Genomic DNA, 121,896 nt, shown 5'->3' with positions numbered 1-121,896 from the left:
ACCAGCCTCTAGTTAGGTGTTGTCCTTCTACCAGCATGAGACTCCTAGGGAAGTTTTAATTTTGGTGAACTCATTGACTCAACAGTCTGATAGCAAATGGAAGGGGCACAAGTCATTTTGTTTGTGTAAAGACAAAGACAGAAAAAATAATTTAGGATCTAGTTAATTATACTTTATGAGCCGGTGGTCATGTCAGAGAATGGGATTCAGGGTATCAGCACAGCAGGAGGCAACCCCTTGATGGATAATTCTCATTCAGGCAAGGACCCTGAGACCACAGACCCCGGAATGTCTTTTGCTTTGCTGGGCTTTTACATGTTTGCTGTTGCTATCATTCTCTGATATCTGGCATGGTTGAACTGGTTGTGGGGAGATTCTCCACTGCCTGTTATGTAATGTGTTTATTTCATGGAAACATCCTGTTTTACTGGGCGTTTTGACCTTGGATGACTATGAAGATGATTCCTCCCTTACCTGTGCTCTCTAATTGATAATGATGTTATCTTATACACAATTTTGTTTTTTGGTTTTTTTTTGTTTTGGTTTTTCGAGACAGGGTTTCTCTGTGGTTTTGGAGCCTGTCCTGGAACTAGCTCTTGTAGACCAGGCTGGTCTCGAACTCACAGAGATCCGCCTGCCTCTGCCTCCCAAGTGCTGGGATTAAAGGTGTGCGCCACCACCGCCTGGCTATCTTATACACAATTTTGATGAAAGAAAGTAACTACAAGGAAATGGTACACAGGTAGAAGCCTATGAGTTTCATTTAAGGAGCTACCCAGGTCGTAGTTCAAGTTAACGATTGAAACAACTGAAACAGGCTGGCTCAAATTCCTTTAATCTTCATGCTGAAAGTCAAAGTCACAGGTTTCACTATGTATCCTTAGCTGAAACAAAGCATTTTTACCTGTACTCTGTAGGAATTTAGTAGAATCACCGTATGGAATAGAAAATAGAATGAACAGATGATTTTTAGAAGTACTCTGAAGAACCCTTGTGGAAAACAATTATTTTGCTGAAGGGGCCTGAGACCATTCCATGGCTTTGATCACAAGACATCTCAGGTACACTTGAGGTTCTTGTATTATTGTGTATTGCACACAATGCATAATAAATGACTAGAATCACGGAGGCATGTGATGTGATGGTCACCTTCAGTAAGACATGTAAATTAAGGCTAGGGACCTGGGTATGAGGAAATATTCTGTGTAACAATAAATACGCCTTTGATTTGGGGTCCAATCCAAGCCCAGACTGTTCCAGGTCAGTCCATCAGGAGAGACTGAACCTTTCTGCTGTCACCTAGGCCTTAAAATTTCATCTTGGAGTGCCTTTATTTATTGAATCGACAATGAAAGAACATGGAAAGAACACAAAGGAATAGAGAATAAAAAAGGAAACCATCAAGGGAGTATGTATCTTTTTCTCTAATCCCCTCAGATATAAAAGTCCAGTTCTCACTGACACTGTGGATTTCTCCTTGAGCCCTATGCTGCCTGGTGGCTGGCCCTCCAGGTAATGAAAATTATAAGAAAATTTTCCAGCCAGGTGGTATAGGCCTTTAATCCCAGCACTTGGGAGGCAGAGGTAGGATCTTTGTGAGTTCAAGGCCAGCCTGGTCTACAAGAGCTAGTTTCCAGGACAGGCTCCAAAGCTAGAGAAACCCTGTCTCGGAAAAAAAAAAAAAAAAAAAAAAAAAAAAGAGGCCCAAAAACCCAAACTACTTTTCATTTATTTGTTTTGTTTCTGGAGACAGGGTTTCTCTGTGTGTGTATCCCTGGCTCCCTGGCTATCCTGAAACTTGGCTCTGTAGAGAAGGCTGGCCTCTCAAATTCAGAGATTCATCTACCTTGGCCCACTGAGTGCTAAGAATTAAAGGAGTGTACCACTATACCCAGTAAAAATATCCTTTTTAAAAAAGATTTATTTATTTATTATACAGTGTGCTGTTGCATGTATGCCTACATGTCGGAAGAGGGCATCAGATCTCATTACAGATGGTTGTGAGCCACCATGTGGTTGCTGGGAATTGAACTCAGGTCCTCTAGAAGAGTAGCCAGTGGTTTTAACCTCTGAGCCATCTCTCCAGTCCTAAAAAATCCTTTTTTAAAATACTTATTTTTACTTTACGTGTATGAGTATATGTGCCTTCTGCATGCCCAGTGCTCATGGAGGCCGGAAGAGGGCATTGGATGTCCTAGAACTGGAGTAACGAACAGTTGTGAGCCACAAGTGGGTGCTGGGAACTAACTCTGCAAAACAGCAAGCATTCTTACTCTTGAGCCACCTCTCAAGCCCCACCACAAAAATACTCTTAATAGATATACTAATTATAAAGGAGTTCAAGTAATCAGTGTACTTTAAAAATGAAAGGAAATCCTCTAAAATGAATAAAAGAGAAACTTAGAAAATACAAAAATTGTCAAAATTCTAAGTAGAGGAAAACACAAATAACTATATAAATACAATTACATACTCCAAAGCTAGATACCACCATTCTTGCAGAGAGTTTTCAAGTTTAGAAAATATGTAAGAAAACCTGCCAAACATATAGGAAAAAAATAATTCCAATTCAGAAGGATAAATTAAATTTTATAGGAAGCAAATAATACTGATAACTTTACAAGTTTTATTATGGATCTCTAACACTTCATTTTATAGTCAAAAGAGTTTTGTGTTGACTTTTGAAACTTAAAAGACTGTCATCTTTTGATGTATATATAGCTCAGAAATAAAAACAAAAAAAGTAAGATAACATTTGAGAAACTAAAAGGACTTTACCCTGATATAAAAAGATAAAATTTAAAACAAATTGACTTTAAAATGTAAACATAGTTTAGAATTAAATATAAAAGAAACAAAAGTTAGCATGATTAGGATTTGACTAGTTCTTGGGGAAAAGTCCTTTCACATTTGTCCACCTCAGAAATAATACTATGCATTTACTAAACAACTGATATATTGCTTTTGTACATGAAAAAAATGTAGCTTCAGGAAGCAATAGTTTTTATGATTGTGAGAAGCCAGTATTGCAATGATACTGCTTCAAATGTCACCAATAAAAAATGATTAAAATTCTAGTTATAAAGCATTCTTTATAAAAAAGAAACTAGCATACACCAAAGGCATATTATCTGTTTACTACATAGATCATATATCACAAATACAAAAACATTCAAATATTTACATAATATAGCAAGATGAATGAATTTTTCCTAGAAAAAGTACACTTAAGAATACATTAATAAACACTGTAGAAAAAAATACCAAGACTGTCAAGAGAAGAAAGATGGCAACCATTTCAAAAGCTGAGTGCTTCTGCTTTCTCTTAATAGCATTTCTGAAATGGGGAAAGAGGCTGAGTAGTTTGTGGATAAAGACATTTTTTAGTTCTTATTGAGAAAATTTCACTCTGTTGACCATCCTAGTCTGGAAGTCATGAGATTAGTTGTCCTCCTGTTACCATGTTCTGTACCAAGCTGAGAGATGTTTCTACTCTAGACATACCTGCTAGGCGAAGAAGCTATGCACAGAAGCTCTAAATAGGGGGCAGTGGTATTGGTCATCCTACTTCCTTGTAAAAGCTACTCCTTAGAGCTCATAGTATGGGAAAGAGCACTATGTTTAAAAAGAATTATTTCTGTGGTATTAACTCTAAGAATTTATTACACAAGGTAAGTGCTCCATCGATGCGTTAGATTAGGGCAAATTTCCCACATGTCCAAGTTACTCAACCTTGGGTATAAGGATAAGAAAGTTGATATATGCTATTTGAGACCTCACCATTTTTGACTAGGTATTTCACAACTAATGATACAAATTAACTATGACATCATCAAGAGGCACTTTACTAGTTTTATATGATGTTAGGATAAACAGCAACGATGACCCTGATGTATTCGTTAAGTTTTCTGTTTGTCTATTTAGACCATGTCTCATAGATAGCCCATGCTACCCTGACCTTGTGATTTTATCTCACTCGAATCCTGCAATTACGAGAATGCACCTCTAGCCCCGGGTAAATGCATTTTTCCTTAATTGTTATACTGTGATCCCGTGGGTCTTATGGTAAAAATTTCAGTCCTTAAGTAGATGCTGGTAAATTTGCTTGACCACATTCTTCAGGTAGTTGTCCTCTAAAGGCACTTTGGATATAATTGCAGCAATTTCATCGTGGCTACAAAAGACAAAAAGGTATTGATTACTTTTCCTGAAAACTTGCACCTGTCTCCACTTCAGAGCTATTCATTTCCTTGAATATTACCTCTTAAGTTCCTAGGAAACACAAAGGGATATTTCTGGAAACAAGAAGAACTTTAATAGAAACTGTATTCTAAAATTAGGCTGAATAACCAATTCTGAATATAATTATAAGGAATTTTGACCTGGTTGCTTTTTTTGTTGTTGTTTACTTATAGTGCTAGAGATTAAACACAGGCCCTTGTACATGTGAAGCAAGTACTCTACTGCTAGGTTTTGTCTCCAAACTCCCCAATTGCTTTTTTTTTTTAAGACTTATTTATTTATTATTTATGTATTCATTCATTCATTCATTCATTCATTCATTCATTCAGTCAGTCAGTCAGTCAGTCAAGTATCCTGCCTGTAGGCCAGAAGAGGGCACCAGATCTCATTATAGGTGGTTGTGAGCCACCATGTGGTTGCTGGGAATCGAACTCAGGACCTCTGGAAGAGCAGTCAGTGCTTTTAACCGCTGAGCCATCTCTCCAGCCCTCCCCAATTGCTTTTAAAATAAGATTTATTTTTAATTATGTGTATCTATGTGTGTAGGAATATGTGAGGGCACAGGTGAGGGGAGGTGCTAGAGCAGCCCAGAATAGGGCACTGGGAGTTAGAGTTACAGGTGGTTGTATGCTGATCTCTGTGGGTGCTGGAAACTAAACCCAGGACTTCTGGAAGAATAGCAAGCATTCATAACTACTGAGCCATCTCTCTAGCTCCTGTTTCCCCTACTCCCACCATGACTTTGTGTTTGTGCGTGCATGCACAAAGTGTTCCTGGAGATGTGGGGGGTATAGACCAGAGGTAGACACAATGTGCCTTCCTTAGTTGCTCTCCAACTTATTTTTTGAGACAGGTCTTTCACTGATTGGCTAGACTGACTGGCTAGTTACTCTTGTGTTCATGTTGCCTCTACCCTTCCAAGAACTGGATATATGGATACGTGCCACTGCACCAGGCTTTGACGTGTGTGGCAGGCTATTTACCAACTGAGCTATCTCCCTGGTCTCCAGGTGAATTTCTTTCCTTTTTTTTTTTAAAGATTTATTTATTTATTATGTGTACAACATTTTGCCTCCATGTATGCCCACATGCCACCAGATCTCATTATAGATGGTTGTGAGCCACCATGTGTTGCTGGGAATTGAACTCAAGACCTCTAGAAGAGCAGCCAGTGCTCTTAACCACTGAGTTATCTCTCCAGCCCCCAAGTGAATTTCTTTAGCTATAAACTCTAAACTGTTGTTATTTGCTGATGAATTTAAGGAGCACAGATTCTAATATGCCATAGTGTTGTCAAAAAAGTTATACAGTAGATCATGGTCTAATGGAAATGCTCTTAAACTCCTGATCCTGCTACCTCTTCCTCTAAGGAGAGTGGGATTACAGGTATGCAACACCACTATGTTCAATTTATATGGTGCTGAGAATGTAAGCCAGACCTCTGTGCATGCTACTAAACTGATTTCCAAAATTTTAACTTTTTGATTCGTGTCTTAAGGAGAAGCCATTTATTCATAAAAGACTAGACTGAAGTTGGGCGGTGGTGGCGCACGCCTTTAATCCCAGCACTTGGGAGGCAGAGGTAGGCGGAGGATCTCTGTGAGTTCGAGACCAGCCTGGTCTACAAGAGCTAGTTCCAGGACAGGCTCCAAAACCACAGAGAAACCCTGTCTCGAAAAACCAAAAAAAAAAAAAAAAAAAAAAAAAAAAAAAAGACTGGACAGGACTCCAGCATCCACCTGTGACAATGATAAGATCACTGACTTTAGAAGAACAAATACTAGAAAAGGAAGCCAGAAAGAAGCAACACTTAACTCTCAGTATAGTTACTGACACTTTCAAGGACCTTTGGGGTAAGATAAGAGGTGTACAAAAACAAGCTGGAACTTCTGTTGGGCTGGACATTTACTTACCTCGTGTTCCCAAGGTGATTTTGAATGGTGAATGGCAGTGGGACGAAGGGATACTGGGCTGAGAGAGACAAAGTTATCTCAAATTTTGCAAATGCTGCAGTGCTGGAGAATAAAAGTCTTAATCTATAAAAGACAAGATACACAATTAAAAATATAAAACTAAAATAGGTTAAAACATGAACACATTTTTCTTTTATACTTGCATATGAAACAGGTGGCTGTTACTCCTTGTCTTATCAAATAGAAAAGAACGTAAAACATCTGGAACAAGATATTATAAAAAAAGATATATTATAATAATTACTTCCTAATCGACAGCAATATAACACATTAAGAGTATGAGTGAGGGGTGATTGTACAATTATGCACATGCACAGTATGTGTGGACGTCAGCATCTTGGGTACTGATCCTCAAGCACCTTCCACCTTTGTGAAGAGCTAGGGTCTCTCAATGGTCTGGAATGTCATCACAAAGTCTAGGACAGCTAACTCTCAATTCCAAGGGCCCGTTTCTCTATGCTGACACTCTTGCCACTGCTAGGATTACAAGTGCAGGCTATGACACTAGGCCTTTCTCCTTTCCTTTTTTCCCCCTGAGAAAGGATCTCTTTATGTAACCCTAGCAGTCCTGGAACTTGCTATATAGACAAGCCTAGCTTCAATTCAGAGATCCTCCTGATTCTGTCTCCATAATTCTGGGATTATAGACACACACCACTATGCCTGGTTCACAGTGGACTTTTTAAAGCAAGGGTTCAGAGAATCTGAACTCAGGTCTTCACACTTGCAAGTCAAGTGCATTGCTGACTGAACTCAGAGTTTGTTGTTTTGGTAATTCTTGGCACACTCTGGAGGTTAAGGCAGGAAGATGACAATATTTTGAGGTCAGTTTGGGTTACAATGTGAGTTGTTCCAGGGAGAACAGAGTGATGGCTCAGTGATTAAGTTTTCTGCTCTTCCAAAAGAATGAAGTTAAGTTCTCAGCATTTGTATCAGGTGGTTCACAACTGCCTTTAACTCCAGCTCCAGTGGATTCAATGCCTTCTGCTAGCCTCTCATACATGTGACATACACTTACACACACACACAGACTTAAAATAGGAAAACAAAAAAGCCAGGTGGAATGGTACATAATCCCACTATAATTCCCAGCACTTGAAAGGCAGAGGTAGACTGGACAATTGCTGGACAATGTGGACAACATCTCAAAAAATTATGTTCTTGACAGTTATCTAAATCCTAACTTTATCTCAGATGTGACCTTACTTAGAAACCAGGTCATGGTGCTGTCGAGAGGGCTGAGCAGTTAAGAACGCTGGCTGCTCTTCCAGAAAACCAGCACCCATGTGACAATTCTCAACTGTCTGTAATTCCAGTTCTAGGGAATCTAACACCCTTATATAGATACACATGTAGGCAAACAACAACGCAGACAAATAAATTGTTTAAAAGAAAGAAATAGGGTCTCTATTAATTTAATTAGATAAGATGAGGTCCTTTGTCTGGTATGACTGATACCCTTATTAAAAAGAAAATTTAGATATAGGGCTGGAGAGATGGCTCAGCAGGTAAGAACACTGGCTGTTCTTCCAGAGGTCCTGAGTTCAATTCCCAGCAACCATATGGTGGCTCACAACCATCCATAATGAGATCTGGTGCACGCTTCTGGCCTGCAAGCAGACATGTATATATACTATATACAAAAAAGAAAAAAAAAGCCGGGCCGTGGTGGCGCACGCCTTAAATCCCAGCACTCGGGAGGCAGAGGAAGGCGGATCTCTGTGAGTTCGAGGCCAGCCTGGTCTACAACAGCTAGTGCCAGGACAGGCTCCAAAACCACAGAGAAACCCTGTCTTGAAAAAAAAAAAAAACTAAAAAAAAAAAACCCAAAAAAGAAAAAAAATTTAGATATAGACATAATCAAAGAATACCATGTGAAAATGAAGATAGATATCAAAGTTATACATTTAGATTCCCCAAACTGCCAGTAAACTATCAGAAGTTAGGAAAAAGGCATGGAAGAGTTGTTCACAGCCCTTAGACTACCATCCCTATCAACAATGACCCCAAACTTCTAGCCTCCAGAACATTAAATCAGTTAACTTTCTACTATATAAACCACTCAACTTATAATACATTATTATAACAGCTACAGGGAACTGAATATACTCACTCAATAGTATTCACATTTATATCCATTAGGCTATAATTTGGCCCCCATCTCTTTAAAAATTCAATCTCTTCTCCAAGAAGTCTGCAATGGTTTACTACTAGTGAGAGTTCTTGAAGCATCTAGGAAAAAAACAAAAAAAAATGACTTTGTGTGAGTGTGCATGCAAATATATTGAACACATTATTTTGAGGCTTAGAGATACAGCTCAGTTAGGAGTTAAGGCCTAGCAGCTGGAAAGGTGGCTCAGTAGCTAAGATTTTTAGAGGACCTAGCATGCACAAGATGGCCAACAATCGTCTGTAACTCCAGTTTGAAGAGAATCTGATGCCTTCTTCTGGCCTCGTCATGCAATGCACACATGCACTCACAGATATATATATATATATGTAGGCAAAATATCTATGTAACTGAAATATAAAATAAATCTAACCAGGTGGCGGTGGCACATGCCTTTAATCCCAGCACTGGGGAGACAGAGGCAGGCGAATCTCTGAGTGTGAGGCTAACCTGGGCTACAGAGTGAGTTCCAAGATAGGCAAGTCTACAAAAAGAAACCCTGTCTGGAATGAATGAATGAATAAAAAATAAATAGGAAGAGAGAATCTGGGCTAGCATGCACAATGCCTTGGGTTTGATTCCCAGAACTCTATAAATGAAATGATGCATGGTAGTCATGTCCATAATCCCAGCACTCTGGGCAGTGAAGACAGGTAGGTAGGTATGTAGATCAAAAGTTCATGGTCTCGAGACCAGCCTGGTCTACAAGAGCTAGTTCCAGGACAGGCTCCAAAGCTACAGAGAAACCCTGTCTCGAAAAAAACAAATCATGGTCATCCTTGGCTATATACGTCAGAATAAGCGACTAAGAGCCTGTCTCAAAACAAAACCAACTAACAACACCACCCACACTATTTTGAATGTGAACTAAAAGTCTTAATTACAAAAAGAAAACTGCCGGGACATGATGGCACATGACTTTAATTCCAGTAGAGGCAGACAGATCTTTGAATTTGAGGCTAGCCTGGTCTACACAACAAGTTCTAGGACATACAGTAAAACCCTACCTCAAACAAAAAAACAAAAATAAAAAAGAAAACAACTTTTCAGTGTTTAATAATCCCCCAAATATTGAACAACCAAATATAATTTCAGGAAGCTATAATAACTTCAGTTCTGCTGTGTGGACAAATAGTATAAGATTCTTCGTCAGACTCACCTGGGGGACCTGGTGCTGTGTGGTGCATTTCTTCCTCCAGGACTCCTGTTCCTCGATGTACTGAAAAATTAGCTTATGAACTAAAAGGGAGGAAGGAGGAGCTTTATGTTCTGAAAAAGGAAAAGAATAAAAAATGAGGGTATTATTTATGCATTTTAATAAGGTATATTATATAAACTAGAAATATTTTCAAACTACTAAGTACACAAGTATTTTTTTTTCTTTTTCCTTCCTTCTTTTTCTTTTCTTTTTAAAAATCAAGACAGGGTCTCTCTGTGTAGCACTGGTTATCCTGAAGTTTGCTTTGAAGGTCAGGCTGTCCTTAAACTCAGAGATCTGCCTATCTGTGCCTTCCATGTGCTGGGATTAAAAGAATGAGCCGCCACCACCCAGTTATTTTTTATTTTCAAACAAGTGAATAAAATACTCAGTACATAAGAGAGTTTATAAAGCTTTAAGCTTAAACTTATAGACCAGTGCTTGGTGAAAAGCATGAATTTAAATGGAACATATTTCTGTGTTCAAATCTAGGTTTTCTTTACTATCTAAGTAATTGTAAGCACAACACTTAATTTGTCTGATCTGTAGTTTCCTAATTGGTAAACAGGAAATAATACCTACTTATAGCTCTGATACAAGTAATACATGTGCTTGGTATAGATTAAATACTCATAGTGCTAATTTCAAATATAGAAATACCTATTATTCAATATCTAGTAGTAATATAATGATTTCTTTTAAAATATACTGAATATTTAGCATACTATACAAGCAGTTTTATGTCTAAAACACACTTTAAGAACAAATTATTATACCTATAAGTTATTAACAAAATTTGGAGGCTTAAATGTTTTGAACTTACCATCTAACATAGACTGAAAATTGAGCTCATCAATCTTCCTGTAAGGCTTGTCCAAGAAAGGGAGACCAACTAAGGAGAATCAGAAAAAGATTTTTCTTTCCTCTATAATTTCATAGGGATCTTACATAGCCTATGTTGTCTTCAAATCCTATGTAAATTGAGGATAGCCCTGGATTATCGATTTTCTTTTTCTTTCTTCATTTCTAACTATAGGCACTTAGTATCATTCCTTATATGCAGTGCTGGAGACTGAACCCAAGGTTTACATGAATGCTAGGCACTGAGCTATGTCCCCAATTACAAATATTTCTTTTTTTCTACTTTAGAAATCGAGTCTTCTGAGGTAGCAGGATTCTTATAGGCAGTTGAAAGCTTATCCTTCAGTCATATTATTTTCTATATGGTAAAGGCTCCCCTGTTCAATGACATCAATTAGTAGGTCTTTGAAAGAAATTAAACTGCAGAACTTAGCTATATTTATATTTTAAAAGATTTTTTCCTTTATAAAGAAACTTTTATTTATTTATTTTATTTATTTATTTATTTATTTTTTTCGAGACAGGGTTTCTCTATGGTTTTTGGAGCCTGTCCTGGAACTAGCTCTTGTAGACCAGGCGTGTCTCGAACTCACAGAGATCCGCCTGCCTCTGCCTCCCAAGTGCTGGGATTAAAGGCGTGCACCACCACCGCCCGGCAAGAAACTTTTATAAAGAAACTTTTGTTTGTTTGTTTCCTCATTTTTGGGGACAGGTTCTCTCTATGTACCTCTGGCTCTCCTGGAAATGCCTTCAAACTTGGGTATATCAAAATCAATGTATAAGCTAGGCATGGTGCCACATGTCTTTAATCCCAGCACTCAGGAGGCAGAGTCAAGTGAATTTCTGAGTTTAAGGTGGCCTGGTCTACATGGTGAGTTCCAGGACAGCCAGAGCTACACAGAGAGTCTGTCTCAACATTTTCAAAACAAACAGACAAAAAAACCACAACCCCTAGAGATTTCTAGGTACTCTTATTGGTATATCTGTCTACAGAGAACTTTTCATTCTTTTCTTTTTCTTTCTTTCTTTCTGGTTTTTTTTTTTTTTTTTTTTTTGAGACCACGTTGTAGCCTTGGCTGTCTGACCAGGCTGGCCTCAAACTCACAAAAATCCACCTGTCTCTGCCTCTCAAGTACTGGGACTGAAACCAAGTGCCACTACTGCCTTGCTTACACAGAGAACTTTTAAGAGGATTACTTTTTTAACTCCTCCTCCCTACAATGCTCAATATGTAAACCAAGGCCTTCAGTATACCAGGGCCAGTGCTTTACCACTGAGCTATATCCCTAGGCAAGGACTTCACTATTAAACACAAATATCAAATCATTTAAGAACAACAGTCATTTTTAACACACACGCACAAAGTAGGGAGAGGAAGAACATGAGTTGGATAGGGAGAATTTTATCATCTAAAAGAACTCAACACCAGCTGTATTTTTATTCTTATTGTTTTTTTTGTTTTTTGCCTTCTGAGATAGGTTCTTCCCACATAGCAGATGATCCTGCCTCAGTCATTCCACCATGTTCAGCTCTTTTGTCCTGGGATAGCAGTAGAGCATAAATTTGGCAAGTAGTCCCTGTCTAACAAACTTCCCCAAACTATTATCACTAAAGTAACTGACCTTCCTAAGATTCTCAGCAGTATCATCATTTTGTTAGTTATCATTATAATTAAATACAAGTTTTTTTTAATTTATTATGTATAAAGTATTCTGCCTGCGTGTCCCAGAAAGCTAGAATATGGCACCAGATCTCACTGTATATGCTTGTGAGCCACCATGTCGTTGCTGAGAATTGAACTTAGGACCTCTGGAAGAGCAGTCAGTGCTCTTAACCACTGAACCTTCTTTCCAGCCCCAAATACACATTTTTATCTTTAGTGGTACAGCCATTCATTTCTCTGAAGAGGATTATTTTAGTTTTGCTACTTACCTACTGGTTCTCCAAAGGTGATGGTAAGTTCTATTGTGTCATAAACAAAGGTAAATACAGCTTGATCATCACTCCACTCAATGACATCCCACTCAGACAAACTAAAGAAGGTTAAACAAGATAAAACAAGTGAGTGTATCCTTTCCTTTTTCCTTTCCAGTGCTGGATATCAATCCAGGAAATTACTAGCCCAGATGAAGAATTTCTGATACAATTCAAATAGTACAGATGGCAGCTACTGTTTTTGTTCCTCACTGGATTGGGAAATAATATTTCAATTTAAATAATCTGAATGGCCAGGTGGGGGTGGTTTGCACATTTTCAATTCTAGCCCTAGGGAGACTGATACAATGAGATGTCTCAAGATACAAAAGAAGTAATTACTTTGGAACACACATACTAAAACAAGAAGAATATAGAGAAGATTGGTGTGACCCTTGTGCAAAGATAATACAAAAATTTGTGTAACATTCCATATATACATATATCACCAATGAAGAACTTTTGAGGAAAAATAACATAAAACAAAATCCTCAAAAAAATATGATTGCTGGGCGGTGATGGTACACACCTTTAATCCAAGCACTCGGGAGGCAGAGGCATACAGATTCTGTGAGTTTGAGGCCAGCCTGGTCTACAAGAGCTAGATCAAAGACAGGCCCCAAAGCTACAAAGAAACCCTGCCTTGGAAAAAAAAGAAAGAAGGAAAAGAAAGAAATATGATTATACAATCTTTTTGGTTGGTTGGTTTTGGTTTTTTCAAGACAGGGTTTCTCAGTAGCTATGGAGCCAGTTCTGGAATTTGCACTGTAGACAAGGCTGGCCTGGAACTCATAGAGACCTGCCTCTGCCTCCGGAGTGCTGAGATTAAAGGTGTGTGTCATCACCACGTGGCTGATTGTATAATCTTGTACTTTGTTGGTCCAGTACAAGCTATGTACATGTGGCTGATCAAGAACATATAGCAATATTCCTGCCTTTGCCTTCCAAGAGCTGGGATTACAGGTATATTCAATCATACTTGACTCAATCTGATGTATTTGAAAGAAATCAGAACTCAGTCTTGAGTCATATATTGGGGAAGATCTATTTGATAAATGAATTAAAGTTTTTTTTTTTCTGATTTTTTTGACACAGGGTTTCTCTATATAACAGCCTTGGCTGTCCTGAAACTAACTTTGTAAACCAGGTTATCTTTGAATTCATAGATAACTCTATGGATTTGCCTACCTCTGTCTGCCAGTGCTGGGATTAAACGCATGTGCCACCACTGCCTGGATCTAAAGATGCTTTTTAAAATATTCCTGTTTTGTGTGTGTGTGTGTGTGTGTGTGTGTGTGTGTGTGTGTGTGTATGTGTGTGTGTGTCTGAGTATCACAAGCATGCAGGAGACTGCTGAAGTCAGAGGACATCGGATACCCTGGAACTGGAGTTATAGATAGTTGTAAGCTATCATGTGGGTGCTGGAAATGAACTAGGTAGGTCTTAGACAAAACCAGTGCTCTTGACAACAGAACTAGCTCTCCAGTCTCAAAAAGTATTTAAAGACTTTGTTTTGCTTTGTTTTTGGTTTTTCGAGACAAGGTTTCTTTGTAGCTTTTGGAGCCTGTCCTGGAACAAGCTCTTGTAGACCAGGCTGGCCTCAAACTCACAGAGATCCACCTGCCCTGCTTCCCGAGTGCTGGGATTAAAGGCGTGAGCCACCACCGCCTGGCAAGATATTTTAAACTCAACACATGGCCCTAAATGTTTTTACTGCAGTTTTGAAGTACACTGATTTTTTTTTTAAAGGCTGCGCCATACTTTAGGTCCATGGTTCTCAACCTATGGGTCTCAACCCCTTTGAGGTTAACAACCCTTTCACAGGGGTTACCTAAGACCATCAGAAAACACAGATATTTACATTTACATTTTGATTCATAACAGTAGCAAAATTATAGTTATAAAGTAAGTAACAATAAAATAATTTTATGGTTGGGGGTCACCACAACATGAGGAACTGCATTAAAGGGTCACAGCATTAGGAAGGTTTGAGAACCACTGTGATAGGTTTTTAAAGTTCACCGCAATTTTTGGGTGTTGTTATGTTGGAGTGTGTGTTCTTGAGAAGCTGAGGCACAATGATTGCTCAGACCCAGAAATTCTAGGCCAGCCTGGACAACATAGGGAAAACCCAACTCAAAACATGAAAAACCCTCCAAAAATCTGTAGCAGCATATAAAGCACAGAATAGAACAGAAATTGAATGACACCTGGTTTTTCTTACCTTGGTTGATCTAGTAATTCTTCAGTTTTCTTTGTTTGTTCTTTTATAAACTCTATCTGAGCAAGAGTCTGCGTTTTCTGTGTCTCTACTTCTAAGAACTTTCTGCAAATAAAATCAGGTGTTCACAGAAAAACAAAGTATTTGTTAGTGAGTTTAGAATAGTAACAAAAAACATTATGGGGATGGGAGATGACTCAATCATAAAAGTTGCCTTGTGTAAGCATAAAGACCCAAGTTTGAACCCCTGGCACCCAATGAAGGCCAAGCAAGATTGTGTATGTCTGTATCCTTAGTGTTGGGGGCTCAGAGAATGGCCGCTCCTGGTGCTTGCTAGCTATAACCAATTGCTGAGTTCTGGGCTCAATGAGAGACTTTGTCTTAAAGGCTTAGGTAGAGAGAGGCTGGTTAAGGTGGTGCACACCTTTGATCAGAGGCAGGCAAATTTTTATCAGTGGAAAGCTGTCTCATCTAGTAAGTTCCAAGTCGGCCAGGGGCTACATAGTGAGACCCAGTCTTAAAAAACAAAATTAAGGTGGAGAGAGATAGAGAGATATCTGACGTTATCTTTTGACTTCCACATACATATAGGTATACATGCACACACACACAATACATATACATAAACTATATACTATATGATTTATGAAGAGAGGTTATAAGTTAGGTAGTTGTCAAAAAGAATTTTTTAAAAAATATAGGTCTTTTCAGAAAAAGTATATATCATTATTTCTAGATTTTAAATGCAAGAAGGTATCTTTGGAATTCTATGTTCTTAAAACATAATTATTAGAATTTTATTTTATTTTTGGTTTTTTGAGACAGGATTTCTCTGTAGCTTTGGAGCCTGTCCTGGAACTAGATTTTGTAGACCAGGTTGGCTTCAAACTCTAAAATTTTACTGTTATTATAAAAATAAATGCGATATGTAGATAAGAATGTTCATCTTAAAACACAGGAAACTATTCTGCAAGTATTTGATTTTGTTAGAACTAAATGTATTTGACAATTTTGAAAGTCTTTTTCATTTTTTTTAAAAAAGATTTTTATTTAATATTTTATGTACTTTGGGGTTTTGCCTGTAGTTATGAACTGCCATGTGAATCCTGAGAACTAAATCCAGGTCCTGTAGAAGGGCAGGCAGAGCTCTTAGCTGTTGAGACATCTCTCCAGTCAGAAAGCCTTTTTCTTTAACATTTTTAAAAGAGTTATTATTTTTTAAGTGTACATGTATGTACCTGCGTGAGTTTATATGTACCATTACATGTTTGCAGGAGCCCAAGGAGACCAGAAGAAGACATCAGAACCCCTGGAACTGGAGTTACAGTTGTCAGGTGCCATGTAAGTGATGAGAATCCAACCAGGGTCCTCTGAAAGAGCAGTCATCTTTCCATCCTCTTAGAATGTATTTTTAATTTACTTTCATTACACTTTTGTGTGTGTGTGTGTGTGTGTGTGTGTGTGTGTGAGTGAGAGAGAGAGAGAGACAGAGAGAGAGAGAGAGGAGAGAGAGAGAGAGAGAGAGAGAGAGAGAGAGAGAGAGAGAGAGAGAGAGGATCACTATGTAGCCTTGGCTAGGGCTAGCCTGAAGCTCCTCATGTAGACCAGGCAGGCCTAAAATGCACAGAGATTAAATCATGATTCACCACATCTGGGAATTAAATAATTTTTTAACATTGAATTGTCAGCTGACCTTTGGAGTTCCTCCTCTTCACTTTTCAACTGTTCCAGTTCTGTGAAACAAAACAAAACAAGCATAAAAAGGACACCAAAAGAAACTTGGCACAAAAACCATTTAGTTTACAGGAAATTCTGACCTAATCTCATTTACATATAAATGAACACAAAATTGTTTCCCTTGTTGGACTTATCTTTCTTTGTTGAGACAGTCTCCTGGACTGCTGGGATAAAAGTATGCACAAGCAAACCCTGCTGGACTGGATCTCCTTATCTAAGTCAGTTACCTTTTTCTGCATATTTCATTTCAGAATCCCATTCTTCCATAGGGTCATCTTTCTCTTCATTCTCCAATTTCCTAGTTTCTAAGGTAAACATCAAACATTAGAGAAATTCAAGTCAAAAGTAATTCATTAAATATTGGAGAAAAAAAAGAACAGCTTGCTCAAAATGAAGTATTGAAAATATTTACAAATACTCATCATTCTCTGCCAATAAAGCCCTGAAATATACTTTTGTAGATTTCTGGGAGCAGATGAGTGAACTCTGAGCTAATGACAGTGATTTGTATCAAAAAATTATTGTGTGTGTGTGTGTAAGCACAAGCACTTGGAGGTCAGAAGACAACTTTGGGAGTCAGTTCTTTCCTCCCATCATGAGTTCCATAAAGCTTATGCAGCCGATATTCTGGCTCTTCTTTAATACTTTTGAGAATGGTTTTGCAGATATTTCTTAGGCCAGCCATAAATTTGTAATCTTCCTGCCAAAGTCTCCCAAGTAGCTAGGAAAACAGGTGTGTTACCATGCTTAGTTTGTCTGAAGTAGCATTTAAAAAAATTTTTTTTTAAAACAGGTTTCTTGTTTCCAGGGTGGTCTCACTGAGTAAGATGATGATGATCCTATCTAAATCCTGGGTTTAAATGCATGTGTCTGTGCCTATTCCAAGCTTAAATTCTACCTCCTCCTCTAACAATTATCCTCCTCCCCGTTTTTTCTTGCGATAGGGTTTCACTATTTAGCTCAGACTGGCTTGGACGTCATTATTAGTGCCTGAGATTACAGACAACCAGCCTGCATTTATTTTTCATTTATTCAAACCCCTATACCACCTTAAATGCTTAATATACACAAGGCTGATTGACTGTTCATAAAAATATTTAGAACTCCTTATGCGGCTGTCCTATGTCTAGCCCTAATAACAAATCTAGCTTTGTTTTAGATCACATTCCCTTTTGTTCTCTATTCTAATCTGGCTCTATCTTCAAACCCATGTAGTTGATTTATTTTTCACATAAAGAGTTTTCTGCATATATTAATTCTGAATAGTCTGCTATGTTCTCTCCTTCTTTCTGCTTAGTTTTAGTCTTTTTGGTTTTTTGAGGTAGGGTCTCTTTGTAGCTCTGGCTGTCCTCACTCTGTAGATCAGGCTGACCTATAACTCACAGTCTGCGTCTGACTCCTTAGTACTGGGATTACAGGCACGCACCATGCATGAGTATGTGTTTTAAAGAAAGGGTTTCACTCTGTAGCTTAGGCTGGACTCACAGCGATCCTTCTGTCTTTTCAAGTAAGGGATTAGAGGTGTGATCCATGCCTGGCTCCTCTTCTTTTTTACTTTTTATATTACTATTCATTTTTCAGATTTTAACTGAAAAGTTAATTCTGTACAGGGAAGGCTGCTTTGACCTCTTAATCTTAGGTCAGATTTTTATTGAAGTATCACAACACCTTTATTTACTATAAAATTAATTTTGGGGAGTGTTTTATTTTCTTAAGCAAAGGTCTTATTTAACATAGTTAGCCTCAAACTCCTAACCCTCCTGACTCCATCGCCTACAGGCTGAGATGCCAAGTATGTAATACAACACCCAGTTCATTTGTTTAGTGTCTATAATTGCTTCTAAATTAAAAATTCCATAAGGAGTTGAGCATGGTAGTACATGTACCCAGTCCCTGAACTGGAGAGGTGAAAGAGGATCAGGAGTTTAAGGCCATACTCAACTACTTATTTAGAAGTTATTCTGTACTCCATGATACCCTGTCTGAGTAAAAAATAAATAATAATTCCACAAGGACACAAATCATGCTTCTATTACTGCATGCCACACAATCAGAACATAAAAGGTACAATTAAGCAAATTTGCTAAAGAGTAAGGAAAGCAGAAAAGAGAAGACATTTAGTGCTACCTAACAACCACACTGTTGGGTTTATCTTCTATTTGTTTGTTTTTGTGATTTTCAAGACAGAGGCTTTTTGTGTAGCTGTGGCTGTCTTGGAACTCTAAATCGGGCTGGCCTTGAACTCATAGAAATCCATCTGCCTCTCAAGCGCTGGGATTAAAGGCTTCACTGCCAGGGATCCTAACTCTTGAGTTATCTCTCTAGCCCCCCCTCCCCTTTTTTGAAGGATCTCATACTATTGGGGCTAGCATGGAACTCAACAATGTAAACCATGCCAGCCTTGAATCAGTCAAGATAATCTTCCTCCTGCCTTGACCTCTCATATGTTGGGATTACAGGTATTGAGTCACCCATACCCAATCACTTTTTTTCCTTTCCTTTTCTTTTGAGACAGGGTCTCAAATACCTCAGGGTGGCCTTGAACTTAGTATATAACTGAGAATGACCTTGAACTTCTGTTATTTCTGCCTCAATCTTCAGAGTGCTGGGATCATAGCCATGCATGTACATTTATACCTGAATACATGGGATGGTGCTGAGGATAGAACACAGGGTTCTGCGTACCAACTAAACTATATTCATAGCCCTGTTAATACAGGATGACAGTTATGTAAACAAATTCAATGGAAATCGAGACATTAAATATATGATAAAAGAAGAAAGCAGTAATAACATACGATTCCCGAAAAGACATAATAGAAATCAAGTTTATTTGAATTTTTTTTTTTTTTTTTTGGTTTTTCAAGACAGGGTTTTTTCTCTGTGGCTTTGGAGCCTGTCCTGGAACTAGCTCTGTAGACCAGGCTGGTCTCGAACTCACAGAGATCCGCCTGCCTCTGCCTCCCGAGTGCTGGGATTAAAGGCGTGCACCACCACTGCCCGGCTATTCGAAGTTTTTTTAAGAGACAGAATCTTGCTATCTATTGCTGGCTAGCCTAGTACAAACTATGTAGCTCAGGCTGACCTCATTAGTAATTCTTCTGCCTCAGTCTCTTGAGTGCTGGCCTTACAGGGTATGCACTATCACACCTGGCAAAATCAGTTTAGATGGAAAGATTGGCCTTAGGGAAAAGAAGGATGAAAGAACGAATGAATGAATAAACAAACAGACTAAAGGTCTTTTTCTTTGATATTAGAAAGTTTGGAAGTTCTAGTCTGAAGGCCTCTATCTTTTATTGTGAAGTAGAGAGTAAAGTAACTAAACAGAGGTAAGTTATTTTAAAACTATGATATTCATATACTCATTTTCACCTAAATAAAGGTCACATGTATTAGAAACTTTTACTGTGCAATCCATAAGCTAGGGACTTAAAGTAGATGGAGAAAAACATGCTAATTTTGTCTCTGTGGAACTTACAGGGTTTTTTTTTTTAAGATTTATTCTTATTTTGTGTGTATGTCTGTGTATGTGTGTGTAGAAACAGGTGTGCACATTTGTGCAATTGCCTATGTGGATATGAATGTGCCTGTGGATGCCATACATAGCTTTAATTCCAATTTCTTTGTTTGACATTGCAAATTTTTTTTCCCCTAAAACATTTATCTTACTCAGGTAGTAGTGGTGCATGCCTTTAATCCCAGCACTCGGGAGGCAGAGGCAGGCGGATCTCTGTGAATTCGAGGCCAGACTGGTCTACAAGAGCTAGTTCCAGGACGGGCTCCAAGGCTACAGAGAAACCCTGCCTCAAAAAAAATCAAAAAACAAACGAACAAAGAACATTTATCTTACTTAACCTCTGAGACATTCCACCACCTGACTCTAATTCTATTCTTCATTCCCAGGTTTTCCTTTTAGCTCCTGTGCTGTCCTCTCTTAGTCAAACTAACCCATTGGCACCTGGGGCAGCTGGTTCATGACTGCCTATAGCTCTAGATCAGGGAATCTAACAACCTTTCATGGCATCACATGTCTTCCACGGTACACACATCCTTCAGACCTCCACATGTCTTCTACGGTACATGCACCTGCTAACACACACCAAAGTGTGATGAGGGCTGGGAAAGTGGCTCAGCAGTTAAGAACAATGACCTCTCTTCCAGAGGACCAGGGGGGTGGTAGGACTTGTGATTCCTAATACCAACACTACAGCTCACAACCACCTGTAACTCCAGTCCCAGAGGATCTAACACCCTCTTCTGGCCTCCATGGGCACTGTATGCACACCGTACATAAGCAGGCAAAACACCCATACACTTAAAATAAAATAATATATAAACCTCAAAAAAAATAAGAATCTCAAAATTATACACACTAAGAAACAAACAAACAAGTGTGATTAGAAAACAAAACCCCCTGAATACTGGGCACAGAGGCACTCACTTGTAACACCAGCACTCAGGAGGCAAGAAAGGAGGATCACAAGTTAAGAGTAGCTTAGGCAAATTCTAGGCCAGCCTGGGCAACACAGAAAGACTCTGTCTCAAAAATAAGCCAAAACAGCCGGGCGGTGGTGGCGCACGTCTTTAATTCCAGCACTTGGGAGGCAGAGGTAGGCAGATCTCTGTGAGTTCGAGACCAGCCTGGTCTACAGAGCTAGTTCCAGGACAGGCTCCCAAACCACAGAGAAACCCTGTCTCGAAAAACCAAAAAAAAAAAAAACCAGATGATTAATTATACTAAGTGAGTTTTTTTTCCTTTTTTGGTTTTTCTTTTTTTTTTCTTTTTTTTTTTTTGGTTTTTCGAGACAGGATTTCTCTGTAGCTTTGGAGCCTGTCCTGGAACTAGCTCTTGTAGACCAGGCAAGACTCGAACTCACAGAGATCCGCCTGCCTCTGCCTCCCGAGTGCTGAGATTAAAGGTGTGCGCCGCCACCACCCGGCCTAAGTGAGGTTTTATTATTATTTTGTATCACCTTTATTTTGCGTGTGTGTGGGAGTGCACTACAGCATGCCTATGGAGGTCAGAGGAAAACTTGTGAGAATCGGTTCTCTTCTTCTACCACGTGGGTCCCCGGAGACCAAATTCAGGTCAACAGGCTTTGTGGTAAGCACATTTATGCACCGAGCCATCTCATTAGCCCAAAAATGGGTTTTAATTTGCTTCTATTTAAGAACTAAAGCTGCTGGGCTGGAGAGATGGCTCAGTAGTTAAGAGCATTGCCTGCTCTTCCAAAGGTCCTGAGTTCAATTCCCAGCAACCACATGGTGGCTCACAACCATCTGTAATGAGGTCTAGTGTCCTCTTCTGGCCTGCAGGCATACAAGCAGACAGAATACTGTATACTAAATAAATAAATATTTAAAAAAAAAAAAAGAACTGAAGCTGCTAAACTATCATAGTAATACCAAATTTTATACCTTATAGAAGCATTTACTGAAAATTATCCTTTAACTTTATGTAGTTTCAGGGGTTACACCTAGGGCCTTCTGTATGATAGGCAAGTATTGTACCACTAAGTTCTATCCCCAGGCCTAGGAAAACATTAAATACTTACCTATTTCTACTTCAGTGAGACAGTTATTGAGCTTCTTAAGTATGTTGTCAATCTCATTCATTTTTATCTGAAGTTTCTTCTTTTCATTCTAAATACAAAATATTAAAGATTATAAAGTTTAACTTCCAAACTTTATAATAGTTCAATTAATGTCATGATTATGGATGGCAAAGTTTATTTTTTATTTTTTTAAAAGATTTATTTAATATGTACAGTGTTCCACCTGCATGCATACATGCACCTCAGAAGAGGGCATCAGATCTCATCATAGATGGTAGTGAGCCATCATGTGGTTGCTGGGAATTGAACTCAGGACCTCTGGAAGAAGAGTCAGTGCTTTTAACCGCTGAGCCATCTCTCCAGCCCGGCAAAGTTTATTTTTATTTTTATTTTTTTGGCAATACAGGAACAGAACATGCTGGTCACATGATCCTACTGCTGCTCTTTATTCCTATACATTTTTTTCACTTTTTACATATATACAGGGTCTTGCTAAATTGCCCAGGCTGGCCTTAGACTTGGGATATCTCTGCCTCAGACTTTCAAGTAGATGGGATTACAGGTCTGTTTTTCACACTAGCATCAACAGACAAATCTTAAAATTAAAGTTAAGACATTTAGTCTGGACTTAAATTTTTTCAGTTTAATTTTAATAGATAAATAAATTCTGTATTTCTCTTCATTGTAGCATTTTTCCATATGTGTCTCATGATTTTATTAATATTTATTGTTTAAAAAGGTTTTAAATAGATTAAATAAATATGGAAAACATTGGTCAAATACCATTATTGTCTTTTTAGTGTGCTTTTTTTGTTGTTTGTTTGTTTTACCATTGCTGAGACAGGTTCTTGCTATGTGGTACTGGAATTTTGGCAATATTCCTGTCTCAACTTCCTGTAGGTATGTGCACCAGGGACAACTATTTTTAAATCTTTATTTCTGTAAAAGAAGATAGTGGGGGCTGGAGACATGGCTCAGTGGTTAAGGGCACTGACTGCTCTCCACAGGACCCAGGTTCAATTCCCAGCACCCACATGGCAGTTCACAAATGTCTATAATTACAGTTCCAGGGGACCCAACACCCACGGCAAAACTCCTATTTACATAAAAATAAAAAAGAAAATACTGTATGCGACATTTCTACACTTATTTGCTAATGAGGTATTTTATTAAGGAGAGCTACCTTGCTGGCTTGCTCTTGTGTACATGCTTAAATACACTGCTTCTGTTTCTCAAACAGGAAATTGAACAAATGCTAAGCAAACGTTCTGAATTATATTCTCAGTCCTATAAAGAGCCTTTTTAAAAGGAAAAAAATGAACACGTGTACATACACATGCAACTGACTAGAGTATAGGAAGACAATACTGTTGTATGTATTAGAGGAGAGACAGAATGACAAATAGTTTATTTCAAAATGTAATATGGAAGACAACAATATGAGACATAGCCCATATTAGTAACTATATTTCATTTGACTTACAATGCCAAGGTTGAAGGTTTTGATTAATAGAATTTCACTTTTTATAAACAAGATTTTATCCAACTTTCATTTATATGTCTCCTAATAAGCATTCTTCATATTTTTATTTCTTTTTTACCGATACAGGGTTTCTCTGTAGCTTTAGAGCCTGTCCTGGAACTAGCTCTTGTAGACCAGGCAAGACTCGAACTCACAGAGATCCGCCTGCCTCTGCCTCCCATGTGCTGCGATTAAAGGCGTGCGCCACCACCACCCAACTCATTCTTCATATTTTACAGCTACTAATAAATTGTTATATATTAACTATCACAAATTACCTCAGCTGAATGCACCAATTTGTTATACAGAGCCACTTTTCCTTGGTGAGTGAAGACTTTTGTCATCTTGGTATAACGTGACTTTATTTTGTTAAGGTAAATCCCATAGGTTTTCAGCTGTAGGAGAGAGTTAAAGAGCACATTATACTAAAAAAAAAAAAAAAAAGAAAAGAAAAGAAAGAAAAACAAAACCCACAAGTCAGATAAGGTAAGTAAGGTCTAGGAAGGTACATTAGATTGCCTGTCCTAGGTTCTGATTCCTAAAGCAAAAACTTTTCATTTGCAAATTGATTCCCTGGCTGATCTGAAACTCACTGTAAAGACCAGGTTGGTCTTAAATATGTGTTCTTCCAGCCTTTGCCTCTAGTGTGCTGGGATTACAGGTTAGGCCACCACAGGTAACTTCTGCATATCTATTTAAGAATATAATTAAAGACTTCAGTTTTGATTGTTGCCTTTAATTCACTTGTTTTGAAAACTAGAATATAACTGGCTCTTAATTATTTTGGTTGTTTGCTTTTCAAAACAGGGTTTCTCTGTGTAGCTTTGGAACCTGTCCTGTAACTCGTTCTGTATATCAGGCTGACCTCGAACTCACAGAGATCCAGCGGCCAATGCCTTCCTAGTGCTGGGAATAAAGGCGTGCACCACAACCTGGTGACCGGCTCTTAATTAAAACAGTATTATATATTAGTGTACATGTAAAATAGACTAATAAATACTTAATCAATTAAGAATATCTTTTTTAAATATTTATTTATTTGTTATATATACAATAGTCTATCTGTATGTATGCCTGCAGGCCAGAAGAGGGCACCAGACCTTATTACAGATGGTTGTGAGCCACCATGTGGTTGCTGGGAATTGAACTCAGGACCTTTGGAAGAGCAGGCAATGCTCTTAACCACTGAGCCATCTCTCCAGCCCCAATTAAGAATATCTTAAATCTATGGGAAATGCCAATAAAAAGGAGGGAGCATCATATATATTTTAAATATTAAATTAGTCATTACACATAGAAAAGGTTGTATCTAACAGTTACTTAGCAATAATTAGATAAGACTACAGCAGCACATCACATCTGAAACTAAATGAAAGAACTCCATCCCATCAAATAATGGTTCTTCTTCTTCTTTTCTTTCTTCCTTTTAAAGACAGGGTTTCTTAAAAAAAAAAAAAAAAAAGACAGGGTTTCTATGTATAACTGGCCTTGAACTCAGATCCACCCGCCTCTGCCTCCCAAGTACTGGGATTAAAGGTGTCTCAAGAAAAGTAACAGTTTAGGCCAGGCGGTGGTGGCACACTCCTTTAATCCCAGCACTTGGGAGGCAGAGGCAGGCGGATCTCTGTGAGTTCGAGACCAGCCTGGTCTACAAGAGCTAGTTCCAGGACAGGCTCCAAAACCACAGAGAAACCCTGTCTCGAAAAACCAAAAAAAAAAAAAAAAAAAGAGCTACTTCCAGGACAGGCTCCAAAACCAGAAAAAAAAAAAAAAAAGAAAAGTAACAGTTTCTTATCTTGATGTGTGTCAATTCTTAATCAGAAAATGACATAAAAATACCTCTTCATTAGAGCAGTCTTTCATTTTTTCCCACAAGGTCCTATTTACATCAGTCAATAGTTTATCTTGGGTCAATGCAGATACCTGTAATCTAAAATAAAGAAAAATGTGAATATAGGATGTAGAATTCTGCTTTAACCAGCTGACTTAACATACAGCCAAATTTAATTCTTTTCATTTTTTCCTACATAAACGGGAGAATTCTCTCAGGAAACATTATTCAACATTTAAAGAACAGCAGGTAAGAGTGTCACAATGAACCTGGGGTGTGGAAAGAAGCAGAAAGGTCAAGAAGGGGTGAGGGTGGGTGGGGGAAATGGACAGGCAGGAAGAAAGACTCCAGAAGCCATGGTACCTTTAGGGGATCGAGGAGGCAGTGTTGGGGGAGGTACTGAATTCTTGAATGGGCAAAGACTTGATTTTGAGTATTAGGCCAGGACTAGGCAGTCCCTAGGACAAGAGACGTGCAGCATTCCTGAGTCTGATAGATCAGGCCAGGGGTTCCAAACGCTAGACCTCCCACCATGGGAAAAAGTATCCGTTTCCAAACTTTCATCAACAGCTGACTTGAAACCCCAACAGGGTTTCCCTCTGCCTGCTATCTTTACAGCTTCTGGATCTACCACTTCTTTTCATGACTACTAAAGCTTAAGTTCAAAACTCACAGTTCAGCATCTCAGAGAGAGTGCAGCAGCTTCCTAAATTGGCTCAGGCTCACTTCAACCCCCCAGCATCAATTTTCTTTCAGGAAGCAGCTAGCCGGGATCCTTTAGAGAGACCTTGCCAACTAGCATCACGACTCACATCCCTGCCTAGAGCCTCCTGTCCTCTCTGAAAATTAAAGCTTCGTAAGCTTGCCCCGTCCCTACCCCTATGTTAAAAAATGGATTAATTTAAATGTAAGAACTAGTTTAGTAATAAGCCTGAGCCATTGGTCAAACATTTATAATTAATAAAAGCCTCTGAGTGATTATTTTAAGAGCGGCTGCGGAACCAGGCAGGACAAAAAAGCCTCCCATTACAGTCATGTACAAAAACACCCAATTTAGAAAACCCAAAAGAGTAAGTACATCGGGGTTTGTGAGTTCACGCCTTTAAACCCAGCACTTGGGAGACAGAGATGGAGATCTCCAAGTTACAGGCCAGCCTGGTCTACATAGCGAGTTCTAGCATAAGTAGGGCTTTACAGAGAAACCCTGTACTTTAAAAAAAAGTACACTATATACTTTTGAAATATTGTTTTAAACAATTTATATCATAATTTAATAATTTCTAAGATACATAATAAATAAATTATATCATAATTTAATAATTCTAAGGTGGCACACATCTTTAATCCTAGCACTAGGGAGGCAGAGGTAGGCAAATCTGTGTTCATGACCAGCCTAGGAGTGAGTTCCAGGACAGCCACAGCTATACAGAAAAACCCTGTCTTGGAAAATAAATTCTGTTTATCTTTTTGTTCATCATGATATGAAACTATTTTTTGTTTGATTTTTAAGACAGGGTTTCCCTGTAGTTTTGGAGCTGTTCCTGGAACTCATTCTGTAGACCAGGATGTGGCCCGGAACTCACAGAGATGCCCCTGTCTCTGACTCCTGAGTGCTGGGATTAAAGGTTTGTGCTACCACCACTGGGCAATCTGAAACATTTTATATAAATAATTTCTACTGTTCATTGTATTTGCAGTGTATAGATGTTACTACCACTTTATAAGGTGGTAAAGGACTTATGCAATGCTACATAATATTGTAGGCTGAACTGGGTTTTCATTCATGTCACACTGCCAATTAATTCCATCTACTTTTCCCATGCTCATGTTATTCTAATTAAAATGATTAAAATACCACACAGACCATTTGTTTATTATAACCCTCGAAAACCAATCACAGGAAAAAAATTAAAACGTTCTTACTCTTCAATCTTTTGGCGAAGAAGCTCACAATCTTCTCTGTAAATCTGTATCTTGGGTCCATAAACATACTGTCTCAACATCAGATCTTCAGGGGTAGGTGATGAGTTTATAGCAAACTTTGGGGAAAAAAAAAAAAGAAAAGAAAGTGTTCCATCAATAAGAACTGGTTCATTTTTCTTTGAAAATAGACTTTAGAGCCTTACAGTGTAGTTTAGGGCGGCCTGAAATTGTAATCCTCTGGCCTTTGTCTCTTGAATCTGGATTACTTGCTTATGATACCATGTCCGACAGAACCAGATGTTGTTTTTTATTCTTTTCCATTTTTTTTTTGCCGGGGGTCGGGGGAGAGATGAGGGGAAGGGTCTCATGTCGCCTAGGCTGGACTAGAACTCATTATGTAGCTGAGGATTACACTGAACTCCTGATCCTCCCAAATTTTACCATTTTGAGGACAAAACCACATAAGAAACAAATTCAAGTTTGAGAATGACTTTGTCTCTTTTGATTTTTTTTTTTTTTAAGACAGGGTTCCTCTGTGTAGCCCTAGCTCTCCCGAAACTTGCTCTGTGGACCAGGCTGGCCTCAAACTCACAGAGATCCACCTGCCTCTGCCTCTGCCTCCCAAGTGCTGGGATTAAAGGCGTGCATTGTTACCACCCACTACAGTGCCTATTTTTAAAAATTATACAAATAGGGCTGGGAGTGTAGCTCAGTTAGGGTGTCTGAGGCTCTGGGTTCAAACCCCAGTACTGTGGAAGAAAAATTATACAAAGAAACTTAAAGTGCTATATGATATTTATTTACACAGTAAGTTACAAGTTCAAACATGAATTCAAGTCTCTAACTTCAAAGTCCACTCTTTCCTAGATCTTCAGGTGAGCTAAGGATACTGACTTATAGGACTGAAAGTGTTTTAAAAATAATTATGAATTATTTTCAGAAAGTTGAGGTGGCAAAGTGGCTTCAATAAATTGTCCTCTGACCTCTACAGATTCACATGTATGTACACACACACACACACACACACACACACACACACACACAGTAAATCAACATAATTTAAAAAAAGAAAGAAAATCAATATGTAAAAATTGAGCTTACCACAATACACCCAATCCTGTTGGTGGAAGTGTAGGTGAGCCAGCCCCAAAGTTGTGAGCATGGGAAAGCTGTCCTCATTACTTACTGTCACGTGATGGCATGGGGCCCCAAGCTTTAGACTTGGCTATCAAAGATTGGGGAAGTAGGTGGAGCCAGCCAGCAAAGCCTAGACAGAGGACCTAGCCACACCACTTAGTTTAAAGGGTCATGATAAAGAGGCTAAGAAATATGCAGTAAAAACAGATCTAGATGGGAAAAAAACAGGTTACAGTGTGCTTAAAATTAAAAATATGTGTAGGCTTAAGAAGAAAAAGAGAAAAGGCATATACATAAAAAAGTAAATAGTTTAAAAATAATAAAGTCTTTAAAGAAAGAAGCAATAAAAAAAGAATAAGCCACATAACGAGGGAAAATAAACACAGAGTCTAGATCCTGTATGTTGTGCTAATTTTGAATTTTTAAAATGCTGATGAGCGAATGGCAGCTGTTGATAGACATGGGATTGTGAACAGGACTGCTAAGTTGAGCCAACCTGGGTACTTTAGGGAGATCTTAATTTTAAAAGAGAAGTAAAAAAAAAAATAATTATCACATTGGAAAAGAGGTTATGCTTTTGTTTTCCCAGGAAGAAAAGGGCCATGGACTCATTCCAAGTTAATATGATCAGGTTTGATTGGGGCAAACCTCCTGAATCTTGACAGGTGATATATATCAACAAGGTTATAGGATTTGGCAATTATTTCCGTTTTCTCAGGTAGCCCTAAAGATATATTCACCCACAGAAAACAGGAAGCAATCCAGAGAAGGTAATGCCTACATTCCCAAAGGTGGTGGGGATGGTTGTTGGTGATTTGGGGGTTATGGATGTTATCATTTAGGGGAATATAGGAGTACAGGATAAAAAGAAAACTACTGATCTCAGATATTTTGTACTGGCATGAATTTTGGTATATTGATACAAATTTAAAAGTTTTTTTTTTTTTTAAAGAGTGTATATATGTTTCTACTCTTGTTTGGGAAATTGTGCTTATGAAGCTCATTTAAAAATCCAATGAATAATTAAGAAATAAGGTTAGGGTCTGGAGAGATGGCTCAGTGGTTAAGAGCTTTGCTTGTTCTTCCAAAGGTCCTGAGTTCAATTCCCAGCAACCACATGTGCTCTCAACCATTTATAATAAGATTTGGTGCCCTCTTCTGGCCTTCAGGGATACATGCAGGCAGAACACCGTATACATAATAAATAAATAAATTAAATTATTTAAAAAAAAAAAAGAAAAAAAAAAGAAATGAGGTTGAGGGTTGGAGAGATGGCTTTGGCTGCTCTTCCAGAGGGCTTGAGTTCATTTCTAATAGCTACATGGTGGCCTACAACCATCTATAATAAGATCTGGGACCATCTTCTGGCATGTAGGCATAAATAACACTGCATGTATAATAAATAAATAAATCTTAAAAAAAGAAACTCCATATAGAATTTGCTTTCAATATTGCAAGGGTAGGCTTCTGGACAAGAAACTGCTCTTCCTTCACTGCTGACAGTATGCTGAACAAACTGAACAAGTGAGACACAGGAAAAAGACTGTTGAACATTGCCAAAACAAATCAAGACAATCCTTCAAGATTCTGCTTCACAGAAGAGTCTTCCAGATATTCTAGGCCTATAAGCGAAAGATGGATGGCCCAACATTGCAGAGAATTGTCTAGGCAGCTAGATGCGTCTGTTGTTAGGTAATATTACATCCTTTTGAGCTCTTTGATGGAGGTGAATACCAGTTAGATTTATAGTTTAGAACAGCTACATCTGGTATTAGAACAGGTTCCTCAATGTGAGGAAAGGAAGCATCACCAGGGTATAGAAAGTCAAGTTGTTAGACTTGGCAGTCAGGGAGTCAAGCAGGTAGGCAAGCCTCTACCAAATGAACTACATCTCCAACTCATAGTTTTGTGTTTTAATAAATGCTTTCTCTTGTGTAATTTAAATTTTTTTAAGTAGGATATATTTTAACTGAGATGAATATTTTGCCAAGAAATGCACTTACTTTGGCTGGAAGATGGCTCTGCCTGGGTTTCTGTATTAAGATGTGGACCTGAAGAAGTACGAAGAACTCCTTTATTGTAATTTGTCCATTCTTGAGTTTCTTAAAAAAAAACAAAAAAAAAAAAACTTTATATGATATATGAATACTCAAAGTAAGCTCACTTTGACTCTAACTATACCATTCATTTCTAAAGAGCTTAATCTACTAAGTTAAGGAACTAGCCAAACATAAACTTTAGTAAACTTTTCTTAATTTTTATATAAGATTACTACTGCTATTATTATTAAACAAGGTGTCCCACTGTAGCTCAAGTTTGCCATGCAGCCCAGTATGGCATGGAATCCTAGTCTCTCTAGTGCTAGAATAAAACATGTGGAATGTGGACCACCATAGCCAATCTAACATTTTTAAGGTTACGTAATTTTCAAAACTCAATTTGTCTCTTAATATTAATTTCTACTTACTAAGGTTAAGGTGAATGATGCCTCTAAAACTCACATTAATTCCCAAGGTCATATGTTAATAGTATGTGGTGGTAGATAATTGCATGGGGTCATAATGTTAGGGCCAGAAGGATTACATAAATGGCTTCATAAGAGGAAATTGGACTAAACTTGGTAAGCTTGCTCTATTGCCATGAGACATTGAGTCAACTGGAGATTCTGCAGAATTCCTCCAGCCTGGAAGCATCATCACATACTGAGCTTGTGGCAGTGCAATGCTTGGCAAAGCATAAAGAACTGCAATCTGGTCTGTATAACCCACCCAATTTGCGGCTTTCAATCTTAGCAAAAGAGAACAGGCTAAGATAATACTTCATATAATTACTATGCTGAATCCTTAACAAGGAAAACCAGCCTTGGGGCTGGAGATATGGCTCAAGGTTAAGAGCACTGGCTGCTATTCTAGAGGGCCAGAGTTAAATTCCCAGTAATCACACGGCAGCTCATGACTGTAAATCCTATTCCAGGGGATCCGACAGCCTAAAACAGAAATACATGCTGGCAAAACAACAAAGCATATAAAATACAAATAAACAAATTATTTTTTAAAATAAGAAAGAAAACTAGCGTTTTCTATATTTGAAATACATAAAATTACAAAAAACAAATTCTAGGACTGGGAATGAACAAGGTTAGTAGAACATTTATTTGCCTAGCACTCGGAACCGGATTCCCAGTACCACATAAAATTGAGCATGTGGCCCATATCTGTAATACTTACTAACACTCTGGAGGTAGAGACAAGAGTATCAAAAATTTAAGGTCACTTTTGGATACCTATCAAGTTTGAGCCCAGCTAAGATGCATAAGCGCTACCTCAAAAACAAAACAAGGGGGCTGGAGAGACGGCTCAGTGGTTAAGAGCACTGGCTGCTTTTCTAGAGGTCCTGCATTCAATTCCCAGCAACCATATGGTGGCTCATAACCATCCTTACTAAGATTTGGTGCCCTCTTCTGGCATGCAGGCAGACATGCAGACAGAATATTGTATACATAATGAATAAATAAAATCTTTAAAAAAAAAACCCAACTAGGCCAGGTGTGGTGGCACTCATCTGTAATTCTAGCACTTGAGCTGGTGCAAATGTGAAGATCAGGAGTTCAAGGCCAGCACTGGTTACCTAGAGAGTTTAAGGGTAGCCTTGAATGCCTCACATTCTATCTAAAAAAAAACAATAAACTTAGTCAGGCGATGGTCACAAACACCTTTAATACCAGCACAGGATCCACCAGAGACTGGTGAGTTCAAGGACAGGCTCTAAAGGTACAGAGAAACCCTGTCTCAAAAAACAAAACAAACAAAAAACCCAAATAACCAGAAAACATCAATAAACTCTTTTAAAAAAAGTATTAAAAGTGAGAAATAGCTGGGAGGTGGCGCATGTCTTTCAGGCAGATCTCTGAGAGTTAAGAGATCTCTGGTCTACAAAGCTAATTCTCAGACAGCCAAGGCCAAGCAGAGAAACCCTACTTTAAAAAACAAAACAAACAAAAAAGCAAAATGTGAAAAATAAGCCATGTGTAGTGGCTCATGCCTTTAATCCCAGCTCTTTGGAGGCAGACACCGATCTCAGGGAGTTTGGTGCCAGCCTGGTCTATATAGTAAGTTCCAAGTCAGCAAGGGCTATATAATAAGACCCTGTTTAAACATAAAGAAACAAACAAAACAAAAACCACAGTGAGAAGCAGTGGCCTATGGAATGGCTCAGTAGATAAGGGTACTACTCAGCACTAAGCCTAACAACTTGAGTTCAATGCCTAAGATCCACATGATAGAGAAAGAAATTTCTGCAAGTTGTCCTCAGGCTGTGGCATGTATACTGTGCATACATAAACTCATACACATACACTTAATTAAAATAATTAAAGTGAAAAATGCTTTGACATACCTCCCTCAAACTATCTTCACAGATACTGTCACCAAGGAACTGTGATTCCATTTGGCTATTGCGTTGTGCTAGAAGCAAAGCAAAATTTACATAATAAACAAGTCAAAATGAAACTATAAGGCTTATAATAGTGGTATACATCTTCAATCCCAACACTAGATAGGCAGAAGCAGGTAGATCTCTGTGAGTTTAAGACCAGCCTGGTCTACATAGCCAATGGTAGGCAGTCAAAGCTACATAGTGAGACCTTATTCCAAAAACAAACCAAAACTAAAATGTAAAGTTAATTTTAGTTATTGTGGTAGATTGAACAGGTATGGCTCCCATAGACTCATGTGTTTCAATGCTTGGCCCATAGGAAGTGGCACTATTAGCAGGAAGTGTGTCATTGTGGAGTGGGCTTTGAGGTCTCCTATAACCACATCCATCATGACAACTCACTTTCTGTTGCCTGCGGACCAAGATGTAGGACTTTAAAAAAAAAATTTATTTATTTAGCCTGCATGCCTGCACAAGCACCAGATCTCATTATAGATGGTTATGAGCTACCATGTGGTTGCTGACAATTGAACTCAGGACCTCTGTATGTAAGTGCAGCCAGTGCTCTTAACCTCTGAGTCATCTCTCCAGAACCCCTCCTCCCCTTTTTTTTTATTTTTTTGAGACAGGGTTTCTATGTGTAGCTTTGGAGAACTAGCTGTCCTGGAACTAGCTCTTGTAGACCAGGCTGACCTCGAACTCACACAGATATGCCTCCCTTTGCCTCCCAAGTACTGACGTACACCACCACCATCCAGTGATGTGGGACTCTTAGCTCCTTCTCCAGCACTAAGTTGGCCTACAATACCACCATGTCCTGCCATGATGATAATGGACTAAACCGCTGAAACTGTAAGCCATCCCAATTTAATATTAACCTTTATAAGAATGGTCATGAACTCTTTTCACAGCAATAGAAACCCTAACTAAGATTTCAGATTTATGTGCTGTTCATGATCCTGGTGCTTCTATCTACTAGGATGTTTCTAGGAAGCTATCACTTAGTAAGACAAAGTATCTGTAATAGTTTTACAGCTTCCTTCAGTGTTTCTCCACTAATAAGAAGTTTTTGGAGGAAATGAACTATTCCTCTGTAGTATAACACTTGTCATTTCATTAAATTTTTAAAAATCAAATGTAAGTGAAATATTACTTTACTTATCAACTCTATACCTGAGAGAATTTATATAGCATTAAAATATTTCCTATACTGAAATGTACTTATCAATCAAGGATTCAACAAACTGTTATTATTTAGCCTTCATAAAGATTTTGCTGCTAGCCTGGTGCTGGTGGCAAATGCCTTTAATCCCAGCATGCAGAAGAGAAAGGCAGAAGGATCTAAGTTCAAGGCCATCCTGGTCTACATAGTGAGAACCAGAACAGCCATTGAGAACCAGAACAGCCAGAGTTACACGTGGAAAACCTTTCTTGGAAAAAAAAAATTTGGGGCTAGAGAGATTGGCTCAGTGGTAAAGAGCAGCGGATGCTCTTCCAGAGGTCCTGAGTTCAATTTCCAGTAACCATATGGTGGCTCACAACCACCCATCTGGTGCCCTCTTCTGGCCTGCAGGCAGACATACAGACAGAACACTGTATACATAATGAATAAATATTTAAATAAATAAATAGAGGTCTTACTACTGATGTCCAGAGAGATTCCGTCAGCCTTGATTGAATCCTGATCACTGCTACAACTAGACGGGGTCCTGCTCAGGCTTTTTATCAATACACTGTTGACATTTTTATTGATATCCCCTTCAGTATGATGATCAAAAATCTGAAATTATCAAAGAAACATCAACATAGGGGCAAGTAAAATAGCTTAGTCAGTAAAGGCACTTGCTATATAAGCCTAGTAACCCTAGTTCTACTCCCAGAAACAATGTAAAAGAAGATAACTGATTCCATAAATTGTCCCATGATAGCCATATGCATGTTGTTTCAGGTTTCTCCTTCTACATTATGCATTTGCACAAGTGTATGTTCATGTGTACACTACATTGTAATTACATACTTCAAAACATCAGCATAATGTTATGAGCTTGGTATTTACAGACTAAATGTTGAACACCAACAAAAATACTATTTATAAAAAAATTTTCTATATAATTCATATATAATAACTTATTAAAGTTATCAGACAATTTAGGTCTTTAATGTTAAAATTTTCAATTATTTAGCTGCTAGCCACCAATATGTAAGCTACATCAGAAAAGGAAATTAGAACCTGGATAAAGGTGCTTGTTGTGCAAGCATGAGGTTTGGAGTTCAGATCCCCAGTGCCCAATAAAAAGCTGGACATAGGCATGCATGCACCTGTTCCCCCAGGACGAGAGAGCAAAGAAGGGAGGGAGGTGAAGAACAGCAGAGCCCTGGGGCTCACTGGCCAACACAACTGATTGTGGTGAGCTCCAGGTTCAGTGTGAGACTTGGTCTCAGAATAAGATGGAGAATGTTAGAGGAAAACACTAGATATCAACTTCTTGCCTATACACACACATGCATACACACTCACAGGTACAGACAACCATAAAAATTGTATCCTTCAATACACAAAAAAATGCAGACTAGAGTATTTAGTGTATATGTTACCCCTGAGAGTAAACAGAAGAAATGCATTTCTGACCGGGTGATGGTGGTACATACCTCTAATCCCAGCACTCTGGAGGCAGAGGCAGGCGGATCTCTTATGAATTTGAGGCCAGTCTAGTTCTAGGACAATTAGGGCACTAACACAGAGAAAACCTGTCTTGAAAAATCAAAAATAGAAAAGAAAAAAAGAAAAAAAAGAAAAGAAATGCATGTCTGGTCTATAGCCCAGCCAGTGAAAATTCATTTGGTTAAAATCGAGCCATGTAGCTCTGCTTTTATTATTTAGATCATTTAAGCATGGTTGTTTTAATCCCAGCACTCAAAATGCAGATAGGTCTAACTTTGATTTCAAAGCGAGTCTATTCTATATAGCAAGTTTAGGCCAGCCAGTACTATATAATGAGACTGTCTTATAAAAAAAACGAACAAACAAAAAAAACCCCAAAACAAAACAAAAAAAATCCAAAATATTTGATTTAACTTCAAATATCATTTTTATACTCCCTCCCTTTTTTCTTTTTAATGTAGGATCTTGCTGTGTTACCTAGCCTATCCTCAAATTTGTAATACTTAGTCTCTCCAGGGGCTGAGATTACAGGCACGATCACTGTCTCCATCAATACATGTTTTCTGATGGAAAAAATACTTGCCTAAATGCTAGAATAAAAGTTTTAGTTTTAAAGATTTCTGTTGGTACATGCTCTCAGATGTAATCCTAGCATTTCCAACAGTGTCTAAAGCAGGGTTAGGAATGTAGTTTAGGCTTTAAGATTGCATTAAGCCCCAGCACCGCATAAACTGGGCGTGGTGGTGCACATATATAATCCCATCATTCCAGAGGTAAGGTCAGAAGATCAAAAGTTCAAGACCATCTTTAGTAAGTTGAGTTCCAGGCCAGTATGGGTTATATGAGAGTCTCTCTTAAAATCAAAGTATTTAGAGGCTCAGAGGTTAAAAGTTCTCACTGCTCTTGGCTGAGGACCTGAGTTCAGTTAGCAGCACCTACTTGGAGGTTCACAACCATCTGTAACTCTAGTTTCAGGATCTGATGCCTTCTTCTGGCTTCTGCAAATATCAGGCATACATGTGATATACATATATGCATACAGGCAAAAACATAAAATAAATAGATCTTTAAAAAAAGAAGTAACTGCTGGGTGGTGGTGATATAAGCCTTTAATCCCAGCACTCAGGATGCGGAGGTAGGTGGATCTGAGTTCAAGGACAGTCAAGGCTACACAAAGAAACCCTGTCTCAAAAAACAAACAAAGCAATTAGTACTGTATAGCAGATATTCAACATTTGAACAAAATACCAATTTTCATAAAATCTAGTCAGACTTAAGTGTTATATTATTAGTTTCTTATACCTTTGGCTATTTCTCATTACCTAACCTCAGAGTCACTGAAATTATCTTCTATGCTTACTAGCTTATTAATTTCTTTTTTGTTTGTTTGTTTTTTGAGACAGGGTTTCTTGTAGCTTTGGAGCCTGTCCTGGAACCAGCTCTTGTAGACCAGGCTGGCCTCGAACTCAGAGATCCACCAGCCTCTGCCTCCCAAGTGCTGGGATTAAAGGTGTGCACCACCACGACCAGGCTTAACTTTCTAAAAATTATTATCATCAATCATCATCATGTGTCTGATGGGAGTGCTGGGATTAAAGGCATGTGCCACCACCGCCCGGCTCCTAATACTGGTTTTGTTTAGACCATGTATCTCCCAAAAAGTTTTACTTGAACTCAGCCTAGGCTGGCTTCAAACTCATGACCCTTCCACTTCAGTCTCCTGAGTGCTGGAATATTAGGTAAGTACTATCGCACCTAGCTACTTATATGGTTCCTTTCCTAAAGATTTATTTTCATTTTTAATTATGTATGTGTTTATGTCTGTGTAGGCATATACACTTACAAATACAGGTACCTGGGGAGTCCAGAAGAGGGTGTTAGAGCCTCTGGCATAACAAGCAGTTATGAAGCACCTGATGTGGGTGCTAAAAATTGAACCTGAGTACTTTAAGAATACGGGCTCCTAACCACTAAGCCAATTGTCTAGTCCCCTTATATGGTTTTTTTTTTTTTAATGTGCATTGGTGTCTTGCCTGCACACTTGTCTTGAGGGCATCAGATGCCCTGGAATAAGAGTCACAGACACCTGTGAGCTGCCACGTGGGTGCTGGAACTGAACCCTGGTCTTTTGGAGGAGTAGCCAGTACTCTTAACTCCCAAGCAATTTTTTTGCTCCCTCCACCTTATCTGGTTCTTAATAAAAAAGAAACAGACTCTTGGACACATCTTGACACACTTGTCTTGTCAAGCTTTTCCTTTTATAATTTGTGCTGGTGGCCATGTCAGAAAAGAGGTGGGCAGCAACTGAAGTTCAGGTGTCAGCCCCCCAGGAGGCAAATTCCTGATGGGTGAATCTCAACTAGGCAAAACCCTGAGACCACAGACTCCTGGATGTCTTTTGCTCTTGCTGTGCTTTTACATGTTTGCTGCTATCATATTTCTCAAGTATCTAGCATGGTGTGAATGGGAGTGGGGAGATCACCACTGCCTGTAATGTAGTGTTTACCCTGTGGAAACATCCCATCCTACTGTAGATTTTTAGGGGTGGATTATTATTAGGATGATTTCTTCCTAAACTGTACTATTAGATTGATAATAATGTTAGTTTAAATAGAATTTTGATACTTAAAAATGTAAATAAGGAAGTGTCACACAGAACACAAGAGTTTCTATTGAGAAGCCATATAGACTGGGCCTTAGGTTAATGATTAAGAAAAACAACCGAGTCCTAGTAGCCCAGCTAGTTTAAACTCTTTTAATCTTCATTTTGGGAGATGTGTTCACAGGTTTCAGAGTGCATCATAGCTGAAGCAAAGCTCTGAAAATAACTTAAAAGTTAGACTAAGAGAGCCAGGCGGTGGTGACACACACCTTTAATCCCAGCACTCGGGAGGCAGAGCCTGGTCTACAGAGCTAGTTCCAGGACAGGCTCCAAAACCACAGAGAAACCCTGTCTTGAAAAACATGAATGTACATGTGTTCTTGGGATAATTTAATTATGTAAGGGCCATGGAAAACATGTTGCTTTTTACTTGTATTCATTTTAACTATTCTTTTTTTTTTTTTCGAGACAGGGTTTCTCTGTGGTTTTGGAGCCTGTCCTGGAACTAGCTCTGTAGACCAGGCTGGTCTCGAACTCACAGAGATCCGTCTGCCTCTGCCTCCCGAGTGCTGGGATTAAAGGTGTGCGCCACCATCTGAAAATCAGAATGTAATCACATTGTAATTCTTATACTGCCTGAAAGATTTTGCTGGGGTATATAAGCAGAAAAGGACAGAAGAAAAATAGTTAAAATTAGTTAGAAGGAAAATACCAAGTCTGAGTTAGAAAGAATTAGAAGAAAAACATCAAGAAAGAGAGACTAGTGATGATGCACACATTTGATTCCAGCACTTGGGAGGGAGGTGCAGGTGGATCTCTGTGAGTTCAAGGCCAGCCTGATCTACAGAGTAACTGAGTTCCAAGTCTGCCAGTGCTGTTAACACAGAGAAACCGTCTTGAAAAACCAAAATGGGAGGGAGGGAAAATGTGTTAGATAACTCAGTAAGTAATGAAAGCACTTACCATGCAAGTCGGATGACTTGAACTTGATCCCTAGAACTTGATCCCAAGGTAGGAGAGAACCAACTGTGCCCCATCGCATTGAGTGCGTATGTAAACAGACACACACACACACACACACACACACACACACACACACACACACAGAATTTTCCAATTATATATAACTCCTGAAGAGATTCTTATACACAAAACAAAACTGAGGAATCACCAGCAAAAGTGACTGAATAATTAGAGTTGTACAAGTTCGATGCAGTATTATAGAGCACAAACTTGAACATCTATAATTTCAGGACTTGGGAGGTAGAAGCAAGAGGACTGGGACTCTGAGGCTATTCTAGGGAATAATGTAAGATGTCTCAAAAAGTCAAGACACAGTTCTAACCCTGGATAATATTTGTACAACTTTTTTTTCTTTTTGAGACAGTGTTTCTCTGTGTTCTGGATCCACCTGCCTCTGCCCCATGAACACTGTGATTAAAGGCATGCACTACCATGCAGGGTTTATTTATAAAATTTTTAATTGCATTTTTGTGGGTATTTGCCACAGCAATTCTCTGCCTCAGCCTTCAGAGTGATGGGATTACAGAGATAGGTTACTACTTCATTATCTTAAAAGTCCTCTTACCAATTGACCCCTGAAAATTCTATACAGAAATATTTCTCTAATCTATAGTAAGTAGAAATAGTTTCCACTTGCTTAGAAATTTAAAATTCAAGAGCATCTTAAGCCTTTAATCCCAACACTCGGGAGGCAGAGGCAGGCGGATCTCTGTGAGTTCGAGACCAGCTTGGTCTACAAGAGCTAGTTCCAGGACAGGCTCCAAAACCACAGAAAAACCCTGTCTCGAAAAACCAAAAAAAAAAAAAAGTTTTAAAATACAAATACAGCTGAGTATAGTAGTATATACCTGTAATCCTGACACTTAGAAAGTTACAGCAGCAGGGTTCTAGAACATCTATCTCAAAAGCAAAAATACAAGATTCAAAAACACTTTTGATTTCGGACAACTTACCTCCTGATTTTGTATACTATCATGTGTTTTGATTTTTTTCTCATTTATAACATTATCATCTTCTTGTACCCGGGTTCTTTTTGGGGCATTGCAAATTTCTATTTTGTATTCAGATGGTAAAATCTCTTTATAGTATGTGTCAATCAGAGCCTTTTCTTCGGTGTCTGTGCTGATAGAGTCTGAGGAAAGAATCTCATCAGGATATATAGGGAGATTTTCCTCATTTATATACTGAGATGGACTCAAGTTCAGTTTGACTGCATCAGCTCCAATGTCTGAATCTTTACTAGAGACTAGCTGAGTTTCTAAGTGATTTAAGTCAGTTCCACCTGCTGGAATCTGCTCCAGGTCATCAACAACAGTGATACTACAATTTTTCTTGTTTGGAAATTTGGGCAAAAAGATTCCCAATGAACATCTTCTTGTTTTGTCTTTGACAACGGCTGTTAGTGGTAGAGAGGTAGTTTCAGCTCCAATATGAAGATCTTCATTTTCTTCATCTCTACCACCACTGGAACCTTGATTATACATTTCTGTAGTTTGTGCTATACTCATATTATGTGCCTGGTTTCCTATTTCAAGTGATTGTTCTGTAGGAGGTAATATATGAACAGTCTGAAAGTCTAAAACATCCTCAGTTTTTCCATTCAAATTACTCAGACTTGGCTTAACACTACTAAAGCATGAAACATTAGATGAAACTATAGAGTTTGATGTTTCTTGAATACAGGTATCACTTTCAGGACCACTACAGTTTTCTGTTCTTGCCATTCCAAGCTTAGTATATTCATGAAGTACTTTCTCTTTGACTTGACAATCGATGAAAACAGTATGGGACTTGGTGACATCCAGATCACCAAAATTATCTAGAAACATTACAGTGTTATCCACAGGTAAGGTAGTTATTTCATCTGCTGGGTCAGTTTTATTTTCTAAAGCAGTGGTTTGACTTCTAGAGATTTCCATGTCCTTTGGCGTGTGTGCAGACAAAACTGGTTTAAAAGTTCCTGTTAATGGCACAAAACTGAAGTCCTCTCCATCTTCCAGGTTAATTTTATTACTTATTTCAAACACAGAACTCTGAGTGGTATCTCTATTATTTTTAGCATTCTCTGGAAACGTCTTGTTGTTTTGGAGCCTAAGGCTTTTTCTTCTCTGAGTTTTGTTTGGCAGAAGTTCATTCAGAAATCCAGGTTTTTGTATATCTTTGGTATTTTTCCAAGTGGCTAATTTAGATGTCTCAGAATCATCATTAGTATCTTTTCTAGGCCCACTAGTAGACCCTTCCTCCAGTATTGTTAGTTGGCTACCTTTTGATGCTAGATGGTTGCTTTCACTATTTTTTGAAATGGACACAGTCTCTTCAGCAGTAGTAGACATCCCTTTTGGCTTCTGTAGGCATTTTTTCTTGGATAACTCAAAGTCAAATCTGTCTGGAAGGGCACTGTTCGCCTCTGATTGATAGTCAATGAAAACAGTATGGGATTTTGTCATTTCTAGTTCCTCGTGACCTTCAATAGACATCACAGCATTATCTGGGTGGCTAGGAGTTATTTCATCTGGTGAAATAATTTTACATTCTAAAGCAGTTGTGTGACTCCTAGTGATTTCCATTTCATCCTGTCCACATGCATACAAAATGGTTTTAGAAGTTCCTGTCATAGGTAAAGGAGAATCATGTTTATCTAATAAAGATCTATGGTTTATTTTCACCGTGTAACTCTTGGTGACATCCATATCATTCTCATTACCCTCTGAAAATAAAATGGTTTTATCAATTTGTAGTCCATGAGCACTTTTTCTTTCACAAATTTCAACATTTTGCTTTTCCTTCAGAAATTCAGGCTTCTGTATACTTCTGTCCTTTAACATGTCCATCTCATTAGTAGTTCCTACAGTTTTTTCTATAGGAGTGCTCACATCTATTTGGCTGTTTCTATGTTCTAAGTTAGTCTTACTTTGTTCTTGTATTTCAGAAGGCCCAAACCCGATTACAATAGTGTGGCTCTTGGTTAGATCCATAGTTTGTTCCTCCTCTGAAGAAATTATCATCTTATGAGAACAGTCAGGTGTGGGATCATCTAAGTTTTTCCTCTGTGGCTCACGAAGTTTAGAATTCTGGTCCTGTATTGTATGTCCTACTGTTACTTGTTCATCTAAAACTGTACCAGAAGAGGATATATTATGGCTTCTTGCTATGTCCTGATTATAATCAACTGACAGAGGAGACTTTTTACCAAGACAAGATGAAATCTTCAAAACTGGATGTTTTTCTTTGCTTTCGAAGTCAGTTAGGATGTTTTTGAGTATAATGCTTGCTTTCTGCAATGGTTGGGTAAGACTTTTAGTCACTTTTCCCCTGTCATCTGAGGAGTTTTTGCTCTGAGAATAAGACTCAGTGGAATTCTTTGAGGCTAAGTCAAAAGCTGTAGGAATAACTTGACTTCTTAACTGACTTGTATAACTTTCAGACAAATCCATATCTTCACCTGCTAAGAGTTCAATCCTTCTGTCAGATAATCTATTTGTTAGGCTCTCTTGTAATCCTTTCTTAAATACTTGAGGAACTGTAATATAATTTACATTCATTTTCTCATCTTCTGATGTAGTTATATGATTTTGGGGAATCATTTCTTTTTCAAATACTGGTATATTTGTAATATATTTTTTAATGTTTTCTTGACCTTGTGTGAACATCTCATTATCTATTACAATTGTGTGACTCTTGGTAATTTCCATGTTATCCTCTTCTGAATAAGTAGTTTTCTCTATGAGTGGGCCAGCAACTGGACTGGCACATACTTTAGAATAATTACCATCAGGCTTCAGCAAACTTTTTTCCTCCTTCATACTTGATAGACACTTCGTCAGTTCCATTGCATCATTGCTACTAGAATAAAAAATTGTCTTATAACCTTGAATAGTTGGACTAGAACATATAGATTTTGAAGTTTTATCGAATGTGCTGGCACCTTGATTGGTCTGTGAGACTGTATGAGTTTCTGGCTCCATATTATGACTTTTGGTAATATGAATTTTATTTTCAGGGTTTAGAAAAGAGACTTGAAAAGCAGCATTTAGCTTATCCTTAAGAACTGTTTTCTTCTCTGAAGCTTTAGTTTCATCAACTGTTGTAAAATTCATCATGACATTTTGAGTTTTCATTTCTGTTTCAGATAAATTACTTTCTGATGGCAAAATCCATGTTGTATAGTTAGCTGTCAACTCCATACACTCATTGCCATAAATTACAGTATCATGTTTAAATCCTCCTAAGTTGTCCTGCCCGGATGGAGGAATCGAAGTCTGAATACAGGCTGTATGACACTGGGTCAAATCCATCCCATCATCTTGTTCGCTAAAGATTCTAGTCCTATTACTACTGTTTTTATCAACATTAAGAGATACATGCATTTGATGTGTAGAAGAGACACTGTTTGATTCTTTGGAATAAATAGGTATCTCAGAATTTTCCTTATCAAGAGAGGTACTATATTTTCCTGTTTTTAATCTTTTTATGAAGCTGTCATAATTTAATTTTTCTGGGAAAGTATTTTGACTTATGGAAATTAGGGGGCATTCTAATTTCTTTTTAATTCTTGATTCCTCAGCATGATTCTTTAAATTCTGCAGAAAGGATGTGGTGTCTATCTTTGTGGAGTTGTCACTTTTGGGATTATTTGAAAGGCCTTTGGTAATCATCACAGTGTGACTTGCTGTCAGGTCCATTTGGTTTTCATCTGAAAAAATGACTGTCTGGTCATTTGCATGTTTCTTTTCATGGTTGTAGTCTATAACTGAAAGCTATAATAAAAGAAAAATAGAAAAATGAGATGAAATATAAGGTCTTTTGTAATTTATTATTACTTTCAGTTTTGTCAGTTTAAAGGGACAACCTCACCAAACAAATTAAATTTATCCTTCTCAAAGATCTCTGATGCACTTTGACAGCTGAGAGGTTTTGTCAATTTAAAAGGACAACCTCACCAAACAAATTTCAGATCAAATTTCTCTCTCATGATGCCTTTCATAGTCTTAAAAATACTTTTTCATTATGCAAAAATAGCTGTCACAGTCATTCTGACATATGTCTAAAACTTCTGTTTTCACAAACCCAAAGAATTTTTTTTTAAATATTTATTTATTTATTATGTATACAATATTCTTTCTGCGTGTATGCCTGAAGGCCAGAAGAGGGCACCAGACCTCATTTCAGATGGTTGTGAGCCACCATGTGGTTGCTGGGAATTGAACTCAAGACCTTTGGAAGAGCAGGCAATGCTCTTAACCGCTGAGCCATCTCTCCAGCCCCCAAAGAATTCTTGTGAGTTCCAAGGAGCCGAATTGAAGGATCCACCTTAAACAGGTCAGACACATCCGCCTCAATTCCCTGGTCCTAATTTTTTTTTTTCCCTTAATTTAACTTTGTCCTCTTTTCTGCAAATACCTTAACCAGGTGTAAGAGATACCAGACATTTCCATGCCACAAACACCGAACAGGAGCAAAGAGACCAGCTATGCCAGGATATGGCCAGCACCACAGATTTGGGTACAACACCAGCACCTGCAACAGTAGCTAGCAACTGTCTCTAATTCCAGTTCCAGAGGACCTGGTGCCCTCTTCTGGCTTCTCTGGGCATCAGGTGTGCACATGGTGCACAAACATACATGAAACAAAACATTCACAGACATTGTAACAAAATAAATATTTAAGAAAGGAGAAATAAAATCTCTGAAGAGTTTACTCTTTTCAACCTTAAACAAATTCGTCTGTCTACTTGCTCACAATACACACACACACATTTTCTCTCTCTCTCTCTCTCTCTCTCTCTCTCTCTCTCTCTCTCTCTCTCTCTCTTTTTTTTCATTTTAGAGACAGGGTTTCTCCATAGCTTTTGGTTCCTGTCCTGGAACTAGCTTTTCTAGACCAGGCTGGCCTCGAACTCACAGAGATCCGCCTGCCTCTGCCTCCCGAGTGCTGGGATTAAAGGCATGCGCCACCACCGCCCGGCTTCTCTTTTTTTTAATATTTATTTATTTATTAAGTATACAATATTCTGTCTGCGTGTATGCCTGCAGGCCAGAAGAGGGCACCAGACCTCATTACAGATGGCTGTGAGCCACCATGTGGTTGCCAGGAATTGAACTCAGGACCTTTGGAAGAGCAGGCACTGCTCTTAACCACCGAGCCATCTCTCCAGCCCCATGCACACATTTTCTATGTGTATGATGCTAGACAAGTTACCACTGAGCTACAACTTCAATTTAAAAAAATATATATTTTAATAGAATTCTGAGATATTTTATGTGCTCATTAAAGTTTGAGAAGACTTGGTATTATTCAAATTGGATCTAATTTTATCAATTAGTTGAAAATATAGAAAGTTTTGATAGGCCATGATTTTACTTTAGTAAATTATCTCAAAATTATATTTCTGTATTATAGTTGAAAATACAGAAAGTTTTGATAGGCTATAACTTACGTTAGTAAATTATCTCAAAATTAGAGATTACCATAAAATTTTCTGTTATTTAACTTTGGGAGATTAAATTATGAAGACATTTGCATGATCTCATACCTCCTTTTGTTGCACCTGGGTCTGAATAGGAGCACAAAGTAATGTGTTCATACCTATGGAGCAAACAGAAAAAAATTATAGCAAGAAAAACATAATGCCAGGAGTCTGGTTTTCTGTTTTAGGACCTTCATCAGTTAGATGTATTTATTAGTGGCCTGGTTGCTTGGTTGTCAACTTGACACAAGTTAGAGTTATCTGTAAAGAGGAATCTCATTTGAAAAAATGCAAGGCATTCTCTTACTAATAATTCCTGTGGGAAGGCCCAGCTCACTGTAAGAGGTAGCATTCCTGACCAGGTGCTCCTGCTTTGTATAAGAAAGCAGGCTGAGCAAGCCAAGAGCAAACAGGTAAGCAACAGTCCTCCATGATCTCTGCTTCAGTTCCTGTGTCCCTATTCTTCCTGTCTTGAATTCCTGCCCTGACTTCCTATCATAATGGACTACAACTGTAAACAAAAATAAACCCATTCCTTGCCAAATTGGACTTGGTCATGGTGCTTAAAACAGCAATAGAGATCTTACTAAGAAAACTAGTTACTAAGTTCTTCATAAGGACCTATGAATTAAACATCTTTAAGATTTTGAACTCATATTTTCTTCCCCAAATCCTCCTTTTCCAATGCAGGATATCAAACCCAGGAACACACTCACGGCAAGCAAGCAATCCATTCCTGAGTTACACTGTAGTCTTAAAAGGCCTTTTTCTAATGACAGAAAACAGTGATTATTATATTCATTTTGGAAATAAAATATTTTACCTGTGCTAATAATTTTATTTTTTATACCATTTTGGTTTTTTAAGAGCATCTTTGTACCCTTGACTGGCCTGCAACTCACTCTGTAGACCAGATTGGCTTCAAATTCATAGAGATCCAACTACCTCTGCCTCTCAAATTCTAGAATTAAAGGTGTGTGCCACCACACCTGGCATTTTTTTTTTCTATTTTGGCTCATCTATCCCAAGCTGGACTTGAATTTGCTAGGTAACCATGGATGACCTTGAAGTTCTGACCCTCCAGCCTCCACCTCCCGGGTGCTAGGATTACAAGCGTATACCATATCTACTTATTAATTCTTTTAAGATTAATTTATGTGTATGGATGTTTTACCTACATCAAAGAATCTAAATGAAACAAAAGGTATATGATTAAGAAAAGTATTTTGGTTATACTCACCAGTAATTGCACAATAATTATCATCTGAATTCTTATTCCTAAAAAAAATATTATGAATTATATCCAAAGAAATTATGAAGAATCACACAGTTGAAGGAATAAGGAAAATAGCTAGGAATAGTGGCGTATGCGTTTAATCACAGCACGTGGGAGTAAGAGGCAAGCAGGTTCAAGGCCCAGACTAGTCTATGTGGTGAGTTCCAGGACAGAGCTATACACAGTGAGATCCTCTCTTAAAACAAAAACAAAAACCAAACCAAACCAAACAAAAAGATTAAGGAAGACAAAAAGGTTTTCATCAGCTAACTAGCAGAAAATTACACACCCTTACTTGAATGGTCTTAATAATGTGTTAAACTAAGAACACCATAAAAACATGCTTTGATCCATGCCTCTCTCTCTCTCTCTCTCTCTCTCTCTCTCTCTCTCTCTCTCTCTCTCTCTCTCTCTCTCTCTCTCTCTCTCTCTTTTAAGACAGGGTCTATATAGTCGTGGTTGTCCTGGAACTTACAATGTAGACCATGTTGGCCTTAAACTCAGAGATCCACCTGCTCTGCCTCTTGGGTGCTAAGAGTAAAGGCATGCTTTCTTTTCTTTATACATTTTTAATTTTGTTTATTTATATTTTAGGTATGAATGCTCTGCATGCATGTACACCTGCATACCAGAAGAGGGCATCAGATCCTATTATAGATGGTTGTCAGCCCCATGTTGTTGCTGGGAATTGAATTCAGGTCCTCTGGAAGAGCAGCCAGTGCTCTTAACAGCTGAGCCATCTCTCCAGCCCCCAAAAGCATGTTTTCTTTTCTTTATTTGAAAGACCCATAAATCAATTCATTTTCTAAAACCTCTACACTTAAAAAAAATTAAAGAAAAAAGAACACAAGTATCTACAGTAAAAAGCTGACTATATACTATTAAATAATCTAATTTATGTTGTTTTTCATAAAAGCTAAAAATCAGCATGTAAAATTCACTTCTGCAAGAACACTCAAAATAACTCACTGTGGAATCATCCAAAGGGGGGAAAAATTGCTTTTCACTTTTTTATTCTTCACTATTTCAAAACCATAGCTATTACTAATTCAATTTACTTCAAACAATTTTAATTTTAGAATCTTAATAGGTGGGGTAGAGAGCCAGCTTAGTAGTTAAGAGGACCTTCCAGAGGACTTGAGTGTGATTCCCAGCACCCACATGGCAGATTACAATTGTCTACAACTCCAGTTCCAGGGAATCTGATGTCCTCTTCTGGCCTCTGTGAGCACTGCATCCACATGGTACACAGACATGCAGGCAAAACTCTCATATACATAAAATAAAAACAAAGAAACAAACAAGAAAAATCAAAGATAATAAAATAAATACAAATATGCATCTTCTGTGAAGGATCTCATCTTTGTTCAGAAAGTTATTTTCAGAGGTACTTCATGATGTATGTATAAACATGTGCATTGAATGTATACACACACAAGTAAATACAAACACATATGTACCTGTTCTAGCTGAGCAATTACATGTAAAATGTGTAATTTATTTAATCATATCCTTTTTGCCATCATAAAGGATCTTTATGCCATCTTCATGGTCTTTCACATCTTTTGCTATTAATAGCAATATAATAAATATAATTTATTTATAATAATATAATAATTATAATAAATATAATCATTGCTATTTATTAATAGCAATATAATAATAATATAATAAAAGTTTTGGTGAATAATCTTACATAGTCATAATTTAAAACATTTACAAGTAGATTGATGAAATAAGCTCCCACACATGAAAGTTATACTAAGTGATGAATTCAAGAATTTATATATAAAAATGGAATTTGTTATCACTAAAACTATACTGTACACTTATTTTTCACATATAGCAGTACATATACTAAATTCTAGTTTGTATTTTGAATTAAAGCTAAGTGGCAGGATGCTAAAAAAGTATTTAATGTTTTTCATTTAATAGAAATAAACAACCACTTAAATATAATTAGTGTATGCCCCTTTACTTACTGTAGATTCAGGACAATTTTTTTGGTTTCTGTCTCTAAAAATAAATAAAAATATAAAGTTGATCAGAAATGCTTGATTAAGTATTAGAAAAGTTATATAGAGATGTTAACAGCAAAATTTTAAAAAGGACTTACTAGCCAGGCAGTGGTGGCATATGTCTTTAATCCCAGCATTTGGAAGGCAGAGGAAGGTGGATCTCCGTAAGTTCGAGGCCAGCCTAGTCTACAGAGTGAGTTTCAGAACATCCAGGGATACACAGAGAAATCATGTCTCAAGGGAAAAAAAAAAGGGGACGAAAAAAAGAAAGAAAGTACTATTTAACCTTTCTGTCTCCCTGAATAAAGGTATACTTCATTTCTTTTTTTTTTTTTTTCCTCTTTTTTTGTTTTAGTGAGGGGTCCGTTCAATGAGGGGTCAACTTGCTATATATAGCTCAGGATGGTATTGAACTTGTTATCCTGCCTCAGCTTAGGAATGCTGGGATTACAGATATGAGTCCCCACATTTGGTTGAGAATATACTTTGTCTACGTGTTTATATATATGTTCATTTGGGTGTGTACAAATATACATGCACATGTGTGAGCATCTAAGTCTAAGCCAGAAGTCCTTATGCAGGTATGGCAATCATCTTTACCAACAAAGCTATTCCCTATCCCTAGGGATACGTTATTTAAATAGTAACATAAGGCTGGCAAAATGACTCAGTAGGTGAAGTCATTTGCTGCCAAGTAGGACCCAAATTCAACCCCAGGAGACCACGTGGTAGAAAAAGAAAAGACTCTCGACTGGTTTTTGACCTCCACCCATCTTATGATGCATGCATGTCACACACACACACACACACACACACACACACACACACACGAGTGTGTGCGCACAGATAGAAGAGAAACTATGAGTACATAACCACAGAAAAATTGTAAAGAAAACAGATTACCAAAGACTGCAATTACGTATTTACCTGTAATTTCTGAATTTCTCTCTGTTTTCATTTGAGACTCTGTCTGGAATACTCTAGAAGAGAAAAAAAAAAGAATACTGAAAAACTTCTTTTTTAAATTTTACTATAGATTTATTATTGACCTGTGAAGTACTTTTTTTTTTTTTTTTTTTTGGTTTTTTTGAGACAGGGTTTCTCTGTGGCTTTGGAGCCTGTCCTGGAACTAGCTCTGTAGACCAGGCTGGTCTCGAACTCACAGAGATCCACCTGCCTCTGCCTCCCAAGTGCTGGGATTAAAGGTATGCGCCACCACTGCCCGGCTGTGAAGTACTTTTTTGATAGTGTGCAAATTTGCTTTTCACTTTAAGAAATGGTAAAATTCTATACACACACACACACACATGCGCCAAAGAATTGCTTCGTTTATTTATTCATTATTTTTGTTTGTTTGTTTCTTTGAGACATGGTTTCTCTATAGCTTTGAAGCCTGTCCTGGAACTAGCGCTTGTAGACCAGGCTAGCCTCAAACTCACAGAGATCTACCTGCCACTACCTCCGAGTGCTGGGATCAAAGGCGTGTGCTACCACTGTCGGGCCCTCATTCATTATTTTTATGGTTTTTTTTATTGTTTGTTTGTTTTTGGAGATAGGCTTACACACTTTAACTAGCCTAACTTATAACTCCCTATATAGAACAGGCAAGTTGAGGTGTGGAGGCGCATACCTTTAATTTCAGGCATAAGGAGACTGAGGCAGGGGATCTCTGAGTTCAAGGCAGGCTGATCTAAAGAGTTCTAAGATAGCCAGAACTACACAGAGAAACCTTGTCTTGAAAAATGCAAAACAAAAAACAAACAAACACAAATAAAAACAGGCTAGCTTTGAACATAAGGAGATTTACCTCCCTCTGCCTCCAAACTACTGACCAGATGTAGTAAAGCACACCTTTCATTCCAGACTTGGTGGAGTGGTTCTCAAGCAGGTGGCTCTCTATTAGTTTAAGGCCAGCCTGATCTACATAATGAGTTCCAGGATGAGAAGTTACATGGTGAGACCCTCTCCCAAAAAAACCCAAAATTTAAAAAAGGCATATGTCTACCAAATCTGAAAATCAAAGAATAAAAACATTATAATACCAACTGGATAGATCTAAAAGTAATCTGTAATTCTACAAACAATAAATAATGTACTCCAGATTCAGGGGATCCAGCACCCTCTTCTGGCCTCTGGAAGTGAAACAAACATTTATTGGGGAATAGCAGAGTTTTATAATGGGAACATGCAAGCCAAAGTGAAGCAAATGTGTTTAAAGGAAGTTGAGGCATTGAGAATTTTTTTTAATTAGTAAAAACGGAACAATTCCAGCTATTTGGCACACAGAGATAAAAAGACTTACTTGTGACTAGGCGTTTAAGATTAATATAGACAACACAACAAGATCCCATTCCAAAAAAGCAAAAACTAAACCTCCAGAAGTTTTGAAATGTTAGTAAGAAGTTTTGAAAATGGGGATAGAGTCGGTCGGGGTGGCTGTGGGAAATTCACAAAAGTCTACTTAGATGCAAACTTTCATTGTTAGTAAAGACCAAAGTGTTGGTGTCAGCTCATTGGTGAAGGTACTATAATGATGGAGTATCATTTAAATAAAGAGTTTGAACAGCTGCATTCTAGAGTTTGTTTTGGCTATGGTTTGAGGGAATACAGTCTGTTATGGCTGCTGCTATTCCCCAATAAATGTTTGTTTCACTTCATTTTTTTTCTTAAAGACAGAATCTTAGCTAGCTTTGAACTCCTGATCCCACTGTCTCCACCTCCTGAGAAAGTAGGTATTTATCTAGTGGGTTCCTGAGAAAGTGAGTATTTATTTAGTGGGTTATGGAGGGGAAAGAAAAAGAGGGGAAGGAAAAAAGGGGGAAGAGCAGAGAGAGAGAGAGAGAGAGAGAGAGAGAGAGAGAGAGAGAGAGAAAAGAGAGAAAAGAGAGAAAAGAGAGAAAAGAGGGGGGAGAGGAGAGGAGAAGAGACCTCTTGGGGAGTGATGGAAAAGAGGTTTTTTTTCAAGACAGGGTTTCTCTGTGTAATAGCTCTGGCTGTCTTAGAACTCACTTTGTAGACCATGCTGGCCTTGAAGTCACAGAGATCTGCCTGTCTCTTCTTCCTGGGTGCTGGGATTAAAGGCAATATAAATAATCTTTTTAAAAAATATTAACAATCTTAATCATTTGAAAATCTCTATTTGATAACTAGGTTATTTATATGTTACATATCCAATAAAATGATGCATATAATTTACATAATATCTGTCATACTATAAATATTTAGTAGTGCCTTATTTATTTATTTATTTATTTGAGGCAGGGCCTCACTATGTAGTCCTTGAACTCACTATGCAGCCAAGACTGGCCCTAAAGTTGGAGTGACCCTGGTTTCAGTCTCCTAAGGGCTGGAATAACAGATATATGCCACCATACCTGACTTAGTAGTGGCAATTGATAATAAATCAAATGATATATCTAAATTCACTTCTTTTAATTATGTTTTTCACATTTACTTATTTTATGTGTATGTAACATGTGTACATGCACAAACGTTAGTAAGCATATGCCATAGCGTCCATGGGAAAGTCATATAGATAGCAGGTATTCAAGGTCTGCTAAGGATATAAAGTAAGTTCAAAATAAGCCAGTGCAACTTAGTAAGACTCCATCTTGAAACACAAAACAAAAACAACAACAACAACAAAAACCAATAAAAAACCCATGAATAACAACAAAAAATATGGACATTAAAAAGTTTGGAGAAATATAAATGAGGAATGAGAAAAGAAAGCAGATCAAACTCCAGAGCTTTGCTAAGAGTTCTAAACATAAAACAATACGGCCTCTTCCTAAAATGTGTAATCTGGTTACCTCACACAAAAGGTAAGTGAGGTAGTCTAAGGTAAACAGAAAATAAAATTTTGACAATTCAGCATTTACAGAAAAGAGCTATCTTGAAATAACCTCTACTCCACAGGAATATCTCAGAAATAACTAATTCAGAACATTTCAATCCATTCAATGTTGAAGAAAAAAAACAAACAGAATCTAGAGTTACATATCATATCTCACACTAGAAAGGTGGACTTAGGGCCAGGTAGTGTAGTGGGTATTCGCACTGCCCAGGACCTTGAGTAGTGCTTCTGCTCTGCCAACAGACTCCTTTAAAGGAAAGAGGCAGGCAGTCACTCTCTCTGCTCTTGTGCTGGTTTGTATTTGGTAGGAGTGAAGCGGGTGCCTTGCTGTTTGTGCTCTTTCCCCTTGGGCAGAACAACTGCTGTGGTATCCAACCTGTCCTGTATCAGTGAGTATTCACCCCTATTATATACATCTAAATCAATTCTTCTGAACCTCCCCCAGACTACTGTGGATTCTCGTTACAAGGTAGTGGTGGAGCATGCCTTTGATCCCAGTACTCGGAGTCAGAGGCAGGCAGATCTCTTTGAGTTCAAGGTTAGCATGGTCTAAAGAGTGAGTTCCAGGAGACAGGGCTACACAAAGATGGAGTATAGGAGTTCAAGGTCAGTTTAGTCTACCTACCTCAAAAAACAACATCAACAAAGCAGAACCACAGTCTACAAAAGGAACCTTAAGATTGAAAGAAGCATAATTCATTAACAAAAAGATAAATATTCCCAATGGGCAGCCTTTAATCCCAGCACTCTGGTGGCAGCATTAGGGGGATGTTTGTGAGTTGAGGTCAGCTTGGTCTAGAGAAAGAGTTCCAGAGACAGGATCCAAAGCTACACAGAGAAACCATGCCCTGAAAAAACAAAAAGGAAAAAAAAAAAGAATAGGGGCTGGAGAGATGGCTCAGTGGTTAAGAGCACTGGCTGCTCTTCCAGAGGTCTTGAGTTTAATTCCCAGCAACCACATGGTGGCTCACAACCATCTGTAATGAGATCTGGCGCCCTCCTCTGGCATGTGGGCATACATGGAAGCAGAATGTTATATACATAATAAATAAATAAATAATTTAAAAAAGAATATATTACCCAACACTATGTACCAAAGGTGTTGAAAATTGTATTATTTATAGATTTCAAAACATAAAGCAATTACTTCTATGAAAGAATACAAAGGAGAAATATACTAGAAACAAAGAAAGAGTTAAGATAGCAAAAATAAAACTCATGAAACAAAAGAAAAAATAAAATCACACAATTAAGACACAACTGGGAAATAGTGTAATTAATCTTCAAAGGTAATAATAAGCTTATCCTATATTTCTAATTTTTAAACTTACTTTTTTTATGTTATATGAATGTTGTTCCTGCAGGTATGTTCATCTACCACATGTGTGCCTGATACCCATGGAGGCAAAAAGAAAATCAGAGCACCTAGAGCAGTTGTGGGAACTGGACAATTGGGAGCAGCCATATGAGTGCCAGACAGGGGACCTGAATCCTCTGGAAAGACAATCAGCTAGCTATTGCTCTTAAATCTAAAGCTATCACTCCAACCTTGCTATTTCTAATTTTTTTGTTGTTTGTTTTCTGTTTTTAGAGACAAGGTTTCTCTGTGTAACGGTCCTAGCTGTCCTAGAACTCTGTAGACCAGGCTGGCTTTAAACTCACAGAGATCTACCTGCCTCTGTCTCCTGAGTACTGGGATTAAAGGCATGTGCTACCACAGCCTTTGTGTGTGAGTGTGTGTGTGCATTGGTGTTTTGCCTGCATGTATGTCTGTGTGAGGGTATAGATCCTCTGGAACTGAAGTTGCAGACAGTTGTGAGCTGCCATGTGGGTGCTGGGAATTAAACCCAGGTCCTCTATAAAAGCAATGAGTGTTGTGAACCACTGAGCCATCTCTCCAGTCCCAATATTCCTAATTTTTAAAAGCCAAATTTCTACCTCTACTTTCGTTGGCTGGAACCTCTTACACAATGTTAAATAGCAACAGTCATAGTAGTTATCATTGTTTTGTTCTTGATTTTAAGGAATTATTCTACTTCTCTTATAAAAAATAATGCTGAATAAAACCCTTAATATAGCAATTTTGGCTGGGCGGTGTACAGAGTGAGCCTGTTCTACAGAGTGACTTCCAAGATAGCCAGGGCTACACAGAGAAAAAAAAATTGTATCCACACATTCACTCTCATCATATGTACACAATACCCCCACTAATAACAAGAAATACATTTTAAAATTTTTATTTTATGTTTGGGTATTTGTACAACATATAAATGCCATGACACAAAGACAAGGAAAGAGAGCTCAGTCCCTTGGAACTGGAGATACAGAAAGTTGTGACCGGCCACGTGGGTACTAGGAATCAAACATAGGTCCTCTGGAAGAGCAGTCAGTGCTCTTAACTGTTGAACCACTTCTCCAGTCACATAAATACATTTCTTATTTGCATTGATGTTTTGCCTGCATGTATGTTTGTATGAGGGTGTCAGATCTTGGAGTTACAGACAGTTGTTAGTTGCCATGTGGGTACTGGGAATTGAACCCTGGATCTCTAGAAAAGTACTCATTGTACTCTTAACCACTGGGCCATACTTCCATTCCCATTTTTTTAAAGAATAAAAAAAAAAATGTGGCAGCAAGATGTCTCAGTAGATAAAAGTACTTGAGATGCAAGCTAACAACCTGAGTTCAACCCCCAGAACCCACAGCAGAAGGAGAGAACTGACTGCCAAAAGTTATCCTGACATCTGTACACAAGCCAAGGCATGCACACTCATTTGCACTCACACATACATATGATATATGTACACACTAATAAAAGTTTTTAAGTAAAAGGTATTTTTCAAAATAAAATAATTCTCTTGTGTTGAGAAGATAACTCAGTCAGTAAAGTGTTTGCTGTGCAAACATAAGGGCCTACATTTGGATTCCCAGCATACACATGATAAATTTCCTATTGCTCTTGAGCTAGAGAGATAAGGACCTCTGGGACTCACTATTCAGTCTATTAAAGAGTTTTATGTTTAGAGAGAGAAACTGTCTCAAAAGGTAAGGTGAAAAGGAAGATACCTTCACTTCTGGCTCCCCAAAGTGCTTGCACGCACGCACGCGCGCACACACACACACACACACATGCATGTATGCACACAAAATAACTATTCTTTAAAGTTTATTTAAGCAAAAGATTACCCAAATAAATTACCAACAACATATTTGATCGGACACAAAAAAAGTATTACCTATAACATTTTACTTAATTTTCCTTTCAACTTACTTTATGGTATCTGCAAAGCTGACTCGACGAGAGCTTTTTCTAGTTCTTGGAGCATCAAATTCCTAGGAGAAAAGAATATAGGATATAATTCTTAATAAAAAATCACTGTGAATTAAGTCTCCATACTATTAGAAGCTGGACTCAAGTCTTATTTTGAATTAATGATATAAAATTCCTCCAAACAGCCCAACATAGAAGCACTAAACGAACATAAATATAATTTTCCATATACTTTTTTGAGGGAGGGCAGTTCTAAGGATTAAACCTGTGGACTCATGTAAATTTTTGTTTGTTTGTTTTAGTTTTTAAGACAAGGTTTCTCTGTAGCTTTGGAGCCTGTCCTGGAACTCACTCTGTAGACCAGGCTAGTCTTGAACTCACTGAGATTTGTCTATCTTTGCTTCCGAGTGCTGGAACTAAAGGCATCTTCCACCACCGCCTAGCTAAATATCTTCTTTTGTTGTTGCTTTGCTTACTTTGAGACAAGGTCTCAATATATAAAATCCATGTTGATCTCAAACTTATGACCCTTGAGCTTCAACGTTCTAACTGCTAGGATTATAGGTGTTTACCACTACTCCTAGCTTGAGTATGATTTTCAGTAAGAGTTAAAATGAGCATATTATTATTGCTTTTTGGCCTTTTGGCTTAAATCAAGTAAAAATTAGCATACTGACACAAACAACATATAACAAGAAAGACTAGGCACAAAACAGAAGCTATGGGGCCAACCTTTATTACAATGTTCTTTTAAAACTGAAAACAAACAACCAGCTTTTTCTTTGTTTTTCACACAAGGTCTTACTATGTAGCTATGACCAGTCTGGAACTCTATATATAGACCAGGCTGCCCTAGAACTCAGAAATCAGTCTGCCTCTGCTGCCAGAGTTCTGGGATTAAAGGCATGAAGAACCATGCCCATCTAAAAATCCATTTTCATTGTAGTAAAAATATACATAAGTTACTATCTTTTGTGATTGTTATAGTATTTTAGACAAGGTCTCCCGTAGAGCAGATTACATTCAAATTTGCTATGTAGCCCATCCAAGAATGAAACCAAAATTTTATTTTCCCAGTGCTAAAATTACAGACCTGTGCCATCATTCCAAGCTACAACATAATTTATCATTTTAAACATTCTGCCTTGACAAGTACTTACATTGTTTTTGCTAGTGATAAAAACCAAATTAAATTTTGTAGTCTTGGGTGTCCTGGAACTCGTTCTGTAGACCAGGCTGACCTTGAACTCAGAGATTCACCTGTCTCTGCTTCTTGAGTACTAGGATAAAGGCATGCATCACCACCTGGCCCTTTACCATTTTTCAAAAAATTGATGAGTATATTTATGCCCGAGTGCCATATACATACAGGTGCCATGGAAGACAGAAGGTGTCAGATCCTCTGGAACTAAAGTTATAGGTAGTATCAGTCACCCAACAGGAACTGAATTTGGGTCCTCTGCAAGAGCAGAAAGTGCTCTTAACCACTGAGTCATCTCACCACTCTCATCTTAATACTTTTTAAGTGTACAGTTCAATAGTGTTAAAAACATCTTGCTGTGTAACCACTCTCTACGTCTTCATCTTACAAAATTAAAGCTGTACTTATTGGGACTGGAGAGATGGCTTAGTGGTTAAAGAGAACATATAGCTCTTGCAGAGAACTGAAGTTCATTTTCTATTTTAGGAGGTTAGCAACTCTAGCTGAGGTTTGGGGGGGATCTGATGCCTCTGTGACCTCCATAGATGATGTGGGATTTCCCTCTGTATGCTGTGAATACCACTGGTTAATAAAGAAGCTGTTTTGGCCAGTGACTTAGCAGAATAGAGCTAGGCAGGAAAAACTAAACTGAATGCTGGGAGAAAGAAGGCAGAGTCAGTGAGAAGACATGTAGCCCTGCTAGAGACAGACGCTGGAACTTTTTACCAGGTTAGCCACAGCCATGAAACGATACATAGATTAATGGAGATGGGTTAATTTAAGATATGAGTTAGCCAGAAATACACTTAAGCTATTGGCCAAACAGTATTGCAAATAATATGATCTCTGTGTGATTATTTCGGGGCTGAGCAGCCGGGAATAAACAATCAGGCTCTTACAACATATGGTCACTTACATTCATGGGTGCATAAGACTAATACACACACACACACACACACACACACACGGACACGGACACAGACACTTACATTCATGGGAACTTAAGACATACAGACACACACACACACACATAAAATTAAAACAAACAAACAAACAAAAATACGCATTTAGATCCTCCCTCCAAATCTTTGGCAACCAGCATTCTATTTCTATTTATTTATTTATTTATTTATTTATTTATTTATTTATTTATTTATTTATTATGTATACAGCATTCCTTCCATGTATGTCTGCAGGCCAGAAGAGGGCACCAGGCCCCATTACAGATGGTTGTGAGCCACCACATGGTTGCTAGGAATTGAACTCAGGACCTTTGGAAGAACAGTCAGTGCTCTTAACCTCTGAGCCATCTCTCCAGCCCCCAGCATTCTATTTCTATATCAATTTGACTATACTTCATATAAGTGGTAACAAGTAGAATTTGTCTTTTTTTTTTTGGTTTATTAAGAGAGGGTTTCTCTGTAAGGATAGCTTTGGAGCCTATCCTTACTTCTTGACTACTGTGAATAATGTTGCCATGACTATGTATTATCTCTCTCTCCTTTTTTCTTTTTCTTTATGTTTCTTTGTGTAGTCCTGGATGTCCTGAATGGAACTTGCTCTGTAGACCAGGTTGGTCTCAAAGTCAGATATCCACCTGCCTCTGCTTCTGGAGTGCTGGAATTAAAGGCTTGTGCCACCCAGCTGACTCCTATTTCTTTAAGGGAGTTGGAGAGATGGCTCAGTAGTTAAGAATATGTATAGCTCTTGCACAGAATTCAAGTTTGTTCCCAGCACCCAAACTGGGCAGTTTACAACTACCTGAAATTCTGGCTCTAGGGGATCTAACTGTCTCTTCTAGCGTCTGTGGGCTCCAGATACTCACAAGGAATACATACTGATCTACAGGCATTCACATATATGATGTGGGATTCCCCTCTATATGCTATGAATATGTTTTATTACCACTGGTTATTAAAGAAGTTGTTTTGGCCAATGGCTTAGTAGAGTAAAACCAGGTGGGAAATTCGAACAGAGATATAGGAAGTAGGAAGAGCCAAGGAGATGCCATGTAGTTGCCAGAGAAGAACAAGGCCAGCCACTAGCCAGAACCTTACCAGTAGGCCACAGCCTTGTGGTGATTAATAGAAATAGGTTAATTTAAGATGTAAGAGTTAGCCAGAAATATGCTTAAGCTATTGGCCAAGCGGTGTTGTAATTAATATGGTTTCTATGTGATTATTTGGGTCTGAGCGGCCAGGAACAAACAAGCAGTCTCTACCTACACATATAAACATAAATTAAGAACAAATCTTAAAAAACAACCAAAAATAGTATGCCACCTATACTAAGCAGTCTATATGGTTAAAGGTCAAACCAGACATAGCACACATGACAGACAGAAGACAAAGTGTTGCCAATTGTCAAGGGCCATGAGAGGTACAGTAGGATTACTAGTATTCAACAGGCCCACCTACCAGATGAGTGATAGGGAGCCCAAGGCCATGGAGTTACTGGCAGTAGAAATCAGTTGCTCCCCTCTGGGATGTCTAATAAAGTCACTTCATCTCTTCCCTAAGAATAGCTTTAGGTGTTTCCCACTGCTTGTGTGTTTATGTCATCTACTGGACACACATATCTGTGGGTAGTCTGGAAGAGGATTTTTCATTTTGCCATATAATTTTGACATATAGAATATATACTGGGTGTCTTGAATTCTTCCACAGCAGACTTGAGAGAGGGCAACCTCAGTTTACCCCTGTTCTACTATTGACCTCTGGAGATACAAGAAAAAGCTATGGATCACTTAAGCAGCCCTGGAGAAAGAAATTCCTTCACACTTGGCTGTCAGTGGGAGGCTGAGAGTGTCACTACAGAGCCATAGTTTTCCCCCTTTGATTTAGTCACTGTAGATGTAATCTTTAGAGCTGAGAGATGTCCTTGAATCAGCTAACACGTGGAGAGTATGCTAACTCAGACCAAATGCCACAGGATTCCCCTGCTTGTTTACTTAAGTTGTCTAGCTACTTGACATGGCCTCTGCCCACTGGAAAAAAGTGATGTACTAAGTACAAGACAATTCTTGCCTTCTCATAGTTTCTACTGATTATAAACTTTTTGCTCTCCACTTAGCCATTTAAGAATATACCAAGTGCACGAATTCTCCTTTAAACCCCCCTAAATGGCTTAATCTCTCTCTCTTAATTAACCTCATTCCCTCCTATGAGTTCAAGGAGGCTTTCACAAACCGCCTCCACTTTGAGTCATGAAGAAAGCTAACTGTTACAGGTTTTGTGAAAATCCTTATCTGCCTTTTATGACCCTGAAGGATTTCCAGCCCTGTACCATGTATTGCCAGAGAATTGCAAGTAGTGTCTATATAAGCTAGAAACTTTTGCAGCAGGGCAGAAGAATAAATGGGACATGATGAGAAGACTTGTGTGAGCTGACTTATTTCCTTTACCCAGTTCCAGTGCTTGCTGCAGCATTCCTTCTAGATCCTGAGAGGTTTAGAAGGCTGTTCCCCAATAAACCTTGATATGCCAGATAAGTGAGAAGACTGGATTTCCAATCCCTAACTCCATGTAAAAAGCTAGACAGATAGGCTAGAGAGATGTCGCAACATGCAAAGGCATATACTAGTTTGTGTCAGGGTAAGGAATCAAAATACCATTCCCTACTTTAATCCCAGCAGAGGTTAAATTATTAGCAACAAATAGAGTTTTAAAAATATAAATACCGGCCGGGCGATGGTGGCGCACGCCTTTAATCCCAGCACTCGGGAGGCAGAGGCAGGCGGATCTCTGTGAGTTCGAGACCAGCCTGGTCTACAGAGCTAGTTCCAGGACAGGCTCCAAAGCCACAGAGAAACCCTGTCTCGAAAAACCAAAAAAAAAAAAAAAAAAAAATATAAATACCAGATTATTCAAGAATTTGGATTTTGGCCGGGCGATGGTGCACACCTTTAGTTCCGGGAGGCAGAGGCAGGCGGATCTCTGTGAGTTCGAGGCCAGTCTGGTCTACAAGAGCTAGTTCCAGGACAGGCACCAAGAGAAACCCTGTCTTGAAAAAACAAAAACAAACAAACAAACAAAAAAAACCAAAAAAAAAAAAACCCCAGAATTTGAATTTTTTTTTTTAAACACGGTGTCACAGGGTCTTATACACAGTATGTAAACATTCCACCACTGAGTTATGGCTCTAGCCCAAAAGTGCTGTGGAATATTTTGATCACACTCTGACATTCCCCAAGACTGACCAATATAGCTATACCTTGAATTGGGGGTAGGGCCAGTTTGGAATTGGCCATTGATAAGTCAGCAGTTTGATAGAGAAGATACATAGGAAGAAAGGGGTGGGGACTAGAGTTTGAACTCTCTTGGCTCTGGGACAAGGGAAGAGGCATGTCTCTTGTGGTGTCTCTAGTCAAAAAGTAAGTTGGCTCGTAGCTACTCAGTCTCTTTGAGCTAGCAGGCTTTCACCTCATCCTTTGACTTCTGAATCTAATTGATAAGTAGAATGATAAAAGTCTTAATAAAACCTATATATCGCAGCCTGAGTGGTATGGTAGATAATAATTAAAATATCAGCAGATTCATGTGGAGCTGCTAAACCAACAGAAAAACATCACAAAAGTGTTTGAACAATAACACGGAAGCAATGAGATACTTGTACACATTTAAATGGGAATCATTTATGGTATCATCTCTTCACATAGCTAATAAAATTCATGATAATCATTGAAGCCAGACAGGATGATAGATTATAATCCTAACACATGGAAAGCTCAAGAAGAATTGCCACAAGTTCAGCGTCACTCTGAGCTATGTAAGTAAAACTTAATCTCAACAAACCAAGTCCCTCAACAAAACAAAATCACTAAAATTGCAAAGCATCTGCACTAGAGACTTACCTGAACTGTTTCATTTCCACATTTGAGGTCCTGAAGAGGACTCCTTGGGGGTTTCAAAATCTAGACACAATAATTAGAATTAGTCAAGAAAATCTAACAAAGTTATATGAATAGAAAGCTAAATTTTCCACTAAAATCCCTGAAATTCCTCAAAGTTATATTGTTCAGTGTTATGTGGCAGATTTAATATGTCTTCTCCTGGCCCACTCTCCCAAATTCTTTTGCACGAAGGTACTGAGACCATCTAACAGTCTGAAATTGTTCATAATGTTGAGCTTAGGAATGAGGGCATGCCCTAATAGGATAATCATGCTAACACAAATCAGTTCTAAGTCTTATTCTCCTATCTCGAGAAAACACATAAAACTCTTCACACAGAACTTAAACATAGCAATCAAAAGATAATTAAAAAAAAAAAGAAAGTAAATCCTAGCAGGATTATGCTAAAACTTCTTTTTTTTATGCTAAAATTTCTTATGGATAAGTTTTGCATATAGGTACCCTATATTGTTGCACTTTTTCAGTTTTATAATAATATAAATTTAATATGTAAATCAACTTGGATAAATTTGTGGCTTACAATAGTTTGAATGCCAGGTTAAATATATTTTAGAGAGAAAAAAATATATTTTAAACATTTATAATAATGAAGTATAATTTATATAGGAAAAGTTTATTAAATAAACACATTTGAAAATATAATGATGTAGAAATATGCTAGTAAAAGTTTATTAAATTATTTAAACAGTACAAAAAATGTGAATTTTGGCATATTTGCTGAATAGTTGTATAACTAGACTAACTATTTGAGTCTTTATCTAGAAAGCAATAAGAAGCTAGTTGAGATGCCAAGGTAAAGCCAAAATCAAAATAAGTATAGTTGTGTTCAGTAAAAAGTAACAGCTATTAATTTAAATAAAAGTATTTCTTACTGAGGAACGCCGTCTTCTAACAGGCTTCTGTATATTATCACTAAAAAAGAAAAGGAAAAATTATGTGTATATAGATTAATAACTTAATTTCTAAAAGCTATCATTACCTCATCCCTCATGTGTTATAGTATAATACTTCAATGTTTTAGTTCTGTGAGTTTGAAGCCAGCCTAGTCTACCAAGGAGATCCAGTGCTAGTACACTGAGAAATCCTGTGAGGGGTGGAAGATGGGGGGAGTGGAGAGCTTCTTTGGCTGGGTGATGGCATATGCCTTTAATCCCAGCACTCTGAAAACAGAGGCAGGCAGATCTCTGTGAGTTTGAAGCCAACCTGGTCTACAAAGGGAATTCCGGATAGCCAGGGCTACATAGAAAAACCTTGTTGAGATAGAAAGGAAAGGAAAGAGAAAGGAAAGGGAAAGGAAAAGGGAAGGATAGGATAGGAAAGGAAAGGAAAGGGAAAGAGGAGAGGAAAGAGGAGAGGAAAGGAAAGGAAAAAGGAAAGGAAAGGAAAAAGGAAAGGAAAAGAAAAAAGGAAAGGAAAGGAGAAAGGAAAAGAAAAAAATTCAATGTTTTAAAGGCATACTGTTGTCAGACGACCAGTGTGTGTGTGTGTGTAAGGGCTACACAAAAAAACTCTGTCTCGAAAAATAAAACAAGCAAACAAACAAAGTTCCCGTAAATAATAATCAGTACCACATAATTTACCATATCTACAGAGGCGAAATTATTAAATAAACAATCTCTAAGTCACCAGATATTAACTGTGGTTACTATGGTGTGGTTTTTTGGACTGGGTTTTAAAACTCTCAAATGCCTCTTGGCCAAATAGATAATTGTGAGGTGTAAGAAAAATAAAGACAGTACAGACACTCAAATGATCACAGGCATTATGTTCTACTAACTAGCTGTTCCAAGGAAGAAAGTGAGTTTTGTTACCATACTTGATTTTTAAATTTATTTATTATGTATACAATATTCTTTCTGCGTGTATGCCTGAAGGCCTGAAGAGGGCACTAGACCCCATTACAGATGGTTGTGAGCCACCATGTGGTTGCTGGGAACTGAACTCAGGACCTTTGGAAGAGCAGGCAATGCTCTTAACCACTGAACCATCTCTCCAGCCCCCATACTTGATTTTTAAAGAAAAACTGAAAATCTAATTACTGTATGAAATCATGAGATTTTTTTTTTGCAATTTGGTCAATTAATTGAAAAATTAAGTATCATGTTATAAGTTAAAAATTAGAGCCAGGTGGTTGTGGCACATGCCTTTAATATCAATACTCTGGAGGCAGAGGCAGATGAATCTCTGAGTTTCAGGCCAGTCAGGAACTTTATAGTGAAACTGTCTCAAAAAACATTATTTTTAAGCTGCAAACAGATCACTAGTTTATGATTCTATTTTTTTGTTTTGTTTCTTGAGACACGGTTTCTCTGCATAACAGTTCTAACTGACATGAAGCTAGCTCTTGTAGACCAGCCTGGCTTTGAACTCACAGAGACCCACCTGACTCTGCCTCCCAAGGGCTGGGAAAGGTGTGCGCCACCACTGCCTAGCTATGATGCTAATTTTAGAGAAATCATTTCATCTCCTAAGGCCTTAATGAGATGAAAGGTGGTATCTATTAAAAGTCCTTCAAGTCCTCAGTTCTAACTCTAAGTGAACTTTTACAAAGATATGGCAGAAGGGCTATCACTTTTTAACACTGACTTTTACTTGAAACAAAATAGAAAACAATTTCAAATGTCACCGATAGTGCTTAACTAGTCTGAAAAGAACCTTTCTGCAATAGAAAACATTTTAGCAGTACCAAATGAACTTACTTCTCTTTGTTAGCCTCTGAAGACATCCCATCCATTTTTGAAAACTTTTTTTCTGTAAAAAAAATAGATAGTATTAACAAGTAAGAAAGATAAGAAAAATTATAATCTATGGAAGATTGAGAACATGGGTGAGACTTTAGAGTTATTTTGTAAATACCAAAAATAAGAAGCAAAAACCACATTGTGAGTTCTAAAACACAAGGGATTTTTAGGCTAGTTTAAGTACCATGTTATACTTTTTTCTCTCCTCTTTTTTTTTAAATTTGTGTTTGTGGCATAGCGGAGAAAGCAGGGACTCTCCCTCCACCTTGCATTTGGTGACTCTGACCTAGCATGACTTTCTGGCGCTCTGGAAGAAACATGGGACTACTAACTAAAATTGTGGGTCGTCACTCTTTCGCAGGGGTGGCATACCAGGTATTTATTTTATGATTTACACTATGATTTTTTACATTATGATTCATAACAGTAGCAAAATTATAGTTATAAGTAGCAATGAAAACAATTTTTTGATTTTTGAGACAGCATTTCCCTATGTAACCCGGCTGTCCTAGAATTAGCTCTGTAGTCCAGGCTGGCCCAAACCTGCCTCTGCTGGAATTAAAGATATATGCCACCTTGCTCAGTTGCAACAAAAATAATTTTATGGTTGGGAGTCACCACAACATGAGGAACTGTATTAAAAGGTCACAGCATTAGAAAGGTTGAGACCCATTGTTCTATAGGAAAAGTTTCAAGTTCTGTACTCAAAACAGATAAAAATACTTGGCAATATTAACCTAAGGTAACCTAAACACTGTTGTTTGAAAGTCTTTGAGACTCATTCTTCTCCAACATGTGTACTAATTGGCATTTAACTGATGAGAGTCAAAACTTACCAGAACTTGAAAAACCAAGTGGGGGGGGGGATACTGGATGTCTCTAATTCTATTAAATGTGTAGTATATGATATAACCCATATGCTATACCCTTAACAGAAATAGGCCAAGCCTATTGCAATAAGGTTCACATATAAAATGCTTTTTGATCACATTCATACCGATTGGTGATTGGTTCCAAAACTGCATTTGGCATTTAGGGGTTTACTTACAGAGGGGTTTGGATATTATTTGTTTTTTAGACAGCCAATTCTTGAAATCTATCAGGCACTGTGTGAACTACTCATTCAAAATAGTACCTGTGGGAGCCCATGTGTGATTCAGTTTCCATGTGGAGTCCATTCTGACTTTATAAGTCATTTGAGTTCAAGCTTGCTTGCTCTGCTTTTTCCAATAACTCTGAGGACTGTGAGAGCCTTCTGATTTAAGCCCACGAGAAAAGAACACTCTATCTAGTAGACAGTATACTGCTGATGCCAAACCCCAGGAACATCAAGATAGAAAGCAAGGCTGCTTCGATCAGCAAGTGCCTGTTGGAGAGGAGGCTGCTCACTCAAGGACAGGAATGGTCTTGTGGTTAGAGACTGACCGACCAACTGTGCTGTGCTTTGTTCTGCTTTTGTATATAAGCAAGTTCTGAAATAAACTCTGGGCTGTTTGGTTTGACCAACCGGCTGCCAAACAGACCTCCCGAATCTATCCTGTGCTTCTTTCATCTGACCTTCCTTTGGCCTTGAGGATCCCCTCTCCAGGAACCCTAGCTGATCGCAAGAGCAGGCTCCTACAAGGACCTAGCTACATTACTGTCAATTATAATAACACATCATTGTGAAGTTTAAGCAACTGGTATGAATAAAAGCTAGGGTTTTTTGTTTTAATCAAAGTGGTACATGTTCAAGAGGCAAATTTATATAATTAGCAATTTGACTAATTAAGAAAAAATTCTTTAACTTCAATTTATAATTCTTTAACTTCAATTTATATTTATCAAATGGCTACTAAGTTGTTAAGATATACTCATTAAGTTTATTGAACCTAGCTATATAATAAATGGAACTGTTTGGTATTTCTTTTGGACTGTTTGAACCAAAATGTTTGAGAATCACTAGTCTAAATAATTCAGGAATCGGCAAACACATTCAAAACAGTCTTGAAGGAATTTTTTTAATTGAAGAAAATAAACAACAATAAAACATTATGTGGCAGAGAATATCACAGTGACCTACAGCCAGCAAAGCCGAAAATACTATCTGGCTCCTTGTTCACTCCTAAATTGATACAACCAAAATCTACAGTAAATATTTTCCACAATCTTCATTGATGGATCCTAGATCTATGCTGTCAAATAGTTATCTATACTGAAATTAAAATGAAGCATTTTTGGTAACTACGGCTACATTTCTTTGTAACCATAACTACACTTTAAGTGTTCAAAAAATGGTTGCTAATGGGTAGCATGCTGGACAGTGCATATATAAAACATCACCATCATCACAGAAAATTCTACTGGAAAGGCTCATCCCATCCAGTATCTAGAGTGCCTTTTCTTGTTCTCTCGGCATCAAACACATCATGTCTATCTCCACTGCTACATTTTTACTCCTTTTACACGTCTTTATCGTCTTATAAAGCTTTCCAGCCATTCACATAGGCAAGAATTACATTGCTTGAACCTAACCCTTAATGACCAAAATCTTACAACCTATTTCCCTTTCATATCTCTAACATCCATTCCAACAATATGACCAAACAATGAAATGCCATCTCCATGAAGTCTACTTTAGTCATTGAACACAGAAGAAACCGAACTAAACCATTCAACGGAAGTGAAAACTAACTTCAACCTTTAGTGTCTAAAATAAACGCTGCTTCGGGTTTTTAGCCACAACCTTTACCCTTTACTTCTGTTAACTTCTGTCTTGGCCACTGTTCTATTGCTGTGAAGACACCATGACCACAGCAACTCTTTTAAAAAGAGGCATTTAATAGAGGGCTGGCTTACCGTTTCAGAGACTTACATAGTGGAACATGACAGCAGACACACGGTGCTGGAAAAGGAGCTGAGAGCATAGGCTTGGCATGAGCTTTTGAAAGCTCAAAGCCAATGGCAGACCTCCTCCAAGTCAGCCACATGTCTTCATTTTCCCAATCCTTTCCATTAGTGCCACTCTCTAGTGACTAGACATTTGAATATATGATCCTATGGTGCCATCCTTATTGAAAACACAATGTTAATACTTTTTTTTTTTTTTTTTGGTTTTTCGAGACAGGGTTTCTCTGTAGCTTTGGAGTCTGTCCTGGAACTAGCTCTTGTAGACCAGGCTGGACTCGAACTCGTCAATACATTTTTAAAAGTCCAGTCGGCAATTTTCCACACCCAAGGGGCTTAAATCCAGAGCCTGAGGATGGAAAGGTAGTGTTATAATCTAATTTGTGCCACACGAATATTGACTTTATTAATGTTGGACCCGCAGAAACCCGGAACTCTATTATTGGTCTCAGACAAGCTTACAACTTAAAATTCACTCACTGCTTTCAAAGCACTGCAGCCGGGAACGTGGGGAATTTCGGTCAGAAACACACAGCACAGGAAGACGGTGGAGGAGAGGCAGGGGTACGAGAAGAAGGAACCCTGACGAACACGGCGGGTGGGGCGGGCCCGGCCTAGGAACCCGCGGGAGGTTGCGGCGTTAGGGCGGGGGACCGGGAACGCGGCGGGGCGGTCCCGGCGATGGAGGGGCCGGCCGTTGGGGCTCGCGCGTTCCCCGCGGGGCACGGGCTGACGGAGCGACCCTCAGCGCTCAGACACAACCCAAGCCCGCTCAGGAAGGAGCCCGGGACACAGCCACGGCGCTTTCTTACCCGCCGCAGTCCGTCTGCTCGCCTCGACCAGCTCCGCGCGCTCCTTCAGGACCAGACGTCACCGCTCCAGGAAGTATTCAAATCTAACCGCCAGAGCGACGCGCAGGCGCACTGCCGCACACCAGGACGGCCCCGCCCCTAAGACGTCTCGAAATGTTTCTGTCATCCTCAGCGCCGACTTAAGTTTCCTCAAGTTTTTCTCGCTTCCTACAGAATTTTCTTCGCCTCTATCAAATATAGACCTCTTTTTCTGAGAACGGTACCTTCTTTCGATTGTCTGCTCTGCAAACAGTCGGACCGTTGGCTTCCGTACGAAACGGCGGCTTCCATGATATTGCGTCACAGCCCGCTGATACTACTCCCTATAGCTGCCAGGAAGACCTAAGCTTCTGGGACGAGGTGGCCGAGTGGTTAAGGCGATGGACTGCTAATCCATTGTGCTCTGCACGCGTGGGTTCGAATCCCATCCTCGTCGGTAGCTTTTTATTTTTTTTAATCCCCCCTTGTAGGGTTTCCACTAATTAACGTAACGTGAAGATATAATTTACAGGACGGAAACGATTGAATATTTCATCTGATTTCGATGGATTTACTGATTTTATCTAGCACTATTAGTCTCATCATGGAAGGGTGTTTCTTTATGGTACTGGGAATGAAAGGAAATATTTGAAAAGCACTTTCGAATCGTTATGAAGAAAAGGCAGAAAAAAGAGTTTTCTAGGACTCAGAAAATGTAGCGGATTTAATTTCTTACACAGTAAAAAACAGCACAGAGACTATAACTACAGCTCACATGTTCGGGGTGGTCTGGAACATGACGTGACCTAGCTCTGCGGTAAGTTTCGGTTATTTAAAAAGCTCTCATTCGGGGATTGTTGCTGTTGTTTTAAGTTTTTGAAACCAGAACATTTATTTTACGACTGCTTGAAATCCTCAAGATGAACTAGATGCGACAGCAGCTGCCCTCTTGGGTTTAGGTGTTGTTCCGTCGCGAAATCCCGTCTGAATCTGCGATAATGTTGAGGTGCCTCATCCTGAAAGACCCGGAGATATTTTTCTTGATTAATTAATCTCAACCTTATGTTTTAAGGGAGAGACTCTCACTGAAAAAAGAAAGAGAGAGAGAGAGAGAGAGAGAGAGAGAGAGAGAGAGAGAGAGAGAGAAGCGCAGTTTTCTGGACTGGAGAAATGGTTCCTAGCATCCACATGTCAGCCCTGCTTTGTCTATAACTCCAGTTCCAGTTCCAGGGGATGCAGTACAATCTTCTGAACTCCTTCAGCATCAGGTGTGCACAGGGCACACTTACATACACACAGGCAAAACACTCAGACCCATAAAATAAATAAATTTAGTGATTTTTGGAAGAGCTCCTAAGCTTCACCAGGCTGTCAAAGGCATCGGAGTCACACCAAAGGTTGGGGCCATGAGGGAATTCGCTATGGGAAGACATCTGTAATCAATCCCAACAGAAGGTTGTGAGCTTAAGGCTAGCCTGGGCTACATAGTCAGCCCTGTCTCAAAAACAAAAGCACATAAATAAAAAGCTTTTTATTTGTATTTTATATGTAGGGGTGTTTTGCCTGTGCACAACATGTGTTCGGTACCTACCGAGGCCAGAAGATGGTACTGAATCCCCTCCAATTGGAGTTACAGATGGTTGGGATAAATCATATAGGTGCTGAAATCAAACCTGGGTCCTCTGGAAGAGCAGCCTGGATTCTTAGCTGTTGAGTCATCTCTTAGCTCCAGATGAGTTATTTCGAATAAAGGAAAAGCTTCAGGTGTTTTGAAAAGTATAATACAATGGAAAAATCTAGGACTGGAGAGATGGCCCAGCAGTTAAGAACACCTACTTTCTCAGCAGAGAAGCAGGGTTCAGTTCTCAGCACCCAGAAGGCAGCTTACACCAGGTGGCTGTACCTCCAGTTCCAGGGGATCTGGACTCCCCAGGTACCAGACATTCATGCAGTGCACATACATAAATTCAGGCCAAACACTCATATATAAAATATAAATGATTAATTAGTTTTAAAAAACATAAAAATCAAGAATGGAAAAAATAAATCGGAAGCTCATTTTAAAAAAATATTTATTGGCCAGAACTCAGGAGGCAGAGGCAGGCGGATCTCTGTGAGTTCGAGGCCAGCCTGGTTTACAAGAACTAGTTCCAAGACAATCTCCAAGCAACACAGAGAAACCCTGTCTTGAAAAACCCAATAATAATAATATTAATTATTATTATCCTTGGATCGTTTCTTACTTGTATTAAATAAATTTTAGCCATTGTCTCCCTCATTACCCTCTCTCATCCCCACTTCCTCTTCTACCAAAACCCTTCTTTCTTTTCGAGAAGTCCCTTCCTACTGTCATGTGTGTTTTTTGATGGCTGATGCACTGTGTTAAATTAGGGTTGCTTATAATGGCCATGGGGGTAACGTTATTTTCTGGAGCAACTTTTCAATGGTTAGACCACTGAAGCAAATAACATTCCCTCCCCCAGCATCCATTAACTGTCGGTAGCCCGCAGGGAGGGATGGCCCTTCATGAGGCCCTCCCTCAGCCACGTTGAAATGTTGATGGACTCAGTCCTGTGGAGGTATCACAGCTGCCCTGAGAACAATGGCCATGCATTCCTGGAAGACTTTTTAAAGCACCTTCCTTTTCCGCTGGCTCTAAAATTCTTCCCCTTTGCTCCAGAAGTTCTCTGAGCCTGGCGGGTGTGATGCCCTCATCCCGTACCAGGAGGCTCACTCTCCAGCTCCTCACTACCTTGCTTCTTGCTTCGTTCCATGCCCGGTTGTTTAGTTCTTATTTTCGTGTGAAACGACAGTAAGGCTCGCCATGAGAACGCCAGGGTTTCCTATCCTGTCGACTTCCTGGTCAACAACTACCAGTACTTCTGCTCCTTTTTCCTAAGGGAGTGAGAACAATTAACGATGCCACATTATTTTAAAGCCTGCGAGGGAAAAATTGCTTGAGTTAGTAACAAAAGAAACTGGAGTGATAAGCGAGTGTGAGGCGCCATCTACTGGATCAATTGCAACTTCCAGATTTGGGCGACAAAATGATGGCAACTTTTTACTTTTTAAATCCCATGAGCTGGCCTCTTCTCAACACTGGGGTTACTCCTTGCCGTCCTGAACTATTACAGGACACTCCAACCCCCACTCTCTGAAAAACTATGAGGAAAGACTGATGCACTGATCCTTAAGGCATTGTTATGGTAGGAAGGGACTTCTCGAAAAGAAAGAAGGGTTTTGGTAGAAGAGGAAGTGGGGATGAGAGAGGGTAATGAGGGAGACAATGGCTAAAATTTATTTAATACAAGTAAGAAACGATCCAAGGATAATAATAATTAATATTATTATTATAATAATGTTATATCCTTAAGGCTGTTGCACTTACTGAGTGCCAAGACATGGGTCATTCTCTGGATCCAGCTCCAGGGAGGCTCCTGCCTCTGTTGACCATGAAGTTACCAGGGAAGAACTGTGTTTAGCTGGCGATGCTCCCCAGTGCTGGGTGATTACACAGCAACAGCTCTTATATGACTCAGTTCTGAAGAACATGCAGTAGATAATTGAGTGTGTGTGTGCGGCGCACTTGCTAAAGACTATGTCTTACTATACATAAGAAATCTTCTGGAGTGGTGGTGCATGAGTTTAATTCCAGCATTTGGGCCTAAACTTGTAGATTGTTGTCTGTAACTCAAGCAGTAGGAAAGCTAAGGAGGAAGGTTCTGGGTGTGAGGCCAACTGGAATATGAGTAATTTAGGGGTTATCCTGGGGCTATGTAACAAGAAACTCAAGAAAAACAAAGAGGAAGAAGAGAGAGAGATTAGGAAAGGAAGGATGGAGGAAAGAAAGAGGAGAGAGAGGGAAGGGAGAGAGAGAAAAACCCAGACTTCAAGACATTTAAAAAAAAATTGGCTTTGAGCCGGACAGTGGTGGCACACACCTTTAATCCCAGCACTCAGAAGGCACAGGCAGGCAGATTTCTGTGAGTTCAAGGCTAGCCTGGTTTATAAAAGCTAGTTCCAGGACAGGCTCCAAAGCTACAGAGAAACCCTGGGGGGCGGGGGGGGTGTAAAAATTGGTTTCGTGTGTGTTTGTTATTTTGTTTGTTTGTTTGAGACACTGTCTCAGTATGTAGACCAGGCTTGACTACATCTCAGAGACCCTTTAATTCCAAGTGCTGGGTCCAAAAGTGTTCTTCACTATATGCAGTAAAGATTGGTTTGAGAGGTAGGTAGATAGGCGTGGGCTTGGTCTCTTCCTTACCATCAGAAAGAGGTGTGGTCCTACAGCAGAATGCCTCAGTGGTAAATTCAGGCATTCTCTAGAACCATAACACTTAAAAGTCATTTTTCTTGGTCAAATGATGGAATGTTTGCAAGAAAAATTTAACCAGGGCCGGGCGGTGGTGGCTTATGCCTTTAATCCTAGCACTCGGGAGGCAGGGGTAGGCAGATCTCTGTGAGTTTGAGGCCAGCCTGGCTTATAAGAGCTAGTTCCAGGACAGGCTCCAAAGCTACAGAGAAACCCTGTCTCGAAAAAACAAAAACAAAAACAACAACAAAAAACTAAACAAAAAAAAAAGAAATAAAAGAAAAAGAAGAAAAATTTAACCAGATATATCATTTGTATTTTAATCGAATTACTGTAGTGTTTTTAAGAATCTTATGACTCAGCCGGGCGGTGGTTGGCGCACGCCTTTAATCCTAGCACTCGGGAGGCAGAGGCAGGCGGATCTCTGGGAGTTCAAGGCCAGCCTAGTCTACAAAAGCTAGTTCCGGGACAGGCACCAAAGCTACAGAGAAACCCTGTCTCGAAAACCAAAACAAAAATAAGTGCTGGCAAGAATGTGAGGAAACTGGGACCCTTGGTACAGTGCTGGCAACAACAGTTCAGTTTCCATGGAAAAGGTTTGTGTTTTAACTAAAAAGTTAAAAGCAATTGCCATTCATTCAACTGACTATAAACAGGTACTTAAACATCTTGCACTGCACAGATGCTCACGGCAGCACTGTAAGTAGCAACTGATGAGTGACTATGCAGAATGTAGCATACCTGTGCAATGGGATACTGTTCAGTCACAAAAAAGAATGAACTACATATGCATACTATAATTAGTTGAATCTTAGAAATATTATGCTAAGTTAATACACTAACTCCAGTTCCAGGGTATCTGAAATGGCAAAGCACCAGTGCACATTAAATAAATAAATCTTTTTTTTTTTAAAGATTTATTTATTTATTATGTATACAACATTCCTTCCATGTATGCTTGCATGCCAGAAGAGGGTGCCAGGTCTCATTATAGATGGCTGTGAGCCACCATGTGGTTGCTGGGAATGGAACTCAGGACCTCTGGAAGAGCAGCCAGTGCTCTTAACCTCTGAGCCATCTCTCCGGTTCCAAATAAATAAATCTTAAAAAAAAAAAAAAGACACAGAGGTTATAGTCATTTATATGAAATGCCTAAAACACACAATTCATAAAGAAGAGACTAAGCTTACCAGAAGCTGAGGGAGAGAAAAGGGAATGAGTGCTTAACAGTTTTGCTTTAGGGGTGAGAACAGGTTTTGAAGTCATGAGATTAAGGTTGCTCAAGTTTGAGGAGATACAGTAAATGCCAATGAAGTGTGTATCTTAAACTGCTTACTCTTATGCTATGTGAATTTTATCACAATTAAAAAAAAAAAAAGCAAGGCACGGTGCTTCATGCCTGTGACTTCATGACTCGGGAGGCAGAGGTAGCCTGAGCTACAAAGAGAAACTCAGAAGGACTAAGGGGCTAGGAATGGAGTTTAGCTGTAGAGCACTTGCCTTCCTGGTGATGGACCTAGCATTGGGAGAGGCGGGAGGAGCTGTAAGATAACTAGTAAAAACAGATACACAAGGTGTTAGGAAAAAATAATATATTTACAGACCTGAAAGTCTCCAGATGAGCTAGAAGGAAAGAGGTAGCAAGAACAAGCAGGTTCCTTTACAGTTGAACCTTCACTCTTCCCCAAACCCTGAGTACTAACCAATGGGATCAGTCCCTGCCCCAAGGGACTTCTTGTTCCAACCCAAGAAGTCTTTCTTCCATTGGCCACATCCTTCAGTCTTCCTGCCAGTCATCTTGTGCCCAGGCTGGCATGGGTGAGACATATTCAAAGTCTGGCCCTTTATAGCGGAGGGCATGCAGGAACATCACAAGATCCTGGGGCAAGGGATCCTGTCGCAAGAGCCGGCACTCTGCACAAAGTGGGTCTGTCTCTTGATTCATAACATCTGCTTTCTCTGCGTTAGCCTTCTCTGGTGTGTCCAGACCCTGAGAGGCTGCCTCAGCTATTCCATCTGTCTTCTGGGCTACTCTGGTCAACTCCTGCAGGCTGTTCTTGGCCAGCTCTGAAGAGGGGGCTGCAGAGTCCATGAGTCCTGGGACCAGGTCATCCTCACAGATATCTAGCACATTCAGGCTTTCTTTGGCCTGATGCTCTGCAACCAGGTCCCGGAGAAGTTCCTCATCTGTCTTTGGAATGTGGCCCCCCTGGCCTCGAGAAGGACCCCAGGCAGGCGAATTGTAGATGGGGTCATTGAGAATGGGGTGGCCCAGAAACTGGAGGTGGACTCGGATCTGATGAGTACGGCCTGTAAGCGGGCGGCACCGTACCACACTGGAGTGGCCATTGTAGCTCAGCCTCTGGAACACAGTCTCACAGGGCTTGCCCTGGGGATCCACACGGCACACTCCTACCTTGTAAGACACCACTAAGATGGGTTCCTTGCAAATTACCTCCTGGTCAGGGAACTCCCCTTCAACCCGGCATACATACTCCTTCTCCAACTACAAAGGAGGAAGACGGGAAAAGTTAATCCAAAGCAAAACCACCAAGCCCAACCCTCTACAGAGTGCAGTGTAATTCAAACCCTAATGCCAGCATTGTCAGCTTCACCATCCTGAGTGAGCTAAGCTCTGTGCATCCCCACACCTCATCTAGGAAATATGAAATCAGGGGAGATAGCTCTGCAGTTAAGATCACCTGCTGCTCTTGCGAAGGACCTGGGTTCAGTTCCCAGCACCCACATGGTTGTTCACCACCATCCCTAACTCCAGTTCCAGGAGATCTGTTCCCCTTCTGACCTCTGCAGGCACCATGCATGAACATGGTGTACATATATGCATGCAGGCAAAATACCCACATAAAATAAAATGAATACATGAATTAAAAAAAGGAAAATATAAAATCAGAAAACATTTACCACCAGGTGGTGGTGGTGTACACCTTTAATCCCAGCACTTGGGAGGTGGAGGCAGGTGGATCTCTGTGAGTTTGAGGCCACCCTGCCTTGAAAAAACAAATTTAAAAAAAAAAAAGAAAGAAAGAGAGAAAAATATTTACCTCACAGGGCTGCTATAAGAATTTAGTAAATTAGGCTCTAATGTGTTGGGGATTAAGTCTGGTATGTGTTCAATAAATGCATTATGATCCAGATGTAGAATTTCAAGTCTTAAGATCATAACTACCAGCCAATGATCTTACTCACACCTCTTCCAACTTTATCCAGTCTTCCTACTACATGAGCTCTCCTCAAAATCTTAAAAATGTTTTATGATTTCAGAACAGCAAACTACCAAGAAGCAGTACCTGCCATCTCCAGAGACCTGAAATGTACAGGATAGTCTGTCTTTGGCACTTGAAATAGGAAGGCTGTAGATAACCTCAATCTAGAACTCCATGACCCCTTTCCAACACAAAGCACCTGGGAGCCCAGGAAGCAGTCTCAGGCAGACGAAGCCTGGCTCACCTGCCGCTCCCGAACTTGCTCATGGATCTTCTCGGAGAAGGCGGCTGTCTTGGCAAACATGAGGACTCCGGAGGTGAGGCGGTCAAGCCGGTGAAGCGGGTGGAGCTCCTTCAGGTGATGCTCCTTGCCTAGGATGAAGATGACTGTGTTGTGTCGGAAACGGCCACAGGGGTGGACAGGAATGGAGGACGGCTTGTCTATAACGACCACATCTTCATTCTCAGCTAGAAGGCGGATGGGCTCTGCTGTGACTGGTGGCTCATGTCTGTGCACTGTGTTCCGCAAGAAGTCATTGTCCTGTCAAACACAGGTAAGCAGTCAGCCTGGGACAGCAGCCTACAGACAGTGAGCTTCCTCCGTTCCTTACTGACATGGAGGAATGGTCACAGAAAAAAGTCTTAAGTAGAAAAAGAATTGGTTGTAGCATGATATCATTTTGTAAAAATACACAGAGGTAAACACCTACTGTTGAAACATACACAACTGGTTAAATCACTTGGTGGTGAGATTATGGGTGTTTTCTAGTTTTGCTTTTGTATAATCCTTACAATAAAGTTGTATTTTAAAAAGTCTTTATTACACTTATTTATGTGCGTGCATGTATAAAGGCGCATGCAGAGGCAAGAGGTTGTGAGGTTAGTGGCAGGGTCCTTAACCTGCTGAGCCACCTAACCACCTTGATACAAATGCATTTTGAAAGCAAATGTCTTTTAAATGGAGGTGGGGGGAACCGGTATAACCTTCAACAAACAACACCAAGCTGTAAGCCACAGCTCTAGGCTCTACGTCAGATTTGACACAAGCTCACTACATGTTCTTGGGCAAGTCATTTTAACCTCTCTGGGCCTCAGTTTTCTTACCTGTGAGTATGAAGGTTATGACAGACATAACCTGCGGTTCTCAAAATCAGTATGGGAGAGATTAATGCCAAATACTGAAATTACCCTTTTTTCATTATCATCACAGTGAGTCAGTGTTAATGACAGGGGTCTGGGGGCGGGGGGGACCGGGACGACTGGACGGACCACCTGGCTAGTATCTATTCCCGAATTCCTACTTCTATAACATCAGGAACCATGACAACTACTTTAAGCATTAATATAAGCACACACTTTGTAAATTGCACCGTTGTCTTACTCTGAGGTTCAGTTTCATCACAAGATGGAGTCGCTTATACGTACTCCATGATAGAGCACACAAAATGCTTAACTTTGTGCCTGATACAGTTAAGAACACACGAGTGAGGTACCTACTATTATTATTTGTACCGAGATTTATCATGCAGGGTAGAAAGTAGGCAGTCCCCTTGCCACAAGGCAGATATAAAAAGGAAAATGAGAATTTCCATTCCTGTTTCTTTAAAAAAATAAAATAAAAACCCGCCTTGCTGGGGAGGACGAACAGGTTGAGTTCTAGAGCGTAGAAAGGCTGTCTGCTTGATGTAAGAGGTGGGAACTAAACGAGTCCCACGGGAAAACGAGATCGTTTCTGAATTACCATCATTTTACTCCGGCACTTATAGGCTGAATCTGGAAAACAACAACAACAACAAAACAAAACCTTTCCTCTTTTCCTCAAAGCCTGATTCTGGCCAGCCCCATCAGACACCACCTTGAGCACGATGCTGAGGTCCTGAACAGGTTCCTCGTTGAGATGCAGGCGTCCCGCCCGGATTGCAGCCTCGTAGTACTCCAGTGGCTGGGATCGGAACTCGGTGCTGAAGACGTGCAACAAGCTGCGGCCAACCCACCGACCTTTACAGTAGGTCTGGAAGTCGAAGTAATAGGGGCGCACCTTGCGCAGGCCGCCCTCGAAGTAGTAGGTGGTCTCTGCAAAGTGCTCGTCGCCGAAGCTGACCCCGGTCCGACGTTTCTTCGGGGGCGGTACGACCCGTTCCCCGGTGGCGCCTCGCCGCTTCTTCCTCTTGCCTGAGTCGGCGACTGGAGCCGGAGCCTGCTCCCCGTTCCCCGAGACCTGCGCTTCGCCTCCCTGGGCCCGCTCCCCGCTCCCCGGGACCTGCTCCCCCGCCGCCGCGGGCCCCGGGCCCTCCTGGAGCGGCTCTCCGCTCCCGTCGCTACCAGAGTCTCCATTTTGCTGAAACTTCAAACCGCGCGCTGCCTCGGCCTGGGTAGACAGTGCCTCAGCCATCGCCTCCTTACAGCCACCCCAAGTCCTGGCAAAGCTGTGAGACCAGAACGCCGCCCGCCACTGCACAAGGATCTGTAGGCAGCCGTGGACACCACGCCGCATGACAGCGCGGCCAACAGCTCCGGGGTCGCAATCTGATGGCGTCATCGGGAAGCAACCAATCAGAGAGACCCAGTACAGAAGCGGCGAAGAAGGGAGTTTGCAGAGTTAGGGGTCTGCGGGCATCTTTCTATCCGCCCCCTCCCTTTCTAGTGCCTTATGCAGAAAGTGGCTGTATACAGACTCCTTCATCGAAGAGATCAGAGAGAGATTATTTCCTAAGGGAAATCTTCGGGAGTGCGCCACGAAGACGACGGTGCACATTCCATACAGATAAGCTCTCCTTCCCCGGGTCTGTAAAACAGTTAAAAGTTTACTTAGAGCAGGCGGAGCGGGCAAGGCAGCGCGCGCCTCCATTCTCGGCGTCAAGATCTGGAGGCAGAAGCATTAGTTTCAGTTCTAGGGTCACCCAAGAGCGTGTCTCAAAATAAAAACAAACAAGCTAAATAATAATAATTAAATTATTTTTAAAACAATCAAGCCGGGCAGTGGTGACACAACTTTAATTTCAGCACTTGGGAGGTATAGGCAGCCGGATCTCTGTGAGTTTGAGGCCAGCCTGGTTCCCAGGGCAATGAGAGCTGTTATACAGAGAAAGCCTGTCTTGAAAAAACAAATTAAAAGATTAAAAAATAATAATAAAAACAAGTCGGGTGGTGGTGGTCCATACCTTCAATCCCAGCACTCGAGAGTCAGAAGCAGGTAAATCGCTTTGAGTTGGAGGCCAGGCTGGTCTACAAAGTGAGTTCTAGAACAGCCAGGCTATATAAAGAAACCGTGTCTCAAAAAAAAAAAAAGATTTAAAAAAACAAACAAACAAAAAGCAAACAAGTAGGGAAAAAGTACCAAACAGAATGAAAGTTGCTACAACTGTGACTGTACCAAGAACTATTTTGTCTACTATACTCTTTTAAGTGGCAGTGTTGGGGAATCCTAGAGTCTCAAGCACTCTACCATTTAGCTAAAGTCACTACTACAATAATTTAGAAGAGTGCACATTATAGTATGTTAAATACATAATACTATGTGTGTGTGTATATATATATATATTATATAAACCTATTATATATGTGTGTGTGCAATACTTTTCACATCTGTCCTTCCTTCTAACAGCACCAAGAGAATTAGAGATTTCCCATTTGGCTTCCAGAAACTCTTATCCAGAACCACTTGCACATTAAAACTGCAAATAGATCAAAAATGCATTGCTAGGGTATTCTGTGTGATATGTGTGTGTACTGGGTACATGCAGTTGTACATGTGAGTATGTCTAAGGGTAAGAGGTGAACTTCAGGTGTCCTTCCTCTGGTCCTACCCATCTTGTTTGTGAGACAGTGTCTTAGTTAGGGTTTTCTATTGCTGTGAAGAGACACCATGACCACAACAACTCTTACAAAGAAAACATTTAACTGGGGTGGCTCACTTACAGTGTCAGAGGTTCAGTCCGTTATCATCATGACAGGAAGCATGGTGGTGAGCAGGCAGATGTGGTGCTGGAGCTGAGAGTGCTACATCTTGCAGGTTTCAGGAAATTGACTGTCAACTAAAGGAAGCTTGAGCAAAAGAGACCTCAAAGCTTACTCCCACAGTGACATACTTCCTCTACCAAGGCCATACCTCCTAATGGTGGCACTCCCTTTGGGGACCATTTTCTTTCAAACCACCACAATGTCTCACTGAAATTACAAACATGCATTCCAATGCCCAGCTTTTTTACATCAGTTCTGGAAATCAAGTTCAGGTCTGTATTGCATGGCAAGTACTCTACCAACTAAGCTATCTCCCCAGACCACTACAGTTCTTAAATGCAAAATGCTGAAATCTGTGTTGGCTACCTTCATCAGAGAGGGAATAACGGAAAGGATATTGATGCCTCTTAGAATTCATACCAGAGCTAAAGTTCAGATTCAGCAAAGAGACCAAATCAAGGGAAGCAGAGGCCTCTGGGAAGAAACCCAGTTGGGATGCTGTCGCTGTGAAATGTGCAGTTGTGCAAAGGACTTTCTGCCCCATGGCCCTATTGTCCCTTGAAAAATCTCTAAGTATATCAGCCTCCTTATGTTCCTATCTCAAGATCCAGAATCCTACAAGGGAGCCTTCCTTCTTCCAAAAAGAGACTAGGTCTGTCTTTATTTACAGAGTGCCTGTAAATAGACTATAACCCTGTTTAGTTTTCATAGTGAGATACCTCCAAATAGGTAGACATTTGGATGCCAGCATCTACAAGTTGGACAACTGTCTAGTCCAATTCAAGAATGTGAGCATGAACTTTTTTTCATTAATGTTGGCTTAGGCTATACTTATCTTATGTATTAGCATTCTGGAGAGGATCAAGAGAAGGTTTTTAGGTAAATTCTTCTTTATATCAAAAGTTCCACAAAGCCAAGCATTGCAGTGAATGTCTGTAGCCCGAGCACTTGGGAGGTGAACGAGGGAGGATCAGAAGTTTTAGATCATCTTTGACTAAATAGTGAGTTCAAAATTAACCAAAACAGCCGGGCGGTGGTGGCGCACGCCTTTAATCCCAGCACTCGGGAGGCAGAGGCAGGCGGATCTCTGTGAGTTCGAGACCAGCCTGGTCTACAAGAGCTAGTTCCAGGACAGGCTCCAAAACCACAGAGAAACCCTGTCTCGAAAAACCAAAAAAAAAAAAAAAATTAACCAAAACAAAGGTCTCATTAATCCAAGTAAAGGATTGAAAATGTTAGTCTTACTCCAGAACAGACCGAAGTACCTGAAGCTACGGAAATCCTTATGCTGAAATGCCAGATTTCTAATCACCTGCTTTTAAAAAAGAGGTTGAGGGCTGGAGAGATGGCTCAGAGGTTAAGAGCACTGCCTGCTCTTCCAAAGGTCCTGAGTTCGATTCCCGGCAACCACATGGTGGCTCACAACCATCTGTAATGAGAGCTGGTGTCCTCTTCTGGCCTGCAAGAGATACATGCAGACAGAATGCTATATACATAATAAATAAATAAATTAAAAAAAATAAAAAAGAGGTTGAATTTTCTGCCAGGTGTGGGTACTTTAGAATAGAATTGTTTCAAAAGGAAAACACTATCTCTTGAATGAGTGGTCTTAGAAAGAAATTTACAGGCCGAAGAGAAGGCTCAGCAGTTAAAAGCACTGGCTGCTCCTAGAGGTCCTGAGTTCGATTCCCAGCAACCACACAGTAGCTCACAACAGTAGCTCACATGGGATCTGATGCCCTCTTCTGGCATGCAGGCAAACATGCAGAGCACTCATACATTAAACAGAAAGAGAAAGAAAGAAAGAAAGAAAGAAAGAAAGAAAGAAAGAAAGAAAGAAAGAAAGGAAGGAAGGAAGGAAGGAAGGAAGGAAGGAAGAAAAGAAAGAAAGAAAGAAAGAAAGAAAGAAAGAAAGAAAGAAAGAAAGAAAGAAAGAAGAAAAGAAGAAAATGGAAAAGACAAAAACAAATTTACAATGAGAGCTGGGCATAGTGGTGCACGCCTTTCAGCCCAGCACTAAGGAGGCAGGTGGATCTGTTTGCGTTCACCTTCATCTACATAGAGAGTTCCAGACAAGCCAGGCACACAGATGAAGAGAAACAGAGCAAGACAGTAAGAGGAAAGGAAAAGAAACTTACAATGAGGGTAACATTTTAGCCAAAGAAAATTATACATAAACAAGCTTCCTGTTTCGTAGAGTTTGTCCAAACTCAGCTTGACCTGATCACAGTCATCTTGAGTCATAACCACGATTGTCTCTGAGCAGCTTCATTTGGCTTTCCCAGCATAGTTTCCCAGTACATTGTAAGTAAACTATATCATACGTGGAGTTTTATAACTCTAGTACAATCAATGCCTGATGCCCTTGATATTGGGTTAGATAAAGCAGTTATGTAGCCAATTAAAACACTTAGTATAGTGCTTAGCAAAATGTTGGATTAAAAAAAAAGATCAAAATCTCACTCTCCCACTCTTCTTGACTTTTGAACAGAAATCTGCCCTTCAGCCTGATCGTCACATGTTTATCTGGAAGGCTTGAAAAGGACTCATACAGAACATGCCAGCATTCTTTGTACTTTGTGGATACCTAGCATCTGCTGAATACATTTAAAATTTTAAATATAATTGACTTTTTGTGTATTGGAGATCAAACCAGGGTCTTGCACATACTGAACAAATGCTCTACCACTACACTATACCCCTAGACCCTCTCTACTTTTTTGGTTTTTCATGACAGGGTTTCTCTGTGGCTGTCCTGGAACTCCATAGAGCAGGCTGGCCTCGAATTCACAGAGACCCACCTGCTTCTGTGTCCCTAGTGCTGGGATTAAAGGCGTGCGCCACCACGGCCCAGCCTGTCCTCTTCTTTTGAGGAGAGACATTTGTGACATTACATTATTGCTTCCAAGAGGGAGAAGCCACAAACTGGCGATGACGGTTCCTTACGACTGCCGACCTTACTGGACGGAGACACGCCCGGGATTAGTCTTTACTAACCGGGCGTCTTGTGAAGTAATCTGCTGTACTAGTCTAGCAGACTTCCGAGTGAGGGCATTTATGGGGCGGGGGGGGTGATATGTGGTGCAGAAACAGAGGGAAAGACACACCTGCTCAGGCTGGAATAAAAATAGAAAAAGAAGGAAGTCTGAATCATCAGCGATGGACACTAGGGTCCAGCACTTGAATCACATTTGGAGGACTTGAATGAGTTGGTAGCGTTCAGAGTTGCTAATGTCTGATTGTAAATTTAAGAAAGTGTACTTTTTAAAATATTTATTTTATTATCTTTACTCCTTTAATCTATGACTGCACTCTGTCTCTTTAAAGGCTTTTTTATATATTTTTATAAACCATTTACTTTTTTTATTTTAGAGATTTATTTATTTATTGTGTACACAGTGTTCAGCCCCCTTGTATGCCTGCAGGTCAGAAGAGGGCACCAGATCTCATTACAGATGGTTGTGAGCCACCATGTGATTGCTGGGAACTGAACTCAGGACCTCCAGAAGATCAGCCAGCGCTCCCAACTTCTGAGCCATCTCTCCAGCCCAGAAAGTGTACTTTTTAAGTTCAATTCCTGGCAACCACATGGTGCCTCACAAAGATCTGTAATGAGGTCTGGTGCCCTCTTCTGGCCTGCAGACATACACACAGACAGAATATTGTATACATAATAAAGAAAGTGTACTTTTCCAGAAACTGGGTTGTTCACAGCTACTATTTAAAGGTATCTCATCCTGGCATCCAGATATCTGAGAGACCAAATTAGTAAGCAAGAATGTGTTTGGAAGCCGGGAACACACCTTTAATTCCAGCACTTGGGAAGCCCAGGCAGGTGGACCTTTGAATTCAAGACTAGCCTGGTCTACCGAGGGAGTTACAGGACACCCAGGGCTACACAGAGAAGCTCTGTCTTGAAAAAATAAAAGTGTGCTTGGTGAGCATTTGATCAGTGTAAAGAGTGCGTGTAGCTCATGAAGCCTTGGAGTATCTTAGTGCGCTGGGAACGCTATTCCTTTCTGTGAACCAAATAACACCAGATTTCCTTCCTTCTTTCTTTCCTTCTCTCTCTCTCTCTCTCTCTCTCTCTCTCTCTCTCTCTCTCTTTCTTTCTTTCTTTCTTTCCTTTTTCTGTAGCTTTGGGCCTGTCCTGGAACTAGCACTGCAGATTTCTTTCTTTTATTCTGTAAGTAAACATTACCACAATCTTCCCTATTACTTATTTTATTGTTCTCTTGTCTCTTGGATTTTCCCTTCCTTCAGTTCATAGTCTAAGAATGCTTATAGATGTGAGCAGCACAGCAGTCTATGGAGGCACGTGCATGCTTACAGATGTGAGCAGCGGAGCGGTCTGTGGAGACACAGGCACGCTTACAGATGTGAACAGCGGAGCAGTCTGTGGAAGCCCGTGCAGATGCTTACAGATGTGAGCGGCAGAATGGTCTGTGGAGGCCCGTGCACATGACAATAGTTTGCTGTTACCTTTGCCATAGTGATGGGATTTGGACTCATCTCAAGACAGTATCTTCAGCCATGCTATTGTGCTGATGACTGGCCGATGTGCTTCATCACATCTTTCTTTGTGATCAGCTACCAGCTTTAAACTGGGAATAGTGGGCTCAGCTGTGAGGCGTGCTTGCTGCTCTTCCAAGGACCAGGTTCAATTCCCAGCATCCCCATTAGAAGTCTCACAACCACTTGTAACTTCAGGTCTGGGGCATCCGACACCCTTTTTTGACTTCTTTAGACACCAAATGGAAGATAGACACATAAATAATTTTTTGCAAGATCTTTTTTTAAAGATTTTATTTATTTATTATGTATACAACATTCTGCCTCGATGTATGCCCGCACGCCAGAGGAGGCCAGATCTCAGTACAGATGGTTGTGAGCCACCATGTGGTTGCTGGGACTTGAACTCAGGACCTCTGGAAGAGCAGCCAGTGCTCTTAACCTCTGAGCCATCTCTCCAGCCCCCCACATAAATAATTTTTAAAAAATTGTTGGGAATAAGAAGTAACTAAAGGAACACGTTATTAACTTTTGGAGATTGTGTAAGATACTTTTTGTGTGTGTGTGTGTTTGTTTTTTTTTGTTTTTCGAGACAGGGTTTCTCTGTGACTTTGGAGCCTGTCCTGGAACTAGCTCTGAAGACCAGGCTGGTCTCGAACTCACAGAGATCCGCCTGCCTCTGCCTCCCAAGTGCTGGGATTAAAGGCGTGCTCCACCATCGCCCGGCTGTGTAAGATACTTTTATTTTTAAATAGGATCTTTTCTTGTAGTTCAGGTTGAACCTGGAACTAACTACATACCTTTTGCTGGCCTTGAACTCCACAGCCTCCTGCCTCAGCTCTAGAATGCTGGGGTTACAGGCATGCGCCAACACACCTGGCTATTGCAGGTGTTATAAAAGTTGTTTCTCTCTCTCTCTCTCCCTCTCTCTCCTCCCCGCTCCCCCTCTCTCCCTCTCCCCCTTCTCCCTCTCTCTCTCCCTTCCTCACTTCCTCTTCCCTTCCCCACCCTACCTTATCTTCCATAACTCTTTCATGCCATTTGTGAATTTGCCTGTCTCGCTGGTGTATCACCTCCCACACTAAGCTGTAAGGATCTCTGGGGCCCATAGCCAGTCTTGTGTGTTCTGAATTCACACAATACCTATAGCAGAGAAGGAGCTTGATATTTTTTCAGTTAAATGAATAAAGGAAAGTCTCAGAAATCGGCAATGAGGCCCTGATGTTTGAGTCACTGACATGCTCTAACATAGGGTAGCCAAAGAGTAAAGGCAGCACAAATATTCTCCCAGAATTGTCTGGGAGATAATTGATACACTATTTACTGCCCCAAATCTGTTTTTTTACCCAAGTTGGGAAATACATTGAAAACAGTCCAGACAAGAACAGGCATAAAGGACTGCACCCAGAGTCTCGGGGCTTCAAGAACCATCTACGTATTTAAGACAGGTAGGTACCTTCTTTCAGTGGGGCTGTAGAAATTAAGACCTCTGAGGACCGAGAAAAAAAAATCTAGAAAACTGGTTTCCCTATCCGAGTCGGGGATGGCTGGGTGGAAAGCTGGAACTCTGGGACCTGCTAAGAATCAATCCGGTCTTGGAGAGGAAACTCTGGAGAAGTGATTCCACGGTTCCCTGGCAACTACTAGTTCCGCCCACCGACTGCCTGCCCTCTGGGCGTCATTAACTCTATTCTACCAATCAACTCACAGGGTGCCAGAAAGCCAGGCGTCAATTGGACAACTCCTGAGTTCCGTCATTCAGAGACACCGCCCCTCACTGCTTCTTCCTGACTGCCAGCGACAGACCTGAGCGTTTGGAGACTGCTGGGCAGGTGATTGCGGTAGGTGGAGGGCCACGGTGTCCAATGTTTAGCATTCCCCTACTATGGCCTGACTCCGGAACACAACTGGGGGGCATCAGGGACCAGACCATCAAGGCCAGTCAGTTCTTGAGGCCGGGATGACCGAGGCCTGGGATCTCTGGACCTACGGTTTCCTCCGGGATTCTTGACATTCGGGGGTCAGGGACACGCGGGCTCCCGAGTGAGAGCAGACCAGGGGTTTGGGTGTGTTCCAAGGACGTCGATGGAGAGTCTAAGGACTGCATGACATATCTGTTCCTCTTAATTTGGGCCCTCTCGCTGTCTGGACTGTCCGCTGAAATTTTTCAGACTTTGCCCTTGTCAGCTTTCCTGATCTTTAAAAGCCCTCTTACAGGAAGATGTCGACCTATTCTATAAACTTAGATGGTTAATGGAAATCCCTCGGCTCTGCGCACAGCCCTTCTCACCGATCTCAGCGTGGGCGGTTTTCAGTGTGTTTCCCAAGCAGGCGGAGTGGTTTAAAAAAAAAAAAAAGGATTTTAGAAGCAAAACATTATATACCAGCTATGCAGCTTTGAACAAACCACTCATTTGATCTCGTTAGTTCTTCTTCCCGCTTCTTCCTTGTCTTTTCCTTGCTCCTCTTCCTTCTTCCTCAGCAGTTCCTGGAATTCACAATCTCTCTGCCTCAGACTTCTGAGTGCAGACGCCCCAGATGTGTGCCACCACAGCTAAGGGTGTCTGGTAAACGAGGGAAATGCCTCTCCTTCGGTGTCTGTATTCAGCGCTAATTATCAGGGTGATGACACCTTGCATACATGCCTTGAGTTAAAGCACTTTACCGCATAAATATGAGCAACTAAAATAGTAATAAAACATTAAGTGGTAAAAAGAATGAATGGGGGCGTGGAGGAACTTGAAGTCTAGAGCCCAGCTGCTGCTGTGGTGGGTGAATGCCCTTGCGTTATGGTAGGACTCTGACAGACAGCTTTTCACCAAGTGACCCTTTTGCTGTTTTCTTATGTATGGCTGTCGGTCTGTACCCCACAGAGGACAGGCTTTTTAACTGACCGATGCTAGAACAGCTGTAGGTGAGGATCTGTAGCAGACAGTGTGCGCAGTGGCAACATCGCAGAGAGTCTTGTGTATACTGACTATTTGAAATGCAGGTTCTCATCCTGTAGATGAAGGCTGTCTGGAGGAGCAGACTCTTCTGTCCAGTCCTGGGCTTCTTTAATGTATTTCTCAGACTCTGAGAAAGTGTGTGTGTGTGTGTGTTTTAATTTTTTTGACACAGGGTCTCACTATGAAGCCCTGACCTGGCACTTGCCATGTAGGGCAGCCTAGCCTCAGACTCACAGAGATCCAATTACCTCTGCCTCTGGAGTGCTGGGATTAAAGGTGTTTGTACCACCACTCCTGGTTATACTGTATTTTTTTTAGTTATTTATTTTTATTGTATGTGTGTTTCTCCTGCATGTATGTATGTGCACCACATGCGTGCCTGGTACCCACAGAGCCAGAGGAGGGCATTGGATGCCCTGAAACTGAAGTTAAAGATGGTTGTGAGCTGCCATGTGGATGCTGAAGACCAAACTCCAGTTGTCTGCAGGAGCAAGTGCTCTGAATCACTGAGTCATCTCTGACTCCTATACTGTATTCTTTTTTTTTCTCTCTCTCTCTCTTCCTTCCTTCCTTCCTTCCTTCCTTCCTTCCTTCCTTCCTTCCTTCCTTCCTTCCCTCCCTCCCTCCCTCCCTCCCTCCCTCCCTCCCTCCCTCCCTCCCTCCCTTCCCCTTTCTTTCTTTTGAAACAAAGTCTCACTTCGTGTTTCTGGCTGTCCTGGAACTCCCGGAGATCTGCCTGCCTCTGCCTCCCAAGTCCCGAGTCTAAAGACCTGTGCCACCCCCAGCATCCTACTGTCTTAGAGCTAGACTTTACTCACTTGAGCTTCTGTTTTTCAGCTCCGACTCCAAATGAAAATGTTTGAGAGCCTCGACTCTTCAGCTACAAAGTCTGGCCGGGATCTCTGGGCTGAGATCTGCTCTTGTCTGCCAAGTCCTGCCCAAGAGGATGTTGCCAACAATGCCTTCTCGGATTCCTTTATGGATTCACAGCCTGCAGGTGAAGGCCACACGGAGGCAGCAGACTCTGCTGTCCAGCCAGCTGGAAAACCCTGGGCTCCCTTGCATGATTCAGAAGTGTATTTAGCGTCTCTAGGTAAGTTTTCTGTCTGTCTGTGTGTCTCTCTCCCTCCTTTCCTTCTCTTCTCACCTCACCCCAGCAAGTTCTGTTACATTATCTTTAATTTTCTATTTTTTTTTGTCCTTGCCACATGTGGGCCAGATGTAATTCTAGGGGATGTCTCAGGTTCTTTCCTGGAAAGGAGGTGTCTGCCCTTTTTCTCTCTCTCTCTCTTTTCCTTTCCTTTCCTTTTTCTCTTTCTTTCTTTCTATTTTCTTTCTTTCTTCCTTCCTTCCTTCCTTCCTTCCTTCCTTTCTTTCTTTCTTTCTTTCTTGTTTGTTTTTTCCAGACAGGGTTTCATTATGTAGCCCTGGCTGTCCTGAAACTCACTCTGTACATCAAGCTGGCCTCAAACTCTTAGAGATCCACTTGCCTCTGTCTCCTGAATGCTGGGATTAAAGTGCACCTTCATTGCCTGGCTAAAAAATTATTTTATTAATTCACTGATTGTGGGAAGGGGAGTGTCTTGCCAGAAGAGTCATTCTGTCTCTGTTAGTGATTTTTAAAAAATATTATTTATTTGTATGTTTATGTGTGTATATGCAGACATGGCCCTCAGAGGCCAGAAGAGGATGTCAAATCATAAGTTACAGGTAGTTTTGAGCTAGTTTCCGTGCTGGGAACCTAACTCCAGTTCTCTGAAAGAGCAGTATGGGTTTTTAACTGATAGCCATCTCTCCTGGCCCCTGCTGGACATTTTAAAAATATTTCCTGAATATATGTCCAGTGCCCTGTATTGTGGCTGTAATATGTGTGTGTGTGTGTGTGTGTGTATACATATATAGAGAGAGAGTTAATAAAATTAGAATTGTTTTATTTTAAAGTTAAAATAGTTTTCCCTTGCATGAGAAATTAAAATTGTTTCATGCAAGGGCAAGAAAGCTGTCCGTCTAGGACAGTGTTTTAGTTACTTTCCTATTGCCGTGCCACTGACCAGAAAAGTAGGATTGACAGTTACTGCCATGACCACTACTCTTTTTGCTGTGTATTAAGCAATCTTGCCCCTCTCCCCACCCCCCACCCCGCACCCTCACCCTCCAGACAAGCTTTCTCTGTGTAACAGCTCTGGCTGTCCCTGAATTCACTTTGTAGGCTGGCCTTGAACTCACAGAGATCCCCCTGCCTCTGCGTCCTGAATGATGGGATTAACTGTGTGCGCCACCACTTCCCGACACCTTTTTTTCCCTAAAAGACAGAAATTAGTTAAATGTTAGCTATTCATCACTCCTTCTACTTCCTTCAGGAAAAATGAAAATCCCTGAGCTATTAACCTGTATCACCTGCAGGGTGGTTTTTGTTTTGTTTTATGGGTGAGCGTTTGCTGGTAACTTAAAGGACCACAAGGTATTCATTGCTTTGATCAATGGCATATGATGTTTCAGTTCATCTATACCTTGTGTACTGTTTAAATCAGGACAAATACATCTCCCTAAATGTTTTTCATTATGGTAAAGATCCATGTGTCCCAAAACCAAATCTGGAAATTACTATTTGAAGAAGTTCAAATCCATGCAGTTTTAAAATATTTTTAATATTAAATTTTGTTTTTAATTTATATTTTATGCATGAGTGCTCTGCATGCATGTACACCTGCAGACCAGAAGAGGGCATCAGATCCTATTATAGGTTTCTGCACATAGAAACCCTGTTTCAAAAACCTTGTAGTTGCTGGGAATTGAACTCAGGACCACTGGAAGAGCAGCCAGTAATCTTAACCGTTGAACCATCTCTTGAGCCCCAATTTTTTTAATTAAGTTAATAATTTAAATATTAAATTCATAGTATAAATATTTTTACAGTGGCATGAGTCAAATCTAAGCCCTCTGTTAGGCAATCAGTCTGCTACTGAACACAGGGAGGACACCCTATGTAGAAGGACACAGAGAAGAGCCAGCTGAGAACTTAGGTGTTTGCTAACAAATATCTTGGGAGAACAAAGGGAGTTCCATTAGTGATGACTAGAGGAAAAGTTATGAGAAAAATGTAGTTGGGAAGATGAAAGACATGGTGTGGGGTCTGTGTGAAATTCGTCAGGGAGCCAGCAGAGAAAAGAAGTGCCTGTTGTCATGCCAAAGGGCCTAAGAGTCCTGTTTGTGGCAGACAGAACTTCACAGTGCGCAGAGGTCACAGCTGGGAAAGAACCATATCCTTTGACTGGTAGGGATCATGCGACCAGGGCTTTTGATCCCAGCACTCTGGAGGCAATATGGTCAAGGCTAATATGGTCTACAGAGCAAGTTCCAGGAAAGCCAGGGCTACACATAGAAACCCTGTTTCGAAAAACAAACAAAAAGAAGAAGGAGAAGGAGAAGAAGAAGAAATGATGATGTGATTGGTGAATATTGGCTGGAAAGTTAAAACCCTGTTGGGCTTTCCTAAAATCAGTAAGAAACTAACTGGTTGTTAAAATTTCCTATCTCGAGGATAGCAGCCCAGGAAGGATTAGGTAGTAATGGCAGGAAGGTTTGGATTGTACCACAGTCCCTGCCTGGGTCTGCCTGCCTGTTAAAATCACACCTGCTTGCGAACCTAGCACACCAGAAGCTTATTCTAGCCCCAAAGAGTACCTATCTCCATGACAACTAAGGCCAGACAATTTGAAGATTGTTTTTATTGCCAAATAAACTTGTGTCAAAAAGAATCCATCGATAAGAGCAACAATAAAAAATTCAGTCAAATAAATGTTAAATATACATTATCCTTTTTATATCTTTAAGGGAAAAAAACCTTAAACATTAACGTTTATCAACTTTAGGTGTTTTGTATGGGTGAGCCCTTGCTGGTGACTTACAGATATACAAGGTGTTTATTGTTTTGGTCAGAGGCTGGGAGCTGATAGAACGTTTTTAGAAATGGAAACCAGACTGCATATTATAAAATTTCCATTGGTTCTAAGATGAGTGCCCAGCCCTCAAACAGCAATCAACTATTTGCTGTTTTGAATATTCCTTTCCTGGGGAGACAATATCTACCCCTTCTTATGGGGTCCCAACCACAAAACTAAGTACTATGATGCCGAAGTTCACCCTGGGGAACCAAATGGTTTTTCGGGCTTGTTTACAGAGCGTAGGTGAGGGCTCCTTACAGCAGCATGGATGACTCAAAGCAGCGAAACCTGAAAGACATTACCTAACATGGATGACGGCTTCCCAATAGCTACACAGATGGAGTTCCCTCAGCCTACCTTCCCCGCCGATGGAGGCTACCCACATGCAAGCAGGGCAGAATAGCGGGAAGTACAGGAAGGTGAAGACCCAACAACCTCCTCCTTCTAAGGCAGTGGTCTCAACCTGTGAGTTGTGACCCCTTTGGCAAGCCTCTAGCTCCAAAAATGTTTACATTATGATTCATAACAGTAGCAAAATTGCAGCTATGAAGTAACAACAAAAATGATTTTATGGTTGGGGGTCAGCACAACATGAGGAACTGTGTTAAAGGGGCTTGGCGTTGGGAAGGTTGAGGACCGCTGGGTTAAGGGATGCCGACAGCGGGCAGTGAGGTTCCCTGCAAGCAGACACTGGGTTGAGGATGGCAGCTCTATTGCTGTGACATCTGGGCAGACTCACACACTGCCTAGCAATCGGGATATTGTCTGAGAAATGGAATGTCAGGTGCTCTTATCAGTGAACATGGTAGAGTATGCTTCCTCAAAGCAAGACTTGTGTGACATCACTCATGTGATGAAGTCACTGTGACATATGGGGCTTGTCCTCGATCCAAACATTACATTGTACGTGGCTGAATTATATAGCTGCAGACTAAATTAAAGCAGAAAGTAATGATGACGTCATTTCTTGCATGCTTCAAAAGAGGTTTCCTCAGCAATTCAAATGCAAGAAGAGTAATTAACCATCCATCATCAGGAAGCCCTGTGAGCCTCTCGAGGGATTACAAGATATTTGCTTTTCTTAGGCTCCAGCGTCCAGGCCACAAATTGAGGAACTTTTTAAAATGTTGGAAGATATTTCTTTTAATCAAGAATTTAATCCCGCATAGAAATCCTAAAGGTCTCCTATTATTGCATTCCCATCAAGTCAATGTTAGCATCTAATGAAATGCCGGGTCTCTCATCATTTTCTCTAATTCTTTCTCATGAGGGTTGGAAACCACTTCATGTCCTTGTAACTAGAAGAAAAGCTGTTTACTCCGCAGAGACGTTCCTTCCAAGGAGTTGAAAGCAGGAGATGGAATACACGAGCCAAGCCAGGGAAAGCAAGCATTCCTTAGGGAGACACTTTATGGGTCTTTTGTGACTTCAAAACAACATGGCGTTGGTTCATTTCTGAGAGCCTATGACACTTCCTTCTTCCAGGGTTAAACATTTACTCGATACAGTGCAGGATTAGAAAAGAAGCGTATTCAGTCAACTGTCAGTTTTTCTCTAAAAGCGAGGTTTTGTTTGCTTGCTTGTTTACAGGGACTGTGGTTGTGTTCATCAGTAAAAGTGCTTTTTGTTTTGTTTGTTTGGTTTTGTTCAGTCCATTTGGTTGGTATTTGAGATCAGGTCTCCAGGAGCCTGGACGAACTGTGAACTTCTATATAGCTGATGCTGGCTCACACTCTCTATGGTAAACTCCATTTTTTTTTTTCCTCTTCAGAGAAGAAACTAAGACGGATCAAGGGTTTAAACGAGGAAGTGACTTCCAAGGACATGCTTCGGACTCTGGCCCAAGCTAAGAAGGAGTGCTGGGATCGATTCCTCCAAGAGAAGTTAGCATCAGAGTTTTTTGTCGATGGACTTGATTCTGATGAGAGGTAACTGATTGACAGCGGGTTACGCTGGGGGTACATTTCATTCAGTAAAGAACTCGGGGACAGTGACATCAGAGGACTGGTATCAACTGAGACTCATATCTCTTTGAGCTGCAGTCAGTCCTCGGAAGGCTGTCCAGTTTGCCCTTGGGTCAACAGTAGATTTTTCAGAATAACAAATACTCACAGCTGCATCTTGGCTACAGATTTAATAGAGCTGAGGTTGAACCGTTATCTTCATTTTTAAGTATGTGGTGCACTGGAAAAGGAAGCAATGGACCAACAGGTAGAACCACGTTTTCGTCTTTGTCTAATCTTTATTGCCATAGAGCTTCTGTCCTATTAGAGCCACTCAACAAATGTGTGTGGACCAACCGGGCAGTGGTGGTGCACGATTTTAATCCCAGCACTTGGGAAGCAGAAGCAAGTGAATCTCTGAGTTCGAGGTCAGCCTGGTTTACACAGCGAGTTCCAGAATAACCAGAGCCGCACAAAGAAAACTTATCTTGGAAAAAAAAAAGTGTGTGGATCAAACAAGTATATATTTTAAGCATCTTTTATTTGATGACACTGCTTGGTACTTGGAGGATGGTGGGTTAGTCACTTTTCTATTGCTGTGATAAGACACAGTGACCAAGGCCACTTCTAGAGGAAGAGTTTATTTGGGACTCACGGCTCCAGAAGGAGAAGGTCCATCGTTGTGGGGAAGCGTGGCAGCAGGCAGGCGTGGTAACTGGAGATGGAAGCAGAAAGCTGAGGAGTCACAAACTGAGCCATAAACAGGAAGCAGAGGCAGTAAACAGGAACCTCAAAGTTCTCCCTCAGTGGTTTATGTCCTCTGTCGAGACCACGCCTCCTAATCCTCCCCAAATAGCGCCAGCAGCTGGTGTTCAAATGCCTGAATATATGAGAGACGTTTCATTCAAACCACATTTCACTCCCTGGCCCTCATGACTCTATCATAATGCAAAATCCCTTTAGTCCATCTTTTAAAGTCCCTGTGGTCTTCTAATCTAAACACTGTTTTAAAGACTAAAGTCTCTGAAACCCAAGCTGTAGCTTAACTGCAACCCTCTGTAATCACTGGCCTTCTCCAGGACCAGTGGGAGACCCTGTCTCAAAGGGAATGATGGGTAAGACATTAGATATCTTCTCTTCACCTCTGAGTGTGTGCCCAAGGGCCTGTGCACCGGCACACACATATCCCACACATGTACATACACACATACACACATACACACAATTTAAAAAATTGGTGGGAGGAACAACAACTATAATTTTCAGTAAATTAGGGGAATATGACTTTAGCTCACAGTTAATGTTGATTCTGAGAGTCCCATTGTGTCACGTGCTGATGCTACTGCTGGAATCGAGGCCGATATCTGAATAAAACCTCACAGTCACACTTCGTGTAGTTTACAAAGCACTTTCACTTGCGTTCTCTCCCGTTTGAGTCAGCGTACCCTCAGGTCCTTCAGAAATCAGTCTAATCATTTTTGAGGTCAACCCCACTACCCTCAGATGGATTAAAAGATAATATTTGTTTTCTGTCTATAAAGGCTCGATATATGTGAGTCTTAAACTTCCCTAAACAGGCAATTTGGAGAGCTACATAGATTCCTGACCCATTCATAACTTGGCATACTGTCATATCTTTCCAAACACCTCCCTCTACTCCAACTCTAAGAACATGAAACTGGGCAGTGGTGGCACATGCCTTTAATTCCAGCACTTGGGGTGAGGGGGGCAGCCTGGACTACAGAGCAAGATCCAGGGAAGCCAGGGCTACACAGAAACCCTGTCTTGAAAAACCAAAACCAAACACACAAAACAAGAAGCCGAAACTTTCTCCTGCGTAGTCGCGAAAGAATTCCCTCTTTCTGAAGTCAGACTACTCTGCCCATGTAATCACACACAGAACTCAGTGAGCTCCCCCTTTTGTTTTGACTTTTCCTTTCCTATATTATATTTTTATATGAAAGTGGGGATAGATGAAGAGTCAAGGTCCCTTTCACCTGGTTCTCTTGAGCTGTAGGCATGAAGTCAACCTCAGGCACTGGGCTGTGTTCCTCTTACCTACATTTGTGGGAGAGCTTCTGTTCTTTTGCAGAACAAAATGGAGAACAGTAGTTATAGGAAACTCCTGCGAAACAGCAGTTATGCGTTTGTTTTCAAACTCAGCGTTTGCTTTTCAAACAGGCGATTTTGTGTTCCATGCGGGCCACGTAGGAGAGTCTCATGGGAGAGCTGCCGCTGTCCCCCGCGTAGTCCTATGACTTTGTGCTTTTTGTTGGTTAGTTAGCGACCTTGGTCTCATTCTTTATCCAGGCTGGCCTTGAACTTGTGACAGTCCTCCTGCCTCAGCCTCCTGAGTGCTGAGAACAGTGGGTGTGAGCCACGAATACCTAGATGCTGCCTGTCATTAAAGAGCCTAGCATGGCGCTCATTTTATATCTATTTACAGTTTACTGTGAATGTGTAATAACTATAAGATATAGGGTCCTGGGTCCTTAAGGGAGGTGGGAGGGAGACATGAAGCTGACAATTAACTGCACTACTCCCCCACACAGACAAATGAAAGGAGTCCTCCGGCATAGAGGCCATTCCTTAGCAGGAACATGGGTGTCTCAGATGTTTCTACCCAGGGGTCTTAATCCTCCCTCCCCCAAATTACAGCTCTTACAAATAAGCTTTATTAGTGTAATTGAGCCTCATACTGATTTAGGTAGGAAAGAATCTCAGTTTTTTTCTGTCTCACCCACGATTTTGTATTTATTTGTTTCAAGCCCTCGGCAATTTCTCTCCTTTTCAGTTTGAGGGGGAAAAAAAGATAAAACTGAGGCACGAGCTCTCCAGTTACTCTCTTCAAGCCTTCGGAGGCCCTGCCTTGAGGGCTCTGGTGCTGCTGAGAGCCAAAGTGCCCACTAGGGGGTAAATGAGCCGCTGAGCGCCAGGACGTGCAGCTGTCAGAGCCGGAGCCGGAGCTCCGTCCTCCCCCCCCCCCCCCCCCCCCCCCCCCCCCCGCCAGCAGGGGGAAGCAGAGGGAAGAAATTGGTGGTGGGCGGGGCGGAAAGGCAGTATTTGAGTAACTGAGCTAATCATTAAGTAATTAACCAGCGAGGTCTGACCTAGCCGCTCCTGCCTTCTGCTCTGTTGCAGCACCTTGGAACATTTCAAAAGGTGGCTTCAGCCGGATAAAGTCGCCATCAGCACCGAGGAGGTCCAGTTTCTCATCCCTCCAGAGTCGCAGGCTGAGAAGCCAGAGGCCGAGTTCAAGCCAGCGGCAGGAGAACAATAAATTGCACACATCTACGCCAGGCAGCTGTGTGGGGCCCGGAGGGAACGGTGGAGAGCTTGACCGCGGCAGCAAGGAGAAACGTAGGGAGAGATAATGCCCAGACTTCCAGTTCACAAAGCAAACAGCTGCTGGCCCCCAGGACCTGCTTGGGGCTGGCTTGTGTGACTGTCTTGGATGACCCTGAGTGTGCTGGATCAGAAAGCTTGACTGAACTCTGTTGCTGCAGGTTAGAGGTTTGCAAGGATCCAGTGAGGAGCAGGGCGGGGCAGTTCTTGGAGACACTGGCGCTCTTGTATAGGACGTATCAGTTAAGTGAGCCATATTTTTTTTTTCCTACTTCTAGGTCTTCACGTCTGTGTCTCAAGCATTCCATAGCTAAGTAGTCAGGAGCAAGTGTAGCCAAGGAGAGTGAAGTCAGCCTCCTTGAATCCAAGCCCTTGTGGGACTTTCTCACATACTCATCGTAAACAGAAGGACTCAAGAGAAACGGGCTTTTCCTTTTGATTTGTTCCTTGTGTCAAAAATGGAGAGGGGGAGGAAGTGTGAAAACGTGGGTGTTTATATAGGTGTCAATATATTTTCTTTTTCATGGCTTCTCCCCCAACTTCTTTTTGTACCAAGTTTCAAATTAGACTTGTAAATATGGTTTCGTGTTTGACACAACCCTTGATTAGTTCCAAACTTGCTCCTTGCGGCAACTTTCCTGACTGAGCTTGCATTTGCTCTTCGTTTCTTGTATTGTTGTTCCTGTGAAGTTTGAGTTGTCCGTATAAAACTGTCTCTTTGGAGCAACTGTGTCCTGTGGGTGTACCCATTCCCTGTCATATGGACTCCCAGGAAGAAGGGAAGTAAAGACAGATATGACAAGGGGACTAGTAACCTTTGCTAGTCTCTTGTTTTTGTGTGTTTGCTAAGATTTACTGCCGGGCTGTGGTGGTGTAAGTCTTTAATCCCAGCCCTCGAGAGGCAAAGGCAGGAAGATCTCAGTGAGTTCGAGGCCAGCCTGGTCTACAGAGTGAGTTCCAGGACAGGCTCTAAGGCTATACAAAGAAACTCTGTCTCACAAAACAAACAAAAAACAAAACAAAAAGACTTACTTATTTGGCCAGGCATGGTGGCACAGGCTTTTAATCTCAGAATTTAGAAAGGCAGAGGCAGTTCGTTAACTCAAAATCTGTGAGTGTGAGGCCAGCCTGTCTACAGGGTGAGTTCGAGACTGGCCTGGGCTACATAGTGAGATCCTATCTCAAAAAAGAAGAAGAAAATATTTTTCTTTTTTCTTTTTTTTTTCCCCAGTTTTTCAAGACAGTGTTTCTCTGTGTAGCTTTGGAGCCTGTCCTGGAACTCGCTCTGTAGACCAGGCTGGCCTCAACTCACAGAGATCCTCCTGCCTCTGCCTCCTGAGATAAAAGACTGGGATAAAAGACATACACCATCACTGCCCTACAAGACTGTTTTACTTGTTTGTTTTATTTATGTCTGTGTGTGTTTGCTTGTGTGAGCTTATATGCATCACATATGAGCAAGAGCCCTTGGTGACCAGAAGAGGATGTCAGATCCTTGGCAACCAATGTCACAAGTGGCTGTAGGATGCCATGTAGGTACTGGGAACTGGACCCAGGTCCTCTGTAAGAGTCATAAATGCTCTGAACTGCTGGTCCATCTCTCCAGCCCCGGTCTCTTGTTTTTAGTGCATGCCTCCTACAGTCTGAACGGAAAGGTTCTGTGGGACAGTTCTGGGTTGTGGCTTCTGGGGAACGGGAACCCATTAACAATGAGGCTGTGACTAAAAACGCTCAGAGAACACTCTCTCTTTTTGTTGGTTTCTTTGTTTTGTTTTTTGTTTATCGAGACAGGGTTTCTTTGTATAACAGCCCTGACTGACCTGGAACTCTCTCTGTAGACCAGGCTGGCCTTAAACTCGGAAAAATCTACCTACCTCTGCCTCCCGAGTACCGGGAGTGGTAAAGACGCGTGCCGCCACCACCCAGCCACACTCGCTCATTTTTAAATCAAATATTTGCCTTGTGGAAAAGGATAGGTGCCAAAGAGGTTATCCCATATACTTCCTTAATGCTAGAAATACCTTATCATTTCCAGATACACTCTTCGTGCCTCTTTTCTTCATCAGCTTTATTTCATTTAGCTTTATTCCAACTGCTATTGGTCAGTAGGATATATTCGACATGTAAGGTGGCCTTCGGTGGCACCTGGGGAACACCTGAACAATGATGGAATCCGGCATTGAACCAAGCTGTCAGCTGCTGTCTCTGTCTGTGGGTCACATGGCAGACCTCACTATTCCTCCAGGGCCAGCTAATGGCTTCAGCTAGAGGGAGAGGATTTAGGAAAAAAAAAAAGGCTAAGATTTTTCTTCATCCTGTATTATAAAAGAAAATTATTCCTCCTCAGTAATAACAAGGAAGAAAAGTGGCAAGGCCCAGGGAAACTGTGCCGCGGAGCAGCTGGTCCTAGGAGGTCCTAGGATAGAAGACAGTGTTCTTTTATAGCAGAAAGCAGTGGTTCTATAATAAAGGCAAAATCTTAGCCTTTTCTTACCTCTACCTCCTATTTTCTACCTCAAAAATAGATAGTTTGGGGGCTGGAGAAATGGCTCGAGTTAAGAGCACTTACTCTTGCTCAATTCACCCACACCAGATAGCTCACCATGCCTGTAATTTCAACCCCAGGGGATCCAACATCCTCTCCTAGAGTCTAAGGGTACCTGCACACACAAGTGCACATGCATGCACATACATGCACGCACACATATACACACACACACACACCAGACATTTTGGTATGAGAAGGAGGAAACCCTGGCAGAAGTAGGAGAGGAAGGTTCCAGATCTCCAGTCATCTTAATTAATTCCGAGACAAATCTCCATAAAAGGGACTCCAGTAAGTTTTAGCCATGGGCTCTTAGCTGTCATTATTCTTTTAAAAAGGCAAAGCCCCATTAACCTATACCAAATCTCATATGAGCTCCCAAAGGCAACTCTATATTCATATAGATTTATCTAGGCTCTTGAAGTGGCACTCTATTTGAAACCAAGTGTTTGGGGTGCTATCTTTGTCCTGTGGCTTACTGTGTGGTCATGAATAAGTCAAATGACCTCTTTGTGTTCCAGTTCCCTTTCAGTGATTAGACTAACCATAGGAAAAATAAGATTGGCCTGAAATGCTGATCTGTTTCCTTTCACCCTGAAACCCTAGGGAGAGCTTCCTCAAATGGGTGAGCCTTATCACCCCTACTTCCTTCCTTGCCTCTGTCCTTACTGAAATAGATCAAAGGGGAATACAAACACAGTGGCTCTGCTCACCCTCACAGCCAGCCAATGGTAATTACCAGTCAGGGACAAGGCAGTAATGACCTGGTATAGCCAGGGAAGGTTGGGTGGGAGCCGGGGAAGTCAGCTAAGTGACTGCCACCACTGTTTAGTTCTGGCACGTGCACTCATCACCCAGGCCCTGGCAAGGTCAGTGCTGGAATGGCATAGGCTCGCGTCCAGTACCTTCTCCAGAAATAGGTTCTGGACACATTCCTACAGCATAAACAAGTACCCTACCAACCGTTGTCAAGGTGTGTCCCTTCTAGGCAAGCCTGCCTAACTGGGTGATTGCTAGCTGAGTGAGAAAAGATGCCCTGACCCACTTCTTAGATCCTTCCTCCGCAAGCCACATGAATCTGCTAACATTTCCTTGCGACTGTCCCATCTAGTATTGGCTCTACTTCAGCTACAAGTTCAAGACAGGACCCTGTCACCATAATCACAGTTTATAAGAGCACTGTTTACTTGAGTCTAGCAGTAAACTATTTAAGGCAGAGATTCATTCATCTAGCCAAGGTGTGCCGTGCCTCTGCTATGCTCCTGGGTCCCGGGGTGATAAATAAGACCCCAACAGAAGGAAGTGTTCATCTAGGGCACTTTGGGAGCACCTGCTAGGGAGAGATGAGAGCCCTAGGCCAGCTGGAGGCAGGTGTGAGAGAGGCCACTTAGGGTAGCTGGTCCAGAAGGACCAATGGGAGCATGGAGAAATAGAGGGCAAGAGTATGGGGGCCTAAGTGTGTGCAAAGACCTAAGGCACAAGGTGTTTGAAGGACCATTAGAATGTCCTTCAGTGGGGCTGAAGCATAGAGAACAAAGAAAGCAACAATAACAGGCAATGTTAACAAAGCAAGGCCATGTGTGAAGGCTTTAAAACCGCGGCAAGGAAACAGAAATTTATGGTGGGGGAAGAGGCACTGATGGACCACTTAAAGAGGGCCAGCGACAAGATCAGTTTTGCATCTAGAAAGATAGCTATGCCACTCTGGCCATGACCCAGTTAAGTTGATAGGAAGTGTACAAGTTGTTCCCTTTCGGCAGTGAGAAATGTATCTCCATGAGACGAACCAAGTGCAGGGCTTTTGTTTTGTTTTCTAATTGGATTTATTTTAAGTTATTTCCCTCTGTTACACGACAAGTAGCATCGTATTTTTCAGTGACGGCTGGTTCAGTAGATCATATCTCGCATGCCCACAGTACGTTGATGTGTACATTCCTCCACTGAGATGTCGGGACAGTATTCCTCCCTTCGAACTTGCTTATGTCACTGCCTCGATAATGGAGTAATGGAAGTCTGAGGCTGTTACCAAAGCTCTCCATCGGCTTCTCCCTCCCTCCCTATTACTGTTCACTCCCTCCCCCACTCCCAGTCTTTAGTCAGGCCCACCTAACACTAAGTGGAATTAAGATGCGCGGTCTCTGCCAAACCCTGAGAAGTTCATGGGCAAACCACATGTTACAGCTTAAATCACCAAGCTGGGGATGGATTTGTTACTGGGCCATGGTCGATGGATGGCCATGATTTAGGCTTCAGATGTCATATAGCTAATTTCAACTATTTTATCTATAACCTTTTCTAGTTTCTAATGATTACAAAATTCTAATGCAGTGGCTACAGGATGGATGGAGGTGGGAGTCCAGTCTGAAACAGTCACATTTGTTTAAGAAAGACAAGGTAATGGCTTGAGGACTTTTATTTCCACTTAGGGTGTAGAACAGTGGAAGAAAAATGTCTTCTGTAGCCTAAGAAAGAGAAATAGCCAGAGAGCCTACGTAACTAGATCTTTTTTTTTGTATGCCACTTCAATTATAGCCTTTCTTCTCTCTCTCTCTCTCTCTCTCTCTCTCTCTCTCTCTCTCTCTCTCTCTATCTCTATCTCTATCTCTATCTTTCTCTAACAGGGACTCTCTGTTATGTAGCTCTGGCTGTCCAGACACTCGATATGTAAATCAGGCTGGCCTCAAACTCACAGAGATCTGCCTGCCTCTACCTTCCAAATGCTGGGATTAAAAGTGTGCACCACCTTGCCGGCAAAGGTTGCTTATGGGTTTTTGTGTTTGTGTTTGATGCTGGAGATTGAACCAAGGTCCTTCCTCTTGTGAATTAAACAAGTCTCTCCCAAGGAGGGTATATCCCCAGCTTCAATCTTAGGTTTTCTTAAACTGATCAGAAAGCTGAGATCACAAAGCCGGTCAAGTAAAGCTGCTCTCAAGAGCCCTAGGCTTGCTTACATGAACTACTGCAACTGGCAAAGATGTAGTTGTCATGCAGTGGGTAAGAAGAAGCCTGCAAACATGTTAACCAACGTGTAAAGGCTGTGGGTGGATGATCACATCCGTTTAGAGCAGTGTAAATTGGCTAGGGATGTACCTCAGTGGTGGAGAACCTGAGGCCCTGGGTCGAATACTCCGCAACGGAAAGAAGAAAGCTGTGTGTGAGATACCATTTCAGACACAGGAAATCCACACTCACCAGCAGCCTTGTTTCAAGAGGCACATCTCGGGCTGGAGAAATGGCTCAGAGGTTAAGAGCACTGACTGCTCTTCCAGACATCCTGAGTTCAATTCCCAGCAACCACATGGTGGCTCACAGCCACCATGAGATCTGGTGCCCTCTTCTGGCATACAAGCATACATGGAAGGAATGTTATATACATAATAAATAAATAAGTAAAAAAAAAAAAGAAATGGTTTTTAAGAAAAAAAAGAGGCCCATCCATCTCCTGGGATCCTGAGAGAAAGTAGGACTGGAGTAGGAGACAGGAGAGAGCTTCCTCCTGGCAAGTACAGTCCACAGGAATTGTCCACGTGGTGGCTGCAGGGAAAATAGAAATTCCTAAACAGTTTTCACAATCATATTCTATAAGTAAAAGCCTTAAAAGTCACTGGGGAAAGAGACAGAGAGACAGTAGCCTCTTGCTTCAGGAGTGGAAAAAAAAACAGACCCATTTGTTTTTAGCAAATACAAACTCATTAAACATAGCCAAAGATTCAATGCTTTTAGGAAGAGAGTAGAAACCAAACACACACACACACACACACACACACACACACACACACACACACACACATCAGTGATGAGCTGGGTATGGTGGCTCAGTCCTGTAACCTCAGCACCCAGAAGACTAGGGTATAGAGTTTGAACTACAAGAGTGAGTTCTGGGTCTCAGACCCTGAGAGGAGGAAGACAATGAGAAGGTAGAGGAGGAGGAGGAGGAGGAGGAAGGGGAGGAGGAGGAGGAGGAGGAGGAGGAGGAGGAGGAGGAGGAGGAGGAGGAGGAGGAGGAGGAGGAAGAGGAGGAGGAGGAGGAAAAGCAGTGGAAGAAAAGCTCTGCCCAAGGTCAGGAGCAAGAAATTGTAGGTTGTAGAGTCAGCAAAGGCCTACTGCGTTGCAATGGGGACAACAGCCCTGGCCATCTATAATCAGGTACAGGTAAAAGAGTCTGGTTGCCATGGGGAGGAGGAGTAGAAACTGAGAAAGCCCTAACTCTTACTGTTTAATATTAAGATCTTAAAAAAAAAATTACGTGTAAGCGTGTGTGCCTGCTTGAGTTTACCTGCACCACGGGCATGCAGATTCCTGCTAATGCCAAGAAGTTGGCAGTGGATCCCTTGGACCGCAGGGACAGAGAGTTAGAGCTGCCAGATGTGGGTGTGGGAAGCTGAACCCAAGTCCTCTCTTGGGGCAGTAAAGTGCTCTTAACTACTGAGCCATTTCTCCAGCCCTAGGCTCTAACTCTTGAAGCTCAGCTTTATGGGACCTGCTCAAGACTGAAGCTGAGAGCAAGTGAGATGGGGAAAGGCAATTGCCACCGTGCCTGATCTATTAGTCAGGGTTCTCTAGAGGAACAGAGCTGATAGAACGAATCTATCTATCTATGGAAAGGGGATTTATGAGAGTGCCTTACAGGCTGTGGTCCAGCTAGTCCAACAATGACTCTCTACCAACAGAAAGTTCGAGAATTCAGTAGCTACTCTGTCCACAAAGCTGAATGTCTCAGCTGCTCTTCAGTATATGCCAGGACATGAAGAAGTGGGCTCTCATGACAGTGAAGGACTACATTTGTCATGGGGGGAGGGGTAAGCAGACAGACAGACAAATGGACAGATAAGTAGGGAGGGAGAGAGAGAGGAGAAAGCTTTTTTCCTTCTATGTCCTTTGTATAGACTGTCACCAGAAGGTGTGGTTCAAATAAAGTGGAACTTCCCACTTCGGATGATTTAATTAAGAAAAAAAATCCCTCACAAGTGTACTCAACCCCTTGAGTTTTAATTAATCCCAGGGGTAGTCAAGTTGACAACTAAGAATAGCCACCACATTTGATAACCTGAGTCCAATCACCAGGACCCACATGGTAGGAGAGAACCAGTTCTTGCAAGTCTTTACTGTTGCTGTTGTTCTTCAAGACAGGATTTCTTTGTGTGTGTCCTGGAACTCACTTTGTAGTTCAGGTTGGCCTTGAACTTCTAGAGATCCACCTGTTTCTGCTTCCCTGGTGCTGGGATTAAAGGCCTGTGCCACCCACTGCCCAGGCTGAAATTCCCTTTTGTGTGCTGTGAAAGACCTCCACTTGTGTTCTGTGGTGCACATATGTTGAAGAACACACACAAATGAGATTTTAAAAATTGTGAAGGCTGGGCCTGGAGAGGTGGCTCAGTGGGCAAGAGTACTTACTGCTCTTGCAGAAAACCCGAGTTCAACTCCCAGCACCTCCATGGTAGCTGACAACTCACAACCACAGTTCCGGGGTACCCAGTGCCCTTTTCTGACAGTCACAAGCTCTTGCACACATGCATGCACATACACACACTCAAGCACACACATACATACAAACTGAATCACTTTTTTTTTTTTAATTGTTAAGGCTGAAGCTAAGATAGCATAGCAGGGACCCAGATTCCACCCTGTCTTCATGAGGCTAAGAGCCTAACATCAAATAGGTAACACCTGGCTCTGGCTGCCAGGAGGGCAGCGAATGGGGACAGCTGAATGGACTTGGAGGTTAGTGCAAGGACTCAAAATTCCCTGACATCTGCCTGTCTAAGCAGCCCCACAGAGAGGAACTTACAGCCTGGGGTGCATGAGAGCTAATGAGAACAGTAAAGCTAAACCTGCCTGACTTCTGACCCGCAGTCTGCAGGCAGGGACATGTCCACACTAGTTACTACTGACCTCAATCTCTGCCATTCTACACACCATGGACATTCGGTTAAAAAAAAAAGGCAAAACAGCTGGGTGGTGGTTGTGCACGCCTTAATCCCAGCACTTGGGAGACAGAGGCAGGCAGATCTCTGAGTTCAAGGCCAGCCTGGACTACAGAATGAATTCCATGAATGGCTCCATAGCTACTGAGAAACACTGTCTTGAAAGACAAAAAACAAACAAACAAAAGCAAAACAAAAAAACAAAAACACTCCCCCCAAAAGACCCACCCACAACACAAAAAGGCATGAAAGAAAAGAATCTCCACTTGGATTTGTTTAAACATAAGTCAATAGACCCTGACCCCCAGGTAACACAGATGTTGGCTTACCAGACAGGGGCTTCAAATAATTATGATTAATTTGTTAAAAGGTCTAGTGGAAAAATGTAGCAACTTACACGAGCAGATGGGGAATCCTGCAGAGACACAGAGAGTGCAGTCAAATGGAAATGCTACAAATAAAAGCATGCTGAGACACAGTGCTCCAGCAGGGTTCTTAGTAGCCAGGCAGAGTGGAGGAAAGAGCTGCTTATCTTGAACACAGGTAAATTAAAAAATATTTGGACCAGACGGTGGTGGTGCACATCTTTAATCCCAGCACTCGGGAGGCAGAGACAGGCGGATCTCTCTGAGTTAGAGGTCAGCCTGGCCTACAGAGCGAGTTCCAGGACAGTCAGGGATACAGAGAGAAACCCTGTCTCAAACAACAACAACAACAACAAACAGGCACATCTGAACTGGAACACGAAGAGAAACTGGGATGAAAATCAATCAAGGTACCAAGAGCTGTTCCAAGGGACAATAGTGGTAATATTTGTTTAATGTCAGCCCCAGAAGGTGAAGAAAGACCAGCTGTTCTCTTCTTTAAAAAAAAACGTGTGTGTGTGTGTGTATGGGCTTGCAGGTGCCTTCAGAAGCCAAAAAAGGATCCCATGAGTCTGGAGTAACAAGTGCTTGTGAGCCACCTGACATGGGTGCTGGAAATCAACCTCCAGTCCAACGCAAGAACAAGTACTTTTAGCTCCTGAGCCATCTCTCCAGCCTCTCATTTCTTTTTCCTCTTCTTTTCTTTTTTATATTTGTTTATCTTAGTATTTTATGTGTGTGTGTTGCTTGCATGTGAGTCTGTGTACCCCATATGTGCCTGGGGTCCACAGAGGTCAGAAGATGGCATTAGATCATCTGGGACTGGAGTTACAGATGGTTGTGAGTTGCCCTGTGGTTCTGAGAATCAAACCCAGGTCCTCTGCACAAACAGGAAGTGCCCTTCACTGCTGAGCCAATTATCCAGCCGTTTTCTTCTCTTTACTGAGGCAGGCTCTCACTCTAATTCAGGCTGACCTGAGACTCACTCTGTAAATAAACCAGACTAGCCTTAAACTCTTTTTTTTTTTTTTTTTTTTTTTTTTCCGAGACAGGGTTTCTCTGTGGTTTTGGAGCCTGTCCTGGCACTAGCTCTTGTAGACCAGGCTGGTCTCGAACTCACAGAGATCCGCCTGCCTCTGCCTCCCGAGTGCTGGGATTAAAGGCTAGCCTTAAACTCTTGCTAGTCCTCCTGCCTCACCTCTCAAGTGCTGGGATTATAAGTGAGAACGACAGTCTTCATATCTTTCCTCTGTGCAGCTCAACATTGAGGTGAATGATTTGGATAAGTAAATTGAAAGCACTCTAGCAAAAGTCATAGGATTAGGTACTAGATTAAGAACAGAATTGTAACTTTTTTGCTGTAGTCAGGGTGCTAGGACAAGGGTGAAACCTAAAAGAAATAAACATAAAGACCTTCATTTAGGATCAAAACTCTATGCAGAGGTCCAAGAAGAGCTTCGTATTTTGGGTTCGTTTGAGATTATGTGTATGTGTGTGTGTGCCTGTGTGAGTATGTGCCATGTGTGTGCACGTGCCCATGGGGACCAGAAAGGGGAAAGGGGGAGGGGGATCTCCTGAGCTGGAGTTGCAGGTGATTATGAGGAAGTACTCTTTTTTTATTTATTTATTTTTTATTTATTTATTTATTTTGGTTTTTCGAGACAGGGTTTCTCTGTGGCTTTGGAGCCTGTCCTGCAACTAGCTCTGTAGACCAGGCTGGTCTCAAACTCACAGAGATCCACCTGTCTCTGCCTCCCAAGTGCTGGGATTAAAGGCGTGTGCCACCATCGCCTGGCTCTTTTTTTATTAATCATAAGCTAGTTGGCCTATTAGCTTAGGCTTCTTATTAACTCTTTATTTATTTATTTTGTTTGTTTGTTTATTTATTTATTTATGCACATTGGTGTTTTGCCTGCATTTATATCTGTGAAAGAGTGTGGGGTCCCCTGAAACTGGAGTTACAGACAGCTGTAAGCTGCCAAGTGGATGCTGAGAATTGAACCCGGGTTCTCTGGAAGAACAGCCAGTGCTCCCAACTGCTGAGCCATCTCTCTAGCACCTTCTTATTAACTTTTTAAAAAAAGATTTATTTATTTATTATGTATACAGTATTCTGCCTACATATATCCTATAGGCCAGTAGAGGGCACCAGATCTCATTACAGATGGTTGTGAGCCACCATGTGGTTCCTGGGAATTGAACTCAGGACCTCTTAACCTCTGAGCCACTTCTCCAGCCCCTTCTTATTAACTCTTACAACCTACATTAACCCATATTCTTGTCTGTGTCAGCCACATGGGTTGGTGCCTTTTATCAGTGAGGCACTCTCATCTTGCTTCTGCATTTCCTCTTTCCAGAATTCTCCTGTTCTGGTTTCCCCACCTATACTTCCTGCCTGGCTACTGGCCAATCAGCATTTTATTAAACCAGTACAACTACAAAACTTTACAGGGTGTAAGACCATTGTCCCACAGCACCACCCCCCCAGCTCTTTTTTTCCAAAAGAAGAACTCTGAATCGAATCTCCTTTGTTTAGCTTTTTTCCTAACCATCATCCATAACAACTTGCAACCAACATTCTAAACAAAGACAAACACCCGTAATCCATTTTTTGGGAATGTGGGCGTAGTTTTCTAGGCTACTTCTTGCTGATTGGGGGCGCTAATAATCTTATGGGGACCTAAAGAAAATTGAGAATTATGATCAAGTCCTGACTGAAGTATTCTGTGAGGCTTGCTTATCTCAGCCAACAGTCTTGAGGTTGTTCTGGATGTAGAACTCAGGCATCTGGATCATCTGCTCCTATCGAAGGTTTCCCAGGGGGGTCTTCCTGGATCAAAACTGATTTTTCTTAGCCCAGAACGAATCCACAACCTCTCGTTTCCTGTGGAAACAAAAGCAAAACCCCCTCTCCAAAGTAACATATCTTTTGACTTAAATTTTGAAGTCAAGGCATTTTCAAAATATATATGTGGGATTGATCCAGCAGCATTTATAATCAAATGTCTTTTAGCAGCTGTTATTCCTTTGAGGATGTACTCTTAACCACTGAGCCATCTCTCCAGCCCTGTGAGACCATTTCTTTAAAAAAAAAGAAAAAAGAAAAAAATACAGTATTGGGGCTCGAGGGACAGCACAGCAGGTAGGAGGACTTGCTGCTCTTGCAAGGGGCCTGGGTTTGGTTTCTAGAACATAAAGTTTATAACCAATCTGAAGTCTGGTTCCAGGAGATCTAACACCCTCTTCTGGCCTCTGAGGGCACCAGGTTTGCACAGGGTACACTTATATACACGCAGGCAAAACACTCATACACATAAAATAAGTCTAAAAAAAATTTAATGGCAGTTCTAAGTGGATGTGATGGTATCTGTTTGTCCCAGCATCCAGGTTGTAAGGCAGGTGCAGTCTGAGAGAGTTCACACACAGCCTGATGTACAAGCAAGTTCCAGTCCAGCAAGACTCTAGAGTGAAAAATCTATCCCAAAAACCAACAAAAGAAAAACCACAATAAAATGAATTAATAGGTTATGGTTCTAGGAATCAATAATGGAAATATACCAAAGCCTGTTACAGTTCTAATGGAAAATGTCTCCAAAGGGTGTGCATAAAATAAAGGCTCTTTGTTTTTACATATGGGACTTGGTCTCCTTGTTGGTTTTTGGGGGACTTCATGGATCTGGGCATAACATTTGGGGGCTTGTCCAGGAACCCCCAAGTCCACTGGGACTACCGCCCCATAGAGCCTTCAACTGGTTGGTAAGTTTTCTGTGTTTTGTTTCCTGTCTCATATCTTTCTGTAAGTGGGCCCTGGAACGGTAAGAGCCTGTAGACGATCTAGGCAGACACGCAAAGATCACAGGCGGGGAGCCTGGAGGAGATGTCCCTAGGGTCCTTCTGCAGAGGGTGGTTCCCTCTGATGAGACATGAGGGTAGCGGTCTCAGTTCTCTGATGAGACTTGCAGGTAGCAGTCTCAGTTTGATAGACAGGCAGGTCGCACCCACAAAACAGCCTGAGGCTGCCGTCTTTGGTTTGGTTTGGCGCCATTGTCCTGTGTCTGTGTGTTGTGTTTTTGTCCTGACTTAGACTGACGCTGATGATTTGAGACAGACTCAAATCACAACTTCTTTGACTTTGATATTGTGATCACTTACAGGACGTTAGAGATAGGGCCATAAGCATAGGGTATATTTTCCTAAAAGAGATGAGACAAATAACCTCTACCCGCCGTCTTAAACATTTCATGGAAAGGAGTCAGCCTTGTCCCCAAGTATGAGGCTGCGGGGCAGCATGCTTGTGTGGATGGGTGGCTGGGCTATGCAGCCTTGTTGTTGCAATGTACCAAGGGCTGCCAGCCACAGTTGTAGGGGGCGGAAGTACCCCAATAGGATTTCAAACACTGAACAGAGAATCTGGGGTTAATCGCTATGGCTTGGAGAGGCTAACAATCTTTTTCCCCATGCTGCATACCTCCCTGCCCCCTCCGGTGGTGCTGGTGGATGAGTTCTCTCCGCGCCCTGGGGACTGCGTGCCTCAACTTCTTGTCAAACCTGACCGAGGTTTGGTTCCAATGGGTCAAGGACTCTGGCTATAGGTGTTTCTGCAATGGCCATGTTGTGACACTACAGCACAACTTCCCCCCACCAGAGCTGCTTTGTTCATTGAGATCCAATGTGTTGTAAGTGTCTGTCATCATTTATAGGGGCTGCTTACAAATTATTATTGGTTAATGTATGAAAAAAAACTACTGTTGGTCTCAAATATTTCACGCTGATACAGGATTTTATGTAATGTAAACTTAAATATTTTTTTTGTTAAAATATATACATGTTTCTGTTCTTATTTAAAATATTGTAGCCATACAATATATCATACACCGCTGAGGGAAACCACCAGAAAGACTTCGGTAAGAGTTTTTATGTTGTCTTAAAAGCAAGAGAGATTTTGGAAGAGCAAGGGAGAAAGCAGGAAACTGAAAGAATGAAGAGAGGAAAATGGATTAAAGGTATATAAAAAGTTATAAAAGGTCAAAAGGGGATGTAAACCATGTTTGCTGTGGTTTCTCATACATGCAGATACTGAACATGCTTGTTTTGTTAAAAAGTTTGTCTATGTAAGTTTTCTTGCAAGCATGGAGCTGAAACAGAAACGGTCTGACTATTTTTACTGTCTCTGCCACCCATCACTGCTGTGCCTCATTTATGGGCCTGACTTCAGAAATTTGTCACTGAGCTCTGATTACTAAATTCAGATGGCTTTTTGGTATAGATAATATTAAAACTGCTATATGCTGGGTTTTTTTTTATTGAAAAGCTGGCTCTAGGCCAGGCAGTGGTGGCGCATGCCTTTAATCCCAGCACTTCGGAGGCAGAGGCAGGCGGATCTCTGTGAGTTCGAGGCCAGCTTGGTCTACAAGAGTTAGTTCCAGGACAGGCTCCAAAGCTACAGAGAAACCCTGTCTCGAAAAACCAAAAAAAAAAAAGAAAGAAAGAAAGAAAGAAAGAAAGAAAGAAAGAAAAAGCTGGCTCTAGAACTGGATCATGGCTCTTCCTTTGTTAGACCCATGTTTTATTTACTTAAAATCTATGCATGGATAATTTTAAAGGAACCAAAAGGTATATATATATGAGATTTAAATATTAAAGCTGCACCTCAATGTTTTTATACTCAAATATACCTTGCTCTGCCAGCTAGACTTATTTAAGAGTCACCCAGGGGATAATGGTTATAAAGACATAAAGGGATCATAGGAAACAGCTGAGGTTTACAAATGTATGGCAGGACTAGAGTCCCAAAGAATGTGCAGTTGCAAGGATGGACCTTAATAGTTTTAGAAATGCCAGTGCCAGGTGATAGTCACCAGAAGTACCAGCTACAGTGAAATGGAGCAGGCTGAGATCTAAAAGACAGGCTATGGATATGCTGTCGAGGGTGGGACCAAAGAAGTATTTTATTTTTGATATTCTTGATATTGCAGGAAGACATTTAAGAGATTTTAATTTTTTAGAAAAAAATTAAATTTATAAGGCTGTGAGATATCTGTGCTATAAAATGTTTTATGTTTTATATTGTTAATATTTGTACTTAAAAGACTAAAAATTAGGATCAGAGCCATAAGCACCAAAAGCTAACCAAAAACGGAAATGTTTATTTCTTGTGATGCAGAAGACAATGACCTAAGCAGGTTAATAGAGGGCTTGGAACAGCGTCCAAGCCTTTGAATCTCAGTCTTTTGGAGGCTGTACAGGGGCAATCTGGGACCACCTGTATGGCAGATGCTTGAATTGAGATTCACAACACAGGCAAAACTGCAGTTGTAAAAAAAATACCAACGGGAAAAATTCTGTAATGGGAGGATCACTATAACATGGAAAACTGTATTAAAAGACTTGATAGCTTTTGTTCGAGAATGGGCCAATACTGTTTGACTGATGGTTTTGAGGTTTCATTATCAACCCCTTGAGCCCTGGACAGGCAGGACCCATGATTGAGTCCTGTCATCAGTACTTGTGAAAGGGGAAAAATATAGGGCCCAGGGCAGCTTTCCCAGGGCAACTTGGTACACACCTGCCAAGATGGGTTCTATAGATCAGCAGGAAGATAGACCTGAGTCTCAGTTTGCCCTAGGGCAATGCTAGCTCTTAGACTCCCTCCTGTTCCCATTTCACCCTGGGACCTGTTCCTTGCTTTTGCAGGAGACAGCATTAACAGCTAGATACAAACTTGTTCTGTGTTTACCCTCGGAATGATTAATTCAGTTTCTTTATTAGCATTAATTCAAAATCATTACAGAGTGTGGAGTTCTAGTCTTGTGAAAGCTGCTAACTTATTATAGACTGTTAGGAAATACAAGTTAGTCAGTCATCCTTAAAGTACTGATATAATTAGTTACAGGAATAAGCCTTATTTAGTTCCTGTATATGTTTTCAAAGTCAAACTTAAAACAAATAGTGAGAAACAAAGTTTGTCTAGTCAGACATACCTAGGCAGCCCTCATACTTCAGAGATCTGCAGAATGTGGCATTTAAAATAATGATTTAAAAGCTTATTATATTAGACAGAGACTCTGAGATCCTAGCAGTAACCCAAGGTCTCCAAAGAAAATTATGGGACACCATGATGTCACTACCTGAATTATGATGACGCTGACCCCTGGGCGAGATGCCCCAGTGCAACACCTGCTGCCGGGGTCTGGTCCAGACTGTGGGCAAACAGCCGGACCTTGGAGAATCGATTGCACCACTTTTGCCTAGACAAAATAAGGTAAGGTCAGTCTTTTCCATGTTCCTCTTCCACAGAAAAAGAAAAAAAATTCACCTTATGGGCCTGGCTTAGACAGCAAGACTGCTATTCTGGATATTTCTGCCTCCAATGCTATGGAGACCTGGGTATGACTAACTGTATATGGACTCTCTGGTCCCTGTCATTTTTAATAGATTCAGAAACTATTTGGTCTGTACTCAGATACACTTTATTTATCCTTCCGAGATCTCTGATAGTATTAATGGCTAGGGCAATTATAATGTCAGTTTAACAACAAAAGGTATCAAGATTTTTCCACAAAGCTATAGCCAACTTGTTAACTCATTCCAAAGCTACCATACATGGTTCTCTGGACAGCAGAAAAATACACATACTTCTAACCAAAATCTGTAGTTTTTGTTAGGACTCAAAGGTGTGAATCTATACCTCCTCTTTACAGACATCTGTTATCTGCTCTTTTTCTAAATTTTAACTTCTGTTCCTAGTTTAAACTCATCTCAGTAGGCTCCACTTGGCTGGCCGATGCATCTAAGCATCAGTCACTGGCTACAACCTGCTCTGAATGGTGGAGAGCCCTGGACTTCCTGAAAGCTGATGTGGACCAGTCTCCCTGTCCCTTTAATGGAGTCTGGTGAGTGCCCTATTGCCTGAATTTCCTCCCTACCTTTGACTAGCCGTTCAACCTGCTTGGGCCTGTATAATAACACCCCAATGTCAGCTTGAAGTAGTCGCAGAAAGGAACATGACATCCCATGTTCTCTGCCCAAAATAGGTTGAAAGGCTGAGACAACAGGGAACTCCCTGGCATGGGGCACAAGATAACTACCTATAGTGCCTGCTGATATACTAAAAATAATAGGTCCAGAGTTGTTAATTAATGGATTTATTAAGTTTAGTAGTTCCATACCTCCTTAAAACCAGGGGCAATCAGGACCCAAGATTGGGTCCTGTCATCAGTGTTTGTGAAGGGGGAGATGTAGGAGCCAGCCATGATAAGCTAAATATGAACAGACCATCCAAAGGAAGTTCTTTACTTCCAACCATTATCACCTGCCAGTGTAGGACTCAGTCAGCGATAAGTTTAATGAAGGCCAGAGTCACAGTAGTTTACCCTGAGGCAATACCTTTTTGCAGGAAGAACCACAAACTGAGATTACCGGAGCACTACCCAAGAACAGACCATCCATAGGAAATGCCTAACGTTCCAACTGCTGTAGATAGGATCACCTGCCAGCACACTCACCAGGACACCCCTAGACAAATGTCAGCCAGTCAGGGGTCCTGAACCTCAGAAACCCCTCACCCCCATCTTTAGTGCTATAAATCCCAACTCTAACTGAGCTCGGGGCTCTCCGTTTATTCCAATACGTTGGAATATGCAGAGAGACCGAGTTTGCAAATTTGCATAAAATAAAGGCTCTTTGCTTTTACATACCGGACTTGGTCTCCTTGTTGGTTTCTGGGGGGACTTCGCGGATTTGGAGATAACTCAGTTAGTGCTCTTAACCATTGAACTACCTCTCCAGCCCCATTTATGTTTTTTTGGTTGCTGAGTTTTGTTTTTGTTTTAAGTCAGGTCTTACTGTGAAGCCTTGGCTGGCCTGAAACTCTATGTAGACCAGGCTGCCTCCAACTCACAGAGATCTGCTTGCCTTCACTTCTTGAGTACTAGGAATTAAGACATATGCCACCATACTAGGCTAGCTAGGGTATTTTAACCACAGCCATGCAAAGTGACTAACAATAGTCCCACCACTCTGAGAGCACCACATGGGACCACACTGCAGAAGGATCATTGACAAATGGAATGTCTTCCAGAGGAGAGGATTGTGGTAAGGCTCAGATGATCAGGTCATTCAAAAAAGGACAAAACAGTAAAGATTATTTTGTCTAAGGCTGGGAACATAGCTCAGCTCAGAGAGAGATTGACTAGGAAGAATATGGCCCTGGGTTAATCTCCCAGCACTGTACCAACTGGAAGTAGTGGTTAAACATCTGTAATTCTACCACACAGCAGAGACAGGAGGATCAGAAGTTCAAGGCGGTCCTCCTTGGCTACATAACAAGTTCACAGCCAGCCTAGGATACATGAAACCCTTTCTCTCCTCTGTTAGATCTTTATTTATGTGTATGTATGTATGTGCCTGTGTGAGTATGTGCCATGTGTGTGCGGGTGCCCATGGGGACCAGAAAGGGATAAAGGGGAGGTGGATTTCCCAAACTGGAGTTACAGGTGACTATGAGGAAGTACTCTTAACCACTGAGCCATCTCTCCAGCCCAGACTAGAGAGATGATTCAGCATTTAAGACACATGCTGTTCTTCCAAAGGACCCAAGCAGTTCTCGCCACACATATGGTGACTCACAACCACGTATAACTCCAGTTCTAAGGAATCAAAACTGTCCCACATCCAAGGGCACCAGACATGCATGTGAGAAATACGAACACATAAGGAAAACACTTATACACACGAAATAAATCTGTTTTTAAAAGTTCTTTAAAAGACTGTTTGGATGGGCGGTGATGGCACACGCCTTTAACCCCAGCACATGGGAGGCAGAGGCAGGAGAATCTCTGTGAGTTGAGACCAGCTTGGTCTACAAGAGCTAGTTCCAGGACAGACTCCAAAGCTACAGAGAAACCCAGAGAAACCCTGATCCTGTCTCAACTGGGTCCTGAGTTCAATTCCCAGCAACCATGTACACAACTATCTATAGTGGGATCTGATGCCCTCTTCTGGAATAAACGCATACATGTAGATACAATACTCATACACATAAAATAAATAAATAAATCTTTTTTTAAAAAGCTTTTTAGAAACAGATTTATTTCCATTCATCTTAGTGTGTGTGTGTGTGTGTGTGTGTGTGTGTGTGTGTGTGTGTGTGATCATACCCCTGTGGTAAGTGCTTTGAACCACTGCACTGGCTCCCTTTTCTTCTTATTCTTTGTTTGTTTGGTTGGTTGGTTTTTGTTTGTTTGTTTGTTTTTCAAGACAAGGTTTCTCTGTAGCTTTGGAGTCTGTCCTGGAACTAGCTCTTGTAGACCAGGCTGGCCTCAAACTCACAGAGATCTGCCTGCCTCTACCTCATGAGTGCTGAGATTAAAGGCGTTCGCCACCACCGACCAGTTTCTTCTTTTTCTTACTATTCTTGCACAGCCTTCTGAAGTTTCATCTTCTGGAAAGAGAGACTGAGTAGATGCTTACAATGAATTGTCCGTGAGCGACTCAAGGAGATGTGTGTGTTAGGATGGGCTTCAACTTTGCCATGGCTTAGAAGTTTCACTTTTTTTTCTTTAAATATATTTTCTTTTTTAAAAAAACAACTTACTTTTATTATTTTATGTTCATTTGTGTGAGGGTCAGATGCCCTGGAACTGGAGTTACAGACAGTTGTGAGCTGCCATGTGGGTGTTGAGAACTGAATTCTGGTCCTCTGGAAGAGCAGCTAGTGTTCTTAACCACTGAGCCATCTCTCCAGCCTGAGAAGTTCCATCTTAAGGTACTAACTGTCCAACCTGAGAAAGAGCTGGGCCAGCAGACCATCACAGGTCCACATGAGATGCCAGAGACAAGGAGACAAAGAGAACCTGGTGGACGAGATAAATTACTGGGTTAGGAATAAGGACTTTATTATTTATTATTTATATTTAACCATTCTTGCTCGGCTCATTTTTCCTTCTGAGAAAGGACGGTGAAAGTAGTTAGGATGAATTTAGGAAGAAATGGAATCAAGGAGCTTGCCTAGGGCATGTGTGTGTGTGTATGTGTGTGTGTGAGAGAGAGAGAGAGTGTGTGAGTGTGTGTGTGTGTGTGAGAGAGAGAGAGAGAGAGTGAGTGTGTGTGTGTGTGAGAGAGTGTGTGTGTGTATGTGTGTGTGTGTGAGAGAGAGTGTGTGTGTGTATGTGTGTGTGTGAGAGAGTGTGTGTGTGTGTATGTGTGTGTGTTAGAGAGAGAGAGAGAGAGAGAGAGAGAGAGAGAGAGAGAGAGAGAGAGAGAGAGAGAGAGTTCCCTGCTACCTCTCTGGTCTCTGACTCTTCTCACTTCCTCGCTCTCTCCCCTCATTCTTGCAGTCTGTGATAGTCTCCCTCTCTGTACTGAGTTCCCTGTCCTCCCTTTGTTTCTTTTCTTGCTCCACCTCAGCACATTAGGTTTTCTTTAGCCAGAAGTCCTGAGCAGCTGGAGTTGCTTTCTGGTTGCATCGTGTCCTTTGTGCCTTTAACCATACCCATCTCTGCCTTTGCCGGTGAGTAGGTCTCTGACTGGATCTGGGCTTTGTCTGATGGAGGGCTTTCCTGAGAATGGTGCCTGGGAGAGCCACCCAGTGCGCTGGTAGAGATGGCTCAGGACATTTCCAATCCAGCGGTCGTCATGGTAACAGCCAGGGCGGGCCAGGCAGGGGATGTGCAACCATATGTGCTTGACCTTTCCGTGGATGTCAGGTTTGAGTGGGAGTTAGCTGGAGCAGAAATACCAACAAGGCTTCCCCGTGGCCTGGCCCTCAGAGCTTCTGGCTGGGACGAAGGGGTGGCTAGGACCGCTAGTGAGAGTGTGAAGAAACACAGACGCGTTGCCATAGCCACCTAGGGAAACATGGGAAGGGGGCACACACATATGCATGCTGGCATGTTCATGCACCTCAGATCTCACCAGCGACTCCTGTTGGGAACTGACCCTTGGAGGGCAATGATTCATTATTCCTGGAGGCTCAGCTCTCCCCTTACACACAGTGGCTCTTGTGTATTTAAGGTCAGTACTCCATACACAGAGCCTCCAAGACGTCTTCAGATCAAGGGTCACTTTCTTCTTTGTAAATTTATTTAACTCTATTTTATGTGCATTGGTGTGAAGGTGTCAGATCCCCTGGAACTGGAGTTACAGATAGTTGTGAGCTGTCATGTGGGTGCTGGGAATTGAACCCAGGTCCTTTGAAAGAGCAGTCAATGCTCTTTAACCACTGAGCCATCTCTCCAGCCAGCCCCAAGTGTCACTTTTTCCATACTGCAAAAACCTTTAAGGCTCCAAGGGAAGCTATGTTAAAACTAAAAGACCCAAATGACCTATTCATTTATTTTATTATTATTTTGTTTGCTTGTTTTTCGAGACAGGGTTTCTCTGTGTAACCGTGGTTGTCCTGGAACTCACTTTGTAAACCAGACTAGCCTTGAACTCAGAGATCACCCGCCTTTGCTTTTCAGCCACTGGGATTAAAAGTGTACATCATCACTACCTGGCGAAATTTTTTTAAAATAGATATATAAATGCAAAAGTCCAAAGACTTTCAAAATGAAGAGCGTGGCAACCCTCTCCCAGCTCCCCATCTCTCAGAGTTCTTTCCAGTTGTTTCTCATATCTGCCAGGTTAAGAGAGAGGGGCACATGACAGCTTCTCTGACCAGAGACAAGAAATCTAACTGGTTATATGGTGAGTGTGAAGGGGCCTTGGACTCCCAGGCTTTACCCCCTCTCCAACAGTGAAGGAGTTTTCTTTCTCCTTGGGGCAGGCATTTAGGTCACATAACAGGGTGCCTAAAATGCCCTGCAGTCCCTGAAGAGGGAGGCAAAAAGGATAAGGGCACATTTGGGTGAGCTCTGTGGAGAGCACGGGTCTCCTGGGAACCCAGGCTGTGAGGCCACATCCGTAGAGAGATCACAAGATCTCCTAATGTGCTTGCTCCCTACAGGTGACAGAAAGTGACCCTGAGCCCAATGCTTGATTCTCTCCGTTCGGGATCTGCCTAATGTCCTTCCTCCAGCTTTGTCTCTTTTGTCAGGGCCTTGACTGTCTCTGCCCCCCCCCCCCTCGCGCACGCCTCCCAGCACCCTGGGCTTGGCTGGTTTCTCAGAGAATACAACAGTGAGGCTGAGGGGTATCTGCTGGTTACCTGATGGGGGTAAGCAGGGACCATGGGTCATCCTCGCTATTGCTCCTGCCATCGGATGGCTTAGCTTGATTCTCCCTATTCTTTTCCCGCGCGACTACTTCAGACCAAGTCTGTGACACATGCTTGCTGCTCACCGGCCTAAGACAGGCCACTTTCTGCTTCTTGCTCTATGCTTATTCTATTCCCTTCGCCCCAAACATCTCTCTCTTTAAGCCTCTACTCGATGACACCATCGAGTTGCCTTAGCGACTCTGTGACCCCGTGGAACTTTTCCTTTGTCGGGGCTACATTCACCCCTGCCCCTCTGTTGGAGTAAGCGCTCTGTAGAAAACAGAGAGTCAAGCGGACCTGCAGATCTCCAGAGCCCCCGCTGAGAGTCACTCACTAACGTGTTCATGATGGTGGCCCAGACTGGAGCGACCTCAGGGTCTAAAGTGTGATCCAGAGTGACCCAGACTTCCAGAGACGACACGCGTGCCTGGCAGTGAGGATCCGGTGTCTGTGTCGTGCAACTTTGCCCTTCTCAGATCACAGCTCCTCCTACATTCTTATCCAGTGCCAGGCAGGTTGCAGGGCAGGCGACTCCCCACCGCCGAGAAAACCGGTGACACTCTGCCTGGGACAAGCGCTGGGACAGCAATCTCTGGCTGACACAGCCATGTCTGGCTGGCACAGACCTAGGCAGCTATCTTCTGAGTTGCGTTTTCACCCCATGGCTTTACCACACCTACCAGATCGCTCTAGAGAGCAGACTCTAAGTAGAGAGAGAAGGCGGAGGGCACCCTTACTTTCCTCCCTCCCTCCCCTCCTCTCTACTGGCTGCAGCGGCCCCGCGTGATGTGGAACTGAGCGCAGTCTTAATTACCGCTCAGCCCTGCTCATTAGTACCTCTGGAAGCCAAAGAAGCTCCGAGTCAGGAAGCTTCCACCGTTGCAAAGACCAGGGCCTTCAGCCCCCTGAGCCCCAGTAGCCACAAGCAGAGACACAGTTCTATTTGACCCAGAGCCGGCATGGGGGAGGGGCCGGAGCTCCGGGGAGGGCAGGGGAGGCTTTGGCTCCCCTCGCGGGCTCTCACTCAAGCGTGCTGAGCATTTCAGGGGCAGCATATGGTGAAACTCCACTGTGATCATAGAGAGACGAACAAATGATTAAATAAACCAAACGCACTCGGAGCCAGCGCACTGATGACTTACCTGCCTCAGAGGACACAAAGGTGGAGCGTGGTGTGTTCAATATGCCCACCCCCCTTTTTTTTCTATTGTGAAATGAAATGAACGAGCAGAAGGAAGCTAGGAGGAGGAGAGAAGGATGGACCCCAGAAATGATAAACTCATCGGTCTGATTTCAATATCTAGCAAACATCCTTCACAGAGAGCAACTTGTAAACACCCTCGAAGATCAAATGAGATAACACGTATGAAAGGCACCTTTTGAACTATAAAGGGCTCTAGAAATATAAGATTCTGTAACATTTCTGCCCAGGGCCGACAATGAGACAGATGCTGCGGGGAGCCTGAAGATTTATGATAATGGCTCATTACCCACAAGGTACTCACACAATTTGAGCTGTTTCATTTAATTAGTCATTGCCTCTCTCGTAGACGACTGCAGAAGCAGTCTACGCGGTCTCCCCACCTCTGCCTTCACACCCCAGCCCCGCGGAGCCATTCATCTTGCATGGCACTGCCAGGTTAATCTTCCTGATGCATAGCTCTACTCAGATACGATCCTGCAAGGTTTCTCTTGCTGACTGCACAGAGCCCAGAGTCCGGGGCTTTGCCGTCCAGAGCCTTCATTGCGGCAGAGCGAGGATCCGCTTACTCCAAGCACACGGATCCCACGGGGCAGATGATGAAGCCGAGCCCTCCCACCCAGTGCCTGATTCTGAGCCATTGTTCGGTCTAGCATATTGTCTTCTGACTTTGATACTGTATTTGTGTCTTACTAAACTTTATATGTTGGATGCTAATCCCATCATGATGCTGTTCCAAAGTAATTTACTTCAGGGAAGTGATTAGTGGTGAGTCTGCGCCTTTTTGAATGGGATTAGTGAGCGCCCCTGTAAGAGCAGGCCTGAGGGCCAGCTATCTCTCTTCACCCTGAGAGGATACAAGGAGAAAATGACACTCGAACCCAGGAGACAGCCCTCCCCAGAATCAGCCTCTGCCTCCACACTCACCTCAGACTCCTAGCCTCCAGAATCATGAAGAATAAATGCAATTGTTTAAGCCTGCAGTTTATGGTGTTTTGTTATAACAGCCGAGACAGACTAAAACAAATGGACAGAGCTGTCACAAAGATCTTCCCACGCAGGCCTTTCCTTCTTTCTCGGAAAAGTCCTGAGGACCAGTTCCCGAGAATGTGATTACTTGATCTGAAGGCAGCAAAATTTTCTTTTTTCTTACCAAACTGGGAAGCAAACCCAGGACCTCAGGACACGCTAGACAAGGGCATCGAGCTGCACCACAGCCCCAGCATTCATGCTTTTAACAGCTAGATAAATTGCCATAATGCTTCACAAAAAGGTTGATTTCTTTTTAGCCAGTAATATAAATACATGCAAACTTCATGAGACACTCCGCTCTGCAGTGAGACAGCTATGAAGAATTGTGAATTGGATAAGGGTTTTTTTTCCTTTTTCTTTTCTTTTTTTCTTTCTTTCTTTTTATTTATTTATTTATTTATTTATTTTATTTATTTATTTTTTGTTTTTCGAGACAGGGTTTCTCTGTAGCTTTTTGGAACCTGTCCTGGAACTAGCTCTTGTAGACCAGGTTGGCCTCTAACTCACAGAGATCCGCTTGTCTCTGCCTTTTGAGTGCTGGGATTAAAGATGTGTGCCACCACCACCCGGTTAAGGGTTTTATTTTCATTTCTTTGACTGTTGGGGTGAGGCATTTTCTTTTTATTCATTTTTTTTCATTTTACACACCAACTCTTGTTCCTCCCTTCCCTTGTCCCACCACCCCACTTCCCCCCTACTCATGCCCCGTCCACTCCTCAGAAGGAGGAAGGCCTCCCATGGGGAGTCAACCAAGTCTGTCACATCACTTGAGGCAGGACCAAGACCCTCTCTCCTGTGCCTAGGATGAGCAAACTATCCCACCACAGGGAATGGGCTCTAAAGAGCCAGTTCATAAGTCCTGGTCCCACTGCCAGGGCTCTCCCCAAACAGATCAGGCCACACAACTGTGACCAACATTCA

General features: G+C 41.2%; 3 protein-coding genes and 2 non-coding genes across 5 annotated transcripts; 3 read left to right on the top strand and 2 right to left on the bottom strand.

Moving 5' to 3' along the window:
* Positions 1–2,539: 2,539 nt before the first annotated feature.
* On the bottom strand, positions 2,540–68,574 carry Knl1 (kinetochore scaffold 1). The gene is made up of 26 exons (XM_075961811.1): positions 68,505–68,574; positions 64,765–64,816; positions 62,938–62,977; positions 62,006–62,065; positions 55,953–56,014; positions 49,753–49,805; positions 48,790–48,823; positions 46,772–46,809; positions 45,598–45,650; positions 40,019–43,822; positions 34,420–34,558; positions 32,740–32,807; positions 30,348–30,446; positions 27,208–27,323; positions 25,293–25,383; positions 23,732–23,848; positions 21,932–22,019; positions 16,604–16,681; positions 16,333–16,372; positions 14,643–14,744; positions 12,377–12,477; positions 10,407–10,475; positions 9,545–9,654; positions 8,329–8,447; positions 6,156–6,278; positions 2,540–4,174 (listed from the first exon to the last, which is right to left on the bottom strand). The coding sequence occupies exons 2-26, from the start codon at positions 64,797–64,799 to the stop codon at positions 4,075–4,077; spliced, it is 5,739 nt and encodes a 1,912-aa protein (XP_075817926.1). The 5' UTR covers positions 64,800–64,816; positions 68,505–68,574; the 3' UTR covers positions 2,540–4,074.
* Positions 12,753–12,858, top strand: LOC142845281 (U6 spliceosomal RNA). Its single transcript, XR_012909845.1, has one exon. It is a non-coding gene; the product is annotated as a U6 spliceosomal RNA (small nuclear RNA).
* Positions 68,575–68,897: 323 nt separating the features above from the next.
* Positions 68,898–68,979, top strand: Trnas-gcu (transfer RNA serine (anticodon GCU)). Its single transcript has one exon. It is a non-coding gene; the product is annotated as a tRNA-Ser (tRNA).
* A 5,432-nt stretch (positions 68,980–74,411) lies between these two features.
* Rpusd2 (RNA pseudouridine synthase domain containing 2) lies at positions 74,412–78,569 on the bottom strand. The gene is made up of 3 exons (XM_075961800.1): positions 77,914–78,569; positions 76,303–76,599; positions 74,412–75,340 (listed from the first exon to the last, which is right to left on the bottom strand). Exons 1-3 carry the CDS (start codon positions 78,550–78,552, stop codon positions 74,612–74,614), a joined length of 1,665 nt encoding a protein of 554 aa, XP_075817915.1. The 5' UTR covers positions 78,553–78,569; the 3' UTR covers positions 74,412–74,611.
* Positions 78,570–86,299: 7,730 nt separating this feature from the next.
* Positions 86,300–97,433, top strand: Ccdc32 (coiled-coil domain containing 32). The gene is made up of 4 exons (XM_075961799.1): positions 86,300–86,371; positions 88,316–88,571; positions 93,194–93,350; positions 96,507–97,433. Exons 2-4 carry the CDS (start codon positions 88,328–88,330, stop codon positions 96,643–96,645), a joined length of 540 nt encoding a protein of 179 aa, XP_075817914.1. The 5' UTR covers positions 86,300–86,371; positions 88,316–88,327; the 3' UTR covers positions 96,646–97,433.
* Positions 97,434–121,896: the final 24,463 nt, after the last annotated feature.

Source organism: Microtus pennsylvanicus, chromosome 2 (assembly GCF_037038515.1).
Source record: "Microtus pennsylvanicus isolate mMicPen1 chromosome 2, mMicPen1.hap1, whole genome shotgun sequence".
Lineage (NCBI taxonomy): Eukaryota > Metazoa > Chordata > Mammalia > Rodentia > Cricetidae > Microtus > Microtus pennsylvanicus.
This window is presented reverse-complemented; position numbering and strand designations above follow the sequence as displayed.

Coding starts and splice junctions, on each gene's coding strand:
- Ccdc32 (XM_075961799.1), top strand. CDS start 88,328: ATGAAAATGTTTGAGAGCCTCGACTCTTCAGCTACAAAGTCTGGCCGG. Junction 88,572..93,193: donor AGTGTATTTAGCGTCTCTAG/GTAAGTTTTCTG, acceptor TTTCCTCTTCAG/AGAAGAAACTAAGACGGATC. Junction 93,351..96,506: donor GGACTTGATTCTGATGAGAG/GTAACTGATTGA, acceptor GCTCTGTTGCAG/CACCTTGGAACATTTCAAAA.
- Knl1 (XM_075961811.1), bottom strand. CDS start 64,799: ATGGATGGGATGTCTTCAGAGGCTAACAAAGAGAA. Junction 45,651..46,771: donor TAATTATTGTGCAATTACTG/GTGAGTATAACC, acceptor TTTGCTCCATAG/GTATGAACACATTACTTTGT. Junction 27,324..30,347: donor AGAGCCATCTTCCAGCCAAA/GTAAGTGCATTT, acceptor TTTTCCCCAAAG/TTTGCTATAAACTCATCACC.
- Rpusd2 (XM_075961800.1), bottom strand. CDS start 78,552: ATGCGGCGTGGTGTCCACGGCTGCCTACAGATCCTTGTGCAGTGGCGG. Junction 76,600..77,913: donor ACCTCAGCATCGTGCTCAAG/GTGGTGTCTGAT, acceptor TGTGTTTGACAG/GACAATGACTTCTTGCGGAA. Junction 75,341..76,302: donor AGCAAGTTCGGGAGCGGCAG/GTGAGCCAGGCT, acceptor CCTCCTTTGTAG/TTGGAGAAGGAGTATGTATG.